The 144179-nt window shown below is 42.7% G+C and overlaps 3 protein-coding genes and 1 long non-coding RNA gene across 12 annotated transcripts; 1 reads left to right on the forward strand and 3 right to left on the reverse strand.

The window, feature by feature from the left end:
- Positions 1–25816: 25816 nt before the first annotated feature.
- Positions 25817–40344, reverse strand: plekhf1 (pleckstrin homology domain containing, family F (with FYVE domain) member 1). Of its 7 annotated transcripts, none has more exons than XM_068049355.1 (3): positions 40243–40343; positions 38582–38684; positions 25817–26819 (listed from the first exon to the last, which is right to left on the reverse strand). In XM_068049355.1, the coding sequence occupies exon 3, from the start codon at positions 26785–26787 to the stop codon at positions 25981–25983; it is 807 nt and encodes a 268-aa protein (XP_067905456.1). In that variant the 5' UTR covers positions 26788–26819; positions 38582–38684; positions 40243–40343; the 3' UTR covers positions 25817–25980. The 7 variants fall into 7 exon arrangements, with proteins under 7 accessions (XP_067905456.1, XP_067905457.1, XP_067905460.1 ...); XM_068049356.1 differs by lacking the exon at positions 40243–40343 and adding an exon at positions 31120–31201 and having other exon boundaries at positions 38582–39626; XM_068049359.1 differs by lacking the exons at positions 38582–38684; positions 40243–40343 and adding exons at positions 31120–31201; positions 38277–38520.
- On the forward strand, positions 38466–67698 carry LOC137378891 (uncharacterized). 3 transcript variants are annotated; one of them, XR_010976701.1, is made up of 3 exons: positions 38466–38556; positions 64184–64451; positions 67533–67698. It is a non-coding gene; the product is annotated as an uncharacterized lncRNA (long non-coding RNA). The 3 variants fall into 3 exon arrangements; XR_010976702.1 differs by lacking the exon at positions 38466–38556 and adding an exon at positions 39327–39707; XR_010976703.1 differs by lacking the exon at positions 38466–38556 and adding an exon at positions 49051–49168.
- LOC137378887 (NLR family CARD domain-containing protein 3-like) lies at positions 43125–83555 on the reverse strand. Its single transcript, XM_068049353.1, has 14 exons — positions 83441–83555; positions 81364–81702; positions 75994–76323; positions 73191–73301; positions 70315–70755; positions 66887–67324; positions 63442–65179; positions 61463–61549; positions 60238–60321; positions 60022–60105; positions 58026–58109; positions 53700–53783; positions 51744–51838; positions 43125–44634 (listed from the first exon to the last, which is right to left on the reverse strand). Exons 1-13 carry the CDS (start codon positions 83490–83492, stop codon positions 51754–51756), a joined length of 3957 nt encoding a protein of 1318 aa, XP_067905454.1. The 5' UTR covers positions 83493–83555; the 3' UTR covers positions 43125–44634; positions 51744–51753.
- Positions 83556–86966: 3411 nt separating this feature from the next.
- On the reverse strand, positions 86967–109392 carry pop4 (POP4 homolog, ribonuclease P/MRP subunit). The gene is made up of 7 exons (XM_068049361.1): positions 109157–109392; positions 103835–103887; positions 103122–103345; positions 102141–102218; positions 94595–94656; positions 89494–89595; positions 86967–87431 (listed from the first exon to the last, which is right to left on the reverse strand). The coding sequence occupies exons 1-7, from the start codon at positions 109287–109289 to the stop codon at positions 87295–87297; spliced, it is 789 nt and encodes a 262-aa protein (XP_067905462.1). The 5' UTR covers positions 109290–109392; the 3' UTR covers positions 86967–87294.
- Positions 109393–144179: the final 34787 nt, after the last annotated feature.

The following is a 144179-nucleotide window of genomic DNA, read 5'->3' on the forward strand; positions in this document are numbered from 1 at the left end:
GGCGGGTAGCGAGTGGCCCACAGGTAGGTCGGGAGTTGGGGGGGTGGTGTAATAGGGGAGCGAGCAGCCCAGGACAAAGCAAGGAGCGAGGGGTGAACAGACGTTGCTGTACGCAATGACGTTTTCGCATGCATGTGCGAATTAGTCTTGGCAAGTCGAGTGCTGACGTAGGCTGTGCATGCACAGCACCATACTGACAGCAAGGGTCCGTTCTGCACATGTGTGAAGCTGGAGTGCTCTGATGACCTCTGAGCTGGGCTGCGTTGTCAGGAGTCACTTTGAATAAACTTATCTGTTGTTTGTTGAAACTCAAGAAAACCTGTCTGATTGATTCTTTCACAATCACAGTAAAGGAAAACAGTAAAACACTCACAGAGGTGGTAAGCACAACCACTGTACAAAAGGAACAAACCCTGTTGCAGTCAAATAAGAGGAAAGGCGAGAGGGGAGCCTGAGACCCCCTCTTCATCTGGCGGTAAAAGGAAAAAAAACTACAATGCCACACTGAAACATAAGCAGCCTTAAGTATTAGGCCAAAGAGAGCCCATTTTGCTAAACATTAGAGGGCAGAACCTTAATAGAAATTGAGATATTTGGCACGGGCCTGATCTAAACAACTGTGTGACCGCAGGTTTGGTGTGCCAGTAGCACAGCCTCCATTCTCCCTCCAAAATCCTGCATCACAAAATTGGGCATGCCATAAAGTGAGGTTCAGTATTATGACCTGTACTCATCACCAGTGTAACTCTGCTCCACCATTGTAAAATCGGCCCTATATTGTTTCCTTTTGAACAAAAAGTATATATTTTGTTTATTTATAAATTGTATTTTGTGAATTTTTACATCATTTTAATATTTTACTCATTTTTATTGTCTCTGTATTTCCTAAATGCTTGAGTGATAATCATTTTAAAACAAAATATTGATGTGGTGTGTTACAAATAAGGAGGAAAAACCAAAGGGTGAGTCGCCCTACCTAGGCCACTCTTTTGCACCCCCTTGTGGTCAATGCTATTGAAATTGAATACTTATATCTATTATAGGCCGGAATTTTACGCCACCCTCCCAAAGAGTGGGTTGGTTGCGGGGGGAATGGGTGGGTGGGGGGGTGCATAAAATGGAGTGGGAGGCTCAGGGGGTCCTTCCCGACCCGCTCCCGCCTCCGCCGCCATTTTACACGGGGAGGCGGCAGCAAAAACCAGCCCGCCCGCCCCAGGCCAATCAAGGCCCTTAAGTGGTCAGTTAACAGTCACTTAAGTGCCTCTGCCCACCGCCACGGGGATTTTACCTTTGGCCAGTCGGGCAGTCCAGACCTGAGAAAGGTCGCCTGACAAAAGCATGGGGGCCATCGTGATCAGGCACCCTGTGTCCGACAGAGGGCTGCCCCGATGCCCTAACCACCCCCAACACCCAACAAGCCCCCCCCGTCCCCTCAGTCGACCACACTTGTCTTGCCGAGGTCTGACTGATGACCCCCAGTGAGGCCCCAAAAACTTACCTTTTCCCAGGGCGTTCTTCCTCTTCTTGTTGATGCTGGGTGCAGTCCCAGCAGTGGCCATTGCTCCCAATGGTGCTGTTGGGACTAAGAGCTGCTGGCCTGCTGATTGGCTCAATGAGGTGTAAGTCCTGCTTCAGACCAATTAAGGGCCCAGGGACTGTAAAATGAGGTCTGGATCCCCAGGCCAGGTGGAGACAGGATCACCACCGACTTTTCAGTCAGTGGACAGCTCCTGTCCGATGAAAGTAAAATTCCAGCTATACTTTTGGACATTCCTTTTAGTGGGACTTCTCCTGAGAGAGATTTTAAGAAGTGTATATAAACAGTAGTATTGAAAATCAACACCCATTCAACTAGGCAGAATTTTGGAAGGAGAATGGAGATTGTGCTACAGGCAACTTCAACCCAAATGCACAAAATTTCAGAAGCTGCAATGCTAATTGTTACATTGTCATATTTTCAGCTCAGTTTTCATAGTGAGATGATTATAACTATTGAGCTATTTAATAAAACCTCTAAACCTCATTCTCACCTGTCAATGGTTATCATATCTATATATTTTTTTCTCCTTTACAAACCAGATGACATGCACATTCTACTGTATCTTTGAAATTCCTACAATTGATTTTCTAATAAACAAAATTAATCGGAAGGATATGGGTTATTCTAACTGGAAGTGTTTTTGATGGACTATTAGATTAGATTAGAGATACAGCACTGAAACAGGCCCTTCGGCCCACCGAGTCTGTGCCGACCATCAACCACCCATTTATACTAATCCTACACTAATCCCATATTCCTACCAAACATCCCCACCTGTCCCTATATTTCCCTACCACCTACCTATACTAGTGACAATTTATAATGGCCAATTTACCTATCAACCTGCAAGTCTTTTGGCTTGTGGGAGGAAACTGGAGCACCCGGAGAAAACCCACGCAGACACAGGGAGAACTTGCAAACTCCACACAGGCAGTACCCAGAATCGAACCCGGGTCCCTGGAGCTGTGAGGCTGCAGTGCTAACCACTGCGCCACTGTGCCGCCCCCTATGAATATGGGTTTCAAAAAAGGGGCGCATGGGGCTTGTCTTCAGTCTCAATGCTTCTGCATGATGCTCCAAATATAGTCTGACAAAGATACACAAGCACATGGCTTGATGCTGCTGGTGCAAGGAGGACAATCAGCTGGAAGGGCTGGGTATTCAAAATGAGAAAGATTGATTGCATGCAGTAACAGAGCTCTCTATGGTGAAAAGATTGCAATGGCAAATGCAAAGGACTTGTGTTTCTGTTAGGAAGACAATTTGTACACTAACAATTGATGTTGAATGGGTCCGAAGTGTGAAAAAGCAACATGAAAGTGAAAGCTGAGATGATGGCAAAGACATGAATTGAGCTGTGACAGCAGTCAGAGAGCAAATGGAAGAGCACAATGATGAAATGTTGTGACATCTCAACCAGGACTGGTTTTGGTGAATGACTTTTCCTCTAAGATTTTATTCTCAGTAGGACCTGTGGTAATCAGATTTTCAATTTCTATTGCCATCTGCTAAATTTGTAACGATCATCTATGTACACTCTCAGAGGAAGAAAGATATGAGTATTTATTTTTCAATATTAGTCCACTATGTAGTCACTGTCAAGAAATGAATATAGCTGTAAAACCTAAAATCCATCAATAAAAGACATCTCATGATCATTTTTCAAACGTAGGTGTTAAATTCATTCTCCTCGGAATCTAGTTACTGGTATTTTTTTCTCAACATTGAGTTCAGATCCGAAAATGTTTGAGGATTTGTGCTGTATTGAATGTCTTGCAATGCAGTTCAATACAGCTGTATCTGTAAATGTCATTGAAAATTTGATGATCCATTTAAAATACAATCCTAATAACATAATAATAGTTTGTTTTCTGCACAAATATCATAGACTAAGAGTTAATGTTATGACGATGTGAGAAAGGTGTCTAGGGTTCCCTCTCAGCCTTCACCTGATCTTATTGTAACAAGGCTTTATTTTTAAACACACTGTGTTTTGAGCTCCCCCTTGGTGAATCCTTGTTCACCACTTTCCAATTATAAGTTAAGGAAATGAGCACCAACAGGCTTTCTTAGATTTGAAAAATAAGGGACATTTCATTCAAACGGTTGAGAGAAATATATATGATACAGAAAATCATGCATTTCTCTCATTCATTACCATTTATTCATGAATCCTAAAACTCATTTTGTTCTCGGTGGGGGTCCCTTACACTTCACCAGCCCTCCGCTGGAGGGTACTCCTAACTAAAGGCCAGCTCAGGTCTGCAAATGAAACCCGACCCGAGCCCGATAGAACCACATCCGACCCCAAGCCCAACCCGGCCCGAGTCCTTCCATTTTTTCTTGCGCCTGACCCGACCCGACCTGACCATCAATTAACCTACCTTCCATTTTTCACTTTGTTGCTGATCTGCACAAGCTTAAAATAACTGTTAAAAAACCACGTTTCTAGTCCAAAAATTATATTAACATTGGAGTCACTTACCTGAGGTTGTGATAGAGAGTGCCTGAGATGGCCCAACCCGAACCGAGCCTGAATGCCGAACCTGGAAGTGCGACCCGACCTGACCCAAATCCAACACATGTCGTCAGGTCCTGTTGGGTTTGGGTCGAGTAGCGGCCTCTATTTCTAACACCGGTACAGGACTTAGGGGTGCAGGTTTCACTGTAGGTTGGGGTTTCCCCTCTATCTGGCAAATGTGGCAACTCCTGCAGTACTGCACCACATCTCTGTGTAGTTTTGGCCAGTCAAACTGCTGTCTTATGTGGGCTTTGGTCTTTCGTATACCGACATGTACAGCTACTGTATTCTCGTGGGCCCTTCTCAATATTTCTCCCCGGTACCTCTGCGGCACCACTAATTGGTGAACTACTGTCCACTCCTTGCCCTCTGTTCTGTGAGGAGAACTCCATTTCCTTATCAGTACCTCATTCTTTAAATAGTAGCAATCAGGGACGCCCTCTGCTTCACTTTCAGACTGTGCTGCCTGTGCTAACTCTCACAATGCTGGGTCTCAGCTAGGGAAAATCCATCTAATTCATTCCCTGGGTCTCCTAACTTTCCAAAGAAAGTCTTGGACAGGCAGACCTCATGGTCATCTGCCTGCAGTACCAATGCAGTCTCCTCTGGGGGCGCTGGTTTGATCATGGCCTGACCCACTACACATTCAGGGAAACTGCAGGGGTCCGACTCCTGCCACTGCCCTGTCTCTCCAACCTCCTACGGTTTTTCTTTCACTACTGGGGGGGGGGGGCTATCCCCTTTACCCCCGCCAGATCATTACCTAGGAGCAGGACAACCCCGTCCACAGGCAAACTAAGGACAATCCCTACAGTCACCAGTCCCGAAACATGGTCGCACTCCAGGTGCACCCGGTGTAAAGGTACAGACATACACTGCCCTCCAACACCATTCACCACCATTCTGGTGTTCACTGCACTCTCTGGGGAGAGGTCAGGCCTTGTCCCAGTAAAAAGGATCTAGTGGCCCCTGTGTCCCTGAAAATCACTATGGGCTTGTTTGCCCCACTCGATGGATATGGGGTTACTTTCCCTTCAGACAAAAAACGCTGAGAGCCTTCAGGAATCCTATTAAATTTTCTTACACTGGCCATAGTAAGCTTCCTGGATTGCACTCTTACTGCAGTTAAAACCACAGCTTGTTCTGCTGTGCTTTCCATCTGGGTCCCTTCTTCACTGAGCAGGTGTGCCTTGATTAACCTTACTGATTTTCCCTTTAGTTTCCAGCAGTCAGCTTTTAAATGCCCTGCTTTATTATATTGGAAACACACAGGTCTCCGGGTCTCAGTCTTTCTCACAGTAACTTCCCTTTCAGTTGGAGGAGGGCCCCCTATGTCTCCTGCTTTCCTTTCTCTCCCAGGACTGCCTGGGCTTCTATCACCTTCCCACCCTTTGTCCTGTTTGCATTTGTGGGGGTGATTAGGAAAGGCTCCCCCCGTAAAATCGACTTATAAATTAAAGCAAACTCATCAGCCAGAACGGCCGCTTACTGGGCTTTCTAAACCCGCTGCTCCTCGGCATGGGTCTTTATTGAGAGTGGGAGACAGATTTTAAATTCCTCTAACAGAACTACTTCCCTGAGATTCTCATAGCTGAGCTGTACTTTAAAAGCCCTCAGCCACTTGTCAAAAGCCAGCTGCTTACTTCTTTCAAACTCCAAATAAGTTTGATTAGCTTGCTTTTTGAGGGTTCTAAACTTTTGGTGATACACTTCGGGTACTAATTCATATGCCCCGAGGTTAGCATTTTTGGTCAGTCCATAATTTGATGAACTCTCAACTGGCAACAGCAAATAAACCTCATGGGCTTTTCCAGTTAGCTTGCTTTGCAATAAAAGAGACCAGTTCTCAGTTGGCCATTTTAGCTGCTTTGCCAGTTTCTCAAAAGACACGAAAATGCCTCCACATCTTCTTTACTGAATTTTGGAATTAATTGAGCAATTATTAGCAATTTTGTACCCAGCCCTAAATTATGCTCCCCCATATTGGCCATGTTTTCACTGGGGTTACCCTGTCAGCCCCTAGTTAACTCAAGCTGCTTCAACTCTCTTTCTTCGCATTCTTTCTGGAAGCTTCTTTCTCTCTCTTTCCTGCCTTTCATTTTCACATTTCGTCTGGAAGGCTCTTTCTTTCTCCCTTTCCTGCCTCTTGCTCTCTTTATCCTGTCTCTCCCTTTCTCTTTCTTCTAATTCAAGTTTCCTTTGTTCCAATTGTATCTTTGCTAGCAGTACCCTGTCTGGGTCTACTTCTAACACTACTTCTGCATCTTCAGATTCAAGGGAAAAATGGTTGGCCACTAGCCTTAGGAGTTCAGACTTCCTGGCCTTGCCACATACAGTGATCCCACACTGCTCAGTCATTTTCCTCAACTCCTCCATAGGCAGTGCTTTTAACTTGTCCCAAGTTACTTCACCCTGACCTGGAAATCTACTAGCTTCAGTTGCAGACATATTAGTATTCAATCACATACAACCACAAGAAAACCTCTAATGAAAACTTGCTCTTTCTTTTTTGACTGGGAACAATTTGGCTTCCCACTTCCACTTTCTCTCTTTTGTCTGTGGGTAAAATTCTGGATGCTAGCACCCAAATATCTGTTACGACCATGTGAGAAAGGTATCTAGGGGTCCCTCTCAGCCTTCATCTGGTTTTACTGTAACAGGGTTTTATTTTTAAACACACTGTGGTTTGAGCTCTCCTTGGTGGATCCTTGTTCACTGCTTTCCAATTATAAGCTAAATAAATGAGCACAAACAGGCTTTCTTAGGTTTAAAGAAGAAAGGTGAAATGTATTAAACTTAAACTCTAATTCAGTTAACGCCTATGGATACACAACACACCAACACTAGCATGCATATGTGATACACACATGCAGATAGGGACAGAAAAGAGCAGAAGAAAAAAATAAGTGGAAAGGTTTGAGGCAATATCTGAAGAGTTGTTACGGTTCTTCAAACTCATTGTAGAGTCCTTGCTTGTAGGTAATTCTTGCTTTTCATTGGGGCCCTGTATTCTTCTTAAACCTTTTTCACTATCAAAGACTTTTCTCTCTTGGGGTTCATATGTCTTCAATGGATTCCGAGGCTGGTGAGAAAGAGATGGGAGGTGACAGGAGGAGAGGAGGTCTGCTTCAATCCAGGAGCCAAGAGCTTTCTGTCTTCAAACACAGTTTCTCCAATTTAAAACTCTCAATTCAAAACTCTGCAACAGTCAGTTAGTCATGTGACTAAACTGGTCTGACCACTTCTGTTCTGTGTATTGGGAGCAGGGACTGGTTCTTTGTTCCAAGCAGTGTCTGCGACTATGCAAAAAAAATGTTCTCCTGGCCAGGCCTGGCAATTCCTTGCATCAGGCCTTCTCTTCTTCCCAACAACAATTTGAAGTTTAATGTCCACGTGGCAAAATTAATGTGCCTCGTTCTTGGCAGGTGGGGCCCTGCATGACAGTTAGCAAACCAGGAAAATCCATATGCATGTCCAGCAGGGGGTGTAAGAGAACATTCACAATGTTGGCCATCTGCTAACTTAACTGAAGCACAAAGTTGGTAAGTAAGGATATTATTTGGAAGAAAGAACACCATTTCAATGTATTTCACACCTTATCGCATTTAATTTTTTAAATGATTTGAAGAATGGATCAGATACAATTACAGATGATGCTTTAAGCACTTAGCCTGATGAGAACGGGGTCAATTTGCTAAATGAATGACTACAGGAATTTGGTAGAACAAAGAACAAAGAAAATTACAGCACAGGAACAGGCCCTTTGGCCCTCCAAGCCTGCGCCGATCCAGATCCTCTATCTAAACATGATGCCTATTTTCTAAGGGTCTGTGAGAGCTTGGAGCAGAGAGGGAAGAAGGTGCTATGTAGTTCAAACCAAGTTGCAACAGTAAATATATAAATTATCAGGGTAATTAATTAGATCTAGAGGATAAAATTAAAATTAACTAAGTAAAGGATACCAACATTAAAGGGATCCAAATTGCAATAAATAAAAATCTGGCATAGATAAATAATAAATAGAAGTAGGGGGATACTACACTAATATTTATATATATATATATATAAATATAACATATGAAATTATATATATATATATATAAAAATAAATGTAAGTAGATAGACTTTTAAGCAAAATGATGGGGCAGCTGAGACCCATTGCCTACAATTCCTGTGCTATGCGGGAACTCCATGACCTTCATGTGTCCTGGATAACCATGTCTGGAGGAAGTACCCCATTTGCTCAAATTACAGCTCAGAGTTTCTGATGAATGGTTGGAGTCATTACAGGATATATGGGAGACTGGAACTTTCTTGGAGCATACATTCCAGGAGGTGGCCACCCCTCAGTTACATAGATTTTGGGAGGATTGTAAGTGGGTGGCCATTCGGAAGATTAGAAAGAGGCAGTTGTAGTATAAGGGTTAAAAGGATTAATATTTGGGACAGTGAGAGTAACTCCCCCCAGTGTGATGATGATGTAAGAGATCACATGTGTAATGGGCTTTGTGAGAAACAAGAAGCATCATTAGAGGTAGCAGCTAGTCAGGCTTATGGAAAGTGTCCACATAAATAGAATAAACGAGTTATTATTCAGATTTACGACGACTCTGAGACCTCTGTAAACCAAGCTCAACCTAGCATCTGAAATGCTAGCAACTATATACAACAGCAGGCAGTGCAGAAATCCTCTGGGAGGTGGCACTGACAAACCAGTTTTCAGTGAAAATGATGACACCTTCGGGGGACTGCAGTCTAGAGCACATCCATGGCACTCTGGAGCAAATGACAGCTCAGGGGTTGTGAGTGGAGGCAGTCACAGTGAAGAAATGCAGTGGTCATAGGGGATTCAATAGTCTGGGGAATAGACAGGCATTGCTACAACCGCCAGCATGAGTTTGACATGGTGTGTTACCTCCCTGGTGCCAGGGTAAAGGGCATCAATGGGCACTGAATGGGCAAAGAACATTTTACAGGGAGGAGGGAAACAGCCAGAAGTTGTGGGCTACAGAACCAATGACATAGGTATGAAAAGGTTTCATTTCCTACGGACAGAGTTTCAGGAGCTAGAGAGGAAGGTAAAGACCAAAGCCTCAAATGTAGTAATCTCTGGGTTACTCCCAGTGCCTTAGGCTGGTGAGTATACGAGCAGTAAGATGAGACAGGTTAACATGTCATTGGGGAAAGCGTGCAGGAGGGAGGACTTCAGATTCCTGGGGCATTGGAATGAATTCTAAGGTAGGAGGGGCTTGTACAAGATGGATGTGTTGCATCTCAACAGGGCTGGGGCCAATGTCCTTGGAGGAAGATTAATTAGTTCTGTGGGGAGGGGCACCAGGATGAAGCATTGCAGAGGAGATACAAGGTGTACAGAGAACTGGGAAAGACAAAAGTATTAGAATAAAGAGTAGTTCAGAACTAGGAGGGAGCTGGCAGGGGCAAACGTGAGGCAGATAAATATGGGATTACAGCGCATGTACATAAATACATGTGAAGTGGTAAATAAGGTTGCTGAGCAGCAAGTACAAGTAGCCATGTGGGACTGTGATATAGTGGCAATAACAGAGCCCTTGCTCAAATAAGTGGAGGAATAGGGATTTAATATTCCTGGCTACAATGTATTCAGGAAAACTAGTAAACAGTCAGGAGGATAAAGCGAGAGTGGCAAAATGGATAGACATTTGGCAGATGAAATTTAATGCAGAGAAGTGTGAAGTGATTCATTTGGTAGGAAGAATGAGGAAGGGCAATATAAATTAAATAGTACAATTTTAAAGGAGGAACAGACAGACCAGGGGTGTATGTTTACAAGTCTGTGAAGGTGGCAGAAAAAGTTGAGAACACTGTGAAAAAGCCTAAAGATCCTTGGTTTTATAAAAAGAGACATAGAGTAGGAAGGAAGTTATGCTAAACCTTTACAAAATACTGGTTAGGCCACAGCTGGAATATCTTATCTGATTCTGGGCACCACAATTTAGATAGGATAGTAAGGCTTTAGAGAGGGTACAGAGGAGATTTACTAGAATGGCACTGAGATGAAAGATTCCAGTTACATGGAGAGAGAAACTGTGGTTGTTTTCCTTAGGGCAGAGAAGATTAAGGGCAGATTTGCTAGAAATGTGCAAAATCATGAGCAGTTTTGATAAAGTACATAAGAAGAAACTGTTTCCAGGCAGAAGGGTCGGTAACCAGAGGACACAGCTTTAAGATGATTGGCAAAAGAACCAGCGGCCACATGAGGAAAAAAATTTATGCAGCAAGTTGTTATGATCTGGAATGCACTGCCAGAAAGGCTGGTGGAAGAGGATTCAATAATAACTTTCAAAATGGAATTGGATAAATACTCAAAGTGAAACAATTTGCGGGGCTATGGGGAAAGAGCTGGTACAGGTGTGATAGGTTAAATGGCCCCCTTCTGTGCGATATAATTCTATGATTCTATGCGTAAAAAGTCTTTCCATTCATAATGAAGATGCCCTGACTATCAAGATGAGTTTGGATTCAATTCAAACTACAGGTATAACACTTATAGGAATACAAAGTTCCCTCAAGCTGTGAACTATATTGTGGAGGTAAGGTGTTGGAAATGAAGTTTTACTATTTATTATTACTGGTAGATTCAATTATTTTACTTAAGTTCTAGACAATTTCACTAATTTTACCCAAGGGTATCATAAAAATAATAGTTTTGGACGAAAGAAAGAAAACTTTATTTGGTTGGTAAATGCAATGCCATAATCCTATAGTCCTATTTTGTTTGAGATTATTCAGCAAGTTGATTAAACAGTGAAGAAAGTTAAATTGTTGACATATTATCACTATCATTGTCATAATTCCCTATTTGGACACTGAGAAAAGCAGAAGTTTTCAGAAAAATAATCATACAATCATATTTGATCTCCACAATATAGAGGATTGTGAGCAGCAAATAAAATGTTAAATTAACCAGTGGATACTGTAAGGATATAGTTGAAGATTATCTGGAATTCCTGTCACATGTAAAGGTTGAAGAGATTGTTACCAAAATCTTCCAGTACAAAGTACAAGACAAAAATGTTTCACATGTTAATGTTGTGGCCCCAGGCAATTTGTGCAGGAGGATGTGAATGGACAAGTGTGATATCATAGGGAAAGCAGCAGATGGTAGAAAAACAAAGGTATCATGGATGGATTGTCTCTAGTTTCTTTCTATTTTACACGCATTTGACTTTTCAATGTGCTTTCATATCTTCATGATCACACCACTGCTCATCCCTTTCTATCTTTCCACTTCTTTCCCCTCCCACCATTTGTTTGGTTTAGTTGCATTAAATAGTTTGTTTTATCCTAATTTGGCTCAGTACTCACAATGTTAATCTGTCTTTTCCGGTTAGGATGCTGATGGACCTGTTCTATGCAGTCATCATTTTGGGGTTTTATTTCATGATATTGTGCTGTGATTCTTTTTAACTCTCAGGTGAGAGTTGGTTTAAAGAGGCGCAAGAACGGCAACTCAACATCCCTGGTTTTCAGGCGAGATAGAGAGGGAGATAAAAAAGGAGGGGGTGAAGCTTTTTTAGTTAAGGAATCAATAACAGATTTGAGGAGGGATGATATGCAAAATGAATCATCAAATGAGGCCATATGGGTGGAGCTCAGAAATAAAAAAGGGGCAGCCACACTATACTATATATATAGGAGTATACTACAGACTCCCAAATAGTGAGAGGGAGGTAGAAGAACAAATATGTGGGCAAATTTCTGTACGCAAAAACTATAGGGCAATAATAATTGGCACTTTCAACTACCCCAATATCAACTGGGATACAAACAGTGTGAAGGGTACAGAGGGCACAAAATTCTTGAACTGTGTTCAAGAGAACTTTTTTAGTCAGCACGTAACAAGCCCAATGAGAGGGGGCACAATTCTAGATTTAGTATTCGGTAATGAAACTGGGCAAGTGGAGGCAGTAACAGTGGGTGACCATTCTGGAGATAGTGACCATAATCCAGTAAGTTTTAGCATAATCATGGAAAAGGACAAAGCCAAAACAGGAGCAAAAGTTCTAAATTGGGGGAAGGCGAATTTTAGGAAACTGAGAGGTGACCTGGCGAAAGTGAACTGGCCACAGCCACTTGAAGGAAAATCAGTGGCAAACCAGTGGGAGGCATTCAAAAGCGAGATATTACTGGCACTGTGTAGGCATATCCCCACAAAGATAAAGGGTAGTACTGCCAAATCTAGAGCCCCTTGGTTATCTAGAAGCTTACAGGGTAAGTTAAAGCAGAAAAAGAAAGCTAGTGACAATCACAACAATCTTAATACTTTAGAAAGTCTAGAGGAGTATAGAAAGTGCAGGGGTGAAGTAATAAAGGAAATTAGAAAAGCAAAGAGAAGACATGAAAAATTATTGGCAGGTAAAATCAAGGAAAATCCATATCAGTACATTAAGAGCAAGAGGATAACCAAGGAAAGGGTAGAGCCTATCAGAGATGTACAAGGGAACTTATGTGTGGATGCAGAAGATGTGGGCAGGGTTCTTAATGAGTTTTTGCCTCTGTCTTCACAAAGGAGAGGGTTGATGTAGACATTGAAGTTAAAGAGGAGGAGTGTGAAATATTAGATACAATAAACATAAGGCTGCGTTTGCTGACAATGCTACCGCGGCCAGAGAGAGCAGCGAGGGGGCGGGGGAACGGAGCGGGCCGGAGATGGGGGGGTGGAGGGAGGCGGGCCGGGGAGGGGGCGAGCGAGCGGTCCGGGGACAGGGTAGGGGAGGGAAATGGAGCAGCTGGAAAGAGCAGAGCAGCCGGAGACAGCAGCGAGGGTGGGAGCGGAGTGGCCGAAAGAGCGGAGTGGCTGGAGAGAGCAGCGAGGGGGAGAACAGAGCGGCTGGAGAGAGCAGCAAGGGGTGAGGGAGCAGAGCTTGATGCATGGGTGAATACCCGTTGGCGTTGTACTGCTGTACGCATAAAGCACATGCGCAGAAGCCGACCAGGCCGGTTTCCCGAAGATGCACATGTCACGCGATGACGTCATCGGCGCATGTGCTAACCAGTCCTGGCAAGTTGGAACGCAGCGCACGCGCAGAGAGCAGGAGCCCGTCTGCGCATGTGCGCACCTTGGCGCAGCCTGATGACGTCAGTGGCCGGCTGCGTTGTCAGGAATCACTTTGAATGGAATTTAATCCTGAGAAGTGTGAGGTGATGCATTTTGGGAGGACTTACAAGGCAAGGGAATATACAATGGATGGTAGGACACTAGGAAGTACAGAAGGTCAGAAGGACCTCAGTGTACTTGTCCATAGATCACTGAAGGCAGCAGCACAGGTAGATTAGGTGGTTAGGAAGGCATATGGGATACTTGCCTTTATTAGCCGAGGCATAGAATAAAACAGCAGGGAGGTTATGATGGAGCTGTATAAAACACTAGTTCGGCTACAGCGGGAGTACTATGTATAGTTCTGTCACCACACTATAGGAAGGATGTGATTGCACTGGAGAGGGTGCACAGGAGATTCACCAGGATGCTGCCTGGGCTGGAATGTTTCAGCTATGAAGAGAGACTGAAAAGGCTAGGGTTGTTTTCCTTAGAGCAGAGAAGGCTGAGGGGGGACATGATTGAGGTATACAAAATTATGAGGGGCATAGATAGGTTAGATAGGAAGAAAATTTTTCCCTTAGCCGAAGGGTCAATAACCAGGGGGCAGAGATTTAAGGTAAGGAGCAGGAGGTTTAGAGGGGATTTGAGGAAAAAAATTTTCACCCAGAGGGTGGCTGGAATCTGGAATGCACTGCCTGAAGAGATGGTAGAGGCAGGAACCATCACAACATTTAAGAAGTATTTACATGAGCACTTGAAACGCCATAGCATACAAGGCTATGGGCCAAGTGCTGGAAAATGGGATTAGAATAGGTAGGTGCTTGATGGCCGGCACAGAAATGATGGGCCGAAGGGCCTGTTTCTGTGCTGGATGACTCTATGACGCTATGAGCTGAAAATGGTTGGGCCTAGGCCACTACCCTGAGGAATTTCTGCAGTGATGTCCTGGGACTGAGATGATTGACCTCCAACAACCACAGCTGTCTTCCTTTGTGCTAGGTATGACTCCAACTAGCGGAGAGTTTCCCTTCGATTCCCATTGACTCCAGTTTTGCTGGGGCTCCTTGATGCCATACTCTGTCAAATGCTGCCTTGATGTCAAGGGCAATCGCTCTCACCTCACCTCTGGAGTTCAGCTCTTCTGTCCATGTTTGGACAAAGGCTGTAATGAGATTAGGAGCTGCGTGGTCCTAGCGAAACCCAAACTGAGTATCAGTGAGCAGGTTATTGCAGAGCAAGTGCCACTTGATAGCACTGTCAACAATCCCTTCCATCACTGTGCTGATGATCGAGAGTAGGCTGATAGGGCGGTAATTGGCTGGGTTGAATTTGTCCTGTTTTTTGTGTACAGGACATACTTGGGGAATTTTCCACATTGTGGGTAGATGCCAGTGTTGAAGTTGTACTGGAACAGCTTGGTTAGGGGCGCAGCTAGTTCTGGAGCACAAGTCTTCAGTACTATTGCAGAATGTTGTCAGTATCCAGTGCCTTCAGCCGTTACTTGATATCATGTGGAGTGAATCGGATTGGATGAAGACTGGCATCTGTGATGCTGGGGACCTCAGGTGGAGGCCAAGGTGGATCATTCACTCGGTACTTCTGTCAGAAGGTGGATGCAAATGCTTCAGCCTTGTCTTTTGCACTGATGTGCTGGGCTGCCCCATCGTTGAGGATGGGGATATTTGTGCAGCCTCCACCTCTTGTTAGTTGTTTAATTGTCCACCACCATTCATGACTAGATGTGGCTGGATTGCAGAGCTTAGATCTGATCCGTTGGCTATGGGATTGCTCAGCCCTGTCTATCACATGCTGCTTCCGCTGTTTGGCATGCAAGTAGTCCTGTGCTGTAGTTTCACCAGGCAGGCACCTCATTTTGAGGTATGCCTGGTGCTGCTCCTTGCATGCCCTCCTGCACTCTTCATTGAACCATGGATACCAACACCCATCTGGATTCTTCCTCCCCCTCACTATCCTCTGACCTCATCTCTCCTTCCAATCTCACCCTTTGCTGTGTTTTCACTATCACTCCGACTTTCTCCTCTCTGACCCTAAATGATCTGCCCGCAGCAAAGGCGTCAGCTTTATCCCCTCAATTGGCCTCTGGATGGGAAGGCCGTCCTCACCCATCCCAATGGTGTTGGGAAGGCAACGAACACTCCACCACTCCCTCCCCCCCCGCATCCCCCCACCTTCCCTTGCCATTTTACGGCCTCCAAGCCTGTCCCTAGAAGGTTAGTAAAATTCAGCCCTTTAATTCTGTTTCTCTCTGCACAGATAGTACCTGGACTGCTAAGTCATTTTCCTTGCAGTAGCTTGTAGGTTGCTTAAATAGGCTCAGATTGTCCAGAGAGATATTGGCCAAGTTCTGTTACATCTGACAAAAAGACTCACAGGCAACTGTTAAAGTGAGTAAAGCATTGCCAGCTGTAGTCATGGTTATTGCTGCGCTGATTTTTTTCCCCCTCCAACTTCTTTCAGTGTGCCTCAGGAAATATCAGCAACATCAATCAATGTGGAGTCCATACTTGTATTAAACAATTGACTGATGCCTTGTTTGCTATTCACATTCATCATTTTTCACCAAGGTCATCTAGATGCAGCAACACAGGGCTCTGGGGTCTGCACAGATCACAGGAATCTTCCAAATTGAGGGCATTATTGATTGAATCCAGACCGTCCTGCAGGCTCCTCCACACTCCTTCATGTATTGCAAAAAGTTTCACTTTATTAATTTAAGACTAGTGTGTGATGCCTAGCAGTGCATCATGCAGTTTTGTATCCACCAGTCATCCATCCCCCTACTGTTTGCCCCAGCACAGCAAGCCTCATATCCCCTGCATATGATTTCTCTTAGGAATCCTAACTTGCCTGTGGAACTCGATTCCGACTAGATTCATAGGACAATGAGAGCCCTGATCGCGTATGCCAGTGGAATCCTCAAGCAATCATCCAGGTGCCCCTGGACAGGTCTGGTAGCTTCTTGCAATACTCACGAGTGTTCTGTGTGATTGTAGTTTGCTGTATACTGCATAACTTTGCTTTGTAACTGGGACAGCACATGGAGTCACTATTGGAGGAGGGCTTTTAGCATGATGATGGAGGGGACACTGGTAACATAGAGGATGATGAAGAAACAGGTGCAGTCCAATAGTTGTTTGCAACCAGAGTTGTTGGGCAGCAGATCAATGGAATGAGAATTTCAGCTGAACAATCAGTGTTAGCCTTAACTGTCATGTCCAAAATATGTCCCAGTCCTTCCACCTTAAAATCAATAGTATCTGCACAGACAAAGGCTGGTTGAATGGGCAGAAACATGGCAGATGAAATTTAACACAGAGAAGTTTGAAGTGATACATTTTGTTAGGAAGAACAAGGAGAGGCAATGTAGACTAAAGGATTCAATTCTAAATGGGGTGCAGGAACAGAGAGACCTGGGGGTATTTGTGCACCAATGATTAAAGGTTCAGAAAGTGGTTTAAAAAGGCACATGGGATCCTGGGATTTATAAATAGAGGTATAGAATACAAAATCACGAAAATTGTGATGAACATTTATAAAACACTGGTTTGACCTCAACTGGAGTACTGTGTCTATTTTTGGGCACCACACTTGAGAAAGGATCTGATGGCTTTAGAGAGGGTGCAGCAATGATTCACTTGAATGGTTCCAGGGATGAGGGACTTCAGTTATGTGGATAAATTGGAGAAGATGGGGTTGTTCTCCTTAGAGAAGATTGAGAGGAGATTTGATAGAGGTGTTCAAAATCATGAGGGGTCTTGGCAGAGTAGTTAAGGAGAAACTGTTCCCATTGGCGGAAGGGTCAAGAATCAGCGGACTTCAATTTAAAGTGATTGGCAAAAAAAACAAGGGCAATATGAGAAAATACTTTTTTACGCAGCAAGTGTTTAGGATCTGGAATGCACTGCCTGAAAGAGTGGTAAGGCAGATTTATTTGTGGCTTTCAAAAGGGAATTGGAGAAGCACCCAATGGGAAAATTTTGCAGGCTAGGGGCGAAGGGTGGGGGAGTGGGAATAGCTAAACTGCTTTTGCAGAGAGCTGGCACAGGCAGGAGGAGCTGAAAGGACTCCTTCTGTGCTGTAACCATTCTGTGATTCCAAATACTAAGACTGATACTAATATCTCCTAACTTTGCAAGATTGTCAGCTACTTATAAGGACACTCTCATTTCAAACAACATTATGGTTTTACTGGTTTACAGAAAGGCCCAGAAACTACACCCTGTTGTGAATCTCTCATGCCTATCTGAAGTGCTCTTTTACCAACTCTAGTATTTCTATTTTAGGAGGTTAAGAGAGGGCAATAGCTGAAGCGTTAAGCTCCAGAATAGCACCAATGGTGTCAAATCAATGTGGCATACTGATTGATCTCATAATCTGCCTTCTCTGCATACTTCTGTCAGCCGTTCACTGTGCATGTGCTACTGCTGTCACCGAGATTATAATTCTAACATTATAAAATAAGAGAAATAAACTTGCTAACAGCTACAAAGTTTTAAGGTGATCGATCCCGAACGGTCTTGTTCTGACATGTAAGCACATCCACTCCCATTCCGAAAGCAAGCTAATATTATATGTTTTATGTCTTACTTAGAGACATTAAATCACTCATATTATGGGAACAACATTTCAAAGCTTCCCCAAGTTAAGCAGCCTCCTTACAACTCCTGTACAGTTCCCCTGCTATGATTCCATAAAAATAAGGTAACTACAGCAGACGAGATGTCTACTGACGTAGCTGTACAAGGTCAGTTACACAATCTGCTGAGAAAAATAACTTTGAATCTAAAAGGCCTATTTCTATTAGTAAGTCTGCAAAAGAGTACTTTTCTCACAAGTAACCTGGAAATTAGGATCAGACCCCACCAACCTGTTCAGGCTTCTGCTGCTCCTACCCCATCCACCTCCCACCAGTTTCTCAATGGGAAACCAAAATCGACTTCTTGGGGGACATTTTATGCAGTCCGTCACAGTGAATTTGTGGCATACAGGGCGATATAAGTAGGCAAGAAGTTTTTTTTCCAGATTCCCGATGGAAGGATATTTTAGAGGAATTAAGTTGCCAGCGGATTTGCGGTGTTCCGGGTTCCCCCAGCACGGTGGCTGATTGCAGCTTTGCATTCATTTTCATGCCATGAATACTCATTACCCTAAGTAAAGTTAGGATTTAATCCTTCCTGCAGATTAACTGAATGGCGAGTGATATTCCCATGCCACCCGGTTCATGAATGTTTCAACATAACGTGCAACGGTCGGATTTGTACAGTTGAGTCTCAGGACTGTGCTCTTGTCTACTTCATTCAGCCGCTAAACTAATGCCAGCTTTGGAATGGATGCTTGCTTCCAGGCTCAGCATCAGCAAGGGTGAACCTTCTTAGGGGATGGTGGTGGCGGCATGGGCGGGCGCTACATGGAGGAGCAGAGCAGGGTAGTCGGGCAGGACAGAGTGGGGTCTTGGGTACATGGAGGAGCCGGGGAAGGAAGAGGGCAGAGTCCAGGGTGTGCAGTGGCTGATTTTAACGATGAGGCTGGCTGTGTGCAGTTGCAGAGGGTGGTGAGTTGATGTGTTCCTGTCAGAAAACTGATGGACATGAGAGGCCTAAAAGGGGGGAGGATCGCTGTCGTCGTCCGAGTCCTGTGTGTCTGCATAAGAGTACTGGCTGTCAATAGGTACAGTCACAGTCACAGGGGGCAATTGTATATGGTAGGGGGGAAGGTCAAGACTTAGGGGTGGGTATTTGAGGTCATCATAGGGAGGGGATTGGGAATCTGTAACTATATCAAGGTGGATTCTTGGAGGTTCAAGGATGAGAGTCGGCAGTTGGATGGTGATGGGAGTAGGGTCGGGGGAGGGATGGCATGTATAAATTGATGATGACCTGGTCCACGGTAATGGGGGGAGGTTCTATGGTAACGGGGTAAAGGTGAAGGTTAAGTTGGGTGGGTGCAGGCTGGAAGATGGCAGGAGAAGGGTGGAAGGTGGGCAAACTTGCCTAGTATCGCAGACACAACATTTTCTGGAAGAAGAATGCAAACCATGTGTCCAATCAAGGAATGCAAGTTGATTGGGAGGAGACAAACGATGGTGGGTGTGATCTCCTGTTGCATATAAGTGTAAGGCACATAACAGCGATCTGCTCATAACTTTCATGGTTCTGCTGAATGGCAGAAGGATGGTTTTACAACACGCTTCTCAGCTCAACAATTGAAAAGCTGCAAAGATATGAGTCTCTTACACACAATTTGTCCTCAAACACGTGAAGAATTGTAGAGGGAGAGACTGAGGTGATCAACGGATAATGCCTTAACAGGAGCAGCAGGCAGCACAAGAGGGTGAGGTTGTTCAGAATGAAGGCATCCAGGAAAGGCATTACTGAAGATGGGTGCTGGTGTGTGATCGCATCCTCAGGACAAGGGCACGTTACCTTTAAATGTCAGAGAGACAATGCCAAAGAAGCATGAGGACGTGACTTGCAATGGTGACAGAAATGTGTACGATTCTTCAGTATTACCTGCAGCTACTTGTTTTCGTTGGGAACCCAATGCCACTTGCCCTCAAGGTTACTATTGCACTCAATTTCTTTGCGACCAGGGATCAATGGGCGACATATGTGGCATTTCGCAGTCTGCAATCCACAGGTGCATCAAAGAGGTAACCAATGCCCTTTCCCGATGTGCCAATGATTCCATCTACTTACCTGGAAATGAGGACAGCCAGGCAGCAAGGTCTGTGGCCTTCGGTGCCATCAATGGCTTCCCTAGAGTGCAAGGTGTGATTAACTGTACTCATGTGGACATTAGAGCTCCCTGGGACCAGCCTGCTGTCTGGACTAATCACAAAGGATTCCACTCTTTAAATGTGCAACTAGTTTCCAACCACAGGAGATCATGCATGTTTGCGTACATTTCCCAGGGAGCTGTCATGACTCCTCCATTTTGAGGAACTCCCAGCTGCCCACAGTTTTTGAGGAACCAGCCGAAGTGGACAGTTGGATCCTGGGTGACAAAGGTTACCCCTTTGTACATGGTTGATGGCACCAGTACGTCATCCCCAAAGTGTTACTGAAGAGAGGTACAATGTTGCTCACGCATCTACCAGAGCCATCATTGAGTACACCAATGGCATGCTGAAAATGCAATTCCGTTACCTTGACCAGTCTGGAGGGGCTCTTCAGTATGCGCCACAGAGAGTGTCAGGAATAATCGTAGTCTGCTGTGCCTTGCACAACCTTGCAAATTAGATGCCACAACAGTCTGTGGGCGGAGGAACAGGAGGAACACCAGTCTTCCTCAGATAAGGATGACTATGAAGCGGGTGAGGAGGAGGACAACAATGACAATGATGCCGCCATTGATATGAAAGCCATGGAGAGATATGCAAGGGAGAACCTCATTTAAGCACATTTCGGCCAACAATAAGTCACATCATCAAGGAACATTGGGAGAAGAAAAATAACAATTCTACACAGAAATTCCCTTTTGCATGAGGTCTTAGTCATCTCTGCAATGTTAATGAAGCGTGGCTGCACTTTCATGTGATTGACATTTGAAATCATCCATGGGCTATGATGAATGTGACTACACACCACTACAGGCAGCATTAAATTATGAGCCTAGAAAACAGAAGTAAGGCTTAACAGTATTGAAAAAATTTATTAATCATCATTGAAGAGTAAGGGCTAAAATTCCAATGAGATATGGACGTTAGACATTTCCTGAGATGCTTTGCAAGCATCATTGAGTTCCTGCCATAGGCTTCCAAAAAATATCTTTGTATCAATCTGTAACTGAACAAAACATTACTGAGAGTGGATCAAATTTTGCAAGAAATAAAAATGTTTTAATACATCTTTGCATTTGTTAACATTTCTACATCACCCGTGCCACCTTAGTGCTCAAAACTGTTTCAATTTTCTTTTCCTGCCACAACATCTAGGTGCTACTCCGATATTAGCAGCTGAGGTGGAGGCAGTCTGCTCAGTGTGCTGCCCCATGGCTGTGGATGACCGTGACAGGCGTCCTCTGGGGGAATGGGGCCTTGATAGCTCCATCCTACTGGGGGTCTGCAGCAATGGTGCTTGAGTATCCCCTGTGTGCTTGCTTGCTGGATGTAAGGGGGCCAATGTCGAGGGGGAGGACGGGACACCGCTTTCCGTGGGGATGTCCTGAGAGGAAGGCCCTGGGACAGCTGGCACCCGCTCCTCCATCTGTGTGCATGATGGCACCTGCCTGACTCCCTGAGGGGACGGAGCACCCAGAGGGAGGTCCAGGTTCCTCATCCCATCTCGCTTAGACTCTGCTACATGGAGCCCACAGCAACAGCGATGGAGTGCAAGTCAGATCGCGTATGGCTCGAGTGCTCGCCATGACTCTCTACTGAGGAAGCTATATGCTCAAATGCCTGGGGCATGGTAGATGTCATGGCTTGCATGGACTCCTCCACGGCACGCGCAAAGCCACGCATGACCTCGGGCACCTCCGATATATTTTCCACATGGCTTTGCTGCCACAACCAGCACACTTTTCGTTGCAACAAACAGAGGATCATCATGACTGTGAAGCTGAGCAGGGGCCTGGTACCCAGCAGTCTTCCGATTGTCAGGGTTCCTGGCTGGCACATGCTCCCTCAGCTGCTGGGACGTGTCTGTGTTGTGCACACCAGCTTGTGACCCAGATTCTAATCTTAAACTCCCCGAGAACCATGTGGTTGTATTTGCACTGGCGGAGGTGGAAGAAGAGGCAGGTGACGGTGTACCCTCTGGGGCATTGGCTTCTTTTTGCTCCCCAGAGGAGGATTCTTGGACCACACGGCATTCTGCGACTTAAGTGTGGGCATCAGCAGTGGAGACACAAAAAGAGACACTTTATGTATGTGCTTCACATGAGTTCACACAATTTCCTTCAGTTTCCACATATGGCTGCAAGAGCAGAGATGACACTTCATCCTTACGCCTTTTTGGTTCAGCCTTACCATTTCTGCTCACCCTGCCTCCCTCCTCTCTCACAATCTCAGAGGCCTTCTCCTCAGCCGTGGCCAGCAGCTTGATGTCAGGGACCCCTCCTCCTGACTTAGTATGCCCGCGCTGGTTGTGGCTTCATTTATACTGCAGCAGACAGTGCAGATTTAATGTCATAACAAATGATACATCACAACCATTGCATACATGCATCAACATTACAAATTCTGCATTGGCTTTCACACGACACATCCAATCACATAAACAATGCCAATCTTCATCATTTAGTAGATGGCACCAAGGCAGCTCACGCATTCAACTGCATTCCTTGTGTACCCTCTGCCTTAAAGACACAGAGCCATGTCAGAAATCAATGGAGCAGCCTCGCCAGGACCACTTACCCTAGCTGATCTGAGCAAGTCATTGATGTGCTTGCGGCACTATACTCATGTTCTAAGAATTATCTCATGGTTCAAGACCTCACTTGAACATATTAGCATTGAAAGAGAGGAAGTATTAGCTGTTTTAGCGGGCTTAAAAGTGAATAAATCCCCAGGCCCAGATGAAATGTATCCCAGACTGTTATGTGAGGCAAGTGAAGAGATAGCAGGGGTTTGGACACAAATTTTCAAATCTTCCCTGGCCACAGGAGAGGTGCCAGAGGACTGGAGGACAGCGAATGTGGTGCCATTATTCAAGAAGGGTAGCAGGGATAAACCATGTAATTACAGGCTGGTGGGTCTAACATCAGTGTTTGGGAAAATATTGGAAAAATTCTGAGGGACAGGATAAATCTCCACTTGGAGAGGCAGGGATTAATCAGTGATAGTCAGCATGGCTTTGTCAGGGGGAGATCATGTCTAACTAACTTGACTGAATTTTTTGAGATGGTGACTAGATATGTAGATGAGGGTAAAGCAGTTGATGTAGTCTACATGGATCCTTCAGTAAGGTCCCACATGGATCCAGGGAAATTTGGCAAAGTGGATCCAAATTGGCTGGCAGGAGGCAGAGGGTGATGGTCGAGGGTTGTTTTTGCGAGTGGAAGCCTGTGACCAGTGGCTTACCGCAGGGATCGGTGCTGGGACCCTTGCTGTTTGTAGTGTACAATAATGATTTAGGCGTGAATATAGGAGGTATGATAAGTAAGTTTGCAGATGACATGAAAATTGGTGGTGTCGTAAATAGTGAGGAGGAAAGCCTTAGATTACAGGATGATATAGATGGGCTAGTAAGATGGGCAGAGCAATGGCAAATGGAACTTAATCCTGAGAAATGTGAGGTGATCCATTTTGGGAGGATTAACAAGGCAAGGGAATACACAATGGATGGTAGGACCCTAGGAAGTACAGAAGGTCAGAGGGATCTTGGTGTACTTCTCCATAGATCACTGGAGGCAGCAGCACAAGTAGATAAGGTGATTGGGAAGGCATATGGGATATTTGCCTTTATCAGCCGAGGCATAGAATACAAGAGCAGGGAGGTTATGATGGAGCTGTAAAACGCTAGTTAGGCCACAGCTGGAGTACTGTGTACAGTTCTGGGCACCACACTATAGGAAGGATGTGATTGCACTGGGGAGGGTGCTGAGGAGATTCACCAGGATGTTGCCTGGGCTGGAGCATTTCAACTATGAAGAGAGACTGAAAAGGGTAGGGTTGTTTTCCTTAGAACAGAGAAGGCTGAGGGGAGATGTGATTGAGGTATACAAAATTATGAGGGACAGAGAAAGGGTAGATAGGAAGACAGTTTTTCTCTTGGCAGAGGGGTCAATAACCAGGATTTAAGGCAGGAGGTTTAGGGGGGATTTGAGGAAAAAATTTTTCACCCAGAGGGTGGCTGGAATCTGGAACGAACTGCCTGAAGAGGTGTTAGAGGCAGGAACCCTCACAACATTTAAGAAGTATTTACATGAGCACCTGAAACGCCATAGCATACAAGGCTACGGGCCAAGTGCTGGAAAATGGGATTAGAATATTAGATTAGATTAGATTAGAGATACAGCACTGAAACAGGCCCTTCGGCCCACCGAGTCTGTGCCGAACATCAACCACCCATTTATACTAATCCTACACTAATCCCATATTCCTACCAAACATCCCCACCAGTCCCTATATTTCCCTACCACCTACCTATACTAGTGACAATTTATAATGGCCAATTTACCTATCAACCTGCAAGTCTTTTGGCTTGTGGGAGGAAACCGGAGCACCCGGAGAAAACCCACGCAGACACAGGGAGAACTTGCAAACTCCACACAGGCAGTTAGGTGCTTGATGGCCGGCATGGACACGATGGGCCAAAGGGCCTGTTTCTGTGCTGTATAACTCTATGACTCCTCTGCTACCCTCATCCAGGCCACCTTGGTGAGGTGGGAGGGTCTTTGCACTCCATCTGCCGGGAAGATAACCTGCAGGGTGGCTTCACTGAACCGTGGGGTGGGACGCTGCCTGCTGGCTGCCATTTGATTCACTTTGGCTGTGGGGAAAATAAATGGTGTGAAGTTGGTGGTGAGTTTCACAAAATAAGGGAGGCAAAAACATTTTGATTTAATTGAAAGCTTCAACCAAGTTATTCTGAAGATACTTATAGGAAAGGAAGGCTGCTTCTTCTTGAGGCTGCAAGCACAGAATGTTTTATATCTGTGGTGATCATGGTGCTCGGGGCAGTGATGGCGGGTCCCACCAATGAAAGGCTGCCCCCGCCGCATGATCCCATGTGTCCCCCGTGCCTGTCGCCGCACGGCAAATTTAAATACAAAATCGTGGGGAAAAGGGATTTGCGTCCACAGCAGAAGTTACGACAACCTCCGGTCCCGCCACGGCAATCATAAGATTCCATTTGTGTCTGGCCAGTTTTACATTGCAGTTTTAACATGTACATTGCCTCCAGTCTGATTAAATCAGAAATCGAGTTGCATGTTCCATTTATTTACAGTTTCATCTAAGCTAATATATTTTGTAAATAATTCTGGGTGATTTGTAACTGTTGTACATTTTTTATACTCTAACGATAGACATACAAATGCACTAATTCAGAAATTGCACAAACAGAATATAAATTTATTTTACCACCACATAAAATATATATGTTATATAACACAAAATTTATACCAAGTTGTCCAGAAACCAAATAAAGAAACGCTGAAAAGTTTTAAGTCTATGTTTTTTGCGGGGGTGGGGTGGTGTCAGGGGAAGTTGGGGTGGGTAGGGATGTGCATTCTCTTCTTTTTAAACTCATTTTTCCACCTTCTTTCCACTTTGGTGATGGATGACTAAACCTGGGGCACAGTTTGGCGGCCCAGGAGTGCCTCAGCTGAGTGACAGATATTCATGTGTGAACGTAGAGAGTGTGTATCTGACCATGGCTGCCATCAGACCCAAGCCCAGTTCCATCCTCACTTGATCAGGAGTGGAAACTTCTGTTCATTTTCACTTCCCTAACACAGAGGTGCTGAAACCAATCATTACACCACCACCACCCCCACAGCTGAGGTCTGCTAACTCATTACGCACCAGAAATTGAACCAGATATCTTCTTAAAGTGTAGCATTCAGGATTGTATGCAGCAGCACATTTACCGACAAAATTTGTGTTATTTAAAGTGCGAATTGCATAATTTCCCTCTGTGTATGGCAAATCAGTCAAATCTCTGGTTTGTACAGTATCCAATATTGAAGAAAAACATACACTGCTGTGTAAAGCACAAGAAGTATTTTATTCAGATTAGTATAAAGTGAAATTATAATTTTAAGTGATACATATTTTTCTGCAAAATTGCTTGGAAGAAACCTGCTAAATTATTATTGTTATTTATTTTTCCTTGATAGTTTTGTGGTTGAGTTAATTGTCTGTGTATATGACTAGGCGTGGAATGAGGACCAAGAGAGATCTGTTGAAAATAATTGATCCTGACCCAGCCATTGCTCTTGTTTCTCTTCGTCACTGGATTTGTCACTATCTTCAACCTTGCTAGAAATCATGGTATTCAGACAAGTGACCTCATCTGATGTTGATTCTTTGTTCTTCTCTTCCACCAATTGATTGTAACATAGAGTGCATACTCTTAAGGGTTTTGAGGACAGCTTAGGCATGAGAAATTTGTGCTTTGAACAAGAATGACACACCACAAAGCCACACTTTCGACAATGATGTCTGCGGATTATAGCATTGAACTTTCTTTGAGTGCACCGCATACAGATTTCAGTCATCTTGTCTGGTATCCAAGGGGCTGCGTGTTCAGTAGGTGGTGTCCTTCCTGTCTTTTCCAGCAGTTGTTTGACACAGTTATTAATATGCTTCATCCAGTTGTCTTTTTCAAGGGGGGTTGCAGCGCACACTATGAATGATTTTCGTGAGGTTTTTATCATCCATTGATTTTTCAGACTCTCATCATCTGCAAGGTCTTCAACAGTGACACCCTCCAGTGGTATTATCTGTTGATTGGTGTACTTCTTCTTGAGGATGATAACGCTTCCATACACCAGGATGTCATTAAACAAGAAAAACATTCGGGGTTTTGTCTTCTTGCGGCAGACTTTTGTCAGTAATCCTTCACCCACAAGTACTCGCCCATGCAGGGCCAGAGGTTGACCAGTTGGTCCAAAGCAATTATCGATTGCAACAATCCGTTGTGCATTGATCTCTGTGTTTATCAGGTGGTCCACCATCCTACTCAAAGGCCCCTCTGCAAAGCTTATTCCTATAGTTTAAGAAATTGAGAAATAAAAAGGTTTTGGTGATTAATTCTTAATTATTTTTGCATATTTTATAGGTATGATTCTACACTACATTATGAGGACAAAAAGGTTAAAAATTTATCCAGTAAACACTCTGATTACTGAAGAACTTTTGAAGAATTTATATCCTTTTTTCATGCAAGAAGTAAAAAAAGGTCTTTAAATCTTTAAAGATGTCATCCTCCCCTATGATCTCCTGGTGACATACCATTCATTGTCTGGCATCAGTGAGGAGATGTAGAGACTATTGAGTTCCAGTCTACTGTTCATCTTTGTTGAACCATGAGGAGCCAACAGGTCCTTTAACATTTCTTTCATTTGGGGAAGTACTTCATCTTCATTTGGCTCCTTTTTGGCAAGCCAGCTGAGATCAGCACCTTTATATGTGGTTTAAATCATTTCCTGACACTAGTGTGCTGCACTATTGGGTTCCTTCCTCAAACAATTTCTATAAATGCCAAACGATCATTGCTACATTTTGAAAAATATACTGTTTAACTCATAACGTACCTAGAATATAAAAGATATTTTTTGTTTTGAAGTTGATGCTGAACTACTCCTGCAATCCTCAAAGGGTTAGTAAAATAGATTTTAAAATAAATCATTCAGACCACAAAAAGGGCAAATTTAGATTGTATTTTTCATTTTAGCTTTGGGAAATCACCCCAAGTTACAGGAGTACCATATATAGAAAAGAATAATTACATTAAGACAAGGACACTAGGCATTCATATGTAATCATTTAATACAGTACAATTAATACAGATGAACATTTGCTAAGTCCAATGAGTGGTAGCTTTATTTCATTAGTATGTGAATGATACTTCAGTTAAAACAATATTTTCTTTAAACTTTTAAAGTGTATACAGTTTTATCCTTCCATCATTTTCACTCTTGCATGTTCTCTTCATCTTTGTGTGCATCATTACTGGTACTTATCCAATCCCTCTGGCCTTCCCTGTAGGTATCTCAGTTATTCCGTCCACCTCAGTGAAATCCTTCATCATTTACACTGTTCCTACTCTTTCAGTGCATCCTTTAGTATCAATAGTTTTTCTCTTATCATTACTGGCACAGTTCTTGAATTTCAACACATGTCCCAGTACTGGACTTCCTCTTTCTCTCTCTCTCTCTCTCTCTCTCTCTCTCTCTCTCTCTCTCTCTCTCACACACTCTATCACTCTCCATCACTGCACGTCCCAAACATCTACATTAATCTCAAGATTTCTTAATCAGTTTCCCATTAAAAATTGTTTTTGACTCTCTTATTCAATTTTGTATCACACTGCTCCCAGATTTTCTTATCAGTTTCACATCTACACTGCTCACACCCTCTATTAATCTACCGCTTATCACACAACTTCAGCCTCACTTTGTCATTCTCCCATTGGTATGGCTTCCTGTCTTTTAGTGATCCATCTGTAAAAATGTTGTTTCCTCTCACTGTAGGCTGGTGAGTCCTTACATTACAGCTTTCAGCCTATTGATGATAGTTTTAGTTAACCATGCCATTCTTTGATCAGTAGCCAGAGATATAATTCAACAGTGAGCCAAATAGCATCAATCCCCTCCTGGTTAAAGCAAGTTTAAATATGGTGCCATCTGGGATTTAAGAAAGAAAGAATTTGCATTTATATAGCACTATTCATGACCTCAAGACACAGCTAATGTCGTACTTTCTGAAGTGTAGTTACTGTGTAATGTAGGAAACCTGGCAACCAATTTGCAGGACAGCAAAGGCACACAAACAGTAATGAAACAATTACCAGATAATCTGTTTTAGTGATAAACATTGGCCAGGACACATGGAAAACACCCTTACTCTTCGGTGAAAGGTGTCTTGGAATCTTTTGTGTCCACCTGAGAGAGCAGATGAGGCCTCAGTTTAACTTTTCATCCAAACAATGGCACTTCCAGAAATGCAGCAACCCCTCACTACTGATGTCAGTCTAGATTATGTGCTCAAGCCCCTGAAGTGGGGCTTTAAACCCACACCTTTCTGACTCAGCAGGTGAGAGTGCTAGCATTGAGCACAGCTGGTAGACAGCTTTCCTGACCTCTGATGGGGAATTAATTACAACCAGAGCTCTCCTATGTAATCTGGCTTAACTGTCAACCTTTAATGTTTGTTGTGTGTTTTGTGGGAGAAAGTGCACATGACACAACACTGTCTCATTCATACTGTCTCTTAAAGATTGTCTGCATGAAAAGAAAGATATTTTGTTTTTTTATTTCCTTTTCAATAGCAACAGTGTAATAGTTGCACTTTTATGTCCTGACTTTTTTAAAAAAGCACTGCACAATTGCTGTCAAAAAAGTTAAGGAGATATCAAACCCTGCTATTTGTTGAATTAGCTGATTCCTGCCAGAGCAAGAAGGGAGTTCGGTTACCCCCAGTGCCACTTGGCAAGTGTGAGGAAAATTAGACCTGGGTTTGCTTCATTGCTAATTAGCAATTCTGGTTGCAAGTACATGATCTGGATTTTGTGTTAGAAATAAGGGGTATGCTATAGGCACTTACCATTAATAAAAATAAATTAGAGAGCAACTTCTAGCAATCGCACACACACCGCTAAATGTGGAAATCAGGAAGTTGTTGTCTAAGTTGGCTTGTTCCTCCAGAATCTGCAGTATACTGCTATCTCGCTGGGAGACTCATCATTGCAAGACATGAAATGCGTGATGTTGCAATACTTACTCACCAGATACCCATGAAACATGCCAGAAATTGTTGGGCCTTGTCCATTCAACTGTAGGTGAATATTTAAGGGTGTGATAGGTCTTAATTACTGCCAAAAACTTCTTGGACACTGAAAATTTATTTCCTTCAGACTTTAATTATGGCTGGAGATTTCAACTCATTACAAATTTTTACATTTTTTTTTGCTTTTTTTTATCTCTCTCCCTTAGTCCCAACTTTCTTTCCCTCTCTTTATTTTGTTTTCTAAACATGATTTGAGTTTGAATTAAATATTCTAATTTACTCTTCCTGACTTGGACTCTGCATGGCTCAGTGAGGATTCTTCAATGGGATTGCTGAAGGTGAAAACAAAAGAATCCTGTTATGTTGAAACATTATGGCATCCAAGTTGAATGCACAGTTGTCAGTGCAATTGAGAAAATTAATTCAAAGTAATTTTGACTTTGTGTGAATAGAGTAAAATGGGTAATAGCATTTCAGCAACCCATTCTACATCTCTCCCAAATTGCATTTTCATTGACTTCAATTGAACAACAACATATAGTATTTATACAGCACATATAACATAGTAAAATGTCCCAAGAGGCTTCACAGGAGTGTTATCAAACTCCTTTTATAATTCACAAATTGTTGGAACATTTGTTTGCTTCTTTAACGGATAAGAAAGTTTTGATTCTTACCTCTGGTGTTGTCTCAGCGATTACAATGTGCTGTCTGATTGTTCTAGTATGTATCTCACACACTGACCACTTTTGGAATATCGAAATAAAGTTCCTGTAATGTAGTCTGACCTTACTGTCTTTTGAAAAAATAATAATCAACAGATCTGACTTTATTTTTATTTGCTTACCTATGGGCCTGATGATATTGTTTCTTTGCGAAACTGGTTATTCCAGTTATGCATTCTTTCACAACACATCAGCCCAGCTATGCAAACTTGGTATGTCTTGATATAGAATCTGACTTTTAGTTTCAACATTGGGCTGAACTTTACCAGACCCTCGACGTGCAGGTTGCGGCGCGGGGGCCAGTACAATGCTACAGGGAGAGGCCCACCTCGACCTGTGATATTGAGAAAGGCCTGCTGCATATTACCAGTGGCGGGGGGACCTTGGTGTGGCCCCCCACCCCGCCCCCTCCACCTGGCGGTGGGCCCTGCATCTCCATATGCAGATTTATTTATTTTTTATATTTTATTTAGAGATACAGCACTGAAACAGGCCCTTTAACCTACCAAGTCAGTGCTGACCATCAACCACCCATTTATACTAATCCTACATTAATCCCATATTCCCTACCACATCCCTACAATTCTCCTACCACCTACCTACACTAGGGGCAATTTACAATGGCCAATTTACCTATCAACCTGCAAGTCTTTGGCTGTGGGAGGAAACTGGAGCACCCAGCAGAAACCCACACGGTCACAGGGAGAACTTGCAAACTCCACACAGGCAGTACCCAGAATCAAACCCGGGTCACTGGAGCTGTGAGGTTGTGGTGCGAGCCACTGCACCACTGTGCCACCCCAATGGCCATTAAATATATGCAAAGTAACTTACCTGCTGTCCCACGTCGATTTTACGGCCTCTGTTTGGCCTTCACGTGCCTTCGGAACTCCGCACAGAGTTCCGAGTCGAGAACCTGGTGGGGGGTAAAATAAATTTCAGGGCAGGAGGGGTGGCGAAATGAGGAAAACAGATTTAATTGGTTACGTGAATGGTGGGAAGGGGTTAGAGGCCAGATGTTAGAAGGTTGGGGGGGAAAGTTTGGGTATTTGAGAAATCAATTGATGGTCATTTCATTGCCTGAAATGACCATGGGGTGGGGGGGGGGGGGGTTGTTGGGGAAGGACTTCCATTACTTACCTTTCTATTTAGTAACAGTCACTTATGTTTTGCCTTTAAACATTAAAATGAATTGTAAGGGCTTAAAGTCCTTTACAAATGGCGCCGGCGCGGTGGCGCAGAACTCTGTTGCTGGGGACGTAGAGAATGCCCCTACACGTCATTGGGGGCGGGCGCTCTGCCCCACTATTGAAATGAGTCCCCATGCGAAATATCGCGGGGGCTCCTCGGCGGCCGCTAAATGCAGGCACCCCACTGAGTTTAAAGAGCGCTGCGGCGGAGTGTGGCGCCTGGATAAAATCCAGCTCATTAATTCTGATTTCCTGATGTAATGCTATATTTCTCCTTATATGAGTCACATTTGTGAAATTGTTAACGTATCAAAATAATTCTAATTGGAATAACTCAATATTGCAATTTTAATTTTTTTTAACTTAAGGAAGCTCACTAGGTTTAATAGTCTCATATATTTACTTCCTGCTTTTAGAAATGTCTTGGCAGTCTTGATATCTTGCTCTAAAAGCTGATAAAATGTTTGGGTGGCTACTCATCAAACAGTAACTTACTTAAGAATGTTTGCTCCTTATCCTGTGGTCACAGAGGCAGATTTAACTCTCTATACGGTTGTGTAAGATTGGCTAACTTAGTATGGATTGAGAATGAAACCTGGAATTTATGGTCTGTATGTCTCAGGACCACACTATGTAGTGCATTTACCCACTGGGTCATTCAAAATGCTTCAAATGCTAAGTTAACCTTTATTTGTGGAGCTTGAATTGGTAGAATGGCATTAAGGACTGGGAGTACCTGCCTATTAGTGATGGAGCATAATTTTACCAACCACCAGTGCTAGCCACATGAGTCATGCAAATAAGTAAGATGCATATGAAGGTTACAATTATCTGCCACTCTAACATGTTGTCAATCAATCCAACATTAAAAGAAAATCTCAAGAACTTTGCAATAACATTGGAGCATCACACATAATTCTACTGGAATGTGCACTTATGGCTGCGTCTGTGGGTAGGAGGAACACTCATGACAGGAGAAATTGATCAATCTCGTGCTCAGTAGGAAGCTGCATTCAAAAGAAGAACAGGTTGAAGGATGATCTTAAAGGAGGAGCAAGAAGCAGAGAGGCACAGATATTTAGGAAGGAAATTCCAGAACTTAGGGCCTAGATGGCTGAAGGCACGGCCACCAATGATGAGTAAAGGGAGTTGGATATAAAAGATTCAGAGCAATGCAGATGATTGTAGGACTGGAGGAGGTTTTGGAGATAGTAAGGGGCAATCCCATGGAGGGATTTGAACACAAAGTGGAGAATTTTGATTTTAAGATATTGGGGGGCTGGGAGTTAATGTTGGTCAGTGAACAGAGAGCTGATGGGTGAATGGGTCTTGGCGTGGGTTAAGATATAAGCAGCAAAGTTTGGATGAGCTGAAGTATTTAAGAGGATGGAAGAGGGGAAACTGGCTAGGAGATTATTGTCAAGTCTGTGAGCCTGGAGGTAACAAAAGCATGGTTGAGGGTTTAAAAGCTGAGGCAGGAGTGGAAATGGGTGATATTATGGAGGTGGGAGTAGGTGTTTTTTGTGATGGTGAGAATATGGGGTTGGAAGCTCAGCTGAGGGTCATATTGGACGCAGGGGTTACCTACAATTCAATTCAGCCTGAGACAGTGGCCAGAAAGAGGGATTTAATCAGTAGCAGGGAGCACAGTTTATGTTGGGGGCCAAACACAAAGGCAGCGATCATCTCGACATGTAAAGGGGCTCTCCTTCCAATGCCTTCAGCTGCCATTTTACAAGGTCTCCCACCTCCCATCCCGTCTCCAGAAGGCTGGTAAAATCTAGCCAATTAACTCTGTTTCTCTACCCACAGATGTCGCCAGACCTGCTGAATATTTCACACATTTTCTGTTTTTATTTTAGATTTCCAGCATTCACAGTATTTTGCTTTTGTATTCATGGCTGATTTTAACCAGCTCCTGTCCTGTTTCCAGCAGACAGGTAGGGTTATAATTTCCTCTAGAGGATCTGGGTTAGGCTGTGGCAAAGTTATATATGCAATTGAAAAAAGTTATAGAATAAATCGAAAATCTGTAAAACTATGTTTGTTAAAAATGATTCATTTTATCATCACAGCTTTCAACTGGAAGTATAATAAATCATAACTAAATTTGAAAACGAGGATAATGCATTGGTTGATTTGTTACAGTAGCTGTCATCACAACACACTGACATATTTTCACTTCTGTTTTAGGGCCACTTTTAGATAAATATCGTTCAAGAGGAGCCTATGACCAGAATTACATACAAAACAAGCAAGTGTTGAATATGTCCCTTCACACATTATGTAAGATCTATTCTATCATGAACTGGGGTTTGCTGCTTGTAGGTCCAGCAGCCTTTAATTTCTCCCATGAATTTTAATGTACAAGAAACTCACTGGCGAATGAGCACAGAGTGGAAAACTTGGCTCATGGACTCAATCCAACCCGCTTAATCTGCCAAGGTTCCATATAATTCCTTCCTGCTCCTCCCTCTCCCTTTAGTAGCAGAGTGAAACTGCAGATGATGATCTAAAAATTAGATCATGCGGGACTTGCTTTGCAAACAAATAAGTGAGTGCTAAAGGTTCCAATACGGCGTGCAGTATCCATGTGTCATTTTGTGACAATTATGTGTTGCACCGCATATTGGTTTTTAGCACATTGTAGTCATCCCGGGCTCCAGATTAGAACTGCTGGCTGTTGTTTGCCCCTTCTTGATCTCCTCGCTCCTCTCCTGGACTCACCTTAGGTCTGGTTCTGGAGCAACTGCGGGCTGACCTTCATCTTCTTTGTGACTGATGAACCACCTCTTGGGGTGCAACTGCTACCCCCAGCCTGCTAGTCAACCCTGATGACACAAGAGGGACAGTCTTGCATGGTCCTCTCACTCATCAGTCTTTGGGCAATGGTTTGGGTTTACTGCTGGGTTTGCATTGGAAGAACCAATCTCTGGACCCGACCGTTTAATCCTACATCCCAAATTCTTCCACTGTCACGGGGCACCCTCCTTGACGTGACATTTTCTTGGTCTCAGAACTTCATGTTTCATAGGGTATTAGAATCATAGGTTGGGATGCCTGCTCATCCTCCACCTCTAGATATCTTACAAACAGGGCCAAGTAGTGTAAAATATGCTCAGATATATGGGCTACTGTAAGCAGATGCAATTGAGAAATGCATTCTCCGATGTATTTCCCATCATTTAGACCATAGCAATTCTTGATGTCAGAGTGACCTGTTAGTCCCTTGCGTTCAGTATTGTTGTGATGGCAGGGGTGGAGAGTGTTTCAATTTCTTTTAAGCAGAAAGTCTGACAAATTTATAGCAGAGTAATTGATGGTACAGGAAAGGGGAGCGATTTAAGGATTCTTCAAGATGTTAAGCTTTCATCTGCAGCTTAGAGGCTTCTGGAATCACTCCACTGTGGCAATAGCTTCTGTTTCTCTTTCACACTATTATCTCTGAATCCCCCAAGGATCCATCTTTTTCCTTCTTCATCTACATGCTGCCCCTTGGCGACATGATCCAAAGACATGACATCAGATTGTACACATACACTGATAAAGCCTACCTCTCCTGACCGTTCCACTGCCATTCTGCTGTCAGACTGTTTGCCTGACATGCAACCTTGGATGAATGACAATTTCCTTCAATTAAATATTGGAACAAATAAGTCCATTGACATCAGGCGCTGCCACAACTTCAGACCATTCCCACCAATTCCAGCCCCCTCTCCAGTCACTACCTCAGATTGAAGGCACCTGTTCATAACTTTGGTATCCTACTTGACCATAAATTTATCTCAACCACAAACTTCTATCATTTCTACCTCCATAACATTGCCCATCTCTGCCTCTGCCTCAACCCATGTGCTGCCGGTTTGGTTGCATTTCAGTGAAACAACTTGGGATGTTTTCCTTTGTTGAAGATGCTATATGAATGCAAGTTGTTATTTTTAAAAATTCTTTCATGGGAAGTGGGCATCGCTGGCAAGGTCAGCATTTGTTGCCCATCCCTAATTGCCCTTGAGAAGGTGGTGGGGAGCTGCCTTCTTGAACTGCTGCAGTCCTTATGGTGTAGGTACTCCCACAGTGCTGTTAGAAGGGAGTTCCAGGATTTTGATCCCGTGACAGCGAAGGCGATATAGTTCCAAATCAGGATGTTGTTCCTCTCTTAGCAGCTCTACCATTATCTTGATGATCCTTTTACTACTAATGTGCTTATAGAAATGGACTTTTTTCTCTCATACATTTTAACCTAGTTTTTGTAGCTTTCTTACGTTCTTTGTATTTGCCCTGATATATTTTTATTAACCGCTGTGTAAATACTAATCGCTTCCTTTTTTACTTTCTTTTTTTTTTCTAATATCCTTTTCCATCCTTAGTTGACAGGCACTAATTTTTCTCCTTACTGGAATAGATTTGATTTCTACTATCTGTTTAAGTATTTCACAATGCTGGTCTACATTTCTATTTATGAATTTTCTTCTCCAATTTAATCCAGTCAAAGTCCCCTTTTATCTGACTGCAATTTTCTTCTTCCCAGTCAAGAAACCTTGTTCTAAATATTTCTTTCTTATTTTCAGTTGTTGCGCTAAACCTAATCATTTCCTGGTCACAATTTCTCAAATGCTCATCTTCATTTAGTCTATGGCAGGATTTTCCTGTGGGTTTCTGAACTTTGCTCAAATGAAGGTCAGAAGCCCACACTGTGTGGGAAACAGTCACTCACTTATGATTTTCCTCTATTTGGCCAATTAGTGGCCAGAGGACAGGCTCGTTGTCCAATTAAGGAGGCCCTCAGCTTGGAATCAACAGGTAAGTGAGGGAGAGGGCACCTGAAAATGAAGAGCCGTCTCTCCAATGTTTTAAAATTTAAAATAAAAAATGGCTTTTGCAGCCGGGCCATCACTGTGATGGGGGACAGGTGGGTGAGTGGGGGCCGGGGGGTGGGGGGGGGCAGCTTCTAAGCCTGCCTGAAGTGCTGACCCCTGGTCAGCTAAACTGTCCCCTGCCACCTGTGGGGACATGAAGGCCAACTTGAAATCTCAGTTGGCCTTGTTAACAGGCCATAATCGGCCTTTAAGTGATTCAATTGGCCACCTGCTGCTTGCAGGCAGGTAGCCCTGCAGCTCCCCCCCACTCCCGAATCCCGCCTCTGGGAAAATGGTCTGGGGTGGGTGGAGCCGGAGAACCAGCACGGAGGCTGGCGACACGAAATTCCGTGCCTGCTCTCTTCTGTTCCTATCCTGGGTAGTGGCTAAAGATCCTGCCTATCTTTTTGCTCCACATGATTAGCCACTTCTTTTCCTTGTTGGAGCAACAGCATATTGATTGAGAAAACAGAACTGAGCAAACCCAAAATACCTTCCCTTTCTCCTCAAAACTGTTTTCCAAATTGCAATCTATTTTGATAATTAAAATGCCAGTAATTCTAATCCTATAGTTGATACACAGCTGTCTGATCCAATTCTATAACTTCTATTCATCTTTGAAAACCCTTAATGAGTAAATTTCCTCAGGGCTTCTCCCATTCTAGCACTGTGACTTCGACAGAATCCCTGTTTGCGCATGTAAAGAAGGTTTCTACTGAAGTTACAGCAGTGGAGGGGGAGAAGCCTTGAGGAAGTTCCTCCTCTTATCCTTGGGTTAAATTTCCATGGAAAAATAACAGGGATTTCATGACACACACCATTATTAATGTACAAATTGACAAGCAAGTTCAGGGAATGAAGAAATACGTTTTGAGTTGTGAATCTTCAGAACTTGTTGGTTTACAATCCTCCACCATTTGTCCCACTCAAACAACAGCTCATCCTCAGCACATTATTCTTTACACAGAGAGTAGTAGGGGCGTGGAACGCCCTGCCTGGAACAGTAGTAGACTCGCCAACTTTAAGGGCATTTAAGTGGTCATTGGATAGACATATGGATGAAAATGGAATAGTGTAGGTCAGATGGTTTCACAGGTCGGCGCAACATCGAGGGCTGAAGGGCCTGTACTGCGCTGTAATGTTCTATGTTCTATTATTTTTATGAACTTGCTAGATTTGGACATTAATTGCCCATTAAACTCACCACAGAAAGTTAAGGCTCATACTTAATAGCATAAATACCCTTTTAATGCTGCAGTAATTGTAAATGCAATGCCAATCAACCTCTCCAGCCCAGAAAGGGAACAATTTAAACTCATTCCTACATCTAGTAAATTCTTCTTCAAGATTTTAAAAAAGTCAATTTTTAAATTATTTTATTCTCAGGCAGTGTATTCCAGATCCTAATCACTCGCTGCGTGAAAAAGTCTTTCTTCATGTCACCGTTGGCCAAACACCTTAAATCAGTGTCCTCTAGTTCTCGACTGCTCTGCCAATAGAAACTTGTTCTCTCTGTTTAGTCTGTCCAGACCCCTCATGATCTTGAACACCCCAAACAAATCTCCTCTCAAATTTCTCTAAAGAAAACAGTCCCAGCTTCTCCAATCTATCCAGGTAACTGAAGTCCCTCATCCCTGGAATCATTCTCATAAATCTATTCTGCACTTTCTCTAAAGCCGTCACTCCTTCCTAAAGTTTGTGCCCACATCTGAACAATACTCCAGTACACTGACCCCTAATATCTAACCAAATATTATTTCATTTTAAAAAATAATTCAGCATTAGTTGAGTTAGTGGAGAATCTGTTCCATATATTCACTACTCTGTCAGAAGAAAATCTCTAATCATAAGTTTTAAACAAGAAATTTCTCCAGTTTTACATTCAGAGTATTTTCCTGCGTCACATAAAAGCACATAGCCAAATCACTTCCTTGTAGATACTTACAAGATGCAGTCAATCTTCTTTTCTAGTGTTTTCTTATTTGACCTGCAAAAGACTCAGGTCGCCCAAGCTGATCTTTAGTGTTTGCTGAAAGGCCATGGCTAATTTTAATGTTCCAGGACTATTTTTGTTTCAGATAATTTTAACATGTCAGAGTCAAACATTCCTCACAACTAAAGCTGCCTCAGCCAAGTCTTTAAACTGTGTGAGGCTTAGCCAGTGACTGAACTGAAATACTGAACGAATGTCTGATTTTAGCACCACTTGGTTAACACGGCATGAGGTAAAATATATTTAAAAGCACATACCTGTTTTCTATTGAAAGAATTTTGTTGTTCCTGATATTGCGCTTGATACCACTGTAGACAGTGTAAAGGTTGGTTGAGTAATGTTTGTGTTCTTGGTGCATTTCTGTTAACATGAATGTGTTCAGGAAGGAAGGAAGGAAATTCAAAGCTAGATTTAATTATTTTTTAAATAGCCCGACTCTCTCTTCCCCTTGCTTATAGTTCGTAACAGCAGAGTTGTAGAGAACAGTAAGGTTGATTTTATAATCAAGATTTCAGTTCCAGAAGTTTGAATCATTTGCCGACTACATTGGGATTTTGCCAGGATGATGAAAGCACATCTATAACGAGGTTTGAGATAGGATTTAAAGTAGGTTGTTGGTTTAAAAAAGCACTAAGCTAGTTTAAAAGTTAAATGTTGACAAAACTATCACAACTGTAACTTCAAGGAAGCCATGATTCCCCCCTGTTCCCCCAAAAGTCTCCTTTTCATTGCCAAGGCTTTATAACAGCTGAACATGTAATGGCCCCTCCCCCAATCACTAGGAAAGCCTACGCCTGTAAGCAGGGCTTCTTGATGTGGATAAGGACAGGAATGAAATATTTTTAATGTTAAAAATGTGTGAAAACAGAGCTTTAACTCAGTAACATCGATAGGTATATCTCAGATATCTTAGTGAAAGAGCAAAATTTGAAGTGAACCCATCAAGATTGGATGGGGTTAAGACGCCAATTTATTTGCTATTTGGGATTTTCAATAAACAGAACATTTTCAGCATTTAAAATGCTACAATTCAGATAATAAGGCCTCAGACTGTTAATAAAGCCACATGGCTGACCTATTCTATATTTATAACGGTATTACATATTTAAGCATTCATGCTTGAGAAAATCTCAACAACAGATGGTTAAAAGCTCTAGTAAACTTTTTGGCATCACATTGAAGGCTGCAAAGTGCTTTTAGAAGTTAAAATTACAATCAAAGCCATATTTTTAAAATGAATTGGAGAAAAGCCACATTCTCTTGAACAATTTTGATTTTCAAATCCAAAAACATAGTTTCAACTCAAGTTTTGCAGACTACAAAACAGAAGAAAACAGACAAAGGAACATTAAGGAAGACAAAACCGACAGCCAAAAAGACCCAGTAAGGAAAGCAGACTGTAATGTAATGCTGTTGTGACTGTGACACTATGACTGGGTTTTATGGGCCCACCCCCGGGCCCACCCCCCCACTGAGGCAGGATCGGAGCTCGGGGGGGATGGAGTATTGTGACTTGTGGGGTGGGGGTGGGGCGGAAGGTCCGTTGGCCAGCGATCTTCTTCCTAGGGGCAGGATAGGCCAACGATGACCTTCCTGCCCAGAGGCCAATAGAGGCCCTGAAGGGGCCTATTAATGGCCAATTAAGAGCCTCTTTCTGCTGCTGCTGGTGTGAGGGGTGGGAGGGTGGGGGGCCTCCACCATGTGGAGAGGACACCTTGTAAAATGAGGCGTTCTCCCTGTGGGCTTGGGGGGGGCGGCGGCGTCCCTCCATTGTGGGAAATTTGTAGCCCATGGAGGACAGCCAACAGGAACAACTTTATCCCGCCGGAACCCCGCCTCCCCGTAGACTGAACAACCAACCCCCATCCCCCCTTGCCAGGGCCTTCTGGACTGGCTCCAGTGACCCTGTCTCATCTACCTCTGTTCCGGGGTTCACCGCTGGGCCTGGGTCTGAGGCGTCAGCAGTAACAGCAATGGCCACCGCTTCCTGTGGTGCTGCTGATATTGCTGAGCTGCCAGCCCTCTGATTGGCCGGCAGCTCTTGGAGGTAGGGTAACCGTCTCTTTAAAGTCTTTAAAGGGACAGGGATCCCGCCTCCTAAAACCTTTAATCAGAATGACCTGAGGAACGCTCCGGGGAGTGGGGAATGAAAAGGCAGAGGCGGGGCTCCCCCTGGCTTGTTGCCTGCCACCGGGAGCCCCACCTCCAGCACAAAATTCAGCCCTAAGTTATTGTAACTGTATGATGATGACTTTGATAATTATGTTGTATTTGTAATCATAAGGTTAAAAAAATCATGACTGAGATGCAATTGTGCTGCTATTTATTTCTCTCACTGTGATGTTTTGCTGCCTACATGGAGCATGCGTACCTCCAAGGGGGAAGTGCTATAGGTTATTCTTAGTCCCTGAGATCAAATAGAGGCCATTTTCATTGCTTATTAATTCAAATCAGAAGAATCACTGTCTTTCTTTTTTTAAGCTTTTAGCATTTATTTTTTACACACACACACACATATAGGACCTTAGCTCAGCTTTCTTAAGAAAGCAATGGATACATAACAGGTAAATATGAAATAACCATTCATGTTTTGCTGATGGAAATATCTTGAAACCTCATGTGTCACAATCATCGGTGGGTTATATCCTTGCAGCAATAAGTATACATTAGGGCCCTTTTTGCAAGTGAGGAGCCTAATACACAAGGGGCTCATTTTGGGAAATTATGGGTCCGACTGATGTATGGATTCTGGATGGTAAAGCTATGCAGCGGGAGCACAATTTTGTAAAATCAGCTCTTGTTTGAAGCGTTACACACTTTTGCACACGACATGCTCCTCAAGGTGTAAACATGCAACTACTGATTTTTGATTTCAGTGAACTAAAAATAGAGGGAATTAAATTTTTCATTGGTATTAGTGCAAAACAGCAAATTGGCAGCCAGTCTAACACACTGCCAATATTATTTTCCATTAACTTCAATGTGAAAGCAAATAGTCTAAAGCAAGCTGCTGCTTCACTATCACCCATTTCTTATTACTGCCCAAGTCGAATTTCACCCAGGTGCTTTATGATATCAGCAGGAAGCTACTGAGATATTTAGTTATAGAGTTTAATGTTAATGTTCTAATCATCATGCAGCACATCATTCATTAATTTCACTGATGAGTGTTATCACTTGTGCTGTTATTCAAGGAAATGTAAGACTTTGGATACATTGCGCAATCTAACAATATCTAGTTCCCAGCAATAATTAATTTTTATCTTTCACCCATCCAAGAAAAACAGGATTAAAAGTAAATGATTTCCAGTCAGACGACATTACTGCTCTGCTCAAAGGTCATCAATATTGTTTTGTTACTAAGTAATATTACACTGTTTCTTATGTACCACATCTGGGCTTCTTGTTCAACCTTGAACTGATTTTCAGACCCTGTCTATTAAAACACCAATTCCTTCCACCTTTGGAATGGTATCTGCCTCTATCCCTACCTCCAATCCTTCAGTACTGAACTCCTTATCCATGCCCTTGCCATGTTCAGACTAGCCTATATCAAAGCTTTCCTTCCATCCTTCACTCTCCTTAACCTAAGCCTGTCCAAAATCTTGTGCCTGTATCTTGCTCCATAATCACCCATCAACATCATCCTCAGTGATGCCCCAGCACCTTACATTTAAAATCTTCAACCTCTTCTTGAAATCCCTCCATCCCCACCTTATCTGTGAAACTTCATCCTACCCTATGTCCTCCCTCTATTCATCTGACTTTGGTCTTTTGTATATTTCCCCTACCCATCGCATCACCACTGGATGTGGAGTCTCACAGAACTTACTCTTAAATACCAATTCAAGTTTCTTCATGGGTTAATGCACTTTAAAGTGTGGTACTGAGCTGTGTGGAACAGAAAGGCCTCAGATTCAGACTTGAGTCTGCGGTGATTTAGCTGATCTCGGAAAGGATGGTGGTAGCATGCAGCAATTGACCTCTGTCCATGGGCTAGGTGCCCTAGTGAAGGTTGGTGCATAGGTGAGGGCAGGATAGGGCTTGGCTGCGATTCAACTTTCCCTGTTTTCAAGCAAGCTAGACTCAAGCATTAACTGTATTCTGGAGCTAAAAAATTGAAAAACAGAATTATGTTTCATAAAATTGGGGTTTGACCAGTAATTAAGCAGAAGAGGAAGTTTCTCTCTGTTGACAGCTACCCTGAATTTCAAGTGCACAGATGCCTTTAATATCAAATACCTGGCAGCAAGCATTATCTAATCAAGCTAATGATGTCTCCACAGCAATCAGGGGGTGGCTACTGTCAAAGAGTGAAAATAACAACTTTGATAATTATCTTTCATATTTAGCTGAACTCAACAAAATTAATTAGTATGAGAAACTAGATAGTTGAAGAATGAAAGCTTTCTGAGTTTGTGGGCAGAGTTGGGCTCAAATCTGTTGAAAAATAGTCACAGGCACCACCATAGCTATTTTCTTCCACTAGTGATAAAATGTTATTTCAAAGATATTAAAATATTGCTAGAAGTATGGAGGAGAAAGCAGTAGAGAAAGATTAAATTAGATGGTTCATCTGGGTGTAAACATTGACAGACTTGGCCATTTCAGTGTTATAATATTCTAAGTATCCCCTCAAACCAAATTTCTTGGCACATATTATTAACTTTTGGAACAGAATGTACCAAGAGACTCACTCTCCAATTTAACCCTCTTAAAGTGTATGCACTCTTCAAAGGGCATGGCTGACACTCGGAATTTTCTGTTCTCATCATGCGTGTAGATGAGCAGTTGGTCTGACCGTACAGAAAAATGCATTTTACCAAGATAGATTGTCAAGATAATTGCATTTATTTTTGAGCACAGATCACAAGTTTGATACAATTTCCTTGTTATACAATGCAATGCTAAAACATGAGATCATCAATGCACAACTCCCTGGGCAAAGATTGGCTTCTTATACCTTATTATAAAGCGGCCAGAACAGGACAGTAAGGTCCTAGTTTAGATTCTGCTGTGTGCTGAGTTGGTTGATCTCAGCTGGCCACAATAGCGTCATGTACCAAGATTAGGCAGAGGAAAAAGAGTTGGCTATGGTTATCACTATATGATGAACTGCAGGAAGTGCACGTGTGCAGATGCTGGTTGAGAGCATATGCTCCGCTATGACGGCACCTCAGCTTAAACAGCTTCTGAGGCTTGCTCTCTGCACTGTTACCTCCATTCAGAAATATGGAGTGGATGCCAGAGACACATCATCTGGATAGATTTGATTTAGATTTATTTGATTTAGAGATACAGCACTGAAACAGGCCCTTCGGCCCACCGAGTCTGTGCCGACCATTAACCACCCATTTATACTAATCTTACACTAATCCCATATTCCTACCACATCCTCACCTATCTCTATATTCCCCTACCACCTACCTATACTAGGGGCAATTTATAATGGCCAATTTACCTATCAACCTGCAAGTCTTTTGGCTGTGGGATATTAAATAAAAATGTACAAGGTTGAAATCATGATTGCTGCTGTTCTAATCACACCTAAATTACTTCTATTATACTGTTATAATACTGGTGGTTTCACGTCTATATTATAGTGCAGAGAGATTTCAGGATTTTTGTAGGTGAACAGCACTAGTCGAGGTTTCTACCCTTATATTGAGGATTCACAAAATACTTCAGTCAAACATTTCAAATCAAAACAAAATTACAGTTATTATGTATGCATTTCATATTCTTTTAATTCTGAGATGTGACGAATAGGAAAATTTAAGAAAATGGAGGCTTTTGTCTTTGCTGTTGTAAAATCCCAACTGGTCACTAATGTCCTTCAGCTAAGGAAACCTGCCAATCTACTAGGTCTCCAGTCCCATAATATGTGGTCTCAAGCATAGGCCTTGCCACATACTGAGAACAAATTTAACTAAAAGAAAATGCAAGTCTGCGAGGAATAAAACATAAACTTTCAGCTCTTAACATTTCAACTGAAGGGTGCTGCCTGTGCAGGGTGATTACCACAAATATCTTTACAAAATACTTTAAGGTGGCATATACAAACCATGGCAATGCATCAATGACACGAACATGGAGCATTTTATAAGCCCCTGGTTTTTCTGTATATTTTGCAAGGTGGTTGCATTTTCTGAGAGAAGAAAGCCCATCACTGAACTTGCTCCTTGTCAAGGAAAGTTCTTATGTTTGTCAATGTAGCTCCCTGTATATGCATCTGGGTTCCACTGGAGACATTTTCCACAGTTGTGAACTTGCTGGTCTTGGACCACTCAAATTGTGTTCATTTTTAGCCCTGTACAATTCAGAACAATGCTGAATTCAGTAAGAGATTACATTCTGTGTCCTAATTAAATTCATTTTTCATACCCTATATTGTAGTTCCTAAACATGAAGTAAGGCTTGAGATTAAAAGTTTCAGGAATGGAAGTAACAGATGTCACTACTCTGCAACAAAAAACACTGCCTGTCAATACTAGAGAGAATAACAATGTTCCTGTTGTTCATCCACCAGAAGTTTACTGAGCAGAGCCTACACAGAAAGCTTCCTTCATGCATTCCTAGCACAGTCAGCCTGCATCAGTGTTGGAATGTGTACACCTGTCTATTAGACTACACTATCCTAATCATTGGCTGTCACCAGATTTAGTCTTGGAGAACGATCTTTCTTTTAAGCTCTGGGTACATTTACAAAAAATATAGGAGTCAGATCTAGCAATCAGATCTTACTTTTAACCAAAATGTTTTACACACCTTTGATATGCCTTGAAATACATACAGAAATGCAGTATTTCTCAGTTCGTGTCTCTAGTCCTGAGACACTAGGCCAGCACACTGCCATTTCAGGCTAAGTTTAAACACAAACCACCCAGGATGTAAGTCTACTCTCTCTGTTGTCTGTAAGAGACCTAGGGGAGAAATTCAAATAGCGCTGGTTTCTGTCTGAAATGGATGGGGAAATTTCACACGGCCCAAGGACCAAGAAAAATAGACACTCAGGCATCAACTGTATGAAACCGGTTAGCTATGGACAGCAGTTGGGTATTTCATGCAGCTTGCAGATTGGAGGGTTTGGCATTTTGGTTGACTCTGCACCCAGCTGCCCAGCTGGCCCTGGAGGTGGGGGAGCTGATATTTCTGGGGAGACTGGGTGGGGTGGAGGGTCAAATCCGGGCTAGCAGTGAACTGCAGTGTTTCTGTGGAATCGAAACAACTTCTGCTCCTCTTGGCTCCATAGAAATTAAAGTCTAAAAAAGTTTTTTCACCTTTTTGTGGACAGCCTTCAGTCCACAAAGTGGCCCTTAATTCAGCCGCTGAAGACCTGGAACAACTGGGCGGGGCAGATTGGGTGCAGCTAATGACCAATTTTGCATCAGGGTGCTAAAACTAGGATCCCTATGTTGCATACTCTAGATGTCTAACGCCTGGTTCAGGTGATTGCCCATGACACTCCAAAGTCACCAGGGCACTTCCAGTGGACATTGGGCACAAGTGATTGCAGCCTGATAGCTGTCCCCCTAACACTCATTGTCACCCAGAAGATGGGCACAATGCTGCCCCATTTCCACCCCTAGTCTTAATCCATTTTCTACTGTAGATGGTCCCACAGCACAAAACTGCTCCCAATTTGGTACCTATGGGATAATTCTATGCTTCTTCCCCTCCAGCAGAAAAGCACATTGATAGAGACTGCCAGTTAGTACTGTAGCCCTATCTCTAAACTACATTCTTTTCAACTTTGGCTTCCCTGCTTGGAACACAAGAATGTGGAACTCCCCCTTAAGCAACCAGTCTTATTCAGGGAGGGTCGAAGGATGTATGGGAAATAGAAAACTGGCTGTCAAGATAGACTTCAAAATTCAGACTAAAGTACATTGTTGGGAAAAGTAAAAGGGAGTTTTCTGCTGAAGTTGGCTGTGTTTAACCTGACCTGGGAGTGTTTGATATGGGTGTTCCATTCTTAAGTACCAACCTGCTTTGCTCTAGTGACCACAAAAATTCACCAAATGAAGTTGGTGCATATTCATTACCTGACCCAATTCTAACTCTAGTCTCAAATTGTTTTATAAATTGACCTGTCATGTGACACAGTGTAAAACCAGAATAAGTTCTAAAAAAACATTATACACGTCATTCTTTAAAATAGTGACTGAAGGGCTTTTGGGTTGTGCTATGCTCTCCGCATTTGGTTTATGATGTTATGGCAATATTCTAATTTCAGATCAGGATTGGAATAGAAACAAAATACTGCAGATGCTGGAAATCTGAAATAAAAACAAAGTTCTGGAAATAACATCAGGTCTGGTAGCATCTGTGGAGAGAGAACCAGAGGTAACATGTCCCTCCAGTGGCAGGCACCTTGGGAGCCATTGGCAATGCTTTCCTACTTGTTCCATTAGAAAGGAGGTCTTGTTCCAGGAGGCTGCAGATGTCTGGTGCTCAGACACATTGAGAGAGCTGATCCTCTACCTGTAGGCCCTGTGTTGTGGTTTCTCGCCCTTCCTGCTGTATCGCAGTGGCCATACACTCTTCCCTGAGGAGGGGCATGTGGCTAAGGAGAAGGCAGCTGGTGTTTCTGCTGGTGCTACTCCAGTTGCAGCTGCAGCATGTTGCAGTGGCAAGCCCACTGCCCTAGCCCCTCAGTAGAGGGTGATGGTGTAACTGCATAGGTTGCTCCCATGCCACTCTTAAGGCTGGCAGCCAGGAAGGCCAGCTGAAGGTGGGTGAAGTACTGGATAGGTGAAGTGCTTTCCAAGCTGCTGACATTCACCTGTCAAGCAGTGATAGCACTCTCTGACAGAAGGAGTACTTTGAACAGCAGCCTCTCACCTGGCCATGGCTGGAGCTCTTCAGTGTAACTGATCAAAGGCTTCATGGCTTGTCAGTTACACCGAGGAGGTCCCTCCCGCTGTGCTCTCACCTTCTCCAACCTGACTGGTTGGAGACACAGCATGGGACTGCTCCACTGTTGGGAAAGAGGGAATCCATGTGCAAAATCCCTCTTAATTGCCTGTTTAACAACTTAAATTGCTTCTCATCTCTGCCGCTACAGTTCCTGACTTCACTCCCTACCAGCGCCTGGGAAAAACAGAATGAGGCAGGAAGATGTCAGGATACTGGCCTGATGGAATTAAAAAAAAAAATTCCCAGCTTCCCCACTTCCAAATCCATCTCCACCGGCCTGGGAAAACTAACCCCCTTGATGTCTATAAATCTGCTAGAATGTAGTATTGAGTCAACATAACATACTAGAATACACTGAATAAAGAACTCACTGCACTTTAGGTTTTGTTATTGAAATGCTAAGTCCTTAAACTATTGAATTTACTATTAACATAATATTAAATAGTCAGATTTTTCACTGTACTGAAACTTTTAATATTACTGTCAGAATATTTAGTCAGAGGAGACAGGTTAACATGGTATATGATGATGTGAGTCTGAATACTGTGGGGTTGAATTTTCCCACCTTAGGTTTTTTTCTGCACAGTGGGACTATTTTCAGGTCACAAACCCGATCTCCGCAGCAGTGGGACTGCCGGTACAATCAGTACAATCTTCTGGGAGGCGTCCAATTAAGAGGACATCTCTGCGATTGCTGTCCAATCGGTGACGGTGGGAAGGTTGAGTGGGCGAGAGGACAATTCAGCGTGAGCAATTGCAAAGGAAGCTGGCAGCCTTCACTGTCTCTGCAGTGAGAATATTGCTGAGGGGAATGGGACAAAGGAAGGCGGGAAGAAACGGAAACGCGAAACAGCTGAAGGAAACAACAGCTCTATCTGTGATATCTGGGAGATAATCAAGCAATTGCAAGCCTCTGCCTGCGGATAACCTCAGGCTGCCGCTACATACCTTTAAGGTTGAATTTAGTTAATCCGTCGCCAGAACCAGAAGTGGGCATTGTTGCCACTTGTCAGGTGTGTGGCGGGCGGCCAACTGTCATAATGGAGGCATGGGGCCCGTCCAATTATGCGACGGGGGTGGGCTCCGAGGGTTCCAGATGATTCAGGAGCAGGTGCTGGCACCATATTTAAAGCCTAGCCAGCCCTACTTTCATTGCTGCCTTTGAGTGATTTACTCTTTGCTGATCACTGCTGAACCCGGTATGGTAGTGACTACTGGACCATCACCCCAGCCCCGCTCCCAGCCCAGAAGGATGGCGCACTATGGCAGAAGCAAGACACCGGATGGCCCCATGGTTTAGCTATGCCTTCCTGGAGATTCTCCTACAGGCTGCAAGGGAAAGGCAGGAGGTCCTCTTTCCCAGTGATGGCAAGAAGAGGTCCTCCTGCCTGACCAAGCAAGTCTGGATGGAAATCGCAGAGGAGGTCAGCAGCCATGGGGTCACCTCCTGAACATGGGTGTAGTGCAGAAAGAAAGTCAACAACCTCCTTTGCTCTGCCAAGGTGACAGCTCCATACCTCTCTCCTCTTTGGGGCTTGCATGTGGCAATGCAGGAGGCAGCGTGACATGAGGAGGGAGTGACCACAAAGGCGCAGGCAAAGTGAGTGAGGCATCATCACATCCTGCCAGATGCATGGCTGCATCTCGGCCACAGGCCACCTTCTTTCACATCTCACCCCCATTACTTCTCCTGAGAGCAGACATGGGGAGAAGCCATGTAGGAAACCCCAGCAGGGGACGAGGGGCTACCGCTAGCAGAACTCTTCCTGCGAGTTCTAACCATCTCCTTCTTTCCACTTGCAGGACAAGTGGGCCCATAACAAGAGGGAGACCTCAAGGACTGGTGGAGAAATTCCAGATGTACAGCCTCTGTCGATAGCTGAGGAGGAGGCACTGGACCAAGGCCGGCTGCTCAAGACTGAAAGGTGAGACTGCAGTCTCCAAGTAATTTGTCATCCAACACACTTCTGGATTTCCACATCATGCATGGTTGGCATGACAAGATCTGCACATGTTTGTGTTCTCTCATGCAGGTCGGTGTTCGCAAGAGGCTTCAACTGAAGGGGAACAGACGTCAACATCTCAGGACGAGCAGTCAGAGGAAGCACCATCACATGACTCTCCTGCGCCTTCCACCAGCACAGATACTTTCACTTCAGTGGGTTTCCGCTCAGCTTTAGAATCAGGGTCACAAGCTGGTGAGAGCACCACACAAGCACCCGAGCAGCTGGCTGAGGCTGAGACAGCCGAGGCCTCTGACAATCAGAGGACTGTCGGGTTTACAGGCACATGTTGAGCTCCAGGCTGATGATGAGTCTCTGGTTTTGACAGCACAGGGAATGCTGAAGTTGCACAGAGAGGTAAGGCAACATCTGGCAGAGCTGCCAGAGGCAGTGTGCAGCCATGAGCGGACGATGGAGGAGGTCATCCATGACATGAGTGCTGCCATGTCTCAGGCATGTGAGTGCATGACTTCCTTCACTGAGAGGTTGGCGACCATCATGGAGAGCCAGATACCACAAATGTACGCAGATCTGCACACTATCGCCTTGGCTGTAGTCTTCTCCAGCTCCCCTTCCTTCCCTGGTCAGCAGGGAGGTTCAAGTGAGCCTTGAAAGGCACACACCTGCAGGAAACATTTTCAGTAGTGGCAGACCAGTTAAACAGTGATAGAATGAAAGTCCTTCCTGTTGATGAAGCTGGCCACATGTGTGCAATCTATCACACATTACACCTGGGGGAATCTAGCGACGGCCTCGAAGCCGACGGCCCTCTCCGCCTGGCTGTCAGGGTCGGTTGGTAGTGCAGATAGTTGCCAGCCATCTTGGACATAGCATTGGTTATTTCCTTGATGCAGTGGTGGGCTGCTGCCCGGGAGACTCTGCACATGCAACTGGTGGATCCCTGGAATGATCCAGAGACTGAAAAGGTAAGTCCCATGGTGATCTTTAGGGCCACTGGCATAGGGTGACCCATAGGTCATAATTCGTCTTGCAGCAGGGTGCATAAATCAGTGACCGCCTCTCTGGAGAGGTGTAGTCTTTGCTGACAATGCCACTCAGACATTTGGAGGTAGCTGAGTCAAGTCCGGTACACTCTCTGGTGCAGATGGGCCCTTCTTGCCATGGCCGGCTGCTGTCGCTCTCATCGTGGAGCTTCACGAGCAGGCAGAGCTGCCTCTTGGCCCTCTCTCCGTCGGAGGCGCTGCATCACGCCACGGGGGGTCCAAAAGTACAGGGTATACAAGACCCATCCCAGATGATCAGTGGACTCTAGAGCTCTGTTCTTGCAGAGACGAACATGCTTTGGCACCTTTGCCGTAGCTACTCCTCTCGGTTTATGTGTTAATGGCTCTCAGTGCCCACCCTTGCTGAGAGTCAACCCTCTCACCCGACAGTATGATCACCTGACCATCTCACACAGCAGTATTGCCACCTGTGCTGGTCACTTGAGACCATGCCCACCTGGTACTGCCACCCTGCAACACGCCCACCCTGTACTGCCATCCGAGATCACACCCACCTGTACTACCACCTGGCAGCACGCCCACCCTGTACTGCCACCTGAGACCATGTCCACCTGGTACTGCCACCTGGCAACACGCCCACCCATGTAGTTCACAGCACTGCAGGTCGACAATCACCTTTGTTCTGCCCCCTTTCCCTATCCAGTGCTGATCATGGTTGCCTTCCTGTCGCAGCACTGAGGCCTCATCTTGGTGCCACCACCTTTCAATGGCCGGCGATCCGAAGGGTGAGGGCCACTCATCATCCATTTTATTTCAAGCCTTCCATTGAATCGCTTTCAATTGCACGTATATGTATTATAACTGCCTGTTCAGCAACTTAAATTGGAGTCCTGTCGGAGTGGCGACGATACTTGTAGCTTTCCTGCCACTGACTAAATCTGGAACCGACATCCTGATGCTGGATTTCTGGGCGGACGTGTCTCACACTATTCTCCGGCCCCCCACGCCTCCATTCCTGTTCCAAACAGCTTTACAAAATTCAGTCCTTAATGTGCAAATTGCATATTATTTTCATGGCACTGTGACCTCCTGCTGTGCACTTGCCTCCTGTGAGTTAATGGGCTGCAGGCACTGCGGGGTTCCCGAGGACCCCCGGGAAATTTCCACCGCCCTCAGAAAATGCCTGCTAACCCGCTTCATTAACAACCTGAATTGGCTTCCTGCTGCTGCCAGGCATGTACCAGTCAGCGCACAGAAGCCGCCTCCAGGTAAAGCAGTAGGTGGGGGGTGGGGGGGGGGACACATAGCCATTCCTGTCCAACGTCATTTAAAAAAAATTTCCTCCCACCACCGCCCCAGCTTCCAAAGATCTGGTAAAATTCCCACTTTCATTTAATCGGGTCCTGACCAGAACACAAAAGGACAATTAAGTTTTTATGGGCTGGGCTTTACTTAGCAAGCACGCTGTTCTGGTACTCATAACAAATTAGAGCAGAAACTTTGATCTTCAACCATCTGTAGAAGATACATACCTATATGTAATTAATTCAGTCGAAGATTTGGGTTTTTATGACTGTCATTTTTCAATCTTTCCTTTCCATCATTTGATATGTTATTTACCAGAATCCTAAAAGAAAAACAAGTTAAAGAGTTATAGAAATGAGAACACAAAAACTATACATTAAAATCCTTGAGTTGGTAAAACATTTAAACCTCAGAATATTGAAATGAAGGGCCATTTTGTAACAGCTGTTTTTGGCTGCAGTTCTTTCTTCATCCACAGGGGGATGATGCAACTATTTTTAAAGGCGATTTTGTTCGTGTACTTGGGTCCAAAGGATGTTTGGATGCAGTGCAGAAAGGAAAATCAAGGCTGAAATCTCATATACATATTGCAGCACACTCAATTTTTCACCCAGCTAAAGTGCAATAAGAGAAAACTGCCCTAATACCACAAGAGCACTTTTTTTTTTACTATTTCCTTTAGAGCAAGGTACTGCAAAATCTTCAGTCTTACAAAAAACACAGCTAAAAGATATACAATTTCCTTTGACTGCAAGCAAGGTCATGGGAAATTGGGTAGTATTATAAAAAAATATTCGCTTAAATATGCTGGACGTTTGAGCTGATTCTGAAATTAACTATCTCACAGAATAAATGCATTTTACCATTTGATACCCAACAATTAGCAGATGTTTTCAATATAAGATGTGTTATTACAGTGTGATTTTGTGATGCAGTGATGGCTGAAATTAATCATTATTTCAAATAGCACCAATTGGAAATCTTTTGAATTATTTGTATTGTTAAGTAAGATAGACAACACACTTACTAATTTTCTTACATTTCTCTTTTAATTCAATAGCATTTTAAATAAGGAATTTCTTCTCACAATGTGTAGTATTTCATTCTTAATAATACAAAAGTCAAATTGGTACAACGTAAACATGTGTTAATTTTGCTTCCTTCAGAGGTGGGTTCACAGATCCTGTAAACACAGACATACAAGACTGACATTTCAGGGTTGAAGTCTCCAAATTTTTAAAACTAGGAACAGGAGTAGGCCATTTAGCTCTTCGAGCCTGTTCCACCATTCAATGAGATCAAGGCTGATCTGTGACCTTACTCCGTGTACCCGCCTTTTGTTCATATCCTTTGATACATTAGGCTAACAAAAATCTATTAATCTTAGTTTTAAAATTAATTATTGATCTAGCATCAATTGCCATTTGCAGAAGTGAGTTCCAAATTTCTACTACCCTTTGCGTAAAGAAGTGTTTCCAAATTTCACTCCTGAAAGATCTGTATCTAATTTTTTTGTACTTTGCCCCCGAGTCCAAGACTCCCCAACTAACGGAGATAGTTTCTCTTTATCTACCCTACCTGCTCCCCTTAATATCTGGCTCCCCTTAATATTTCTCCTCATAATTTCACCTTTGGAGTCCAGGTATCATTCTGGTAAGTCTACACAGCACTCCCTCCAAGGACAATATATCTCTCCCAAGGTGAGAACTACTCACAGTACTCCACGTGCGATCTAACAAGGGCTTTGTAGAGCTGAAGCATGACTTCGACCTCCTTGCATTCTAGTACTCTAGATATAATGGCCAGCATTCCATTAGTCTTTTTGATTATTTTCTGTACTTGTTCATAACATTTTAATGATCTGTTTACCTGGACCCCCACACCCCTTCCAAGTCTCTTGGGACCTCCACTGTTTCTAGCATTTCACCATTTGAAAAGTACCCTGTTCTATCCTTTTTAGGTTCATTTTTCCACAATTTTCTCCATTTATTTAATCTATCAATATTTTTTAATTTGATGCTTCCATCTAGATTGCTTACAATGCTTTGTGTCATTGCAAGTATGTGGCTTAAAAATACACCTTTCCAATAAAAAGTCAGCCTTCTATGCATGATTGTAATGTACCAATAAATTCTAAATAAGCAATTTTTTAAACACATATACAATTACAATAAAATTCTTACCACAACTCTTCAAGTGTGCCATTCACTTCCAAAGCACTTCTGAAGTAATCACTCCCCTTTTCAGTTATATTATTGTCTCCCAGTCTGCAAATAAGTATTGTCCATTTTATTATTTAGCTATCCACACAAAATAGGTAACATGTAAAATGAAATCTCTTAATTATCAAGGGCCTGAAGCACAGAACATATATTGAACACAAAACAATGTAACACTTTTGTTTTAAAGGAGCCCCTCTCATAATGATATACAATGGACAATTACTTCCATTGTTTAACTGAAAATGATATAAAGATAAAATGAAAGCATTAACAGTTTTGGCCAAGGTTAAAGAGCAAAACTTGAAATGTAGCATTTATTCATAAGTTAGTAATTAACTCTCGTAATTAATTGAACTTCTTCAATAAGGATACTTTATAAGATGAACAAGGTTAAAACTTGCTGAAAATAGATATTTGAGTTTAATTTTAAAGACAGTAATCAATACGCACCTGGCTTTATTAGTAACATAACAGGTTGCCAAAAAAAGCAGTGATTTCCCAAACAAGATAGTTGTGGGGAAGTTAAGTGAATGCAGGAGATGTCTGCTTTTAAAATCAGCCTTTCAAATTAGATTAAAATATAAATAAATAAATAAAGAAACAAACTTGAATCGCTCAGTCCATAATGCATGACACTTCCAAGTTCAAAAGAGTAAAGGAAGTGTTGAGATAATAATAAGTCCCAATAGAAAATCCAAAACTGGGCAATGTGGGCCATCAGTAGCAGCAGAATTACATCCAACCACAATCTGTAATCTCATGACTCTACAATTGCAGTCAAGCAAGAGAATCAACCCTGGTTTAATGAAGAGTGCAGGAAAGCATGCCAGGAGCAGCACCAGGCATAACTAAAAATGAGGTGACAACCTTGTGAAGCTACAACACAGGACTACATACATAGAAAACAGCAGAAGCAGCATGCATAGACAGAGCTAAACAATCCCACAATCAATGGATCAGATCAAAGCTCTGCAGTCCTGCCACATCCAGGCATGAATGGTAATGGATAATTAAGCAACTAAACAGAAGAGGAGGCTCCACAAATATCCCCATCCTCAATGATGGGGGAGCCCAGCACATCAGTGCAAAAGACAAGGCTGAAGCATTTGCAACCATATTCAACCAGAGGAGCTGATTGGATGATCCAGCTCAGCCTCCACCTGAGGTCTCCAGCATCACAGATTCCAGTCTTCAGCCAATTCGATTCACTCCACATGATATCAAGAAACGGCTGAAGGAACTGGATACAGCAAAGACTATGGGTCCCAACAACATTCCAACTGTAGTACTGATGACGTGCTCCATAAATAGCTGCGGCCCTAGCCAAGCTGTTCCAGTACAGCTACAACGCCGGCACCTACCCGACAATGTGGAAAATTGTCCAGGTTATGTACTGTCCATAAAAAGCAAGACAAATCCAATCTGGCCAATTACCACCCCATCAGTATACTCTCAATCATCAGCAAAGTGATGGAAGATGTTGTCAACAGTGCTTTCAAGCAGCACTCACTCAGCAACAACTTGCTCACAGATGCTCAGTTTGGGTTCCACCAGTGCCACTCGGCTCCTGACTTCATTACAGCCTTTGTCCAAAGATGAAAAAAAGAGCTGAATTTCAGAGGTGAGGTTAGAATGTCTGCCCTTGACATCAAGGCAGCATCTGACTCAGTGTGGCATCAAGGAGCCCTAGCAAAACTGGAGTCATTGGGAATCAGGGGATAAACTCTCCACTAGTTGGAGTCATACCTCGCACAAAGGAAATGGTTGTGGTTGTTGGAGGTCCCAGGACATCACTGCAGGAGTTCCTCAGGGTAGTGTTCTAGGCCCAACCATCTTCAACTGCTTCAGTTCCCCTCCAAGCCTCACACAATCCTGACTTGGAACTATATCGCCGTTTCTTCACTGTTGCTGGGTCAAAAACCTGTAACTCCCTCCCTAATAGTGCTGTGGGTGTACCTATACCATAGGGACTGCGGCAGTTCAAGGTGACAGCTCATCACCACCCTCTCAAGGGCAATTAGGAATGGGCAACCTTCCCTCAATCCTAAGTTTGGAAGTGGGGATGTTCGCTGATAATTGCACATTCAGTACCATTTGTGACTCCTCAGATAATGAAACAGGCCATGCACACATGCAGTAAGACCTGGACAACATTCAGGCTTGGGCTGATAAGTGGCAAATAACATTCATGCTAGAGAAGAACAACCATCTGCAACAAGAAGGAATCTAACCATATCCCTTTGACATTCAATGGCATTGCCATTGGTGAATCCACCACTATCAACGTCCTTGAGGATACCATTGACCAGAAACTTAACTGGACCAGCCTTATAAATACTGCGGCTACAAGAAAAGGTCAGAGGCTAGGAATTCTGCAGCAAGTTACTCACCTCCTGATTCCCCAAAGCCTAGCCACCATCTACAAGGCACAAGTCAGGAGTGTGATGGAATACTCACCACTTGCCTGGATGGTTGCAGCTCCAACAACACTCAGGAAGCTTGACACCATCTAAGACAAAGCAGTCTGCTTGATTATCACCCCATCCATCACCTTAAACGTCACTCCCTCCACCACCAATGCACAATGGCAGCAGGGTGTACCATATACAAGGTGCACTGCAGCAACTCGCCAAGCTCCTTCGACAGCACCTTCCAAACCCATGACCTCTACCACCTAGAAGGACAAGGGCAATAAGCACATGGGAATACCACCACCTGCAAGCTCCCCTCCAAGCCACACACCATCCTGACTTGGAACTATATCGCCCTTACTTAACTGTCACTGGGTCAAAAGCTTGGAATTTCCTCCCTAATAGCACTGTGGGCATACCTACACAAGGACTGCAGCAGTTCAAGAAGGTAGCTCACCACCACCTTCTCAAGGGGAATTAGGGATGGGCAACATATGCTGGCCTAGCCAGCAATGCCCACATCCCATGAACGAATAATAAAAAAATCAGGAAACATTTGATGCCAAACTTGAATTTTAAAAGGCTGAGACTAGAAAAAGGAAGGAAGACAGAATGGATGCTAAGGATCGCCACAGTCTTATGACCCAGTGAAAGAACGAGTTAGATTGGGAATGGGCCTTGATTCTAACACAGTGAAGCCCTGAGGAGGGGAAAGTGTAAAGAGCATCGTATTTGGAGGATAGGAGGAACAAAGAAAAAACGTTCAGAGAAACATGGATTATAATAGTATAGATAAAACACAAAATGGCAAAATAAGTTACAACAGAAGCTTGAAATGAGAAACAGATCGCCTATCAGATGGCTTGGAATTAGAGAAACGGATTCAAAGAGCCTCCCCAAATATGAGAATAGTATTCAGGTGAACTTGAGGTTCAAAGAGAGTTAAGGATTTTTGAGAGGAAAACAAGTACTAACATGAAATTGGAAAACAAATCTCATGGAGGCATCTTTATAAGTGACAAGTGGGAATTCCATCTGAGGTCAGAGGAGATAGGCAGAGAATGTTGATAAAAGTGGGCTCTTATTATTGAGGACATGAAATCTGAAGGAGGTTGATGAACAACGGAATGAAATCATCAGCCGAAGGTTGGATGTTGACTGTAAAGATCATTAATATGAAGAAGGAATTGAGTACCAGAGAGAACAGAGCTCTGGAGAATCCCTGAGTTAATGGGGAATAAAGTCAGACAATAAGCCACCAAATATTGCACAGATGGAATGATTTGAGAGGAAACTATCTTGTCAAAAAATAGCTTTGTTGAGAACCCATATGATGGTAACTTAGAAGGGCACATGGTCAAAAGTTTTTAAGATGTTCAAAAGTTTTTAAGTTGTCCGAAGACATGTTGGAAACCACATTATTAAAGATGAATCAAGATGATGGATAAATTGAGATTGAACAACAGCATACACAGCCTTAGAAAGCACATTGGTAAGGGCAAGAGTGTAGTATAGTATCTGGAAAGATAAAGAGTGAATGTTTATCTGAGGAATAGGATGAACATAAGCAAATTTCTCAGATGGAAAAGTGAACTGGGGTAAGAGAGATTGAGGAGGTGTCAAAGAACAAGGGTGAGCTTCGAGGCACAAGTCTTAAGGGAGACAGGAGGGACACAAGCATCAAAACTCACACTGGAATCCAGAGAGTGGAAGATACGACTGATCTAGCAGGGTTAACAGAATGAAGCAATGGAGGGAGGCTTTACAAACAACTGCTTGTAAAACGTAGCACAAAACTTCTTATGGAAGTGAGTGTGCATGGAGGGGATAGGATTGGAGAAAATTCTCTTTTGTGAATTTAGATTTAAACCCTTACCTTAATTCAACTAAGCTGCAATTTCTTTTTATTGCTTGTGCCATGTACATTGCACCTTCGTCCCCAATCTTGTTAAATTGTAAGCTGAAATAGGACAAAGACATATATTTTAATGCTCTTGTTTAATGAAAGCTGCACTCGTAGCTCCAAAATAACTGTTGATTAATATATGAGCAGTGTGGAACTGAGTCATACAGATCAGCAAGCTCCCAGGTTCAATCTTCAATCTGTGCTAAGTTAGCTGATTTAACTTTAGGTGGTGAAGGGGTGTTGCAGTTGGCTCAGTGCCCATAGGTGAAAGAGGGAAAATGAAAATGAGCCAGGCTTTCTCTCTAGATTTTGATCTAGTGACTCCTGCTCCGCGAGGACGAGGACAGCATCAGGCACACTAATAAGCTTTTGTTTGAAACTATCTAGACTTGTGCATGAAGACATGCACCCTTGGAACCACCCTGCCACGGGAAGCAATATAGAATCATAGAATTTTATAGCACAGAAGGAGGCCATTCGGCCCATCGTGCATGTGCCAGCACTTTGAAAGAAATATGCAATTATCTCACTTTCCCTGCCCTTTCAGTACCTTCAGGAAAGAAAATAGGGGAAAAAAGGAAAGTTGGATTTTCCAGGATGATGGTGCAGTGCTTTGGAGCACCAATGTGTAGAGATTTGTAGAGTGCAGGCTCTCACATGCATCCTCTCATGTGGTGAGTTTCCCCCCTTAGCCATGCCAACTGAAGGCCACACGAGGGTAGGAAAAAACCAGAGAAATAACTATCCAATGTTGCTGATGCCAACTTCCTAAAGACCAGTATTACTGGAAATCTGGAGCAGGTAGTTTGTTCACATCTTTATCTGGGGATGATGTGTGGTAAAAAGGACGAGGAGGAAAAAAATAACAAAATCCTTACCAAAAAACACACAGCTTCCAAAGACTGATAAAACAATCAAACTGAAACATAACTTCCTAATACATCTGAAATCATATTTTTGTCAATTCTAGCACTTTGGCTTTGTATGTGTTTGGACATAAAATGTAAATAAAGCAAATTTTGAATCAAAACAAAATGAGAATGCCAACTCTTGGAATATTTAACCCATACAAAGCACATTAGCCATTGGACCCATGAAACTGCCCAGACATGAAAACTATCCAAAGTTGAATAATGCAGGTTATAAGCTTAGATATTGCCTGACGCCCTTGGTGGGCAGAGGAGCTTCATGCCCCCAAATTTCTTGGATAGCACTGATCGCACTAGCTTGCAGAGTGAGCTACAAGGAATCTTATTTGCATGGGTCATATGAGTAGAAGAGACACCAGAGAAATCTTTGGCAAATGCCTGGCAGGAGCTTTGGCGCCTATTTGGCCTTCGGGAGGGGGTTGCCCTACGTTGCCCCCAGACACCCTGCCCTGATAATAGTCCTATAGGCAGAGCCAATCTAGTCCCCACCAGTGGGGTCCACATTCAAAACTGTGGATGCAAGTATGTCTCCGCTTTGCATACAGTCTACCACAAATAAACTGGATCACACTGGAGCAATACAGTAGGAACTCCTGGCTTAGGGAAAGTCCACTGATGGTTCTGTCCCTGGCTGTCATTTGCTTTGCAGGAAGTGATGTCTCTTACAAGTATTGAGGAAGTGGTGGTGACCCAGCACACCTGCCAAAGGATTTCAGAGCATTTTTAGAAACAAATTTATGCATAATGCTATCATTGATTATTTGATAATTTATTTCTGTCTCTAGTTATAGCTGTATGATACAAGCTTATTTTTAAAATCTTAGTTTTACTAAAAAAACAAATAATAAAATGTACAAGTTAAAATGTTAGCACTTTAGCAAGTAAAGCGCAGGCTGCAATGAAAGTTCCTGCAGGTCAGTATGAGGAACCACAATGGAGTTTTCAAATCAAGTTACAAATAGTGCTACCCTGAAATTCTGCAATATGGGAATGTACTGCATGAGGAAAATAACAATTTAGGGGGAAAGAGTACGTACCCAAAAACACGCAATGTTGCGTTGACCTCCAGAGCTTCAGCCATTGAACGGGCACCTTTGGCTCTGACAGTGTTTGCTCTTAATCTAGTGAGAACAAAGTGATTGTTAAAATTAAGAGAACAGCATTACCACAACGGCAGTGTAGCTAAATTATTTTATTCATAAATACTCCTGAAAGTTTGACATGTATTCTAATTTACCAGGTTTAATACCTACCCCAATGTTTTTAGACTGCTGTTTGTTTTCAAAGCTTCAGCTATTTGTGCTGCTCCTTTCTCCCCTATGGAGTTGTGCTTCAACCTGTGAAGATTCCAGATATTCAGTGACTGTATCATTTGTATCATATTCCTGGACTTTGAAGTTAGTGATATACAAATATTATATAACACAATAATCCATCATTTCAATTATAGCATCTGATTTAATGATAATTCAGTTGGAACTATTCCTGATTAGCCTACTTACCAGTATTGCATGGCATAAGACGAATTATCTACTGCATTAAATAAATAAATTGCAGGCTCTTACAACGTAGACCGAATAGAAAGCAGTAATTAGCATGTGTTAAAAAGGCTTCTTTCATAGTATGTTAATCTAGAATATAAGTATTACCCTGCTTGTCACTAGAACCAGGCATACAGTGGTGCAAATAACATTTTAAATCATTTTGAATGTTGATAAAACAAGATTATTTAAACCAGCCAAAATAGAATGATGCGATATATGTTTACAAAAAAGACAGCTCACATGCCCTGAAACTCTATCATTAAAATCAGTTACACAGAATCATGATTAACTTTGCCATCCTGTGAAGTTCATTAATCTGTACTTGCACATTCATAAATTTGTTTAAACTATCTTCTTTAAATAGTGAACGCAGATGATATTGTTAGCAAATTGGATTGGAAAAGTAACCATGTCAGACTATGAATTGGAGCATAAATAATATACACACAATTGATATAATCTAATAATCACTGAAACACCCAGAATTAATCATCACTTTTCTCCTAATTCAATCTTTTGCATCATTACCTTTAATGAGTCCTCCCAATTTCCATTATGTCACCAACATTCAGTACATAAACCAATATTCCAACAAAAAAAAATAGACAGAAAATGATAATCATCATAATTTTTAACAGTCTGATCTTTAAATCAGTCACAGTGAGGTACAATTTCCAAATTTCTATAAAGTAAAAAAGTTATGAAACTAAAATTACACAGTTATAACAATTGAGAAACGATCTCATAATGAACTATTGACTTTGTAATTCTTGGGCTGTGAATTTTAAATCTGAAAAAATATTTTTCAATCAGCCTTCATTTTATGTCTCTATATTTTTGTATTTAACCAAAACTTGTAGTTCAGCTTTAATTTTACTATCGTGCCATTTTAATGATGTGGTGTACAACAGTGGAACAGATATGGACATTTTACCTTAAGATTTCTATTCTACACATTTTACTTTTGAGTGCATTTGCAATGATCTCTGCTCCTTCATCCTCCAGCATGTTTCCCTCTAAACTGTGAATAAAAATAAAATAATTATCATCTTTTCTTTAGCTCTGCCTCTGTGAACATAGAATGTATTTTTGAAACAATGAAGTGGTCATTGACTGAGTTATAATTGTTTGATTTACGTTCTGCTGGTATATTCCCACAAACTAAACAGTCATTTCTGTCTTCCTGTCCTTTATCAACATTTAACCACAACTGGCACTTATATTGCAACTTTAATACAGAAAAACATTCAAAAGTTACTTAAAAGAAGCTTAAGGGAAAATTCGATGGTGAACCAAAGATGGAGATGTTTGGGGAATGACCAAAAGCTGGGTCATGGCAGTGGGTTTTTTAGGCGGAGGGCAGTGGGGTGGAGGTGGGGTGGGGGGTGGTGAAGCAGGTTGAAGAACGAATTTCAAAACATGGAGGCTAAAGGCACATCCATCAATTGTGGGATGAAGAGATGGAAAAATGCTCAAGAAGCTAGAGGCAGAGGAATGGAGTTTTCAGGCAGAGTTGTAGGCAGTTAGAGAAATCAGAAAAAGTAGGGCTATGGCCAGATTTAAATATAAGGATGAATATTTTAAATTTGAGGCACTGGGGGATCAGGAGCCAATGTAGGTCAGTGAGGACTTGGTGTAGGCTAGAATATAGGCAGCAGAATCTGTTGAGCTGAGGTTTAATGAATGATGAAGGATGGAAGGCGAGCTAGTAGAAAATTGGAATAGTCAAATCTAGAGGTGACATAGGCATGGAAGAGGGTTTTAGCAGCAGATGAGTTGAAATAAGGTTGGAAGTGGATGATTTTACAGTGGTGAAAATAGACAGGTAATGCCATTTCCCGAGGCACTTCACTGGTCTTCAGCTAGATATACATAGGGATACTGCTAGAACCCCCACAGAATTTCAGGGCTTAAATATCTTTCCTATGGAGAGTGTTTACTGAGCATTTATCTTTAAATTATACTGAAAGATTTGAATTTATAAGTGGCTTTCATGACTTCATAACATCCCAAAGTGTTTTACAGCCAATGAAGTACTTTTCAAGTGCAGTCACGGTTATAATGTAGGAAACACATCAGCCAGTTTGCACAGTGATGTTGGTTGAGGGACACTGGGAAGAACTCCCCTGCTCTTCTTCGAATAGTACCATGGGATTTTCTACATCCACCTGAGGGGGGCAGATAGGGCCTTAGTTTAACATCTCATCCAAAAGACAGCACCTCTGACAATGCATCACTCCGTCAGTACTGCAGTGGAGAGTCAGCTTGAATTATGTGCTCAAGCCTAACCCACAAACTTCTGACTCAGAGGCGAGATTGCTACCTTTTTGTAACAGCTGACTTCACATTGAGTGATCAGCACCACTGTACCCAAGAAAATATGAGGCAAGACTCAAACTTGCAGTAATTGGTCACAGTAAATAACTAGTCCTACAACAACTGCACAAGCATTTTAAACTAAAGTTGTTCATGTGGATTAAAAGAAAATGTGTTGGACCATTTTCTTTTAATGCTATGATTAATCACAAATTATTTTAATATATGCGATCAAATATTAATATTTTCATGTTCAGTGTTTTTGCTGTTTTAATAAATTTCAATAAAAATTTGAATCAAGTAAAAATTTGAAAATATTAGTCACAATATAAATATATCAATTGTAGAACTCAATTTGAAAGCCAAAAAGCAACCTTAATATTTACTATAGCCAAGTGTGAATATTATTTATAGTATCTTCTAAATGCAAAGTGTGAGACTCATCTGTCTGGTTATCTGTATGTACAATATTAAATATACTTTCATTAACAAAAATTTAGTAGGTTTACCTTTAAAAAAACACAATGACTGAGTCACCAAAACTCCAGAACATTTCTAATACTTCTAGTTCAAGTAACAAAAAGCACATTTGAATACCTCAACGTCTTGACTCTTGAGAAAACAGACTCCAATCTTTGGAAACCTGAAGCTCCAGCTTTGCAGCCATCCAATTCCAAAGTTTCAATAGTTCTATGGTAAGAAAGAAGGTTTGCAATTGCAGTGCAATCAGTCACATTCAAAGAGACGTAAGAAAAATTTACAACGTCACTGGTTTGGGAGGCAACTTGTTGGGTTAAATCTTCATTTGCTGCTTCATATAGACAATGAGAGGCTGTTAGCATTTGTCTTTTGTGTGCTGTATATTTTGGAATATTTTCTGGAGTTAACGCGTCTTGTTTTGGAACTTCAACTGCAGCAACATTTTTGATAGCAGCAAAGACTTCCCTTTCCTTAACTTGATGTTCAGGCACCAACTGTTTCACAAGTTTTCTGTTGCTGTGGGAGACTAGGCCAGCAGTGAACCTCAATACAATCTCAAATACATTGTCCTTTGAACTGAAGGCTTTATGCACATGATCCACACCAGGTTCATTTGCAGAAATGCAATAGAGTGCTGCAAAAAATTCCTGGTGAGTCAGATGGAAAAATTGCCAAATGTGGGATTGCATCATTTTCAGGCTTTCTTTGGTGAGAATTTTCTTCCAGAAGGACTTTGTGTCCTTGGGGTTTTGGGCGACGTTCCTTTCAATGTCTTTTGCTGAGAATATTATTGTTTTATTGATGACCCCATCCCATGCAAGTTGTGCCAATTTAATTATTTCTTTTTTTTCTTCATCAGCTTCTATGCAGAAGGACTCAGGGTCTTCTTCCTCGTCATTGTTACAGACCAGTAAACACTTGGTGAATCTGAGGAACAAATCTGTGATTGTCCTGGGAAAGGAAGAGAGCTGGGACCACTTGCCTTTACAGTGAAAAGATTTATGGAGGTAGAAACACAGGATGTCACAAAATGCAGGAACATAGCAAAGTCCAAACAAGGAATCGATACCCTTCACTGTTCGAAAGACGTAATCAGCAACTTTTTTATCCTTAAGGCACTTCAAAAAGTATGTAGCAATTTCTTTTTTGGAAAACCCTAAAATTTCAGCACATCGATTAAAATATGTTTTGTTATCTATATCAATTGTGGTTGGACGCGATGTAATGAGGACAGATGCCTCACGAACAAGGTCTCCCTTTATGATACTTACAATCAAATGGTTAACAGGTTGAGCAATGGACGGGTCAACAGTTGAATGATTGTTAAATTCAAGAGGCAGTTTGAATTCATCCAATCCATCAAATAAAAATAGGATCCCACTAGAAAATTCAAGCATCTTATTGCACACTGCTCTCAGATGAGGGTAACTACATACGATAAGGTCAGTCAGACTAATTTCTTCCTTGATTGTGTTTAACTCCCGAAAACTGAAATACAGCAGCATATAAAACCCTGCATAAATTGTTCCACAGGTCCAGCTATGAGTGAGCTTCTGCATCATAATGCTTTTACCTATACCTGCCACTCCTTGCACCAGAGTGACTCGTGGTGGCTTTTCTTCAGGTGCAGATGGTGAGAGAAGCTGTTTCAAATCTATACGCTCACACGCTGTATAGTCTCTGTGTTGCAGGAGCTCATGTTCAGTCTTGTTCCTTTCTCTAACATTGAGAATGACTAGACTAGTAAAATGTTCTTGCAGCAATCGTTTGGAGTTATCAAATTCAAAGTATGGTTTTATTCTCTCCATCTGTGCTTTTAATGTGCATTTATGTGTAGCTACTTCTTCAGAAATTTCTGTAATTACAAGAAAAAGTAATGACTCACAATGAAGCCTCCATTATTCACCATAATGTATGGGGCCTCCCTGGTGAATATTAGAATTTCATACATACCCAAGTGTCACCAACTTTTGGGGTATAACACATATGATGCAGTAATACGCAAAATGAAAACAGGTACAACATAAATCACAGAAAACAAATGTAATTTTTCCTGGTTTATGAGGTTGAGTTATGTTGAACCAAGGAGGTTGGTATTCGTGCCTGATGAAATGGGACAATGTCTCCTTCAAGACTTTGCCGTACAAGAACGAAGGCTTATCTCAAAGACAAATAATTGGAACTTGGGCAATGAAGGTTTCGTTGTATATAAAGAAATGCAAGCCATCTGATAAACTGTAGTTCATCTTAAGAATTAAAATATTTCTCGTAGAAAGATGTGAAGGTGTTCAATCTGTAATCGATTCCATTCCACTATGTGATAAATACAGTCTATTATTAAAATCAGTTAGCAGGAGTATTTGGACACCTGACTGTCACATAATGTATTGGTGCGATCATCTGTAAAGTGCCACAAACATTCCTCAACTCTGGACTCGTTCTGAATGTAGCAAATGTGAATTGTAATGGCTGGCTAAAAAAAATTATACCTAAAACAATGTGATTATTTTCATCTTGCACCACAGGTCACATATAATTCATGATATCAAATCAGCTCTCTCCTAGGTTTCATTGTTTCCAAGAAAAGCAAAAATGCCACTTCCTCCAAATTATTAGGAAGACTCTGAAGAAGGAATTCTGACCTAGGCAAGGTTCCCAAATAAAAATATAATCTTTGCCTGATATCTTGGATATAATTTTGGATTCATTTTTTAAATATACGTTCTGCAATATCTAGTGTATAGCTTGTTCTTTAAAGCAGTTTTTTACTCAATAAAAATGAGATAACAATGCTACACAAATTGAACATCATGTGACTTATACTGATGTAACTGGGCCGTTGCACTGAGTACAGGAACATAAGAAACCATGGAATGAGAAGGAGCCCATTGTCCAATGAGGCCATTCCCTCCAATGTTCCATGCACAACTATACTATCACAGCTTCCATCTAACCTAATCCAGAAATTCCTAAGGAAGGTGGCTTAAAACAGCTAAAACTTCCTAAAAAGCAAAAACAGTGAAGTCTACAGAGTGCTTCAGTGGACTCGATAAAACAAGGTGTCACATATGTCAAGGATGATCAGTGGGATGGAAGTTTGTTATTGGTGAGTGAATGACCTGGATCCGATGGTGATCTGGATGGGAAATGGAGGGGATTGTGAGGAAGGTAGAAGTTTAGGAGAAGTGATGGTCAGTGAATTGCTTGCAAGCATACTCTGGTTGGAGACTGATGTTGGCAGTCTCCTGTTGCTGCTGCCCCATCCAAAAACAGGGATGAAAATCGCCCCCTCTGTGTGTAAAGATTTCAAACAAAGCATGATCAATACAGACCCAACAACAGAGACTCACCTCAGCCAAATAAGGAAACAGAAACATTAGGATAAACCCTATCTATATCCATATTTTATCTGGAATGTGGTTTAAATTGTGCTTCTGTCCATCAGTATTAAATAAGTTACAAACCAATAGGTCCAAACTATTAACAATACTGGAACCTTAAACATGGAGATGCCTACTTATTATTAACAGTTGAGACATTACCTTTAACAAATCACACTTACCTTCAGGGAAATTGGTTATTCTGATGTTTGCATTAGTATCCTCAAATGTAGCCATTGGTAGGTCTTCGTGGAGAAGATCAATAATTGGCCTGTCATCTTTGTCAATGTAGGATTCCAGCAGTGATTTTATGTACTTCTTTAAGCCAAGATAAAGGTCTTCAGTGTCTTGCAGCACATTGAAAAAATCAGCACATGACTGCTGACCTCTGTGGCTCAGCATATCGAGAAGAGTTCGCCCTTTATCAATATCTGGTTTATCTTTTATCACATTGAGGTCATCTTCAGAGATTATTTTCTTATCCATTAAAATGTTTAAGAGTGGCAGTATGTTAGGACTGATGTAATTAACTACAATGCGACGACCTTCTTCAATAGCATGTATTGCCCAGTCTGCACGTTTCATTTGTGATGGAAAATATGCAGTACTGTCACGAGCACCTGTTGAGAATGGTACAAAACCTTTAAATCAAACAAATTAAGCCAACTAAAACATGCAAACTTTTGTGGCTAATAAGATGGTTATTACAGCAAAAATAACTGGCTTATAATTTTTCAACTGCTGTATAATTTTGCAACTGCTGCATTATTTTTGTCTGGCAACTTTATATCAATGTTTGAAGTACTAATTATTTTCCCTGTTTTGCAGGTTAAATTACACACATACCAGAACAGCATTTTCCCAGTAATCCTACAAGGACAGCAATACAGAGCACAATTGTTTATTTTACCCACTTGTGCTTGCCTTTGTTCTAGTGAATGGGCAATGGAGCCACCTTTCCTATCCGAAGCTAGTGCTGCTAAAAGGAGCCACCTTAGCACAGAGTGAAGTAGGAATGTCTGTTCTTTTTTGAGTGAAGTCCTCTGATGCCACCACTGCTGAGTAACATAAGGAGTATGCCAAATGTTGGGCATAGCTACATCTGTTGCTTTAGGGCTTTATACACACAAGCCCGGAATTTCTGCAGGGTTTTGTAGGAGGAAGTGGATGAAACCCCTGGAAAATGGTGTAAATTATTAAAAATAGCCACTTCTGCCATTTCTCCAGAGCAGAAAATTGGGAGTACCTTGTGGAATTTTAGGGCCATAACTATTTGTGAGAGAAGAAAATATCTTATACTCTTTTATTCTACCAAGTTTCTTTCCTCTTCCTTTCTCCTTGCTCAGTACGGTTTTGTGGACACCTGTTGCTCTCTGACACCTGACCCATTCTTCATGTGTGAGCAAAGAGCATTATAGACTGATCCTGTCCTGGCATTCACGCATGCTCACTTTCAAGAAGAGTTGTTGCATAGCACTTAGGCGCTGAGGTTAACTTTGATACCCCCACCACAACTCTACCACAGATAAGCAGAGGGCAGGACTCAAACCTGGGACCCTCTTAGTAATGAAGAAAACTTTTAAAGGGTATAATTTCTTGCCTGAAAAGTTAAAGAGCAAGTTCTCAAAATACCAAAAATACTTGGGCAATATTGTGTAGTTCTGGGGTAGAGGAACAGAATTTCAGATGTAAGCCAGAATTACACCTATTCTAAAATACATACAAAATGCCAGTAGAATTGGCTGCAGAAAGAAGATTCTCCCTTCCTCAAAATGCTGCATGTTTGCAACTAACACAATGATCAGGGAAAAAGCTGCTCTCAGAAATGTCATCGTTTACACTAGAATTTCACTTAACTTAGCTTAAATCAGTAGAAAACAGAACTGAGTTACCTGCATGACCATCTCTGTCTGAAACATTAACTTTCACTAAAGTAATTAGAAAACTCTATTCTCAGCTGAGCAACTTGAAAAGGATTCTACAATCTGATTTTCGCAGTTTCAGGCAGGAAATGTTTTTCTTCCCACCCTTCTGTCATGGAGCCTTTATCAAGGGGCTCACTATGTGCATTTCCACATGTGTCCTTATAATGAGGCAGAACAGGAGTAAGAGGAGATAACAGAGGCATTCAGGATGAAGCTGCACCATTGGAGAAGATGACCAACTAAGGAGTTATACTTTCACCAGCATTTACAAACCACCTTACTTCCAGGTAGTGCTGCATTCTGTCAAATTCTTCTTGGATATTGAGCCCAAATTCATTTTAATAAGCAGTTTAACAAAATAATCTTTCTGTAACTTTACACACAAAGAAAATATGCCCCTAAAATCACTACCATTTTTGTATAAGAGCAGAGACTTTTGAAACAAATTTGCTCGCAGGAAGCCTATTGAGTCAGCCACACACCTACTCATTAAATTTAATAGCTTTCCTCAAATTTTTCTAACCTGCAACGCATGTACTTTTACGACAGTTCTGCACAAATCTTTAAGTCCATCGCCTCTTTTCTACAATTAAACTTCTAACTGAACATAGGACATTGCAATGAGATTGTTACCTTGGGTAAAAGGAGCAGCAGATGGCCGACCAACACATCAAACTTAGCAATCTAGTTAATATATCCTGATGGTATATTCTGCTCATTTTACTCAGGGTATGTTAAGAGCAGCTAAAGCATTCAGAGATATTCTAAATATCATTATAATTTATTATTGTATGAACATGCAAGGCATTTATATGACATTCCTCTGCCCACTATTTTAACCAAGGCATTAAGCCAAGTATTTTAAATGGGTTAATGCCTTCACCCTGACTTCACCCATACCTCAGTTCATTTACTGCTGAATCCTTCATCCAAGCCTTTGTTACCTCTAAAGTTGGCTATTCCAAGGCTCTCCTGGTCTTCCTCCTATGTTCCAACATCCATAAACCTCACCTCATCCAAACCTCTGTTGATTGTATTCTAATTTTCACCAAGTCCCTTTCAACCATCAGTCCTGCGCTCGCGGACCTACATTGGCTCATGGTCCTGCAATGTCTCAATTTTAAAATTCTCATCCTTGTTTTCAAATCCTTTCATGGCCTTGCCCCTCACTATCACTGTAACCTCCTACAACACTTTGAGATCTCTGCGGTGCTCCCATTCTGGCCTCTTGCACATCCCCAGTTTTAAGCATTCCTAGGTCCTAAGCTCTGAAATTCTCTCCCTTAACCTCTCCACCTCTCTACCTCTGTCTCCTACTTTATGCTGCTTAAAACCTACCTTTTTGACCAAGCTTTTGGTCCTCTGTCCCAATATCCCCTTGTGGGGCTCAGTATCAAATTTTATTTGATAATGCCTCTGTGAAGCATCTTGGGACATTTTACTATGTGAAATGTGTTATATAAATATACGTTGTTCCTGTTGTTATTAAAATACTAGTGGAAATCAACTAAATGTGGTAAGGGCTTGTATGCTAATACAGCACACAATAATTTGTAGGTTATAATATTATACACAACTATGCAAGGTCAAAGCATTTCTATTTTGTTATTTAATCATGCTCATTTTGACACAGATAAAAACAATTCTAATTTTCTTTGCATTTATTATGCAGTGGAATAACTCACCTTTGATTTCTAAAACAACTACTTTTGAAATTGTGTGCTTTAGAGAGTCATGTTGGACTTCAAAAGAATACACCAGCCTTCTTTCTGTAGCTTTTGCATTTCTGAAGGTGAGCTGAGATATTAAACTGTATGCTCCACTTCCTTTGTGATTTTTCAAAGTCATGGCAATGTCATATTCTCCTTCTGTGAAGTATATCGTTTTGTCTTGTTCCTGTTCACTCTGAAAATAATCTCCTATCCTTCTGTATTCATGTTGTTTTACAGAAGATAAGGTGCTGTCCCATTTACTAATGAGAACTCTCTGGAATTTATCCCCCTCCTCCCTGTACCAAGAAATAGTGATAGCTTTTGGTTTGAACCAGAGAACTGCACACGCCAGAGAGAGGGGATCATCCATAAGGAAATGATTTGGTTTAATAACATCTGTCACTTTGGGAGCAACTGAAAAACAAAGAGGAACAGAATCACCCAGTTGTTCTTTTCTAACAAAAACTGCAATTCTTGTACTGTGCTTCATTGATCACTTTTTCCACCACTTCTATTTTAATGTTCCATTCTCTTTGAATAGAAGCTAAGTGATAGCCTTCAAGTGTTCTGATTGATTAACAACTGTTGATCTGTCTTCTCACATTTTGCTACATGGGTTGAGCACTAAGGGCCAGACTTTTAAATCCCGCTGGGGGCAGGAGCGGGTGTGAGCGCGATTTAAAAATTGCGTTCTTGGAAGTCGGCAGTGGGTCCCGCCGCCTCCGGAATGTGAAGCTGCCTTTAAAGGGACACAAGGAGGGAGGGAATGACAACTCCACACGTCTCCAATTAATCACCTCTTGAGTTCATTGAGGAGCTCATTAACAGGCTTGTCAGTGGCAGTTTAAATTTTCAAAGGAAGGGAACTAGGAAAAGCCATGTCTGGAATACAGCAGGGTGTACAAGTTGTGAACGCTGCGGGAAGGCCATGAGGGCTATGGGAAGGGCTGATTAACATGACGCCATTGCAGGAACTGAAAGACTTGCATTTGCCGGTGGTGAGTTGTAGGAATCTGGAGAAGGATGTGAGGGCGTTGGTATCACATGTGCAACTGGGGTTGGCATGGGAAGGCCTGGTGAATGCACAAAGCCCGCTGAGGGAGTTCAGATGGGAACAGGCTACCCTGACATTGGACAGAGCAGCCAGGATGAGCTTCAGCAGATGCAACCTCCTGAACAGCAGGAGGCCAGAGGAGCACAGTGGGGACTGCAAGGTGAAGCAGGGGCTTCCTGACATTGGGTCTACTGCCCAAGAATCAAATGTCTGCAAATGACAGAGCTCCAATACCGCAGGCGGCTATACCTATCCAGGCAGACGGTCTCAGCCCTTTGTGCTCTGCTTCACAATGACCTGAGGCCTCATGGCCCCCATGGCAATTGCTTACCCAGCAGTCAAAGTCACCATCTCCCTGAATTTCTGTGCAACTGGGACGTTCAGTGATCAGATAGGTGGCATCTCGCAGTTGGCAGCTCATCATGCCATCAGGAAGGTCACGGATGCCACTTTGACACAGATGGGTCTGTGCAGCGACAGATGGCATTGGGTTTCGCCTCCATTGCTGGATTCCCCCAGGTGCAGGGCATCAACTGCACCCATGCTGCCATCAAGGCACCCAGTGACGAGCCAGTGAGATCCATCAGCAGGAAGGGATTCCACTCCCTCAACGGCCAACTGGTCTGCGACCACAACAAGAGCTTCCTCCATGTGTCTGCTTGCATTCCTGGCAGCTGCTGTGGTTCCTTCATCCTCCGCCAGTCCAGGCTGCCTCAGGTCTTCACTCCATCCCCCAAAATGTGTGGATGGATCCAAGGGGACCAGGCATATCCCTTGAAGACATGGCTACTGACCCCTCCACTGGTTCCTCAAACGGAGAACCAATGCTGCCTGCTCAGCAGGCCAACCATTGAAGAGGCCATTGGATTTCTGAAGAAGCGATTCCAGTGCCTGTACTGGTCATGTGGAGCCCTCCAATACTGTCCTGCAAGGATCCCTGTCATTATCATGGTCTGCTGTGCTCTCCATAGCATGACCCTCCAAAGAGGTGTGGATCTTGAGGACAGTGAGGTCCAGAAGGAGCCAGCTCATCAGGGGAGGAGCAGGAGGTAAGAGAGGAGGAGGAAGAGGGGAATAACACTGAATAGAGAGATGCCCCTGCTGCGCGAAGAGGTGGCCTCCTCTAGGAAAAGGACCTCCCTCATGGCCTCCAGCATTAGATCCAGGCTGGCATCGATGATATGAGGGTCTGCCCTAACCTTCGTGCCAGGCCTCCAGCTCCCCTCTGGACAACCAGCAGCCTCAGAATTGGCTGTCTTGGGGAGTCTCCATGAGCCCCACAACTGATCTGATCCACTTCTATTCCTGACCCCACTGGCTCTAAGTGTTCAGGAAACCCATCCCCATATCAATTAAGGGCTCACCCATTTTAAAAAATGAATCTGAATCATTTTCCCACTGGAGATGGGCTTCTGACCCAAAACCAGACCCGGTTCCTGTTTCCCGCCTCTGTAACAAAAATTCAGCTCTAAGTGTCAGCTTAAAAAGCCACCTGGTATGTAAATGTGGTTAAAATGGCATGCACATTTGAATATTGTGACTGATAAAAAATAATTACAATATAGAGTAGCAAAGGAAATAATGCTACCCTTAAAACTGGATCATCATCACATGGTCAATATCCTGACTTTTGTACCTAACATCTTTGAGAGAGAATCACCACCAGACGAATTGCTGTGGTTCAAGGAGACAAGCCACCACCAGCTGTTCAGGGCAACTAGAGAGGGGCAATAAATGCAGTCTGCCCAAAGTCACCCACATCCGAAAACAAGCTTAAAAAAGACTGGTTATTTACTTGTTCTTCTATTGCTGTAGAAAATAAATGTTCCAAAGCAAACAGCTGCAGTGGTCACAGAAGTTAGAAGCAAAGTGAGCAATGTTCCTGATCTTATTCTTGGATTGGATCCTACAAAAAAAAAGGAAGACCAAAGATCTGTTATTGATTATTCATTGCTGTTTCTCTGTGCTGGCTATAGCAAGACTGTGCTTGCGGCAGAAAACAAAGTTTTAAATTTTGTTGCAGCACAGCATAAAGCAGCGTCACATTTGAATAACTGAAAGCGCCCTTTATTAATAAATGAGGCAGTAACTTCTAGTTCATTTATAATGTCTGGTGAAATGTTATCTGTTGGCAAGGCAAGTGGCCTTACTATATTCCATTTTGTATTGTAATTCTTGACATTTTTAAACATATTTGTATTTCAGAGGGCTCCCATTGCTTTGCAAGTGGAATTCTTTCAACAAAAATAGAAATGTGAAACTTGTGACAGTTTAGTGTCTGCATTACCATTTAGATTGTGAGGTCAATTTAAAAAATAATTACTTATTGTTCCAATATTCCACCCAGTCCCACTCTGCGCCAAAGACATGTTGCACCTGACGCTCCAGCCCCTCGTTTAGAAAATAATACTTTTCTTTTTCTACCCTAAGGATCAAGTGCTGGCTTGCATCAAGGTTGTTCTTTTGCTGATATTAAATGTGGGATATGGTGATAAAAATAAAAGCCAAAAGTTGATGAGTAGCATTATTACAAGGCAGTGTAATGCAAAATAACAGGTTTGGGAGCATTTAAAAAAAATTACATTTATACTTACACATGCAAAGGAAAGGCATCCTATGGTCTGTGTGCAAGATCCGTGGCACAGATTTGTAGTAAAAAGGACAAAAGGCTACAAAGAGGAATGCTAACATACTTCTTTGATAAAGCCCCTCAAATATGGACTTGGATTAACCAGTTGGGACTTGGGAAAATTAGAAGAAATGTATGGCATGACACAAGCTGCCCTATGTAGATTCTTCCATCAAGTTGAAAGCAGACGACTGTCTAATAACGAATAGAAGAAACTGAGTTTTGAGATGACTACTACTTGAAGGTGTCACGTGGGAGCTATGTTGTCATATTTTCAGGACCCAATACCTAACATGATTGGCTTTCAGAGAGGCAAACAGTTACTTCTCAAACCAGACAACCAGAAAAAATAATAAGAATAATAATAACCACACTTTAGGAAAGATGTGAAAGCATTGGAAAGAGAGCAGAAAATAGCCACAAGAATTGTTCCAGGGATGAGGAACTTCAGTTATGTAGATTGGAGAAGTTGGGAAATTTTCCTTAGACAAGAGAAGGCTGAGGAGATTTGATAGAGGTATTCAATGTCATGAGGGGTCTGGACAGAGTAGATGGGGAGAAACTGTTCCCACTCATGAAAGGATCGAGAACGAGAGGGCACAGATTTAAAGTAATGGGTAAGAGAAGCAAGAGCAACATGAGGAGAAACATTTTCCCGCAGCGAGTGGTTAAGGTCTGCAATGCACTGCCTGAGAGTGTGGTGGAGGCAGCTTCAATTGAGGCATTCAAAAGGGAATTAGACTGTTATCTGAAAAGGAAGAATGTGCAGAGTTATGGGGAGAAGTTGGGGGAATGGCACCAGGTGAACTGCTCAGTTCAGAGAGCTGGTGCAGACACAATGGGCCGAATGGCTTCCTTCTGTGCTGTAATAATTCTGTGATGCTGTGTGTATGATGTGTGCCCACACTGTGTTAAGGAAAATGATGGCAATATACACATATTTTATGGCCAGTTCTGATGCCAGTTCAGGGAATGAGAAGGTAATTGGATCTCTTTGGGGTCAAGGTGACTCCAAGATAATACAAGTGGTTATAGAAAGTCAGACCTAATTTAACTCTCTGTGGCAGGTGTGTAATCTAATATCTGCCCAAACTGATCCTAAATGCATGAGGGAAATGTTGATGACTGCCCTGCCAGGCTGGCTCATGAATGGATCCTGGATGGGAGAAACTTATCACAGGGGGCTGGGAATTTTCCCATTGGTTTGCAGAATTATCTGGAGTCGAGTGGGTTTTAACTGTAGCGCTACACCTGTGCACTCTTGGGGTCCCTAAGCCAACCTACACCTAAGCTCGTGACAGTGAGTTGGACTCCAATGGGGAGAGTGTGTGCACTCCATACTGAAATTCTACATGTAGTTTGGTTCAGAGACTCAAACATGTTGATGGGTTTTCATATGTCTCAGACAGCTGACTGATCAAAAAATAAATTATTCAGTTGAATCTTTACTAATGATAGGAAAACTGTTTGTTCCTAACAATAAAAAACTGTTCCCTTGTATATTTTGACCTAGTAACAGCCAAATAAACTTGTAAATTCCTCTGAATTCAGATATAACACTAATATCCAGAATGGAATATGGTAACAATACTATTGCTTTGTTGTCTTGTACATTTCTAGTAAATTCATATGAAAGTTTGTTAGTATTTCCATCGTACTACCTCTGTGAACATTTTCTGAAAAACATTCACAATTCTCCACATTTCATAGAACAGCTGAGCAAAGAACAACATGAATCATGAAGAGAAACTGGGCCAAAATTAAAATATGGCGAAGCTCCTTGTAAGAAATAGACGTTTACATGTTAAGAACAGATAATGTCTGTTACTTGTGTGTGTGGCTCAATTCCTCAAATTCAAATCAAGGTTCCCGAAGTGAAAATAAGACAGAATATATGCAATATTAGAATCAAAAAAATGAAATGTTCCTCATCATTTTCTTGATACCATTCTCCTTTATTATTACTCACCCTTGATGGTTAAAGTAACAACTTTTTGTAAAGGTGTCTTCAAAGCTTCATGACTAACTTCACATTTGTAAGAAGCTCCATCATCTGCTTGATTGCCTTTGATGATTAGGAATGAAAGCAGATTAAACGTCCCATCTTGATTTTGTTGAGGTGATCCTGTAATCGCTCTTGAAGTGATATCAACTTGGTTTTCACTGTCTCTTGAGCCACTTTTTAACCAAGAAACAGAATGGTTTTTTGGGTAAAAGTTTTTCATCTCACAGGTGATTGTTTTATCTTCCCCAGGTTCAATGACAATGTTTACAGTGTTTACTGAAACTGTAGGAGGTGCTACAAAGACACAAGGAATAAAGATAAATATTATATTCCTTATATTAGCTTTCATTATTGATGTCATCTTAAAATGCAACGTGTTCATATTAGGCATGGATAGGACCAGATGTCGGCAATTTAGCCCCTCGAGCCTGCTCTGCTACACAGTGAAATAATGGTTGATTTGCAGCTTAATTCCATCTTTGCCCCATATCCCTTAATACACTTGGTCAACAAAAATATAGAAATCTCAGATTTAAAATTTACAATTTGTCCAGCATCAACTGCTATTTGCGGAAGTGAGTTCCAAACTTCAACCACCTTTTTTGTGTAGAAGTGTTTCCTAATTTCATTCCTGAAAGGCTCTAATTTTTAGACTGTGCCCCGTAGCCCTGGACTCGCCAATCAGTTTCTCTCCTTCTACCCTATCAACATATCCTTCTATTCCTTTCTCCCTCATGTGTTTATTTGGCTTGCTCTTAAATCCATCTACGCTAGTATCCTCAACTACTTCTTGTGGTAGAAAATACACATTCTTACCACTCACTGGGTAAAGAAATGTCTCCTGAATCCTTACTGGATTTATCAATGACTTCCTTATATTTGCAGCCCCTAGTTTCCGAAAATGGAAACAACTTCTCTACATCTGCCCTATCAAACCCTATCATAATCTTAAAGATCTCCACAGATCACCCTTCAGTCTTCTCTTTTCTAGAAAAAAAAACAGCCCCAGTCTGTTTAATCTTTCCTGATAGGTAGAACCTCTCGGTTCTGGTATAATTCTAGTAAATCTTTTTTGCGTCTTTCCCAGTGCCTCTATATGCTTTTTTTTTTATTAATATGGAGGCCAGAACAATTCTCAGAACTCGAAGTGTGGTCTAACCAAGGTTCTATGCAAGTTTAGCATAACTTCTTTTCAGTTCTATCCCTCTAGAAATAAACGCCAGTTCTTTGTTTTCTTTTTTAATTACCAGATTAACCTGCATTGCTACTTTTAATGATTGGTGTATCTGTACCCCCAAATCCCTCCGCTACTCTACCCCATTTAGACACTTAGGGCTGCATTTTACTTTGGCCGTAAGGGTGCACTTGGCGGAATCGCCGTGTTATTCAGCGTGGCGGCTCATTTAAATGGCCGGGGTGGACTCCCCACCCCGATGGCATGGAGGGGGTGGGCTGTCCCTCCCCGGCAATGGTGCCAGAAGCCTATGTATAGGCGTTGATGCCATTTTTAAAGGGCTTCGAGCCCTACATTGCAATGTACATATTTACGGGAATACTGATGTATTCCCCCCCAATAAGCATAGAAGTAATTACCTGCCCCCCACCCCCAAAACACTTACCTTGTGCTGCCAACCTTTACTCCCCAAAGTTCATCAAGTTTAAACTTTACCCCTACCCACCACCCACTAGACCAATGAAATTAATCTGACCCCGTTCTCCCGCTCACGCACTGAAAAACTTACCTGCTTCCCCCTCCCCACCAGTGTCATGCCTCAGATCCCCAGATGGGTATCCAAAGGCGTGGGAGTGTCAGCCACCGGCAGCTGTCTCGCTCCAGAACGGACGGCAGGAGTGGGTAGGTTATCAATTCATTTATTAAAATAAATTTAAATATTTAAATTTTGCTCCAATTGCCCAGCTAACGAAGTTAAGGACTGTATAAGATTAAAAGAAAAGGCCTATAAAGTTGCCAGAAATAGTAGTCAACCTGAGGATTGGGAGGATTTTAGAATACAGCAAAGGAGGACCAAGAAACTGATAAAGGGAGAACAGAATATGAATGTAAACTAGAAATAAACATAAAAATGGACTGTAAAAGCTTCTATAGGTATGTAAAAAGAAAATGTTTGGCTAAGACAAATGTTGGTCCATTGAAAGGTGAGTCAGGAGAATTTATAATAGGGAATAGAGAAATAATAGAGAAGCTACATGATTAATTTGTGTCTGTCTTCACTGAGGAACATACAAGAAATCTCCCAGAATTAGAGATCCAAGGGACTAAGGAGAATGAGGAATTGAAGGAAGAAGGCTGTATTGGAAAAATTAATGGCGCTGAAGGTTGATAAGTGCCCAAGACCTGATATTCTACATCCCAGAGTGTTGAAAGAGGTAGATATGTAGATAGTGGATGCATTGGTGATCATCTTCACTATTTAAGAAGGGAGGTAGAGAGGAAACAGGGAAACCTGTTAGCTTTACATCCGTAGTAGACAAAATGCTAGAATCTATTCTAAAGGATGTGATAAATCCACACTTGGATAATAATGATCTGATTGGGCACAGTCAACATGGGTTTATGAATGGCAAATCATGTTTGATGAACCTGTTGGAGTTTTTTGAGGATGTTACTAACAGAACTGATAAAGGGGACTTGGTGGACATAATATACTTGGATTTTTAGAAGGCTTTTGATAAAGTCCCCTACAGGAGGTTGGTGCGCAAAATAAAAGCACATGGGATAGGAGGTAATATACTGGCATGGATTAAGGATTGGTTAACAGGAAGAAAACAGAGAGTAGGAATAAATGGGTCATTCTCATGTTGGCAGGCTGTGACTGGTGGGGTACTGCAGGGATCACTGCTTAGGCTCTAGCTGTTCACAATATATATCAATGAATTGGATGTGGGAACCAAATGTAATATTTCAAAGTTTGTGGGTGACACAAAACTAAGTGGGAATGTGTGTTGTGAGGACGATGCAATGTGGTTTCAAGGGGATTTGGACAGACTTAGTGAGTGGGCAAGAACATAGCAGATGGAATATAATGTGGAAAAATGTGAGGTTATCCACTTTGGTAGGAGGAATAGATGTGTGGAGTATTTTTTAACTGGTAAGAGATTAGAAAGTGTAGATGGACAAAAGGGACCTGGGTGTCCTAGTCAATAAGTCACTGAAAGCTAACATGCAAATGCAGCAAGCAATTAGGAAGGCTAATGGTATGTTAGCCTTTAGCGCAAGAGGATGACAGTACAGGAGTAGTGAAGTCTTGCTTCAATTGTATAGAACCTTGGTTAGACCGCATCTGGAATACTGTGTGCAGTTTTGGTCCCCTTACCTCAGGAAGGATATTATTGCCATAGAGGGAGTGCAATGAAGGTTCACCGGGGTGGCGCGACTGTCCTATGAAGAGAGATTGGGGAAACTGGGCCTGTATTCTCTAGAGTTTCAAAGAAAGAGAGGTGATCTCATTGAAACCTACAAAATACATAAAGGGATAGACAGGGTAGATGCAGCTAAGATGTTTCCCCTGGTTGGGATACAATTTCAAAATAAAGGGGAAGCCACTTAGGACAGAGATGAGGAGAAATTTCTTTACTCAGAGGGTTGTGAATCTTTGGAATTTTTTATTCCAGAGGGCTGTGGAAGCTCAGTCATTGAGTATGTTTAAAGCAGAGACTGACAGATTTCTAAATACCAATGACATAAAGGGATATGGGGATAGTGTGGGAAAAATGCATTGAAGTGGATGATCAGCCATGATCATATTGAATGGCAGAGCAAGCTCGATGGGCTGAATGGCCTACTCCTGCTCCTATGTTCCTATGAAACTCATGATTTCCTTGGGTTTTAATAAAATAATCAGGTTTCATACTAATGTTGGTTGAATTTTCTGTCTATTGTTTTGGCAAATTTAGATGTCAGACCTGCAAAATGGATCATTTTTCTATTTTAAAAATCAGTAGGGCAGTTATAGTGTGGTCAGATGCGAAGCAATGCTCTTTAAATCACATCTCAAGACTATGCCTGAACTGTAGCCTCAGATCGGAAAACCTTTCTGTGCCATGTTGAATGTTTACATTTGCTTTACTCGCCATCCTTATTTGAGTGAGAGTGCCCATTTTATTGCCAGATTGTGCTGTAGGCCCACTAGTATGTAGGCTGAGAGGCCAAACTCATTTCATATAAAACAATTACAACTAGCACATAGCAGACAATTATTCATTACTCTGGACATAGATATGGGCACTAAAGATAGAGTCCACCTATGAAAACCTCAGAGAAGTGATCCTTCTCGAGAAGTTCAAAAACTTGCTCATTAAAACCGACCTGGAGGAACAAGAGGTTCCAAGAGCCAGGCAGGCAGCAATCCTGGCTGCTGAATATATGCTTGTCCACAAGCCCTTGCTCCAAAGGAAACCCTGCCCTAGTCACCTCCAAAAACCTGAAAAGGATAGAAGGTGGGAGGATGATAGGAGGATGAACAGCCATGGGCAAGAAGGGGAAGCTGGAAACACAGGGGGCCCTCCTCAGGCCAAAGAGGAAGGTGCTGAGAGCACGAGTGATGTCCAAAAACCTGTGTGTTTCCACTGTAATAAGGCAGGTCACCTATGAGCTGGCTGCTGGAAGTTATGGGGAAAACCTGTAAGATTAATCAGGGTACACCAGACCAGTGCAAGAAAAGAGGCCCTGATGAAAAGCACAGCAGACCAGGCTGTGGCTTTAACTGCAGCAGTAAGACCCAGTAAATATAACTCTACGAGGGAAGGAGAACTTAACAAAATCCCTGAGAATTACCAGGGTTTAGTGTCCAGAGGAAAAGATGCAATGAGAATTTTTTTTTTTTATGATGCAGCATAAATGAGATGTGTGGAGTTCAGTTGATTGAAGATCTCAAAACAGGTTTATTAAACAGCTAACTATTACATGCAGCACAGAGCTAACCATTTACAGGACTTGCCTCTTGGTGTTACAGTAGCAGAATGAGACTGGCATGTTGTCACATGACTGCATCCTGGTACTCAGCTCATTAGCATACTAAGATCTTAAAGGGATATCACTCTTAAAGGCAATCACACAATAAAAATGACCCTATACCCCTTGAATGAGGCAAGTAAGCCCAAAGTCATACTTAGGGATACAGGAGCCACCCAATCCCTTCTGCTGGTAAAAGGCATGACCTTTCCCCAGAGGGTGGTTTATTATTTTACTTAGATCAGTTTTAGGTACAATCAAGCTCACCTTTTACTTTGTTAAAATCAAGAAAACCTGTCCGATTGGTTCTTTTATGAACAGTTCTGGAAGAATTACACTTCAGGAATTATTCCTAAACTCACCTGTCACTGACAGAGTAACTCTCCCCGTTGCTTTATCGGAAAATATTGTAACTGTGCAGGAGTATGACCCGATGTCATAGATTGTAACATTTTTTAGGAGTAAAGAAGCATTTGCTTTGCTTATTTCATTTAAAGAGAGACTTGATCCTGGTCTGTAGCTTTCATATTCTCCAAAGTCGAACAAACAAACTGTTTTTTCATCATTTCCCACTCTGTGGTTCCATTCAATCACAATGTATCGCAAATCAAGCGCAACTGTGGGGGAAAATGCACAGCTGAGCAGTACATCTTTACCGATTGTGGCATTGACAGCTGGGCTGACCACCAGCTCCAGGGAAGCTGCATTAAAAAAAAGATACACATATAAAAAGGCTCTAAACATGGTTAATAAATCATTAATTGAATTGTTTTTTATTTAGTAAAACTCCACCGGGAAAAATGGCCAACAGTTTTACGGCAAGGAGTTGCAAAATGGTGGGAGAGGTTGGGGACACCTTGGCCATTTATTCAGCACTGTTTCCCACCTGGTAGCTGGTCCAATGGAGCGGCCTGCAATCGGAGCTGGTGGGAATTTGGTGATCGGACGGGGGTGGGGCGGGACGTTGGTGACTGGGAGGAGGTTGATGATTGTGGGGGAGGTATTCGATCGGGACGGGGTGGGGTGGTGATCAGGGGTGTGGTGTTTGGGGGGTGGGGGAGGGTTAGTGATCGGCAGGGAGGGCTTGGTGATGGGGGGATTGGTGATTGAGGGAGGGGGCGGGAAGGCCAAATGTGGTCCAGCAAGCAAAGGCCCTTGGGAGTGTTGTGGAGCCAGAACGACCACTCCTGCTCTTCCTGGTTCCACATGAAACTTAAAAAAAAAATAAACTACTTATTTAGTGGAGGTCACTTGCTAGGCTGCAACCATGCCTCTTTTCTGGATCTTCTCTTTATCAAACAGAAAACTTTTCTAAAACAGCGGGGTAGAAATTGGACCTTGTTGCTTCTGTTTTATGGGCAAAGCGAGGGACAACTTAGTAGACCTAAAGAATGTCTGGAGGATGTTTGACCCAATATTGGATCGGACTGCATTTCAGGCACTCTAAGAGGCTGCCCAAGACAGACCACCAGGTCAACATAAGAAGGAAAGGTAATTTCCTCTGAAGAGATTGGAAGGGCATGTTACTTAAATGGTGGACATTAACCAAATATAAATTGGACATATCCACAATGACAGAATCAATGCAAAGCTGCTTCAGATATATTGAGGTAAATTTGAGATCAGAGACCCCACTTTCCTGTTTCAGTTTCTGGATTTACCATGGATCCCTTGTGGGCCTTCTTGTCTTTTGGAAAGTGGCAGAATAACATTACACACCAAACAAATTTATTAAACAAGGCTAATTTATTGATTTGCAAGGCTACAGGGAAAGGATGGGGGAGTGGGACTAGCTAAGTTGCTCTCACAGAGAATCACAGCGGACACATCGGGCAAGTGGCCTCCTCCTGTGCTGTAACTATTTTATGATTTTAGTTTATTTTGATAAAATAGTTGCAGTTTTGATGGGTTCAAATATATTTTTGAATAGGTGCTCTTTCGGAGTTGAATAGACAATTACTTAAATCGGCTTGGTGCTGTCACTTTTGGAAAGTATTTCTCAGCCTGTCTAGTTCATGCTGGAGTCTGAAGCTAATACACAAAAAAAAATCAGACCAGAAAGTTTTTGTGATGGTGAGGAAAGGCCAGAACTGGCAAATTAGAATATTATGCACATTACAGTTTAGAGCAGCAGTCACAACTATTTATTACTTTCCATTTCCTGAAGATAGTTTAGCTTAAGAACTACTGTAAAATCTTCAGCAACACAATTGTTTTGGGTGAACTGTAACATACCAAGTATTAGCTCTATTTTTTCACAAAAAGATCTTTTAACCAGAATAATTAATTGTGTATCTTTCCATCTTCTAGGGAATGATTCCCTGGTACAAAGGCCTACTTTACAATATACTCTTTCATGCCCATAGGTTAAGAGAGAAATTGACTTCCTTGTTAGTAGTAACAGATGCAAAACAAGTTTTAAAGGAAATCTCCACTTACCTGTTAAAGACATGATGTAAAATATCATCAATTCTACTAGAAAGCAGTTCATTGTCCCATTTGTTTTGTTTTCAAATCGATTTGTGAAAAGTAGAGTACATGATAAACTAGTCTCTTAACCGAATAGTGAAAGTGAAAGCAAAAACAGGAAGATACAGATAACAAAAAAATTTAAAGGGGCAGTGTCTTCATGAAAAGTGTATTTTACATTTTGAGGGGGACACGATGCATTTCAACAATAATTTGTGTCATTGCATTGTGCATTTGTAAACGCATAAAAAAAGTTTTCTAAACACTTCATGAAGATTGTGCTCTTTTAAACAAAAAACGAATGTTACTATGTGGGGAGCGGAAGGAGGAGGAAGAAAGAACTCCTTTAGTTCAGAATAGAATGAATAAGAATAAATGGTGAAAATCTGAAAGAAAAACTGAAAATGTCAGAAATATACTGCTTGTCTGAGTAAAATCAGACAGGTGAAAATCCTTCAGAACTGAGAAAGGTCAGTATGACTCTTTAAAAGACTAATTAAAACAAAGATGGCTGGGGAGAACAATAGGAAATATCAAGAGTGCAGATATGCTATTATAAAAATGCTGAGATTTTATAGTCTGTAAATGGGTTCAATTAAAACTGGAAAGAAGTAAAATACTGGATACTGTTTCAGGCAAAACACAGTTACTCCTGACAATGCAGAGCATGCACAGAGCGATCACAGACATCGTCAGCGAGTGTGAACATTTGCCAGCTTGCTAGTATGAATGTGCACATTTACGTGCTGTCAGCAATCAATGACATCCTCACCTCTTAATAGCAGTGATCGCCACCTCCATTCCCCTGAACAGTACCCCGCTCCCTCCCGCCATATCTGCTTTAGTTGTCACTTCTCCCCTCAGCCACTCACTCCCCGCCTCGCTGCTGCCTTCCCTTAGCCACTTGATTCCACCCTCGGCCACTCGTTCATACCCTCCCCACTTCCTGCTCGCTTCCCACCTCGCTGCTTCCTCCCCGCCTCACCTTAGTCACTCGCCTCCACCTTCGGTCGCTCGCTTCCCCCGAGCCACTTGTTCACACCCTCTCCACTTCCCGCTCGCTTCCCACCTCGCTGCTTCCTCCCCGCCTCACCTTAGTCACTCGCCTCCACCTTTGGTCGCTCGCTTCCCCCGAGCCACCCGCTCACGCCCTCTCCACTTCCCGCTCGCGTCCCACCTCGCTGCTTCCTCCCTGCCTCACCTTAGTCACTCGCCTCCACCTTCGGTCGCTCGCTTCCCCTGAGCCACCCGCTCACGCCCTCTCCACTTCCTGCTCGCGTCCCACCTCGCTGCTTCCTCCCCGCCTCCCCTTAGTCACTCGCCTCCACTTTTGGCCGCTCGCTTCCCCTGAGCCACCCGCTCACACTCTCTCCACTTCCTGCTCGCGTCCCACCTCACTGCTTCCTCCCCGAGGCCAATCACTTCCTGCTTCCCCCCACCACCCCCCTCGATTGCTTGCTCAAGGCTTCGCCGCATCCCCCCCTGAGCTGTGCGCTCCCTGCTGCGCTGCCCGAAGAAGCAGCAGGGGTAGTGAGCGACTGAGGGGTGACAGGGCAACATGGGAGTGAGTGGCCGAGAGGGGGATGTGGCAAGGCACGAAGCGAGTGGCCGAGGAGGAAGAGGCGAGGGGGGTAGCGAGTGGCTGAGAGGGGGAAGCGGTAAGGCCTGGAACTATCGGCGAGCAGACGGGCATGGGAGGGATTGGCGGAGAGAAGTGTGATGGCAGGAGGGTGCGGGGTAGAGGCATGATCGCAGCCATTGAGGGGATTTGGGTTTGTCTTTTTATGATAAATTGAGCAGCGCCATCTTTATTACTGGCAGCTGCGAGGCATCACAGTGACATTTCAGTGGATGAGGCACCACCTAATTTTTGTGTCGTCAGAAAATGCAGCCAAAAGAAAAACTACACAGTGGAATTTGAATGGGAGAACGTAGCAGGAAAATAGGGTTGGCTGCAGCAGTGTAGGAGACCAAAGACAGAAAAAGTACGGTTTGAGAGGAGGGTGTGAGTGAATTTGAAGCAGTCACAGAGAGGTCAGGATGATATCTGCAGACTGGAAGATGTTCAACAAAGTTCTCAGCAATCTTCATTCATGAGCATACTGCAGCCCTCCCATAACCAGCCATTCTAAGGGAACAATATCTTGACTCTCTCGTGCTGAATATCATTTGGGTCTGAAAATCCTTTTGCCAACCGTACTCCATGTTGCTAACGTCTAATCCTGACCCGACTGTCCAGGGTCAGTGTAGTTACCTTGCAAATAATTTCAGCAGGTGCTTACACCAGAATGAATAGATCTTGGGTGCCCACTTTGAAATGGGACAGGGACAGTGGGGCAGGCACTTCTTTAAGATTTTGTTGTCGTACGTCGCCTATTTTATTTCAGTGCACAGCTGAGGAGCAGCCTGGAAGTTATCGTGTACTGAAAAAACTAGCCACACACAACAAAACTTTACAGGGAACATTAGTGCTCACCTCCCCCACGATTGCATCCAGGAACCTGGGTTGAATGCTGGCAGCTTATTCAACCACAGGGATTGTCACAACCAAGTTTCATTTGTTTTTACCCAAACAGCACACACACACAGTACTCTCACCCAGTATCCTTTATTTCTTCTAAAGCAGCAATGACAAACCATATAGCAGTGGCAAATGTCAGGTTTCTGTTTCTGAAGCAGAATCTAACTCCATTCCCCCCCGTCTCTAGTCACTGTCTGGCTGAACTAGACAGCCACCTTGGTATCCTATTCAACCTTGAGCTGAATGTCAGACCCTATAGGCCCAATTATAACTGTTCAAGTGGATGGGTTTTGATTAAGTTAAAATCTCACCCCATATCTTCTCTATTGCAAAGACTACCTCCTTCCACCTCTGTAACATCACCTGCCTCCATCAATCTGCTGCTGAAACAATCGTCTATTTCACCTCCAAACGAATGTGCTCTAATGCTCCTTCTGGCCAGCCTCCGATCCTCCAGCCTCTGTAAAATGCAGATTAGAAGCTCTGGTGTCCTTTCCTAACCTACACCAAATCCCACTTATCCATCACACCTGTCATCACTGATCTGCATTGGCTCCCACTCCCAAAATATCTCAATTTTAAAGTTATATTTAAATTCTTCCCTCAATTCTGTAACTGGCTGTAGCATCACAACCCTCCCTGAACTCTCTAATTCCAGTCTTTATGCCTCTCCTCTTTTCACCCCACTATTAGTAGTCATCCCTTTGGCCCTGTAGGCTTCACGCTCTGGAAATCATTCAAAAGCATTGCGCCTCTCCGCTTCCCTCCTTTTCGCAACCTGCCTTAAAGCTCTCCTGTTTGACCAAGTTTTTGATCACCTACTACACCTCCTTCTCCACCCTCCTCAAAATGTCTCCTTTGTTGACCCATTTCTTCATATGCCTCTGTGAAGTGCACTGGGACATATTTCTGTGTTAAAGGTATGTAAATGGAAGTTGTTGCTGCTTTCAATATAATCAATGACTTCATTTTGGCTTTTATATTTTAAATGACCTTTAATGAAATCAAACACTTGGTAAACACATTTTCAGTATGTGTTAATTCACTGTCTGAAACGATAATGTACATTAGGACACATTTACTGAATGTTGTGACAAATCCTTTCATTGCCCAGCAATTGAGTACAAGAATCTGATAGGGAATCGAATTGCAAGTTTACAAAAAAACTCAAAAACAGACAAGACAACCAGTTCTTGTTTCCACTGATAGAGTTGAACAAACGGGGTCACATCTCTTCCAGTGAAACTGTGTCGAAGAGTCAATGATTGCAGTGGTTAATGCACACCGGCTGCACAGCCTGGATTTAAAGGTCTATGCTTCCTTTCCCTTTAAATTTTTTAGCAGAACGTTCACTTGATCTCAGCTGAAACTTGCTGCCATAGATATAGGAAACAAAGCCATCGATTTCCACACTGAAGATACTATTTTGCTTGGGAATAACTGTGGTTACAGGAGAACAAAATAATGCAGTAATTAGAACAGTATGTGAAATCAAGTTTCAAACTTCCTTCAATTCTTCAGTATTTGAACGCTTTACAACGCAAGATGCTTCAATAAAAATGTTCTACAGACATAGACGATGATGTCACGACTGCTACAGGATCAATGTTTTATGAAATAACGAAATTTACAGCTGGTATGTAAAACAAAGAATAACTGATATCTGGGAATGATTGCAAACCACTAATTTGAGGAATTTGTACAAACCCAGATTCGCACAATGATTTATGCTTCACAATTCATCACTTATCCACATATAGCTTCCAGCTAACTAGCTTTGAATTAAATTTTGAACTGCAAAACCTGAAGTTCAAATGGGATTTAGACCCACACACAGTGGAGCTTATGCTGCACTAAACACAAATTACTGTATGAGAGGCTAATCAGAACTTTATTTTAGCTGAGCTATTTTTCAGTTAGCTCTCCCAGAATAAAACTGAGCACATGGGGACAATAAGATGTACAACCTTGTCGTGTTCTAAGATCTATCTATTTTGCCACAGAAGGACCATAATCTGATTTTCAATAATATGTGACTTTAAAGCTAACTTATACTCAGTAGGGTTTAAATTTCCTTGCAGCTGGGGGGAGGGAGGAACTTAAGAAAAAGGAGCAGGAGTAGACCATACAGCCCTGAGAGACTTGGGTGAGCCTGCTCCACCATTCAATATGATCATGGCTCATCTCGGGCTTCAACTCCACTTTCCTGCCCGCTCCCCGTATTGCTTGATTCCCTGAGACACCAAAAATCTGTCTATTCCAACCTTAAATATATTCAATGATGGAGCATTCACCACCCTCTGGGGTAGAGAATTCCAAAGATTCATAACTCTTTGAGTGAAGAATTTTCTCATCTTAATCCTAAATGATCATCCCCTTATTCTGAGACTGTGCTCCTGTGTTTTAGATTTGCCAGCCAGCGGAAACAAGCTCTCAGTGTCTATCACCTATCGCTCTCTGGAGGATAGGATGTGTATTAAAACTAGTCAGTTTGTGGACTGCCTCTACTCAGATACCACTTCAAACTTCAACAATAAGGGTTGTTATCTCTTCCCTCAGATAGGCTTATTCATTTGGTAAACAGTAAGAGATAGTTGCTCGGATACTTCCACCCAGGAGTGCGCTAGCTGGTTTAATTGGCCAACCTCAAGACAGGAAGTGGATCAGAGGTCAAACTGCTGCTTTTTTTTTGTTCAGTTAAACGAGAACAAAGAAACACAAGAGCAATTAGTTTTGTAAAAGAGATTGATTTAGCAAGAATAAGCACTCTCATTTTAAGCTCATAACTGGTCAGAAACTGTATCAACTGTGGCTCGGTAGCACTCTTACTTATGAGTCACAAGGTTCCCAGTTCAAGTCCCACTCCAGGACTTGAACATTAAAAATCAAGGCTGACATTCCAGTGCAGAACTGACTGAGTGCTGCACTGTTGGAGGTTCTGTCTTTCAAATGAGATGCTAAACCAAGGCCCCACCTTCCCTCTCAGGTGGATGTAAAAGATCCTAATACACTATTTTGAAGAAGAGCGGGGGAGTTCTCCCCAGTGTCCTGGCCAATAGTTCTCCCTCAATCGACATAAAAAAACAGATTATCTGGTCATTATCACATTGCTGTTTGTGGGTGTTTGCTGTGTGCAACTTGGCTCCCGGGTTTCCTACATTACAACGGTGACTACACTTCAAAAGTACTTACTTGGCTGTAAAGTGCATTGAGACATTTTGTGGTTGTGAAAAGTGCTATATAAATGCAAGCCTAAGAATCGAGAGATAATTTATCAGAAAAGTCTGACTTTAGAAAATTGAAAAAATAAACATAGAAAGAAGCAAGGGTTTATCCTGTTCATCTCCTACAGAGTTTTACTGCTAAGACCCAAGGTCATGCTATCATATGACTTGATATTGGGCAGTAAAAATAAAGTTTTCATTGTAAAGGATGTGAAATCCACTATGGAACTGACCAGTAATAATACACCCTAGAACAAACCCAAAATTTGCAACAATACCTTTAAGCTTATTTTCCTCAGTGATAATCTTGAATATGTGTTTCATTTCCTGCAGAATAATTCCTGTGACCCCCACATAGGAGGGACATTTGGACTTCACCACTGTAATGCAAACAGATTTTTAATATAAAAATGTGATCTCAGCAAACATTTTAACCTGAGGTTTTCTTTATGCTTATAGACTGACGGGTTAGAAGGATTGCTTGCACATGTGCACTTTGCAAAAACAAATTAATTTTACATTTAAGAAACCTGCTGGATCTAATTATTTATCGGGGAAAGATCAGAACCCTTGGGGGCAGAGTTGTGTTTGTTGGTAGCAGACATGCCAACCCCACCGTCTCATAAATCAAGGGACAAACCTTTAAAAAAATCAAGAGATTTGGTATAAAAATCATGACTTGCTATTTTTTACAAACATAAACCAAATAGATTAACAATTGGTTAATTGGTGGCTTATTTAATCTAACAGGAAACAGAGAGTAGGCACAAATGGATTGTTTTCAGATTGGCAAGCTGTAACTAGTGGAGTGCTGGGACCTCAACTATTTACAATCTATATCAATGACTTGGATGAAGGGACAGAATGTATAGTTGCGAAATTTGCTGATGACACAAAGATAGGTAGGAGAGTAAGTTGTGAAGAGGACATAAGGAGACTGCGAAGGGATATAGATAGGTTAAATGAGTGGGCAAAGATTTGGCAGATGGAGTATAATGTGGGAAAGTGTGAACAGAAAAGTAGAAAAGCAACATATGATTTAAATGGAGAGAGTTTGCAGAAATCGGGAGGTGCAGAGGGATCTGGGTGTCCTAGTACACGAAACACAAGAAGTTAGTATGCAGGTACAGCAAGTGGTTAAGAAGGCAAATGCAACGTTGTTTATTGCAAGGGGAATGGAATTTAAAGTAGAGATGTTTTGCTGCAGTTGTATAGGGCACTGGTGAGACCACATCTAGAGTATTGTGTACAGTTTTAGTCTCCTTACTTAAGAAAGGATAAAATTGCGTTGGAAGCAGTTCAGAGAAGGTTCACTCGGCTGATTCCTAGGACGAGAGGGTTATTTTATGAGGAAAGATTGGACAGGTTGGGTCTGTATTCATTGGAGTTTAGAAGGATGAGAGGTGATCTTATTAAAACATATAAGATCCTGAGGGGACTTGACAGGGTGGATGTTGAAAGGATGTTTCCCCCCGTGGGAGAGACTAAACTGTGGCACAGTTTAAAAATAAGGGGCCTCCCATTTAAGACAGAGATGAGGAGAATTTTTTTCTTTCGGTGGTGAGTCTGTTGAATTCTCTTCCCTGGAGAGCAGTGAAGACAGGGTCATCGAATGTTTTTAAGGTAGAGGTAGACAGATTCTTGACAAACAAGGGAGTCAAAGGGTATCGGGGGTAGGAAGGAAAGTAGAGTTGAGTCCACAAACAGATCAACTATGATTTTGTAGAACAGTGCAGCAGACTCAAGGGGCCAAATAGCCTACTCCTGCTCCTAGCTCATATGTTAACAGGTCAGAGCTCGTTACAAAAACTATCTCACTTCATGTATTCATCCAAATCCCTTTTGAAGGTTACAACTGAATCTGCTTCCACCACCCTTGCAAGCAGCACATTCCAGATCATAATCATAACTCATGATGGAGAAATGAATAGAAGGATATCCTAATAGGTTGGATGAAATAAGGTGGAAGTAGAATTACAATTCAGACTTGTGGAATCCAAATTATGCTTTCTAATTATAGCTTCCTAAGATCACTTGAGGGATTATTTTCCATAACACATCCTTTCAATATTCAACTCATCTTTTGAACAGCAAATAGGAGGGCCAACTTTTTAAAAAAATCTAACAATGGGGCAGGCCAAATTACACGTTTCCATATCGTAATATGCCCTTCATCCCTTTGTTTTTTTTTAAAGAGATAACATTCTTTGTTCTTTACAACGTATTCTGTTTTCTTCTCAGCACCCTCTGGGACTTGCTAAGATACTTTACTTCGGCAGTAGCAGAAATCAGCACACAGGGCAGACAAAGAAATTAGTGCTTCTTTGGCAAAGTCAGAAATACTGCTTGCAGTTGAAATTCAAATTAAAATAAAATGTAAAAACTGGTTTTAATAAAGCACAATGGAAATTCAGATGAAAATGCCCTAAGGAAAAATATATATTTGCTAAGAAAATGCAGGTTACATGGTCAACATCCAACAACTGTACATATTGGAAACACATAAAATGACATTGTACAACAGAAGGGCAGAAAGGTCTGCAGCAACCACCTGACTTACTTGAACCCTTGATAATGATTTCACTTTCGGTTCTGAAGTTAAGTATGTAAATCCACTGTGTTCCCCTCCCTGCTCCACACACAACCTATCAGCATTCACAAGTAATATTTGTCACACTCACTGCACAGTCAGCGAGTTTCAACAGGTCGACAGCTCTGACAGGGACTGAAGGACTGTGGAGACTGTACTCTGCATTAAAAGGTTTTAACTGTTTAGGATACAGCTGGGTGACAGGTCAGTCGATGTTTGGCCCGATTTACTTTTTTAAAAGGATGTGAGTGTTGCTGACTAGGCTAGCATATATTGCCCATCCCTAGTTGCCCTTGAGCAGGTTGCGGTGAGTCACCTTCTTGAACTGCTGCAGTCCATTTGGTGTAGTACACTCATAATGCTGTTTAGGAGGGAGTTCCAGGTTTTTGACTGAGCGACAGTGAAGGACCAGTGATATAGTTCCAAGTCAGGATGGTGTGTGACTTAGTTTAGTTCAGAAATACAGCACTGAAACAGGCCCGTCGGCCCACTGAGTCTGTGCCGACCATCAACCACCCATTTATACTAATCCGACACTACTTCCATATTCTTACCACATCTCCACCTGTTCTTATATTTCCCTGCCACCTACCTATACTAGGGGCAATTTATAATGGCCAATTAACCTATCAACTTGCAAGTCTTTGGCATGTGGGAGGAAACCGGAGCACCCTGAGAAAACTCACGCAGACACAGGGAGAACTTACAAACTCCACACAGGCAGTACCCAGAATTGAACCCGGGTCGCTGGAGCTGTGAGGCTGCGGTGCTAACCACTGCACCGCAGTGTGCCGCAGGGGAACTTTCAAGTGGGGGTGTTCCCATATATGCTGCCCTTGTTCTTCCAGGGCACAGAGGCCATGGGTTTGCAAGGTGCTGTAGAAGGTGGCTTTGCGACCTCCTGCAGTGCATCTTGTAGATGGCACACATTATACGCTGGTGGGGGTGGGAGTGAATGTTTAATGTGGTGAATGGTGTGTTGATCAAGCAGGCTGCTTCGTCCTGGATGATGTTAAGCTTCCCGAGTGTTGTTGGAACTTCACTCATCCAGGCAAGTGGAAAGTATTCCATCACACCTGACTTGTGCTTTGTCACTGGTGGACAGGCTTTGGGAAGTCAGGTGGTGAGTATCTTGCCACAGAATTCCGAGCCTCTGACCCATTCTTGTAGCCACAGTACTTATAGGCCTGGTCCAGTTAAGTTTCTGGTCAATAGTAACCCCCAGAATGTTGTTGTTGGTGGACTCAGCAATGGTAATGCTGTTGAATGTCGCCCAGTCTATACTTGCAACCAGGCTACAACTGGAAAGTAAACTTGCTTGATTTGGTAAGACTAATGCTGGAAGTCATGATTTAAAAACTGAAGTGAATCTTAGCAAGATAGCTCTTGGTTTGCTAAACAATGCATCAGGTGCCGGTGCCACTATCAGGCAATAGGTTTCATGCCATATAATAGTATCTTTATACTTAGATTTGAGTTACTTTGTTCTCATTTCAAAAGAGCAGCCGCTATGCACTTGTAAGAATCCTCCCTCAGTATTGTCATGCATTCCGCTCGGTGTCGACTTGGAGATACAATGATATGTTTACCATAATCTGTCTGGGGGAGCAGCAGAACCTATGGAAGGTGTGTTTTTGAACACCTATCTAAAAGCCTGATTTTAGAGCCCTGTTGCATAATTGTGACTGGGGCTTACTTTACCTTGAAATTGCATCTGAGTTGGCGTGTCTGTGGTAGGAGGTTACAAACCCTCTTTAACACTTGACACCATTTCTATAACCGTACACAATACATGACCATTATAGGGACACCATTACAGCAGAAAAAAAGCCCAGTTAAACATAGTACCTTTAAACATAAGTGAAGTAGATGCAACTGAAGCATTCAAAAACTCAAGACTCCTAATTCGACAGAGTAGAAAGACACAAGCTCAACAGGAAGGATATAGTATGGATAGTGCCTAAATGACAAGTTAAATGAGCTGAAACAAAAGACAAAATGTTCTTAATTCAGACATTAATAGAAAGTGCATTTTAAGCATTTTCTGTTTTTGCATCAGAGTTCCAGCATTTGCAGTGTATTTTTTTCTATGGATCATAGAATAGTACAGCACAAGAGGAGGCTATTCAGCCCATTGAGTCTGCGCCAGCTCTTTCGAAGAGCAATTCAGGTAGTCACACTCGCCTGCTCAGCCCTGCAATTCCTTTCTCCTTCAAGTATTTATCCAATTCCCTTCTGAAGGTTACTATTGAATCTGTATCCACTACCTGATCAGGCAGTACATTCCAAATCCTCACCACTTGTTGTATAAGTAAGTTTTTCCTCGTGTCGCCTCTGGTTCTTTTGCTAATCCCCTCAAATTTGTGCCCTCTGCTTATCGACCCTTTAGCAATTAGAACAGTTTATCTTTATTTACTCGTTATGATTTTAAACACCGCCATCAAACCTCCTCAGCCATTTCTGCTCCAAGGAGAACAACCTCACCTTCTCCAGTCCAGTTTGTACAAGTTAGATAGGATGAACACTATAGCCACATTCTGATGAAGGGTCACTGACCTGAAACGTTAACTCTGCTTCCCTCTCCACAGATGCTGCCAGACCTGCTGAGTATTTCGAGTATTTCTTGTTTTTATTTCAGATTGCCAGCATCTGCAGTATTTTGCTTTTATTACTATAGCCACGATGTTACCTTAAAACTACCCTATGTTCTGCATCTTTAGGGTTTACCTTCCATAGTATAAGTTCTGCATACTTTACTTACTAGAAAACAAATCTATCTATATGTGTACCTGTCACAATGGCTCCATGAAAGTCTGCCTTCAGCAGTTTGGTCTGGATCATCTGTGTCTGCCTATAAATGTTAAAAGAAAGCACAGCAATCAAGCAGGCACACTGGTAATGGATTACACATAAATCAGTTGTCATTCAGTGGGACTTACCAGGAACCTGAAAAGCAATGAATAACTTTTTTTTACTTCTGCGTCCTAAACCAAATCAAATATCCCTGAGCGATTTTCTACATCCCTGAGACTTATTAATTTGAAAATCTCAGTTAAACCCCCCCCCACCGTTTTTTCCTCTCCCATTATAATAGTCCCAGTTCTGCAAATCTCTTTTCATGTTTGATACCTCCAGTTCCATAGTCTTTCTACTAGCTCTTCTCTGCACCATTTCCACAAAAGCACATAATATTCCAAGAAATGTGCAATGCATTATTCTGCTGCTAATATGGAACTCTGTGGGGAAAGTCTTTGCTCGAGTCGCTCTGAACAGGCTCCAGAAGCTGGCCGAGCGCATCTACCCTGAGGCACAGTGTGGCTTTCGTGCAGAGAGATCGACCGTTGACATGCTGTTCTCCCTTCGTCAGATACAGGAGAAATGCCGTGAACAACAGATGCCCCTCTGCATTGCTTTCATAGATCTCACCAAAGCCTTTGACCTCATCAGCAGACGTGGTCTCTTCAGACTACTAGAACAGATTGGATGCCCACCAAAGCTACTAAGTATCATCACCTCATTCCATGACAATATGAAAGGCACAATTCAACATGGTGGCTCCTCCTCAGAGCCCTTTCCTATCCTGAGTGGCGTGAAACAGGGCTGTGTTCTCGCACCCACTCTTTTTGGGATTTTCTTCTCCCTGCTGCTTTCACATGCGTTCAAGTCCTCTGAAGAAGGAATTTTCCTCCACACAAGATCAGGGGGCAGGTTGTTCAACCTTGCCCGTCTAAGAGCGAAGTCCAAAGTACGGAAAGACCTCATCAGGGAACTCCTCTTTGCTGACGATGCTGCTTTAACATCTCACACTGAAGAGTGTCTGCAGAGTCTCATCGACAGGTTTGCGGCTGCCTGCAATGAATTTGGCCTAACCATCAGCCTCAAGAAAACGAACATCATGGGGCAGGATGTCAGTAATGCTCCATCCATCAATATTGGTGACCACGCTCTGGAAGTGGTTCAAGAGTTCACCTACCTAGGCTCAACTATCACCAGTAACCTGTCTCTAGATGCAGAAATCAACAAGCGCATGAGAAAGGCTTCCACTGCTATGTCCAGACTGGCCAAGAGAGTGTGGGAAAATGGCGCACTGACACGGAACACAAAAGTCCGAGTGTATCAGGCCTGTGTCCTCAGTACCTTGCTCTATGGCAGCGAGGCCTGGACAACGTATGTCAGCCAAGAGCGACGTCTCAATTCATTCCATCTTTGCTGCCTCCGGAGAATACTTGGCATCAGGTGGCAGGACCATATCTCCAACACAGAAGTCCTCGAGGCGGCCAACATCCCCAGCTTGTACACACTACTGAATCAGTGACGCTTGAGATGGCTTGGCCATGTGAGCCGCATGCAAGATGGCAGGATCCCCAAAGACACATTGTACAGCGAGCTCACCACTGGTATAAGACCCACCGGCCGTGCACGTCTCCGCTTTAAAGACATCTGCAAACGCGACATGAAATCCTGTGACATTGATCACAAGTCCTGGGAGTCAGTTGCCAGCGTTCGCCAGAGCTGGCGGGCAGCCATAAAGACGGGGCTAAAATGTGGCGAGTTGAAGAGACTTAGTAGTTGGCAGGAAAAAAGACAGAGGCGCAAGGGGAGAGCCAACTGTGTAACAGCCCCGACAAACAAATTTCTCTGCAGCACCTGTGGAAGAGCCTGTCACTCTAGAATTGGCCTTTATAGCCACTCCAGGCGCTGCTTCACAAACCACTGACCACCTCCAGGCGCGTATCCATTGTCTCTCGAGATAAGGAGGCCAAAGAAGAAGATGGAACTTTGCCTCTTTAATGCTACAAAGACGAATTGTTAAGTAAAAAGAGCTTCAGGTCAGAGTTTAACTGTTGTTGGGTGAAAGATATTGATAGAGCTAAGCAATCCCACAACCAACAGATCAGATTAAAACTCTGCAGTCCTGCCACATCCAGTTGTGAATGGTGGTGGATAATTAAGCAACTATTTGGAGGAGGAGGCTTCATGAATATCCCCATCTTCAGTGATGGCAGAGCCCAGCACATGAGTGGCAGAAAGACAAAGCTTGAAGCATTTGCACCTATCTTTAGCCAGAAGTGCTGAGTGGATGATCCAACACAGCCTCTTCCTGAGGTCCCCACCACCACAAATGCTAGTCCTCAGCTAGGTCAATTCACTACACGTGATATTAAGAAACCATTCAGCACACTGGATACAGAAAAGCCTATGGGTCCCAACAACATCCAGGTGTACTGCTGAAGACATGTGCTCCAAAAGTAGCCCCGACTCTGGATAAAGTGTTTCAGTACAGCTACAATACTGGTATCTACCTGATAACGTAGAAAATTGCCCAGGTATGTCATGTCCACAAAAAGGACAAATCCAATCTGGTCAATTACCCCTCCCTCCCGTTAGCAGCCTACTCTCAATTATCAGCAAAATGATGGAAGTGACAGTGCTAACAAGCAGTACTTACTCACTAATAACCTGCTAATCAATGTTCAGTTTGGATTCTGGCAGGATCATTTAGCTCCAGACCTCATTACAACCTTGGTCCAAACATGGACAAAAGAGCTGAATTCCAGAAATGACATGAGTGTGACTGCCCATGACACCAAGGGAGCCTTTGACCCGGTGTGACCTCAAGGAGCCCTAGTAAAATTGAAGCAAAAGGGAATCAGGCAAATAACTTTATACCCAGCACAAAAAATGGTGGCTGTGGTTGTTGGAGGCCAACCATCTCAGCTCCAGGACACCACTGCAGGAGTTGCTCAGGACAGTATCCTAGGCACAATCATCTTCAGCTGCTTTAACAACATTCCCTCCATCATAAGGTCAGAAGTGTGGATATTTGCTGATGATTGCACTGTGTTCAGTTCCATTCACAACTCCTCAGATAATGAAGCAGTTTGTGCACACATGCAGCAAGATCTGGACAGCATTCTGGATTGGGCTGATAAGTGGCAAATAAGATACATGCCCACAAGTGCCAGGCAATGTCCATCTCCAACGAGAAAGAATTTAACCACCTCCCCTTGACATTCAACAGCATTACCACTGTTGAATCTCACACCATTAACAACCTAGGGGTCACCGTTGAATAGAAAATTAACTGGACCACCCACAAATACTGTGGCCAAAAGAGCAGGTCAAAGGCTAAGAGTTCTGTGGTGAGTGACTCACTGCCTGATGTCCCAAAGACTTTTCAGCGCCAGCAAGGCAAATGTCAGGAATGTGATAGGATACTCTTCACTTGCCTGGATGAATGTAGTTCCAACAACACTCAAGAAGTTTGACATCATCCTTGACAAAGCAGCCCACTTGGATCGGCACCCCAACCACCATCTTAAAAATTCACTCCCTCCACTACCAGCTCAACATGGTTGCAGTGTGCACCATCTACAATTTGCACCGCAGCAGCTTGCCAAGGTTTCTTCGACAGATCCTCCCCAACCACCAAAAGGACAAGGGCAGCAGGTGCATGGGAACAGCACCGTCTCCAAGTTCCCCTCCAAGCCACATACCATCCTGACATGGAAATATATCGTCATTCCTTCATCGTCACTGGGTCAAAATCCTGGAACTGCCTACCTAACAGCACTGTGGGTGTACTTTCACCACATGGACTGCAGCAGTTCAAGACGACAACTCACCACCACTTTTTCAAGGGTAACTAGGGCTGGGCAATAAATGCTGGCTTTGCCGTGAATCCCATGAATGGATAAAAAGACTGGAAAATACTTGAGAGATTCAGGCTTTACTCCAGAAGCACACAGAATTGAGTTGCTTTTAAAAAATGATTTTGCCTTTGTTGCAAGACGTGAAAGACAAAATTTACAACTGATGCTCTTATCTATCCAGTTATAGCCAGAGAATTTCCTGTAATGGTCTCCCTTCCCATCCTTGCACCATTACTTCTGGAATCCCCCAAAGATCTATCCTTGGATGCCTCCTATTTCTCATCGACGCGTGGTCCCTCAGTGACATTGGCCAAAGACATGAGCCTGGTTCCACGTGTCGGCTGACAATATCCAGTTCTACCTCACCTTCACCTCTCTTGACGTCTTCACTGCCTCTATGTTGTCAGCCTGCTTGTCAGACATCCAGTCCTGGGTAAACCACAATTTCCTCCATAAAATATTGGGAAGACTGAAGCCAATGTCTTTGGCCTCCGCCACAAACTCTGTTCCTTCACCACTGATTCTATCACTCCCTCCGGCCAACTCAAGCTGAACCAGACTGTTTGCAACCTCAGCACCCTATTCGACCTGAGCTGAGCTTCCAATCACAAAGACTGCCTGCTTCAACTTTTGTAACATCACCCGTCTCTGCTCCTGCCGCAGCCCACCTGCTGTTCACACTCTCATCTGCGCTTTTCTTACCCCAAACCTGACTATTCCAATTGTCTCCTGGCTGGTCTCCCATCTTCCACAGTACATAAACATAAACTCATCAAAAACTCTGCTGCCCGTACCATGTCCTACTTATCCATCATCCCTGTGCTCACTGACCTACATTGGCTCCGGGTCAACCAATACCTCAAATTCAAAGTTCTCATCCTCGTGTTCTAATCCTTCCATGGTATCGCCCCTCCCCTTCTGTAACCTCCTCCCCCTCCCCCCCAACGCTGCAACCTTCAGAGAACTCTGTGTTCCTCCAACTCTGGCCTCTTACCCATCCTCCACTACCTTCAACCCACCACTGGCGGCTGTGCCTTCTACTGTCTAGGCCTGAAGCAGTGGAATTCATTCCCTAAATCTCTCTGCTTCTCTCTCCTTCTTTAAGATCCTCCATAAAACCTACCTCTTTGTCCAAATCTTTAGTCATTCCTACTGATATCTCCTTCTTTGGCTCAGTGTCAATTTCGGGCTGATTATACTCCTGCGAAGGTGCTATATAAATGCAAGTTGTTTAATATATAATAATATATGTGTGCATATGTCAGTGGAGTGTCTTCTGTTCATAAAATTGTGTATCAGTTTATACAAATCTACTTACTAAAGGTTTTGAAAACTCCAGTTTGTGTAGTAGCTACAAGGTAGAAAACAAAAGACTGAAATCAAGACAACATTTGATAATCCTACTGCCTCAAAACATGACACTACTCTAAGTCTCAAGGGTACTGACTAATCTTAAATGGTCTCTAAAATATTACTAAATATATATTGTTACCATTGATGGACCATTATACTACAACTGTGAGCCTGTAGCACTGAATAGATATTTCTAGCTGGAAATTCTTCTATGATATTATTGTAAACTAAGACTATTTGGAAGAATTCTCAGTGAACATAAGCCGTGTTTGATAAGATAAAAGCAATTATGAAGCTTGACTAAATCTGCTGAATCATTTTTGCACATTGGAAGTGAGATTTTAAATACTCACTAGTAGCAACACAATATAATTTCCATCTCATTAAAGGGATATCATCGAGAATACATTTAAAAACTTAGGTCGCTAAGCGCTTCAATTAACTTTTTCCATTATAAATTCTAATGCCACATTTATAAAGGAAACTTTCGATGTAAATTTCTCACACTTCTGCCAGGAAGAATCGCTGTAACACTTCCATTTTGCAACTCCCAGCTCTTCGCCCTCCACTGCAGAGAAACCACCACAACAAACCTTACTTCTTTGCTTCCCAATTTGCCCTTTATTTTGCTATTTGACTAAAAATATTAAACGAATGTAGTATGAAAAATAAGGACAGAATATATGACGCTTTAGAAATGGCGACTGAATTACATCTGTGTTCCTCTGTCATTGAGTCATAGAGAGATACAGGACTGAAACAGGTCCTTCGGCCCACCGAGTCTGTGCCGACCATCAACCACCCATTTATACTAATCCTACATTAATCCCATATTCCCTACCACATCCCCATCTTCCCTCAATTCTCCTACCACCTACCTACACTAGGAGCAATTTACAATGGCCAATTGACCTATCAACCTGCAAGTCTTTGGCTGTGGGAGGAAATCGGAGCGCCCGGCGGAAACTCACGCGGTCACAGGGAGAACTTGCAAACTCCGCACAGGCAGTACCCAGAACTGAACCCGGGTCACTGGAGCTGTGAGGCTGCGGTGCTAACCACTGCGCCACTATGCTGCCCTTGAACCATGCTTCACCTCAAGACCACATTTGATCTTGAGTCCCCACGTGCAATGCCACAAGAGATTAACTAGTAAATTAAGAATCTTATGTACACTTCCTACTAACTTTATTAGAAACTTCTTTGCCTTCAATTACATGAAAATTGTCCATGTAAACCTGACATTCTGTCATTATATCCTCCACCCCGTCGAGATGCTACAATGCCATCACTGGTAGGATGGTGTAATAACAATGTGTCAAGATGATGCAGATAATTTCCATTATAAATGTGGACACAGAATATAAATTCAAAAATAAGGGCAGAAAGTGGGGACTGACTTATGTCAGTAGCTCCTGGACCAATCATCCCTCAGACTCTAACTACACGTAAAAGATAGGTGTAATCACGTCATTGAATATTCTTAATAAAAAAAATGTTTGCCAAAAAATGTTGTTGCGTATAAAGAGCTGATGCAACAGTGCAAATTATAAACTTTTATAGCACCTTAAACATAGAAAATCCCCCAAGAAGCTTCATGAGAAGAAATGGATACTGAGCAGAAGTGGAAGTCAAAATGAATTACTGTATTACTAAAGTATTATTTCACTGTGATAAATAATTATCCAGCCTTATGTGAAGTAACTCCCGAGAAAACTTTAACTTTGGTAAACATATCTGCAATGAAGACACTGCCTCTTAAAAAGAAACAATAAATGAACAACATTTCATCTTATCCGCAATATAATTAGGTGGAGGAGCCCTTGCTGATCTAGAAATCATCCAAATTAAAACAGACATCTTGCCCTCTAACAGTGCCAGCAACAAGGAGCAAAACAAAAACAACTTTTTGTTCCCCTCCTTCCCATCAGTAAAGTGAGCAATATCTCTGAGATCACTGGTACATTGTTACCCAATGACTTACACTTAATATTTCTGTCGAAGCTTCCACAGCTCATTGAGAAACAACAGCTAAAGACAGGGGCAAAATTAAAAGCACCTATTTATTAATCTGCGGTGTTCTGTGAAATAACTTTAAAAAAATATTTTGACCCTGAAATAGTTCAATCAATTTAAGAATCAATGCTCTAGACACTAATGAAACTGCTGATAGATTACTGTGTAATCACTGGGTTTTCAAGACAGTCCCAATATTTTCCACATTGTGTGTGATAAAGGAATCTTTCCAGTTTCACGCATGTACAATGTAATTATTCAGTAGCCAGTAACTGTAAATGTGCCCATTCTATAGTGCTAATACTGTACTTACATGTCAGGTTTCAAACCATTACACAAGTCTCGAATGTATTGCTTCCACAGCTCATGTAAAGGGAGAAACAAGTCATATCTGGAAAAAGGAAATGGTTCAGATTAGTACTTTAACATCTATGGATTAAAAGTGTCTGAATAATGTCAATCTGATAGGCAAGAATGAGCATTTCATTGAAACCTCCTTTGATACAGAGGAGAAAATATATAGGATGCAGAAAATTTGATCAGTTTACAGTGTAGAACAAGCTTCAAGACATTACAAAGTCTTCATTAAATCGTTGTGCTTAAAAATTGAGAATTGCCATTCAAAACAGGTATATCATTGTATTTCCCTCCACTCAAGTACAAAATTAATGGAAAGACTGGACTATATCTGCCCAGCACTTGCTTAAGAGCTGTGAACTAATACTGATGAAATTAAACAGAAATGTTATTTGTTAAAACACTCAATACAGCAAGTGATCAATAAGAATTTTCAAAGCTCTATTACAAGTTTGAATACAATTTACTTGTGTATAATTATCACCAACCTGCAATTAAGTAGTTCATTTTTTAATTTATAATTCTTCCTTGTGTTTTTTTTTAAGAATATCAATTTTTCTGCTTTCTCAGCTTCATAAGATCTTCAGCTTGGACAGAAGACCCGACTGTGGATTTCAACATATGCATCAATTCGGATCATTATCAGTGGATAGAAGACACATACTCAGAATGGGTTTTGCACCCAAGAATCTCTGGGATGGTACTCATCACTAACCAGAGGTGTTGTATCTTGCACTTGGATGAAGTTCTATGAAACTCAAAAGACTGAATGAGAGTTGAAACTGGGATACAAAACTGGACTCTAATAATCTGATGCAGAATGCGTGCCTTGTGCAACATATATCAATATTGCAGATTTTTTATTCTGTAACTGTACCAATACAGAAAACCAGCATCAAGGGGGAAAAAAGTGTCTCCACAAACATGAGCAACCTACTTTTGTTGTTCTGGTTTGAGCTCAAATATTCTCAATTCCCGCCTCTCTTTTGCAGACAGACACTTTGTTTTTCTCCTTTTCTGTTTCTTGCGCTTCTTTAAGAAATGCTGGAGAATAACAGCTTTTCTGTTCAGGTGTGTCTGAATCTGCTCAGCATCCAACCGTGGTAAACTGTGCTTGAGAAAGGCATTGACAAATGCTTCAGCCTGTTTAGATCCCTGAGGCTGTCAGAAGAAATGTAAGAATTATTTGAAAATTGCAGACAACTTTGCATAACATTGGTAACTGCACTCCCCAAACAAATTATGTTAAACTTCAAAGACTATTAATATTGCTCTGATCACAAAATCATTCCTGTTTAAATCCTTGATTGCAAATAAATTGGCACAAAATTATACAATTCTCATGCAATAGTGTGTACATATATGCAAAGTGACAAAATACAAAGCACAAGGCATAAAGAACAAAAAAAGAACTAAAGCATTACACCTAGCCAATCAATATACCTTCGAAATAAGATTATTTACAAATATAGTAACATTTCAGGTCTGTTGTATGATATATTCATCGTGAATGTGCTTTCATCAAAAACACTTCAATTCACATTGCTTGTGAAAGAGAGCTTGAAGCCAGTTACATGATCTAACCATGCTGCTCTCAGCACTGCCAACACAGAAACACCAGAGGGCAGCAGCAAACATAAAGTAGCGTACCTGAATGTCCAAGTGGTCTGTCTCTTTCACAGAAATTGTTCTGTAAACAATATCTTCAACAGGAAAACAAAGAACCTCAGTTAAACTGGGTAAAAAGATGGTAGCGAGAATAAGTAAGACAAGATAGTTCTATTATTTAATCATGCTAAAGCACACAGTTATTTCAAACAGAAATGCAAATCATAGAAAAGGCAAGCCACAAATTTATTCTACTAATCAAAGACATTCTGCCGAGATATATCACAAATGTAGTTTGCAGTGCAGAAACCTATAAATAAAGCTACAAAACAAGACCTTGCTTCCGATAAAGATCAAGTCATCAGGAAGATGTTATTGCACTTCTAAGAAAGATTCATGAAATTTTCTGGGGCTTGTGGCTAAGTAAAGTAAAATAAAGTAACATATTTTTGTGCTCCAGACCACACTTCACTGAAACCTGCTTTTGGTAGGGTGTGGGAGGGGGGAGGAGGGCATGAAGAGGAGGAGAAAAATAAACACAGGCTGGATTTAAACTCATGGCAACATCTCTGACAAGTTACATACTTCAGCAGTTGTATATGTCTTTTGCCAAAATGGATTTAAAGCACTAAAACCCCGCCACAAAATTTAGGTGATATTTGATTGACTTGGTAGGTCCTGCATTTGACTGTTCTTTGAACACATCTCTTTGAAGCTTTCACTTCAGTCACCTGCTGAGTAGAACATTAACTTGTTTTGCTTAAATTGTACAATTCGCAAAACACATCAAGTTCAGAGGCTCACCAAGCATGGCAAACAACTCCTTTAATGCTCTGCTGCAGTATCTGAGCAAATCAATTCAAAGTTAAGGAGTGATTTAAAGCCTAATTTTATTACCTAATGAGTCTGTCATCAAATAAAAGTGTAAAGCACTAATTACAGAAAATAATTCCAGATAAATTAATTGTTGTTTTGTCCAGATTCAATCTATGGCTACATCAATTGTTGACTGGACAGAGCCAGTTGGGTTTCGCCTACATCAGCACATTTTCTGGCTTTATTCTCCAAATGTAACAGTATGCATTTGAAGAACTTGAGATTTTTTGTACACTTTATTAGACTAGTCAGATCTAAACCAGTTCAATTAAGAGTATGAAACAATAAGTGGTACACTTATTGGAACTAAATACAACAGCAATAGTTACCACATGGCTGCAGATGTCACTTATACCAGCCACTTTTAGAGAATTCTAGGAAATTAAAATGTTTTAAAAAGTAATGCTTTTAATGCATGAGTTTAGGTACTGGTATTCACAAACCCCAGCCAAAGTCAGAGAAAAATTGTTTGTGGGAAGGGATAAAGAGAATGGAAGAAAAAAATTAAATCAGCAGTTAAGAAAATTAAATATAGACGAAGACGACAAGGGCATTATTCACGTTACATCATATGAATATGCATCATACAGATTATGCTTCAAACCCATTAAAGGAATATTTCTTCACAAATGAGCGCCTAAACAAAATCATCAATGATTTGAAAGAAAACCTCAGTCAAAATGAACCACACTATTACTCTTGCATTCAACACTGACATTTCTGACAGAATGAATAAATGTAGGGGGAAGTCACAGAACTGTTTGTTTGATATCTCCAGCATTGGAATGGAGAAGCATGTCTACTTGATTAATTTGCTAGACATTTTCCTTGCATTTTAATTAAAGAAAACCAGGTTTTCGTTGATCACTTACTTTAATTTCCTTCCGAGATTGAAATTCTCACAAAGCTGCAGATCCATAAAGTTAGGGGTATACAGCTCTAAATGCAAATTTCTAACTGTACCATGAGCCTACGAGCAAAGTCTCTCCTAAAGCACCATAAATGCCAAAATATCATTAATGTTTGCTCTTATTGGTAACTCAAAAACAAATGTCTAGATATGCCCCAAATTTTCAATATGGTAGTGAACTATAAACTGAGAACTGGTTTTCACCTGCATATTCCAAGGGAAATAAGACGAATCCCTCACCACTTCTTCCTGCACTGTCCCCTTAATTAGCTATCATTACTGGATTATTGAATCTTTGGGTTTTCTTTTGCTGAGAAAGCACTCATTGCTATGCCTTCATTTCAAAACAGACTGCATTGCCATAGCTCAGTCAACACCTGCCAACAACTAAATAAAACATTACAGCATGATGTTTTGCTCTATTAGAAGGCCAAGAGTAGATCAGTGATTTGTTCCAATACCAGCACAGAACAAGCTGGCATGTTTCTTATAGTTAGAACAATGATTCAGTCACAAAATCAAAGCTCCAAAGTGGTGAAGGCTTATTTATAGAGTGAGAATATTTTAAAGATATATATTTTTATTTATTTTATTTTGAGATACAGCACTAAAACAGGCCCTTCGGCCCACCGAGTCTGTGTCGACCATCAACCACCCATTTATATTAATCCTACAGTAATCCAATATTCCTACCCCATCCCCACCTTTCCTCAATTCCCTTACCACCTACCAATACTAGGGGCAATTTATAATGGCCGATTTACTTATCAACCTGCAAGTCTTTGACTGTGGGAGGAAACCGGAGCACCCGACGAAAACCCATGCGGTCACAGGGAGAACTTGCAAACTCCGCACAGGCAGTACCCAGAATTGAACCCGGGTCGCTGGAGCTGTGAGGCTGCGGTGCTAACCACTGTGCCACCCATGCGAGAGAAAGTAAGTGATTGGATGAATAATGGATACAGATGTTATTTGGAATCAATTGTAATCCATGTATTTTTTTCTCAGTTAACATGCACAGTGTTGTGTTTTAAAGGTTATTCCACTTACAAGCACATGGCAAAAAAATTAACCAACTATAAATGCCACAGATTTTGGATAAAATTAACCATTTAACTGTAGATTTCAGAGAAGGACACATTTTTTTTATTCTTTCATGGGATGTGGGTGTCGCTGGCCAGGCCAGAGGACAGGTAAGAGTCAACCACATTGCTGTGGGTCTGGAGTCACATGTAGGCCAGGCTGGGTAAGGACAGCAGATTTACTTCCATAAAGGGCATTAGTGAACCAAGTGGGGTTTTACAATAATCGATAATAGTAATGGTGCCATGAAACTGAGACTAGCTTTCAATTCCAGATTTATAGAAATGAATTAATTTAATTTAAACTCCACTAACTGCTGTGGTGGGATTAGAATCTGTGCCCCCAAGGCATTAGCCAAGGCCTCTGGATTACTAGTTCAGTAACATTACCACTACACCACCATCTCCCAAGTATAAGTTGACTATTTGTGATGCAAAACCAATTCCATACCTGTTTGGTCAAATCTAAACTGCCTGTTCTCCCTCTAAACATCTATGACCAATGCTGTGAAGCTATAGCTAAAGTGAATAGGGTTTAGACTCAAAGTCATTTTGGTTCATAAGGAGGCCACTTAACCCATTCAGCCCATGCCAGTTCTAGGGTGTATTGACAGGATAAACCAATATAAAAAAGGTATCATATAGTTAGGCCTCAATTAGAACATGCCCAGTTTTGGTCTCCTCACATTGCAGGGGATATTGAGGCTTTAGAAAGGGTACAGGAGAGCAACAAGATTAATTCCCAGTTTTAAAAGCCTTAGTTACGCAGATAGGTTTCAACAAGCTGGGCCACTTCAGAAAAACATAGACTTGGGATGACGATCAAGGTTTGTAAAATAAGGCAGGGACTAGATTGTTTAGTTTAGTTTAGAGATACAGCATTGTGTTGAAGCAGACTAATTACTTCAATTGAATTGGCTGGAGAGAATTTCAAAGTAGAAGAGGTAGACGGGTTTAAGGAAAGAATTACAGAGCTTAGGGCCTAAGCAACTGAATGCCATCATTGGTGAAGTGAAGAAAATTGTAGATGTGCAATGGGACCTAAAGGGCTACGGACCAACAGCTGGAAAGTGGGATTAGGCTGGATAGATATTTTTTGGCCGGCACAGACACGATGAGCCAAACAGCTTCCTTCTGTGCCGTAAATTTCTATGACTGATTCTATCTCAGAGGGTTGTAGGGATGGAAGCGGTCATAGGGATAGGGAGGGGCTAGGCCATGGAGAAATTTGAAAACAAGGATGAGAATTATAAAAATCAAGGCATTGCTGGACTGGGAGCCAATATGTAAATCTGTCCTCTGTTTACCAACCCTCCTACCAATGGAATCAGTTTCTCGCTTTCTACAATATCAACATTCCTCATAATTTTGAACACCTTGATTAAATCTCATTTTAATCTCTCTGCTCTAAGGAGAACAATCCCAGTTTCCCTATTCTCTCCACATAACTAAAGTGTCACCTTGGTAAATCTCCTCTCCAAGGCATTGACGTTCTTCCTAAAGTGTGGTGCCTCCAGTTTTTCTTTACCTCTATTCAACCAGCCCTTTTTACAACTCTGAAAAAATGTGAGCAAGCTAAGATTTACACCGATCACCTCAATTGTGATCAGGCTATGATCAAATTAATTTATCTTAACTTGAAGCCTATAAATAATTTAAGAAACAGTAAGGTGAAGGGCCAATTGCAGCTGGAGCACAAAAGAGCACAAAAAAGACAATTTTAAAGGATATATTTGAAACAAGGAAGGGAAGCAGTCAGGAAGTTACTGAGACATAGGAAATAATAACTAAGAGAATAGGGGAAAAGAGAATGAAGAGTAATCCACTGTTGGAGGAAGAAAGCATTAAGTGGAGATGCACAGCTGACAGATCACTGAAGTACAATGGAACAAAACCATAGAGGGACTTAAGGACGAGGTCTTAAAATCAAATTACTAATGTACAGGAAGCCAGTTAGGCTGAATGGAGAGATGGGAATGCAGGAGGGGACATGGGCCAGATCACTTAATAAACTGCAATTGTGGAGATTGGAAGCTTCAAGGTTGGGCCTCAAAGTAACAGGAATACAAATTAAGGGTTCAGCAGGACAGAAGGAGGTGTAAAGACTGAGGCAAGTAAATGTTATGGAGGTGATAGAAAAAAAATGGATCAGCCAGGGGAAGAAATCTTAAATCAGGGTTAACAGCTTCCACACTTTTGGACTAAGTAGCTTGAATGGAGTAACGGCCACAGTCATATAGGTATTAGCTGGAACCAACAGCATAGCTTTGATTACACTGATTATCCTAGAGGGAAATGTTTATCTTATCCAGCTCTTCATGTCAGACAGGTAGTTGGGGATTACAGAAATTGTCACAGAAATTTGGAAGCAAGCAAAGCTGAGTACCAGCAGGCTACATGTGAAGGATGAAGTTCTGGCTTCAGATACCAAAGGAAACCCAAGAATAAAGAGAAGAGGCTGAGATAATTGAGATTAGGTTTCTGTTCACTTTGAACCTTTTAATGTAGTTTTATTGAGCCTGTTCAAATTTCCATCTGAGAACGGGATAAGGTGTGTATTGAAAGCGACAGCTATTTTTGGGGTCAGTAACTCCCGCCCTCCCCAAAGCAGCGACAGAGACCCTGTCATTCCTCCTGCACTTGACAGGAGATGGCCGGCCCCGGGTGCGAAGGCAGTCGGAGCTCGGTGTTGTTGCTCGGTCCGAGAGGAAGCAGCACCAGCCTCTCACATCACATCACCAAACCTGACCCGACCACAACCCCCCCCCTCCCCCCCCCCCGGTAACGACCGATAAACCCCACTACTTATCACTCTGAAGCATGAAGGCCACTTACTGTCCATGGCGCGGCGTGCTGACGTTACATCCGGCGCATAGGAATGACATCAGAGCGCAGCTCAGGGCGCGGCAGCAGGCACGTGATGATGTGGTTGTTCCAGGGACAAAGGGAAACCATGGTTACCGTAACCGTGGCGACCTTTGTTCCGGGAATCAGTGTTCCAAGCATTGGAACCTGAGTACAACATCGCTGTGTCTGATCGCTGATCATCCATCCAGAATGAGCAGACACCCCAGCACCTTGTTTCCTAATGATTCCAGGTTGTTTACCTCTTCTACACCCCAGAAACTATTCCATCTATCCAACACACTTTTTAAGAGCTGCTTGCCATCAGTTTTAAATGTGCAAAAGCAAAATACTGCAGATGCTGCAAATCTGAAATAAGAACAAAAAATGGCTGGAAATCGCCCAGCAGGTCAGAGAAACAGTTTATGTTTCAGATCGAGGACCTTTCGTCAGAACTGGAAAAAGTTCGCGCAATGTAATAGGTTTTAAGCAAGTAGAGAGGCAGGGAAAGTGGGGATGGGGAAAGAACAGAAGGGAAGGTCTGTGATAGGATGGAAATAGGAGAGGTTGAACGACGAAAGGGGTGATGGTGCAAAGCAATGGGGAGTGGTAATGAGACAAATAAAGAAACAGGGTGGGTTTAGAGGAATGAAACCAGAAAATGCTGGAAACACTCAGCAGGTCTGGGAGCATATGGATAGAGAAGCAGAAGTTCTGCTGTAAAGTCACAGTCTTGAAAGGTTAACTCTGCTCTCTCCACAGATGCTGCCAGACCTGAGTATTTCCAACATTTTCTGATTTTCAGCATCCATGGTATTTTGCGTTTATTATGATGGATCTAGAGTAGGTGTAATTGGCAACACGGCACATTCCTTACCAGCACTTACTGTCTGAAAAAATGGGAGCAGTAGTTATGATCTGAAATTGTTGAACTCAAAGAACAAAGAACAGTACAGCACAGGAACAGGCCATTCAGCCCTCCAAGCCTGCGCCGATCTTGATGCCTACCGAAACTAACACCTTCTGCACTTCCGGGGCCCATATATCTCTATTCCCTTCCTATTCATGTATTTGTCAAGATGTCTCTTAAACGTCGCTATCGTATCTGCTTCCACCACCTCCCCTGGCAGCAAGTTCCAGGCACTCACCACCCTCTGTGTAAAAAACTTGCCTCGCACATCCCCGCTAAACTTTGCCCCTCGTACCTTAAACCTATGTCCCCTAGTAACTGACTCTTCCACCCTGGGAAAAAGCTTCTGACGATCCACTCTGTCCATGCCGCTCATAACTTTGTAAACCTCTATCATGTCGCCCCTCCACCTCCGTCGTTCCAGTGAAAACAATCCGAGTTTTTCCAACCTCTCCTCATAGTTAATGCCCTCCAGACCAGGCAACATCCTGGTAAACCTCCTCTGTACCCTCCCCAAAGCCTCCGCATCCTTCTGGTAGTGTGGCAACCAAAATTGCACACAATATTCTAAGTGTGGCCTAACTAAGGTTCTGTACAGCTGCAGCATGACTTGCCAATTTTTATACTCTATGTCCTGACCGATGAAGACAAGCATGCCGTATGCCTTCTTGACCACCGTATCTACCTGCGTTGCCACTTTCAGTGACCTGTGGACCTGTACGCCCAGATCCCTCTGCCTGTCAATACTCCTAAGGGTTCTGCCATTAATGTATACCTCCCACCTGCATTAGACCTTCCAAAATGCATTACTTCACATTTGTCCGGATTAAACTCCATCTGCCATTTCTCCGCCCAAGTCTCCAACCGATCTATACCCTGCTGTATCCTCCGACAATCCTCATCATTATCCGCAACTCCACCAACCTTTGTGTCGTCCGCAAACTTACTAATCAGACCAGCTACATTTTCCTCCAAATCATTTATATATACTACAAAGAGCAAAGATCCCAGCACTGATCCCTGCGGAACACCACTAGTCACATCCTTCCATTCAGAAAAACACCCAACCACTGATACCCTGTGTCTTCTATGACCGAGTCAGTTCTGTATCCGTCTTGCCAGCTCACCTCTAATCCCGTGTGACTTCACCTTTTGTACCAGTCTGCCATGCGGGACCTTGTCAAAGGCTTTACTAAAGTCCATATAGATAACATCCACTGCCCTTCCTTCATCAATCATCTTCGTCACTTCCTCAAAAAACTCAATCAAATTAGTAAGACACGACCTCCCCTTCACAAAACCATGCTGTCTCTCGCTAATAAGTTCGTTTGTTTCCAAATGAGAGTAAATCCTGTCCTGAAGAATCCTCTCTAATAGTTTCCCTACCACTGACATAAGGCTCACCGTCCTATAATTTCCTGGATTATCCTTGCCACCCTTCTTAAACAAAGGAACAACATTGGCTATTCTCCAGTCCTCTGGGACCTCACCTGTAGCCAATGAGGATCCAAAGATTTCTGTCAAGGCCCCAGCAATTTCCTCCCTTGCCTCCCTCAGTATTCTAGGGTAGATCCCATCAGGCCCTGGGGACTTATCTACCTTAATGCTTTTCAAGACACCCAACACCTCCTCCTTTTTGATAATGAGATGACTGAGACTATCTGCACTCCCTTCCCTAGGCTCATCATCCACCAAGTCCTTCTCTTTGGTGAATACTGATGCAAAGTACTCATTTAGCACCTCGCCCATTTCCTCTGGCTCCACACATAGATTCCCATCTCTGTCCTTGAGTGGGCCAGCCCTTTCCCTGGTCACCCTCTTGCTCTTTATATACGTATAAAAAGCCTTGGGATTTTCCTTAATCCTGTTTGCCAATGACTTTTCATGACCCCTTTTAGCCATCCTAACTCCTTGCTTAAGTTCCTTCCTACTGTCTTTATATTCCTCAAGTGCTTCATCTGTTCCTAGCCTTCCAGCCCTTACAAATGCTTCCTTTTTCTTTTTGACGAGGCTCACAATATCCCGCGTTATCCAAGCTTCCCGAAACTTGCCAAACTTGTCTTTCTTCCTCACAGGAACATGCTGGTCCTGGATTCTAATCATCTGACGTTTGAAAGACTCCCACATGTCAGATGTTGATTTACCCTCAAACAGCCGCCCCCAATCTAAATTCTTCAGTTCCTGCCTAATATTGTTATAATTAGCCTTGCCCCAATTTAGCACCTTCACCCGAGGACTACTCTTATCCTTATCCACAAGTACCTTAAAACTTATGGAATAATGGTCACTGCTCCCCCACTGAAACTTCGACCACCTGGCCGGGCTCATTCCCCAATACCAGGTCCAGAATGGCCCCATCACTACTTGGACTATCTACATATTGTTTCAAGAAGCCCTCCTGGATGCTCCTCACAAATTCTGCCCCATCCAAGCCCCTAGCACTAAGTGAGTCCCAGTCAATATAGGGGAAGTTAAAATCACCCACCACCACAACCCTGTTACCTTTACATCTTTCCAAAATCTGTCTACATATCTGCTCCATTACCTCCCGCTGGCTGTTGGGAGGCCTGTAGTAAACCTCCAACATCGTGACTGCACCCTTCCTATTCCTGAGCTCCACCCATATTGCCACACTGCATGACCCCTCTGAGGTGTCCTCCCGCAGTACAGTTGTGATATTCTCCTTAACCAGTAATGCAACTCCCCCACCCCTTTTACATCCCCCTCTATCCCGCCTGAAGCTTCTAAAGCCTGGAACATTTAGCTGCCAATCCTGCCCTTCCCTCAACCAAGTCTCTGTAATAGCAACAACATCATATTTCCAAGTACTAATCCAAGCTCTAAGTTCATCTGCCTTACCTGTTATACTTCTCGCATTGAAACAAATGCACTTCAGACCACCAGTCCCGCTGTGCTCAGCAACATCTCCCTGCCTGCTCTTCCTCTTAGTCCTACTGGCCTTATTTACTATGTCCTCCTCAATTATTTCACTAGCTGTCCTACTGCTCTGGTTCCCTCCCCCCTGCCACACTAGTTTAAACCCTCCCGAGTGACGCTAGCAAACCTTGCAGCCAGGATATTAGTCCCCCTCCAGTTTAGATGCAACCCGTCCTTCTTCTACAGGTCCCATCTGTCCCTGAAGAGAGCCCAATGGTCCAGATATCTGAAACCCTCCCCTCTACACCAGCTGCTCAGCCACGTGTTTAGCTGCACTATCTTCCTATTTCTAGCCTCACTGGCACGTGGCATAGGGAGTAATCCAGAGATTACAACTCTGGAGGTCCTGTTTTTTAACTTACTACTTAACTCCCTAAACTCCCCCTGCAGGACCTCATCACTCTTCCTGCCTATGTCATTGGTACCGATGTGTACCACAACCTCTGGCTGTTCACCCTCCCCCTTCAGAATGCCCCCTGTCCGTTCAGAGACATCCTTCACCCTGGCACCAGGGAGGCAACATACCATCCTGGAGTCTCTTTCACGTCCACAGAAGCGCCTCTCTGTGCCCCTGATTATAGAGTCCCCCATAACTATTGCTCTTCTACGCTTTGTCCCTCCCTGCTGAACAACAGTGCCAGCCATGGTGCCACTCCTCTGGCTGCTGCTGTTTTCCCCTGATAAGCCATCCCCTCCAACAGTATCCAAAATGGTATACTTGTTAGAGAGGGGGATAGCCACAGGGGATTCTTGCACTGACTGCCTGCCCCTTCTAGCGGTCACCCATCTATCTACCTGCACCTTGGGTGTAACCACTTCTCTAAAACTCCTGTCTATGACGCTTTCTGCCACCTGCATGCTCCTAAGTGCATCCAGTTGCCGCTCCAACCCATCCATGCGGTCTGTGAGGAGCTGCAACTGGGTACTCAATGTTGAGTCCAGAAGGTTGTAAAGTCTTAAGTCTTAAATTTACCTTTTGTCTGTTTGAATCTGTGCCTTTTTCCTCCCAATAGTTTAGTGTGGAAGTACATTTCTGAACTTACCTTTTCCATACATTTTTCATCTTTTTACCTTTGTAAGATTAGTTGTCTCATTTCAAGTTTGAAAATCATGGTCTCTCAGTATTACCTCATAACATACGAATATGAACTATGTTCCGATTTATTTATTCATGCACATGTATCAATCAAGTGTATTTTGGAATCTTGGTGCCATTTTTTATGCATCATATTTTTATACATTAGTATTTTATACACTCTAATTATATATTTATATACATTGTTATACATCCTAGATGTTATCTGAACTATCTTTTAGTTTTGTATCAGTTTTGAGATTATGTGATGTACCCTGATATCGCCAGGTGAAGAGGGGGTCACAGTCTCCCCTCTTGCCCTTCCTCTTATTCAACTGCAACAGGGTTTATTCATTTTATAAACAGTGGCTGTGCTTACCATCTCAATGAGTGTTTTACCTTTTACCTTTAATCTGATCAAGAAAGAGCCAGTCAGACAGGTTTTCTTAAGTTTAACTAGAAAGAGGTGAATTTATTACACTTGGCAATCTAAACCCAATCTAAAAAAAATGCAATACATTCATGCACACATTCACATGAGAATCACACACACATAAATAGAGTGAAAAGTAGATTTTGTGGTTGGATTAGAGTTCGGAATAAATGGAAATTAAATACATGATCTGTGAGGTTGGATGATTCGGTGGTCTTCCGGATGAATTTGTATTCTTCAAGACTTTGGATGGTCAAAGTGCACCTTGTGGCTGGCCTACTTGGCTCAGGATTTTCTTGGAGGCAGATGTGTAAGTGGCTCTCTTCCCCTGGTCGCTGTCTGTAGGCTTGGAGGGTACACTGTCGCAGACGGTTTTCAGACTTGTCGCGTTACCTGGAGAGAGAAAGAGAAAGGAAGGGACACAGCCTTCCTGTTGCTGCACAGTCTAAGTTACCGGCTTGATCCTTTGTTCAAGGAAACTCCCAGCTTTCACAGAGATGGACAGGCAGTCACATGACTGCCCCTGTATTCTCTGGCATCTTCTAATTAGATTCAAGGTTTGGAATTGGCTCTCCAGGCTCCAGAATGCCAATATTTACACTTGGAGGGGTTTTCTTTTTCAAAGTCAAGGTGTTAGGATTGCCTTGAATACTGTGCTAATGAAGCAATCTTAGGTAATTCAATCACTTAGACCAAGCCATTGTCTGGGTCTAATCTCCTCAGACCTCTATCTCTGGTTGGAGCCTTGAAATGTGAAAAGGTGTTTCAGATGCAAATTGTGATGGCCATCTCCACTGCTAGTTTGTTAAAAGTTAACTACAGGATATTTTTCATTAAAAGTTTAATGTAAGTTTCCAACCAATTAATTAATATTCCTTAATAAAAGCAAAATACTGCGGATGCTGGAACCACTCAGCAGGTCTGGCAGCATCTGTGGAAAGAGAAGCAGAGTTAACGTTTCGGGTCAGTGACCCTTCATCGAAATAAGGAATTAATATTCCTTATTTGGCATATCATTTTCTTGACAATCCTCTTACTTTTGTTATGGTTAAAAACATTATTCGCCCTTAATAATTTCATTTATAAGAAAATATGAAATGTGCAGACTCTTTCCTGGAAACCACGTGATCCCCTCAGAGTAGAATTCCTGGAAATCATGTCTCCTCAGTTTGCAGTGATAAAACAGAAATTCTGGAAATCACACGACCCTAATTCCTGTAAAACACGTGGTCCCTTATCTCTAAAGAGCAAAGGGATTGTGTAATGGATAGTGCTCCTAGGTGACTGTCTCTTTAAGAAACCATAAGAAAGTGATCACATGCACCTGAGACCAATCAAAAGAACTAGGGAGGGTTGTTTGGTTAGGGATGTAAACCTCCCAAGAAAGGGTTAAAAGACTATTCCCAGTAGCCTTTGGCACACAGCCTTACTGAAGAAAGAAAAGAAGAAAGAAGCAAGAAGAGGCCAGAACTAGCACCGATTGGTGTCCAAGCTGCGGAGAGTGAAGACCGTGTGTGACTTGTAAACTATTGTCTGGTTGTTAAGTATAATTCTGTTACTTAATAAATCAGCTTAATTTGTTGCACCGGAACTACTGTCTGCAACTGTTTTATTTTGTCCAAAAAACAAATAAGGTTCAGAACTGCGAAAAACCTTTATATCTGACACCAGCGATCAGCCTCATGGCTATTCGAACTGCTTTCAGAGATTAGGGGTCTGATTTTAACTCTGTGCAAGTGGATGGTGTATAAGGGTATGAAAGGGTTAATCTTGAGAAACTGTAAAAATTACCTCCCACCATGAAGAAGTAAGAGATCCTGTGGGAGAGACTAGAGAACAGTTACAGTGTGGCTTTTGAAGGACACACACAGGCTAATGTGGAGTGGACATAGTTGTTATTAAATAAATAAAGGTTAAATACTACAGTCTAAGAACCTCTCTGGTAGGTTCAATAAGGTGGCAGCATACAGAAGCCAAACATATAATAACAGTGGTGGTATCGTGAACAAGACAGCATGGAGTGGGCTTCGCCATCAGAAACTCCTTGCTCAGCATGATAGAGCCTCCCTCAAATGGCTCGGAACGCATACTGTCCATCCGACTGCTGACCACCTCTGGTCCAGTACACCTACTCAGCATCTATGCTCCAACACTCTGCTCCCCATCTGAAGCTAAAGACCAGTTCTACGAGGAACTCCATAATATTATTAGTAACATCCCCAACAACAAACACCTGTTCCTGCTGGGGGACTTCAATGCCAGGGTTGGGGCTGACTATGACTCATGGCCCTCCTGCCTTGGGCGCTATGGCGTTGGAAGGATGAATGAGAATGGACAGAGACTGCTTGAGTTGTGTACCTATCATAACCTCTGCATCACCAACCTGTTCTTTCACACTAAACCCTGTCACCAGGTTTCATGGAGGCACCCAAGATTGCGTCGTTGGCACCAGCTGGACCTCCTCGTCACAAGGCGAACCTCCTTAAACAGTGTTCAAATCACTCGCAGCTTCCACAGTGCGGACTGTGACACCGACCACTCCCTGGTGTGCAGCAAGGTTAGACTCAGACAAAAGAAGCTGCATCATTCCAAGCAGAAGGGCCACCTGCGCATCAACACGAGCAGAATTTCTCATCCACAGCTGTTACAAAAATTTCTAAATTCACTTGTAACAGCCCTTCAAAACACTCCCACAGGGGATGTTGAGACCAAGTGGGCCCACATCAGAGACGCCATCTATGAGTCAGCTTTGACCACCTACGGCAAACGTGCGAAGAGGAATGCAGACTGGTTTCAATGTCATATTGAAGAGCTGGAACCTGTCATAGCCGCTAAGCGCATTGCACTGTTGAACTACAAGAAAGCCCCCAGCAAGTTAACATCCATAGCGCTTAAAGCAGCCAGAAGCACTGCACAAAGAACAGCCAGGCGCTGCGCAAATGACTACTGGTAACACCTATGCAGTCATATTCAGCTGGCCTCCGACACCGGAAACATCAGAGGAATGTATGATGGCATTAAGAGAGCTTTTGGGCCAACCATCAAGAAGATCGCCCCCCTCAAATCTAAATCGGGGACATAATCACTGACCAACGCAAGCAAATGGACCGCTGGGTTGAGCACGACCGAGAACTGTACTCCAGGGAGAATGTTGTCACTGAGACTGCCCTCAATGCAGCCCAGCCTCTACCAGTCATGGATGAGCTGGATGTACAGCCAACAAAATCGGAACTCAGTGATGCCATTGATTCTCTAGCCAGCGGAAAAGCCCCTGGGAAGGACAGCATTACCCCTGAAATAATCAAGAGTGCCAAGCCTGCTATACTCTCAGCACTACATGAACTGCTTTGCCTGTGCTGGGGCGAGGGAGCAGTACCTCAGGACATGCGCGATGCCAATATCATCACCCTCTATAAAAACAAAGGTGACCGCGGTGACTGCAACAATTACCATAGAATCTCCCTGCTCAGCATAGTGGGGAAAGTCTTTGCTCGAGTCACTTTAAACAGGCTCCAGAAGCTGGCCGAGCGCGTCTACCCTGAGGCACAGTGTGGCTTTCTTGCAGAGAGATCGACCATTGACATGCTGTTCTCCCTTCGTCAGATACAGGAGAAATGCCGCGAACAACAGATGCCCCTCTACATTGATCTCACCAAAGCCTTTGACCTCGTCAGCAGACGCGGTCTCTTCTGACTACTAGATAAGATTGGATGTCCACCAAAGCTACTAAGTATCATCACCTCATTCCATGACAATATGAAAGGCACAATTCAACATAGCGGCACCTCATCAGACCCCTTTCCTATCCTGAGTGGCGTGAAACAGGGCTGTGTTCTCGCACCCACACTTTTTGGGATTTTCTTCTCCCTGCTGCTCTTACATGCGTTCAAGTCTTCAGAAGAAGGAATATTCCTCCACACAAGTTCAGGGGGCAGGTTGTTCAACCTTACCCGTCTAACAGCGAAGTCCAAAGTACGGAAAGTCCTCATCAGAGAACTCCTCTTTGCTGACGATGCTGCTTTAACATCTCACACTGAAGAGTGTCTGCAGAGTCTCATTGACAGGTTTGCGGCTGCCTGCAACAAATTTGGCCTAACCATCAGCCTCAAGAAAATGAACATCATGGGACAGGACGTCAGAAATGCTCCATCCATCAATATTGGCGACCACGATCTGGAAGTAGTTCAAGAGTTCACCTACCTAGGCTCAACTATCACCAGTAACCTGTCTCTAGATGCAGAAATCAACAAGCACATGGGAAAGGCTTTCACTGCTATGTCCAGACTGGCCAAGAGAGTGTGGGAAAATGGCGCACTGACACGGAACACAAAAGTCCGAGTGTATCAAGCCTGTGTCCTCTGTACCTTGCTCTATGGCAGCGAGGCCTGGACAATGTATCTCAGCCAAGAGCGACGTCTCAATTCATTCCATCTTTGCTGCCTCCGGAGAATACTTGGCATCAGGTGGCAGGACCGTATCTCCAACACAGAAGTCCTCCAGGCGGCCAATACCCCCAGCTTATACACACTACTGAGTCAGCGGCGCTTGAGATGGCTTGTCCATGTGAGCTGCATGGAAGATGGCAGGATCCCCAAAGACACATTGTACAGCGAGCTCGCCACTGGTATCAGACCCACCGACCGTCCATGTCTCCGCTTTAAAGACGTCTGCAAACGCGACATGAAGTCCTGTGACATTGATCACAAGTCGTGGGAGTCAGTTGCCAGCGTTCGCCAGAGCTGGCGGACAGCCATAAAGGTGGGGCGAAAGTGTGGCGGGTCAAAGAGACTTAGCAGTTGGCAGGAAAAAAGACAGAAGTGCAAGGGGAGAGCCAACTTTGTAACAGCCCCGATAAACAAATTTTTCTGCAGCACCTGTGGAAGAGCCTGTCACTCTAGAATTGGCCTTTATAGCCACTCCAGGCGCTGCTCCACACACCACTGACCACCTCCAGGCGCTTACCCATTGTCTCTCGAGATAAGGAGGCCAAAGAAGAGAAGATCGTGAACAACAAAAAAGCTTGAAGCAACTACCATCTTTCAGCAAGAAGAGAAAATTTAAAACAACTAGCTGAAAAGGAAAACAAAATAAAGACTTTAAGAGGCAGAGAGAAGCTCCATTGAATGGAAACCTGGCTGCCTGCAAATCAATTGAGCCATAGCAGCGACATTTCAGGAATTGTGTTTAAAAAAAAAGGCCTTCGAAGAGCTTAAAATTATTTTCTGAAGCCATCGTGAGAAAAAAAAGGGAAAACCCAATCCCTCACTCAGATTGAATGTGAGGGAAAAGAGCAGGAAATCCCCAAATACAGCAGGGAGACTCGATTAACGTAGCCAATCCTGAAAATACAAATAATCTGCAGCTCTCAAAAAAAGGGGAAACCCTTGGACTGTCTATCAAACAGCTGTGACAACTCCATTAGGCAAGCTGAGTAAATAAATAAAGTGAAGTGCTTAAGAGAAAAAACCCTAAAATAACCCAATAAAAACAGCAGGGGCCACTTGAAAACATCTGCTACACTCCATTAAAGCAAGCTAGCCTGAAAAAAAGAATTTCTTAAAGGGGAACATTCTAAAAAAAGTCTATAAAATAAAACAACATGGATCAGAAATTGGGAATGCTAGAGAGTTTCAAAATTCACAAGGGACCTAATCAGACTCAAAACTGGGTATTATGGAGAAAATAGGTTTCTCAGATATAGAATTGCATCTTATTGGACAGCAGATCTGAAGCAGAGCACATGAATACATTATTATGTTCAATTGGTGCTTTGTCTGATGATATAATAGCAAGACAAGGTATTAATGAAATATCAGCCAAATTTGACAAAGTTTCTAAATGCTTATGATTCCTACTTCAATCTGCGCAGCAGCAAGATACTTGAAAGAGCAAAATTCAATAAAATGATCCAGAAACCAAGCAAAACGGTCAATACTTTTATCAATGACCTTTACACACTTGCAGAGAGAGGGAGATCTTAAAGAGGAATTGATAAGAGATAAGCTAGGTGTTCCAGCTGATTCTATATCAGACCTTTTACTGTCTAAAGAAGACCTCACCCTATTCAGCTGGTGAGGGAAGCTGAGGACAGGAAGAACAACCGAGCGATCCTGCAAGGTGAAGAAAGACCTTGGTTCGGGAAACCCCCTGCAACTGTTCAGTTCCTTCACCAGAGGGCTGAAAATGAGGCACCAGGAGAAAAGGTACCCTGAGGGGGGTGGGGGGTGGGGGTGTGTGTTATGGTGAAGCAAAAGTTGCCTTTAAACCTGCCAGCGATGTGGGGCCAAAAGTTCCCATAGGTACAAACAATGTCCTGCCAATAGAGCAGAATGCTTTCATTGCAAAAAATGGGCTTTCAGTAGTATGTCCCAAAATAACATCTTGACTACCTCAAGCTCTAAAGGAAAGGTATTTAAAAATAGAGAGGTAAACAAAGTTAAACAGCCTCCTGCAAGAGACCATTTGAAATATTTTCTGAGCAAGGTCAATGACCCGAATCAAGCATTTTGGTTAGCAGACATATATGTCAACAGATCACTAATTTCAAACTTGACATCAGAGCAAGTGTAACAGTCTTATCTGACAGAGCCGTAGCTTTCCACACACTTTCTGCAACCAACAGATACTCAGTTACATGGCCCAGGAGGGTTTGAACTTGAAGTAAAAGGGAAGTTATAGGTAACACTTCAGTACAAGGGGAAGCAGATATTGGAAACACTGTATGACCTGAGAAATCAGGAGTTCTCACTCCTAAGCAGAAGAGCTTGTATTGACCTTCAACTTATAGAGAAGGGAGAAGAAGATAAACAACAACAATCGGGAGTAAAAACAAAAAGTGCTGGAATTACTCAGCAGGTCTTGCAGCATCTGTGGAGAGAGAAACAAAGTTTACATTTCAGGTCTGTGACCTTTCATGAAAGGTACTATACGGAGAAATAGAAGAAATCTTATTCTTTTACAGCAAAGACATCAATCGGTCATACACTTAGACGACATAGATGTTGAACCGGAAATTCAATAAGCACCAAATACTACAAACCTCAACGAAGGCTGTCCAAGTCTAGACACAGGAGATCTGAGAAAGACTACCAATCTTCCACATCTGATGACAACAAGATCAGGGAGAGTTGTGAAGCCTCCTGACGGGTTGAATCTATAAAGTCAGAGACTTGTGGGGGGGAGATGGAGTAGTAAGTAAATGAAAAAAGTGAATGTATGTAAATATATGTATTAGGATAAAGGGGGGGGGGGGTGGTGGAGATGTAATATAAGGGTATGAAAGGGTTAGTCTTGAGAGACTGTAAAGATTACCGCTGGCCATGATGATGTAAGAGATCATGTGGTAGAGACTTGAGAACAGTTACATCATAGCTTTTGAGGAGCTACACATGCTAGTGTGGAGTTCATATAGTTATTAAACCAGCATTAATGTTTAAATATGACAGTCTAAGAACCTTTCTGGTAGACTCAATAAGGTGGCAGCATACAGAACCAAACATATAACAGATGGGTTTTGAGTGGTTAAAATCTCACCCAGAACTCTCCTCTGTGTCTTGGGAACCAGAGTTGGACACGGACTGAATCAGAGCAATGTGCAGTTTGAGGATTCACCACAATACTTATGCAGCTGTCAACTTCTCAACCATTCCCTCACCTCCACTTTTGATACTCTTGCCTGCAGTAGGTCCCCGACTCTTTTTGACTATATTTGTTTTCACTCATTATGCTTTCTGCTTCCAAATGCAAGGCCATTTTCAATCCACCTAGCCAATTTGCCATTACTGCTATTATCCTTAACTTGCTTAAAAAATGATTTCTGAAAATCTAAGTAAGTTATACCACTGAAAAACTGCTATCCACCAGTTTAATTACCAGTTTAATTACCTCCTCAAAAGAATAGCAATATGAGACATTATCTACTGCTTCTATATGCATGCTTAAAGCTGCTCATCTGTATGTGTAAATAAATATTGATAGCATTCTATATAATGCTGCCAAATATGAGTCCCACTATGGATATCACGTCAGCTTCTTTCTAATTTCTGTGTTCCTCTCATTTCTGTTTTGAATATCAGGATAACAGTTGATTTTCTATCCTCCTGTCCTTAGTTACATCTCCGGTGTTAAGCACATTCCTGAAACATATTAACCAGAGCCTTGTCCACTATCATTTTGTTGATATTTCTTGGCTATACTGAAGTACGGATTCACTGTAAACATTTAAAGGTAAAGGCTACAAAATTGGGCTCCATAGCGCCCATAGTTTCAGCACTACCGGAGCCATTTTCATACCAAAATGATGGCCACACTGTGCACGCACAATGGCGGCATGGCTCATGCTGATTAAGGCAGGCATTGGAAGTATGCAGTCAGCAGATCGCGATGTCAGTCAGTGTGTAATGTTGATTTGATACCAGCCCAGTCATTTTTGACCTCACTGCTCAAACTAATGCCCTGTCTTAAACATACACAGCTGAACATGTGTTGAACAGCAGGAAGGCCCCCATCAGTGCTATTTAATGGGATCATCAACTACTTACAGGTTAATTGCTGATTGATTTTTACTGGCTGTACCTTGAATTTGTAGAAGTACAGTGAGTCTTCTACTGCTGTTTAAAGTTGGGGAAGTTGACAGGGAGTGTTGTTGCATCTGGTGAAGGCTCTGGTTCTGACCTCAAGGGTTCTGGTCAGCCCACTTTCTCCCACTCATGGATACTGTAGTTACCATTCCCTTAGCTTGCTGCATGACAGGGAGATTGAGCAGAGGCAACACAGAGGATGGGAAGAATGGCTCTCAGCTGGAAGCCATATCTACCCAAAAGCTTCAGAAAGTATTTCTCTTTCCTCAACCTAAGCCAGGAACAGTGTCTGCAATGTTTCTGTTTTATAAAGGAGGTCCTCACTGAATCTGTCACCTCTTGAAGGCAGACCTGCAACCTCAGAGAAGGCCAAGGATTGCCCTGTCAGTGGCTACGACAGTGACTGTGACCCTGAATTTCTTTGCTCCTTCAAGACTGTTAGAAATCTCTAACAGCTCCCAATTTGCCATCCACTGTTGTATAAGGAAGGTGACTGACACTCCTTATGCCAGGTCAAGGGAATACATCTCTCTGACTAGAGAGAAGCAGGCGAAGTGTGCACATGGTGTCATCCCTATGGTGCAGGGTGCCATCCACTTTCTGTCCGGGCTATCTGTGATTGTCTTATCTGACTGCACAACCCCAAATCCCCATTCTACAACAGTCTCACACCTGATCCATTCTCTGTTACTGATCATCACTGTGTCCTCTTGGCTACAATGCTGAAATGAAAGCCACACAAAGGAATCATTCCAAACCAACTTTATCAGACAAGCCATCCAATATTCCAGACAAAAGACACTAATCAACCTTGTGCAATCCCATAGTGCCTGTCTTCCATGTGTCTTATCTGGCTAGTGCTCCTAGGCAGTGCTGCTCCAGTGTCTGCAACATGGCTGGTGGAAGACTGTTGAATTTCACTGGGAGAGACTGAAGATGACCTTGCATGGTGATCTCAAGTAGCTCTGGCCCTAGAAGGCCTGGCTTCGGACTGCACCACCTAGGCATGGGTGGCAACAGACTGGGCTGGCTGGCAGTGTGGCAACGGTGGGAGGACGAATGCTGTTATCCTGAGAGGGGACAGCAGGTTCGTGCTCCATGGAGCCACAGCCACTCCCCTGGAACAGCACCTCAGAAATCCTAGTAGTCTGCTGGAGCTCAGACTGCTGGACTGCTGTGAGAACCTGCAAGCTCCTTTGAGCACTGGTGTCTGCAGTCATGATGGCAGCAGTCTGAGCCAACATGGCAGAAAACTGTACTTGCATGACGCTAAGATGAGATTTCATGACCTGCGTCTGAGCTTCCATGCAGCACTCAGACGTTGGGTGGTTTCTGCTTGTACTAAGACTTCAGCTATCAGATTCTGCATGGTGGTTGGGTCAGCAAGTATTCTCATGGATTGGCCACCACTTATACGCTGGAAAGGATCGGCTCCAAAGTCTCGCCAAGTTGGTGCTGGTCTCCTCCATGCACCTTGACAGTGACAGCAGGCTTCCTGGTGGGCCTGCCAATGCATTAAGCATTTAATTATTCATGCCCATCATCTGTTTTCGAGCCTCTTTGAAGTCCTCATCTGAGTCTTCTGGAGCAGAACTCATGTGTGATCTCGCCCTCTGGGGAGCTGCCACCTGTGCGATCCTTTACCCTGACCGGATGCAGGCCATTTGTCCCCAGTGACTCACCACATGAAGGTCCCGTATCTATTCTGTCCTCTAAATTACATGCAGTGTAATTACCTGAGCTAATGGCAGCGAGTGTGATATCAATTGATGGTGTTTCATCATCAACAGTCACTTGTTCCACTTCGATTTCAGCTTCCTGCACCTTTGGTCAGGTGGCAGTTCTTGAGTAGCTGAAAGGAGAAAGGCACAAAGATAGGGTTGCCCTGAGAGAAGGGTGGGGGAAAGCAAAATTACACCATCTGCAGCTTGTAAATCAGAAGACATTGTGGGATGAGAAGGAAGTGTGATGTGAGGAGGTGCACTAGGTAGCAACACATTACCATCTTCAATGATTTCAGCCCAGCTGCTGGCCACAGCCTTAGTTGTGGCTACTCCAATGATGACCGGCACTGTCTCCTCCAGTGGGTTGAGGATATGCATCTATGCCTCTCCCTCGCTGGTTAGCTGCTGCTGCCTGCAATTGTGCATCACCTTATCCTGCAAGAGAGAGGGAACTGTGTTAATGAGTGTGGTGCAATGTGCTTGGGTGATGTGGCTGTCATAGTTGAATGCGTGGGAGTGTGCGCAATCTGTGAGATGTGGGTGTGAGGGTTGCAGCAATGGTACATGTGTGAGGGTGAGGTGAAGCTACGAATGTGAAGTATGAGTTAAGGTTGACAGAGAATGTTGCTTTGTGAGTGACGAGGGAGGGGTGATTGGGTGGTGAATGGAACAGCATGTGAGGTTGGTGGTTCATTTGTAAGGAAATGGCATTTGAAGATCCATTCACTGAACTTGACCAATTGTGTGAGGCCATTAAGCTTACACAGGATAATGGCCCAACCAGTCCATGCGGCATTTATGCTCCACTTGAGCCTCCTTCCATTGTTCCTCATCTAAATCTATCATCGTAACCCTCTACTCCCTTCTTCCTCATATACTTGTCTAGCTTCCCCTTAAATGCATTCATACTATTCACTTCAACCACTTCCTGTGGTAGTGAGTTCCACATTCTCACCACACTTAGGGCAAAGACGATTCTTCTGAATTTGCTACTTGATTTCTTGATGACTCCAGTTATGCTCTTCCCCACAAGTGGAAACATTCTTTCTGTATCCACTCCATCAAAACCTTTCATAATTTTAAAGACTCTATTAGGTCACCCCTCAGCCTTCTTTTTTCAAGAGGAAAGAGACCCAGCCTGTCCAGCTTTTCCTGACATATATACCTACACTTTCCGGTATTATCCTTGTAAATCTTCTCTGTACCCTCTCCAGTGTCTCTATATCCTTTCTATAATATAGTGGCCAGAACCGCATGCAGTACTAGAAACATAGAAAATAGGAGCAGGAGTAGGCCATTTGGCCCTTCAAGCCAGCTCCGCTATTCATTATGATCATGGCTGATCATCCAACTCAGTAACCTGTTCCCGCTTTCGCGCCATACCCTTTGATCCCTTTAGACCCAAGAGCTATACCTAACTCCTTTTTGAAAACATACAATGTTTTGACCTCAACTGCTTTCTGTGGTAGCGAATTCCACAGGCTCATCACTCTCTGGGTGAAGAATTTTTTCTTCATCTCAGTCCTGAAAGGTTTACCCCGTATCCTTAGACTATGACCCCTGGTTCTGGACTTCCCCACCATCGGGAACATCCTTCCTGCATCTACCCTGTCAAGTCCTGTTAGAATTTTATAGGTTTCTATGAGATCCTCTCACTCTTCTGAACTCCAGTGAATATAGTCCTAACCGACTCAATGTCTCCTCATACGTCAGTCCTGCCATCCCAGGAATCAGTCTGGTAAACCTTCGCTGCACTCCCTCTATAGCAAGAACATCCTTCCTCAGAAAAGGAGACCAAAACTGCTCACAAAATTCCAGGTGTGGCCTCACCAAGACCCTGTATAATTGCAGCAAGCCATCCCTGCTCCTGTACTCAAATCCTCTCGCTATGAAGGCCAACATACCATTTGCTTTTTTTACCGCCTGTTGCACCTGCATGCTTACCTTCAGCATGTACGAGAACAGTACGAGAACACCCTGGTCTCGCTGCATATTCCCCTCTCTCAGTTTAAAGCCATTCAGATAATAATCTGCCTTCCTGTTTTTGTTACCAAAGTGGATAACCTCACATTTATCCACATTATACTGCATCTGCCATGCATTCGCCCACTCACTCAACTTGTCCAAATCACCCTGAAGCCTCTCTGCATCCTCCTCACAACTCAACCTCCCACCCAGTTTTGTGTCATCTGCAAATTTGGAGATATTACTCTAAAGGATAAATTTTCTCAGTTCATTGGCAACAGGCTGGGAGGTGGGAGGGCTGGTAAAATGGCTGGTGGAGGCTTCAGGAGTGGAGCCCGATGTCTTCCCGCCACAATGCCATTTTAACAGCAGTTGGGAAGTTGGCAGCTCAGGCGCCCGCCGGGTGGGCAATGAGCCATTTAAGTGGCCAATTAAAGGCCACTTCTCACCTCCACAGACATTTTGCCCACGTCAGGAGGGCCTGCCACCACCTCGGACAACCAGCCATTCAAACCTGGTGGCCTCCCAGATGGTTCCAGAGGGGTGTGGTCTCTGTCATTGGCACTCCATGGCCTGCAGAGGGCCCCCCTCGATGGCAGTGGCTGCCCTTGCAGCAACGGCGTTGCTCATGTGCCACAACACCACCCCTTCCCCCACCACCAGCAACCTACCTGAACTCTCTGCAAAGTGGGCCCCACCCTCTTCCCAGAGCAGCAACCTCAGCAACGTCCAATGCTAGGAGAGGTGCTGCTGGCCCTCTGATTGGGCCGGCTGCTCTCGGGGGTGGTCCGCCATCTTCAATTGGACTGCGGCCCCAGCAGTGGCCTGTTAATTGGCCACGGCTGGCAACATGCTGCCCTGGGTCTTGCTGCCCACCGAAATGGGGTCACCTCCTGCTTTCAGCCCCGGTGGCAGGAGTTGCTTGTACACAACAAAATTTCGTCCTATGTGTGCTCTAACCAAGGTCCGATACAGATTTGGCATAATTTCCTTACTTTTCAATTTTATCCCTCGAGAAATAAAGCCTAGTGCTTGGTTTGCTTTTTTTAAGGCCCTGCTAACCTCTGGCATGTCATTGTTCAAACTCTTTTTGGAAGCTCATTTCCTAGTCTTACTATTGATTTTACATGGTTTGAAATTAAAAATCTTGACAATATTTCCCAAGTCACTGAAAATAAAAACTGGCGCAGTGAAAAATCAGCGGCAGATTCATTACGACATTTTAAACCAATTTCATCCCCTCAGTGTTTTGTGAAGACAGCTTACAATTGAATGTCTTTATTGAAGAAAGGAAGATTATGAGGGGTAATTAATCTTAATGAGAGATGAAAGTAATATAGATGTAAGCCATGACTGTAGAATTTAAGGATTTAGTGCAAAGTGAACTGTCAGAAAAGCCCCCCACCGACCAAGACTGAGGCACACATTATTTCGCCACATGAACATTAAAACTTAAAATTGCAAGCCCCTGACTGGAAAGACATTTGCATAGTATCAGACTGTGTTGAAACAAAGGAACCAGTCTCCATCCCAATACACAGAAGAGACCTGGTCAAACCAGTTGGTCACGTGACCACCTGCTGGCCAGCTAGGGGAGTTTTGAATTGGAAAAAACAGAATTTGAACTCCGAGAACACCGGGTGCTCCTGGTTGGAACAGAACCCTCTCCTGTTTGTCTGCTCCCATCTCCTTCCCACGGAACTGAATCTTGTGAAAACACGTGAACCTCAAAGAGAGAAAAGTCTCCTACGTGAACAATGTTTAAGCAGAATACTGGGTCCCAACGAAACTCAAGAATTACCTACAAAAGGACTATACCGTGAGCGAAGTACAGTAACAAGATATTGCCTCAAACCGTTCCACTTTATCTTTTCTTCTCTTTTCTGTCCCTATCTGCAAGTGTATATTGCATGTGCATGCTAAGGGCATGTCGTATATCTTCAGGTGTCAACCGTATTAGAGTTTAAATCTAAGTTTTAATAAATTTCACTTTTCTCCTTTAAACCTGAGAAAACCTGGTTGGTTTCTTTGCCTTATAATTGAAAAGCTGTGAACAACAATTCAGAAAAAGGGGAGCTCAAAACACAATGTGTTTAGAAATAAAACCCTGTTACAATAAGACCAGGTAAAGACAGCAAAAGACCCCTAGACCCATTTCTCACCTGGTCGTAACAGAAATAAATTTCAAATAAGATTCAAGGTTAGAAGAATTTTCTCCCCTCCCATACAGACTCTCACCTCAAGCAGATAAAGCTTTGTTCAATGACTTCCCTAAACAGAGCAAGTGAATGTTTGTTCAAGACATTTCAAAGCATACAGACACAATTGGCCCGATATCTGCAGTGTATGATGGTTCAAGTTAGGAGTGACCTGTGAAATGCAACTGATCAGAGTTGTAAATGTGGGTGGTAAGACTTGATTAATATTCTGGAGTCTTTCTCAACTAACAATGGGATCAGAGAGACAGTTGACAACAGTCTCTTCTTGGAGATTTACTTGTGGTTGATTGCCTTTCTCAAGAGCTTTACTGAGTTAGTCGGGTCCATGATTGCAAATTGTATATGATCTGTTGAGAGAATCAGCTTAATGGGCCATATGACCTATTCTCAATTAACAGCTTCTAACACAGTAGAAATTTAAACACATATCCAGGTATAACAAACTACTTTAATTATATATTACTTTATCAAAGTAAAATGCATAATAGTGCATCAAACATGACCAAACACAACACTTCTCTGGACCCTCAAGTCATGCACCAGTCTGTGCTGATGGCATGAGTGAAAGCTGTACTGAGACTGATGGTACAATTAATACTTTTAACAGTTCTTTGAATTACTGTACTGTACTTCTAAACTTGCCATTTTAATGATCAAGCAAGTGACATTCAATTGGCAGCCTTACTCTGTGGTTTGCGTCAAGTGCATGAAAAGATTTGGAATTTAATCTAATACGTTCCGATAGAAGTACACATGGTTCATTTGCAGGTATAATTTAAATCTACTGATAACGTATGCAATAAATGTATAACTGTGCCAAACAATTTCTTTTGTAATCAAATAGTCTAGCAGCTGTAGTGTTTAGTGAATTGCATTGTACATATTGTTCACTTGAGGCTACTATGCACACATAAGTCAGCAGACAGAACTGAAAGAGAAAGTAAAAGTAAAACAGAATAAAGAAGACTCCATTATGTTCAACATCAGGCTGTCTCAGTCCTCGCGTCATATTTTTTACTAAACTCGGCTAAACTTTGCCTGAAAACATCACAATGGCAACGAGGTAAAAAATGAAAATGGATGGTGAAAAACAGGAAACATTTCTTTCAGGTATGAAAATTTTGGAAGGTTTTTGTTTATTTTTACAGACAGCATTTTAAGTTGGAGACTGTGTTAGAGTGACGCACAGGAATCTTGCACAGTGTATACACACACACTAATCTCTCCAAAATAACCATCCAATCCAAAAAATATATAATCTCGATCACTGCAGAGAAGTTTCCTCTGAAAAGGAACATGATCCCGGATCCCTAATCACTCACCATCACTGCACTGCTGATCAATATGGCGTTGTTTATGGCCAGCCTACCACCTTTTGATGTGCAATCAGAGCTATCATCTGTGTTCCCACGTTGGCTAAAGTGGCCTCGATGTTTCAAAGGCGCGATGGCAAGTTTCACAATCACAAATGACACAAGGAAAAAGGCCTTACCTCTACACTTTGGAGGTGAAGAATTAGAAGATATCTTTGAGACACTTAGACCCGAGGAAAATGACTACAACTCAGCAAAAAATGCACTGATGACCTACTTTACACCCAAGAAAAACACCATATATGAAACTATTGTCTTCTGACACACTAAGAAAGAAGCAAACAAGACAATTGATGAATATTGTACGTGATTGATGCAACTAGAAAACCTGAAAACAATGTTTTCTGTTTTTCACCATCCATTTTCATTTTTTACCTCATCGCCATGTGATATTCTCAGGACTGGAGCAAGGTTTAGCTGAGTTTAGTAAGAAATATGACGCGAAGACTGAGACAGCAGGATGTTGAACATAATGGAGTCTCTTTTATTTTTTTTAACTTTCTCTTTCAGTTCTGTCTGCTGGCTCATGTGCGCATAGTAGCATCAAGTGATGTTGAACATGTCAAACAGGAAATTAAAACACAAATAATTGAAGGCTGTCTCTCCAGTCAACTATGCCAAAAAGCACTTGAGAAAGCTGTCAGAGCTGTTAGAGTCAGCAAGATTGCTATTGCTCTCAGAGTCCAGAGCTACTGAAGTTGAAGCTGCTAACAGTAACTACCACACTCCAAACTCAACATCTGTGAACACTGTTCATTGCTCACGTACCAGAAAACCAGCTGCAAAGCAACAACAGCAATCAAACAGAGTTGCGACACGTCCAAAGAATGTTTCCACTGTGGCAGTACTTACCACATGGAACAGAGTGTCCTGCTACTGGTAAACAGTGTAAAGCTTGTGGAAAACCTAACCACTTTGCTTGTGTTTGTCGCTCATCAGTAATACCAACAGAAGGGTGCCACATATGCATGCCACGGCAAAAAGACAAGAGAATGTAGCCAAAGTAGAGGGGGATGACCCTGAACATACTTTTGAGCTCTCTCTCAGGCACAGCAAACAGCCACGTGTGACAGTCACCATTGGTTGCTTAGATGTAGATGTTCTCATAGATACAGGAGCATCTGTCAATGTCATGGGAGACAAAACATTCAACAAATTTCAGGATTCTTTGGAAACCAGGGAATACAAAAAAAATTCCCTTATAACAGTGACAAACCACTGAAAATCCTCAGAACTTTTGAAATGCCAATCTCATTCAGACACTAGAATGAATGCTCTATTTTACGTAATATCTGGAGAATGTGACATGCTTATCAGTTTCCACACAGCACCAGACCTGCAGATGATTGTAGTCACATATGCGATTCCTACACATAATGACAAAACCATTCTCAAACTGTATATTGATCATTTCACTGGTATCGGCAAACTGAAAGGTGTTACATTGCAAGCTGCATGCAGACCTTAATGTGCCTCCAGTTGCACATCAACGGCGAAGAATATCATTTCAGGTAAGGAAACAGACAGAAAACGAACTTCAACGCCTACTTGACATTATAAAGTTGGGGATGAGCCGACCCCTTGGGTCTCACCCATACAGCTCATCAAGAAATCCAAGAATGAGAATCAGATTAGAATCTGCATTGATATGTGATCACCAAACCAAGCCATACAACAGGAAAGACTCTAGACACCGACAACTGATGACATCATAGAGAAATTGAATGGTGCTAAACATTTTGCTAAACTTGACCTCAACGCAAGTTACCATCAAATCGAGATCGCAGAAGAATCAAGATATCTTACCATATTCTCTACTCACATCAGACTTTTCTGATACAAGAGGCTCAACTCTGGAGTCAATTCAGCAGCTGAGGTATTTCAGCACTTGATTCAGTCTGTCTTTCAAGGACTTGAAGGCATGCTGAACATCAATGATGACATTCTCATTTATGGTCACACCAAAAAGGAACTCAAGACATGTCTGCATCATGCCTACAGGGTCTCAGAGAATGTAAGCTCACCTTGAACAAAGACAAGTGCTTGTTCAATGAAAGCAGAACTGAATTCTTTGGTCATGTGTTCAATGCTGACAGAGTATCACCAGATCCATGGAAAGTTGAAGCCATTGCAAATGCTGCAGATCCTATAAATGTGCAGGAAATCCAGAGTCTGCTAGGACATGTCACATAGTGTAGTTGCTTCGTTCTTGACCTCGCTACACTATCTTTCCTCCTACATGATCTGATAAAAGAGACCACCAAATGGGAAAGGACTAAATCACACATATTGATGGTACATGAGATCAAATGATGTTTGTCAGCAAGTTGCACAAATGCCTATTTCGACCCTGAGAAAACTATCCTGCTAGTTGTGGATGCAAGCCCGGGTGGATTAGGTACAGTTCTCATACAGAAAGACAAGACAGGTAACCCAACAATCGTTGTGATGGCAAGCAGATCACTAATGTCCATAGAACAACGTTACTCACAAACAGAGAGGGAAGCGCTTTCAATCACATGGGGTATCTTACACTTTCATCTCTATTTATATGGAAGCCAGGTTACATAATAACCGATCATAGACCACTAGTGAATAGAGCATTGGATACTCAAACTACAAGAGTACGAGTTCCATGTTGAGAATCAGCCAGACAAGCTCAACCCAGTGGAGTAACTTTTGTGACATCCGTTGCCGACAGTTAGTCCTATTAGTTGTGAGGAAAAGATTGCCAAACAATATCTTAACCACATAAGCCTAAATGCAGTGTCAAAGTCACCAAAACTAGCTGACATCAAAGCAGCAACAAAACAAGATAAGGCTTTGCACCTCTGTATGAAGGCTATGGAATCATGAAACTGGAAAGACCTGGTTGAGAAAGCATCTACAAACGACATCGCTCACACACTACAAGATCTTCACAATGAGCTCAAAAACCACATCTGATCTCACATTACACAACAGCTGTACTGTCATTCCACTTGATAGAATGTGTTCTCGAGATAGCACATGAAGGTCACCAAGGAGTAGTCAAGACCAAACAACTCCTTAGGGAAAAGATATGATTCCCAGGAATTGACTACATGGCAAAGCACAAAATCATCAGTGTTTGCCATGTCAAGCAATCACAATGTCAAATCTTCATGATCCTCTCAAGATGTCCGAACTGCCTCCAGGACCATGGATTGAAGTTAGCGTTGACTTCACAGATTTACCCACAGGTGAACACCTGCCTGTTGTCACTGAGAACTACAGCAAATTCCCAATCATGGAAATAGTAATGCCAACTTCAACAAAAGCAGCCATCTCAAAACTTGACCAGATCTTCGCCTTGTTTGGAATCCCTCAAATGGTAAGAGCTGACAATTGACACCCATTCAACAGCGATGAGTTCAGTAAATTCACAAACTATCTAGGATTCACTCATTGGAAATTCACACCCCATTGGCCAAAAACTAATAGAGAAGTTGAGAGATTGATGTGAACCTTAAAAAACGTGATACGTACAGCTACAGCTGAGAGCAAGTCATGGAAGCAAGAGCTATATCACTTTCCTCGTAATTACAGAGCGACACCTCACTCAACTACTGGAAGACCTCCAGCTACACTCAGCTTTGCACATCCTACGTGCACACATCTTCCTGAGCTACCCTGCGGAGCTAATGGTCAACATATACGCGAACGCGATTAAGAACAGAAGGATTGAATGAAAGTAAATGCAGAGTGAAACATGCAATTTAGAGCGACATCACTTAAGCCAGTTGATAAAGTACTTGTGAAACATGATGGTCATGTTGGAAAACAAACAACCCATTCAACTATTTGTTGTGACCAACACAAAAGGATCAATGATCCCTGCTAAGCACGGTTCATAAATTATCACAAGAAATGTGTCATTCTTCAAAGCACTGAAAACACCACTCGTAAGCATTGAATCCGATTCAGACGTCGACATCTCAGATGAAGAACATGAGTCAAATGAGACTACATCTGATGTCAGACCATATCCTACTCGTGAGAGAAAGTGCCAACCATACTTAAGTGACTACGTTATGAAGCGAACTATTTATGTTTAAGTATATCGTTTACCTTTCTGGAAACAAACCATTGAAACATGCTATGTCTCTCACTTACTAAGAAGGGGAGGGATGTAGTTTTTTGAGAATTGCATTGCACATATTGTTCACTTGAGGCTACCATGCAAACATGAGCCAGCAGGGGGAACTGAAAGAGAAAGTAAAAGTAAAACAGAATAAAGAAGACTCCATTATCTTCAACATTATGCTGTCTCAGTCTTTGCCTCATATTTCTTACTAAACTCGGCTAAACATTGTTCCAGTCCTGAGGACATCAGAGCAGCTATTAACATTTGCTGAATATTTAGATACATTAAACCAAGGCAAAATTGAAAAAATACAAATAATTGGGAATTATAATGATCTGGAATAATGTCCTTTCACCTCTAGGTCTAAAATTCTAAATGGAGAGGCTTCAATATCTTTTAATAGTCCTACATTATACAAGTATAACAGCTCAGTTCCCACTAAATTTGAGTGTACAGATCAAGATTGGATCGCAAGATTTTGCATTATTTTAGTATCCAATTGCCAGCCAGTCAATGGCAGTTTAATGACCGTCACGGTTTGGCATTCTGTGGCCATCATTTTCATGAATATGATCGAGTCATGAAAAGTATTTTAAATTGTCTTGAAGAGTTTCTAAACAATGGGCATTTTGTTAGAAATGCTTGATGATTCAGGAGACATCTAACATCTTGATATTGCAACTTTAGTGCTATTTTCTATAAAACAGACTTTTCAAATGTCAACACAATGACTAGGAAACAAAGGAAAAGCAGCAGAACAGCTGTGAATGGAAGGAAGGAGCATAAAAACTGTAAGGGGGACATAATCTCTGCACTGTTGGCAGGATAGAATCATAGAATCTTAGCAGAATTTATAATTGCTACCAACATCTTCATGCCCTTATGCAGCCTCTTACCTTTAAAGTAATTTCAACCCTTTAAATTTACCCATTATCCAACGGCAAGCTCCCAGCAACAGGCCGAATTTGGGCTAGGCGCTCACCCACACAATAGGGCGAATTTAACAGACCCCCGACGTCGGGGGTCATGGCTGGGGGGGGGGGGGGGGGCGGGGCTGGAAAATGCCTCCGGGAGAGGCCCGCCACAGGCCTCGACACCAGGAAAGCCCAGCCCTGATAGTGCCGCTCAGTGACGGGAGCAGAATTTACATATTTTAAAAAATGCAATTTAACGAATTAATGACTTACCCGCTCCTGATGTGCATTCCACTCAGATATTGTTGCCGGTGGCCGGCATTCCCGTGCTTTCGGATCTCCGTCCAGAGATCCGAGGTGGAACACTCGTAGGGAGGGGAGAGCAGATAAGTTTTTCAGTGCAGCGGTGGGGTAGCGAGCTCAAACTAATATGATTGGTGCAGGGGATGATGGGAAGGGTTAAAGATAAAAGTTTATGAACTTGGGGAGGGAGGTCAGGTGCATACGATAAGCTAAAAGCAAAATACTGCAGATGCTGGAAATCTGAAATAAAAACAAGAAATGCTGGAAACACTCAGCAGGTCTAGCAGCATCTGTGGCGAGAGAAGCAGAGTTAACGTTTCAGGTCAGGAACGGTCACTGACCTGAAACGTTAACTCTGCTTCTCTCTCCTCAGATGCTGCCAGACCTGCTGAGTATTTCCAGCATTTCTTGTTTTTATTGCATAAGATAAGCATTTTGGGGGGAGAGGGCAAGGAATAAATTGTTTGGTTATTGGGGGAGGTGGGAGAAGGGCAAGAAACATTTATTTAATTTTCTTCAATAAATTCTAACTCATTATTTCTTTCAAAATTCAAATTAAACGAATGGCGTCGGCACCTGTGCAATGGCGCCTAATGCCGTTGTTGGGGACGTACCGCTCACCCCATTAATGTCATCAGGGTTGGAGGGGGGGGGAATGGTCTGCCCTGGCCATTTAAATGAACCACCGTGTTTAATATCGCGATGGCTCTGCAAAGCTTGGCCCGCTTTTACAGCCGCCACTGTGCAACGTAAATTTCAGCCCCATGTAAGTAAAGCCAACTGGAGCATAAGTTATGACTTAATCTGTATTTTTAAAATTTAAGTAGTTGTTACATTTTGATGTAGTTACTTCCTGATAAACTTGATGAAAGAGGAACTGTTATTGAATATCTGTTGCCTACACATAGAAGAGCTGTCACAGACCTTTCAACTTGCTGCCAATATGAATCTCTGTATAGAGATTGGACAAGGAAATCTGCATAATGTCTGTGTAAGTACAGGCCCAGTATGTTTGAGTAAACAATGACAGTGCCAGCAGTCCAAGAGTGTAGCACTCAGCCAGAGATTCACTGCTGCCAAGCACTAATTTTTCCTATTAAAATTTACTGTCTTTGTTGAAGGACACAGCTGCTACCAACTTCTGCTGTCAGGCTCCCTAAAATGTCTAATTCTGTTGGAGTTAAAGCTTGTCTCTTTTATAATACAGTATACAGGGGAGTGCCACCTGTCTGCAGTCAAAGGCAGTCTAACAGCAGAGGGCAAGAGAGAGACAGAGGGAAATATCCTGATTCCAGAAAAGAATGCAAAATCTGCTCCGGCTGCAGTCGATGGGGGTCGAGATCAGGGAGAATCTCCAAGAGGTGAAGAGCCAGCAGGTCTCGCTCTTTGCCACAGAGGCCTCCAAGATCATCTTCTGGTCCAGAGTCCTCTCTGTTGAGCAGGATGAGATGTGCTTGCGTTTCTTCTTGCAAAAGGTACACAGAGAGAGCTCTGTGATCAGCAACCTGAAGGAAGAGGATGGCTCGGTCATGTCTTCACAGTCTGACATACTAAAGTTTAGCAAATCCTTTTATGCTGGACTGTACGATGTGAAGCTCACGGACAGCACGGCCTCCCAGTCTTTCCTGTCATCTATCACGGAGGTCTTAGATGACAGCATGCAGGAGAGTTTGGACATACCGCTAACTCTGGATGAGCTGACAAAGGCCATCAGGTCCTTCAAGACGAGTGAAACTCCTGGAAGTGATGGCTTACCGGTTGAGTTGTATTCGGCCCTGTGGGACTGGATCGGCCCAGACCTGCTAGAAGTGTACGAGAGTATGCTTCTGGCCGGCAGCGTGTCAAAATCCATGACAAAAGGCATCATCACCCTCATCTACAAGAGGAAGGGGGAGGGCGGAAATCAGAAATTGGAGGCCCATCTCACTGCTTAATGTAGATTACAAGATTTTGTCCAAAGTCATCGCCAGTTAGGTTAAGTCTGTTCTGGAGTTGGTGATTCACCCTGACCAGACCTGTACTGTACCTGGCAGGAAGATCTCTGATAGTCTCGCGCTACTCAAGGATATGTTCGCCGATGTACGGGACAGGGGGGTGGACACCTACCTCATCAGCTTGGACCAGGAGAAGGTTTTTGACAGAATATTGCACATATACATGATGGGGACAGATAGAACATACATGATACTCCAAAATGGGGTTTGGGGAGGGAATCAGCAATTGGATCAAACTGCTCTACACAAACATCAATATTGCAGTCTCAATCAATGGTTGGGAATCAGAAAGTTTCCCGATCCAATCTGGAGTCAGACAGGGCTGTCCTCTCTCCACTGTCTTGTTTGTTTGCTGTATCGAAACTTTTGCTGAGTCCATTAGGAAGAATGTGGGCATAAGAGGAGTGACGACCCTAGACAGTGGAGGTACTCAGGTCAAAGCCCCCCTGTGCATGGACGACGTTGCCATCTTCTGCTCAGATCTGCTGTCCGTTAGCAGGCTGATGAGTATCTGCACCCAGTATGCACTGGCCTCGGGAGCCAAAGTAAATCGTGGCAAGAGTGCGGCCATGTTCCTTGGGAAGTGGGCTGACCAATCTTTTGTCCCCTTCATCGTTAGGTCAGACTGCCTGAAGGTGCTGGGGATATGGTTCGGAAGGGCCGGGGCGTGTGCCAAAACCTGGAAGGAGTGAGCAGCTATGGTACACCATAAATTGAGCATGCGGGAGCATTTGTGGGTAAGAACCTGGTCATCAGGTGCAAGGCGCTCACGTTGTTGTTGTATATGGTGCAGGTTTGGCTCATACCCCACTCCTGCGCCATGGTGGTCACCCGAGCCATTTTCCGCTTTATCTGGAGATCCAAAATGGACCAGGTCTGGAGGGACATGATGTTCAAACCTCTGGATAAAGGTTGAAAAAAACATATCAACGTCGCCCTCATCCTGATGACCACCTTCGTGTGCGGTTGCATCAAGCTATTTATAGACCCCAGTACGTGAACACCAAGTGTCACTACGTGCTGAGGTTCTATCTGTCCCCGATGTTGTGAAGCATGGGTCTGGTCACATTGCCGGGCAATGCTCCATCCAGTTGGATTGTGCCGTACCAACTATACTTCGTGAAAATGTTTCTGTGGAAAAACACCTTTAACCACCAATTCATCAGGCAGTGTTCTGCACGGAATGTCCTCAAGGCTCTACGGGAAAAGGAGATGGTGGATTCTGTCGGATGGTTCCCCAAGCAGACTGCCAAAGTCATTTGGCAGAATGCCTCATCACCAGAACTTTCAAACAAGCACCGTGTAGCTTGGCTGGTGGTGAGAAGGGCCCTTCCCGTCAGATGCTTCCTGCATGCCCGGAATCTCTCCACACCCTGCCCTCGAGGTGGCTGTGGTGGGGAAGAGATTGTTGCCCACCTCCTTCTGGAATGTGCCTTTGCAACGAAGGTATGGAAAGAGATGCAGTGGTTTTTGTTGAGGTTCATCCCGAGCAGCTCTGTAACACAGGAGTCTGTGCTCTACGGGCTGTTCCTAGGGATGCACACTGAGATAAACATCAACTGCTGCTGGAGGACCATCAATTCAGTGAAAGATGCACTTTGGTCTGCCTGAAACCTGCTGGTCTTCCAATGCAAAGAGTTCTCCACGACTGAGTGTTGCAGACTGGCACATTCCAAGGTCCAGGACTACATGCTGAGGGACGCACTAAAGCTTGGGGCAGCCACTGCAAAGGCTCAATGGGAAAAGACCACTGTGTGGGGTCCTCCTGCCATAGTGAACTGAGGGGCTGGACCCATGGGAAACCCCTCAGGCTGTATGTACCAAAATATTGTTTTGCTGTCAAATGGATAGAGGATTGGTTGACTAACAGGAAGCAGAGAGTGGGGATAAATGAGTGCTATTCTGGCTGGCAATCAGTCACTAGTGGTGTGCCTCAGGGATCGGTGTTGGGACCGCAATTATTTACAATTTATATAGATGATTTGGAGTTGGGGACCATGTGTAGGGTGTCAAAGTTTGCAGATGACACTAAGATGAGTGGCAGAGCAAAGTGTGCAGATGACTGTGAAACTTTGCAGAGGAACATAGATACATTGAGTGAGTGGGCAAAGGTCTGGCAGATGGAATACAATGCTAATAAATGTGAAGTCATTCATTTCGGTAGGAGTAACAGTAAAAAGGATTATTACTTGAATGGTAAAAAGTTGCAGCATGCTGCTATGCAGAGGGACCTGGGTGTCCTTGTGCATGAATCGCAGAAGGTTGGTCTGCAGGTACAGCAAGTAATTAGGAAGGCAAACGGAATTTTGTCCTTCATTGCTAAAGGGATTGAGTTTAAAAGCAGAGAGGTTATGTTGCAGCTGTATAAGGTACTGGTGAGGCCGCACCTGGAGTACTGTGTGCAGTTTTGGTCTCCTTACTTGAGAAAGGATGTACTGGCACTGGAGGGGGTGCAGAGTAGGTTCACTAGGTTGATTCCGGAGTTGAGGGGGTTGGCTTATGAGGAGAGACTGAGTAGATTGGGATTATATTCATTGGAATTCAGAAGAATGAGGGGGGATCTTATAGAAACAAATAAAATTATGAAGGGAATAGATAAGATACAAGTAGAGAGGATGTTTCCATTGGCGGGTGAAGCTAGGACAAGAGGGCATAGCCTCAAGATTAGAGGGAGCAGATTTAGGACTGAATTGAGAAGGAACTTCTTCACCCAGAGGGTTGTTAATCTATGGAATTCCTTGCCCAGTGAAGTAGTTGACGCTACTTCAGTAAACGTTTTTAAAGCTAAGGTAGATATCTTTTTGAACAATAAAGGAATTAAGGGATACGGTGAGAGAGCGGGTAAGTGGATCTGAGTCCACGAAAAGATCAGCCATGATCTTATTGAATGGCGGAGCAGGCTCGAGGGGCCGGATGGCCTACTCCTGCTCCTAGTTCTTATGTTCTTATATACATTGCATGTAAAATGGAATGGAAGGGTTGTGAGGCACTTCTGTATGAAGAAAACTGATTTCCTTTCTGGAATGTTAGCTTGGAGCTGTTTTGAACAGTTTTGTAATGTATATATTTTTTTTACAGATTTTTATGAATAAAGTATATTTTTGGAAAAGTCTAACAGCCTTTACACCTACCAACTTGTTGCCTATTTTCACCTCTTGGTTTGTCTTTTCCATGCAACCACATTCTGTAATGGTTCTTTCAGTTCATCAAATAGATCAGCAGGTTCTCAATCTCTTTTGGTTGAAGGACTGCTTTTCAAATACATTAGTAATCATGCCCGCCCCCATCCCCCTCCCCTCATCTAAATTATACTACTACTGAGGACTTATACAAGCTTCAGAAAACAGATATAGGATTTGTGTTTCACAAACCTGCAAACTATATTTTCACTTGTATATCATGGTTTAGTCACTCCTAAATTGTAATTGCAGCATGGTGGCTAAGAACAGCAGAACATAAGAAATAGGAGCAGGTGTAGGCCATTTGGCCCTTCAAGCCTGCTCCACCATTCAATAAGATTATGGCTGATCTGATTATGGCCTTAATTCCACTTTCCCTGCCAGTCCCCTATAACCCTTGACTCTTTGTAGATCAAAAATCTATCTAACTCAGCCTTGAATATATTCAATGACCCAGCCTCCACTGCTCTCTGAGGAAGAGAATTCCAAAGATTAATGACCCTCTGAGAGAAGAAATTCCGCCTCATCTCTGTCTTAAATGGGAGACCCCTTTATTTTGAAACTGTGCCTCCTAGTTCTAGATACCCCCATGAGGGGAAACATCCTCTCAGCATCTACCCTGTCAAGCCCCCTCAGAATCTTATACATTTCAGTAAGATCACCTCTCATTCTTCTAAACGTCAATGAGTATAGGCCTAACCTGCTCAACCTTTCCTCATAAGACAACTCCTTCATCCCCGGAATCAGCCTCATGAACCTTCTCTGAACTGCTTTCAATGTAAGTATATCCCTCCTTAAGTGAGGAGACCAAAACTGTACATGGTACTCTATGTGCAGCCTCACCAAAGCACTGTACAGTTGCAGCAATACTTCCCTACTTTTATATTCCACCCCCCTTGCAATAAATGCCAACATTCCATTTGTCTTCCGAAATACTTGCTAACTTTTTGTCTTTCATGACACCCAGATCCCTCTGTACCACAGCATTCTGGAGCCTCTCTCCATGTAAGTAATATTCTGCTTTTCTATTCTTCCTTCCAAAGTGGACAACCTCACATTTTCCCACATTTTACTCCATCTGCCAAATTTTTGCCCACTCACTTAACCTATCTACATTTCTTTGCAGACACTTTGTGTCTTCCTCACAACTTGCTTTCCTACCTATCTTTGTATTGTCTACAAATAATAATAATACGCTCTGTTGCTTCGTCCAAGTCATTAACATAGATTGTAAATAGTTGAGGCCGCAACACTGATTCCTGTGGCACTCCACTATTTACAGTTTGCCAACCTAAAAATGCCCAATTTAACTCAACTCTCTGTTTCCTGTTAGCCAATCCTCTATCCATGCTAATATATTATCCCCAACACCAAGAGCTCTTATCTTGATAGCAACCTTTTATGTGGCACCTTATCGAATGCTTTTGGAAATCCAAATACATTACATCTACTGGCTCCCCTTTGTCCACTCTACTTATTACATCCTCAAAGAACTCTAATAAATCAAACATGATTTCTCTTTCATAAAGCAATGTTGACTCTACTTGATTGCATTATGATTTTCTAAACATCCTGCTACTACTTCCTTAATAATGGATTCTGGAATTTTCCCAATGACAGATATTAGGCTAATTGGCCTATAGTTTCCTGCTTTCTGCCATCCCCCTTTCTTGAATACAGGTGTTACATTTGCAGTTTTCCAGTCCACTGAGATCTTACCAGAATCTAGGGAATTTTGGCATATTACAACCAATGCATCCACTATCTCTGCAGCCACTTCATTTAAGACCTGAGCATGCAGGCCATCAAGTCCAAGGGATTTGTCAGTCTTTAGTCCAATTAGTTTTCCTAGTACTTTTTCTCTAGTGATAGTGATTGTTTTAAGTTCCTCCCTCCCTTTGCATCTTGATTTTCTGCTATTCTTGGCATGTGTTTTGTGTGCATTCTGTGTTCAGTTAGATTTATTAAGCTCTCAGACAGGACTAGAAAGCACATATCAATGCTCAACAAACAATGCACTTATTAGTGTTAAAATATACGTTTACTAACAAGTCTTTCTGAGTTGATACACACATTCTTATAAATGTGCAATAGTATTTGTCTACTAAAACTGTTATAAGTGTTGATTGTACACATGTAATTATACACAAAAATGTGCACATACTTCAATTACACATAATGTGAGGAAAACATTCCATATTATATTGTATTCATACATCAAGTGAAACCTTCATTATCTGTTCTGAACTGCAAATTGGCTATATGTTGAATTCCCCACATTGCAGTCTTATGCATTCGGTACATCAATCCTCTATGCAGGAAAATAAAGCCAAGTATGATACAGATTAAATAAAACACCATTTTGATGCCAGGTGTAGGGTTTCATCTCATGAAAATTTTAGCAGTCAATCATGAAGGGAGATAATTGAAATTCAGATAATAGAGGTTCCACTCTATACCTATATTATGTAAGAGATACAATCAAATTAGGTTCAAAATAGTTTACTTTAAAATGTGCGATCAAACAGGAAGCCTGGCAGTTATCACTATTCCCTTTCAGCCTCTTATACTACATTTCCTCCCAAGTCTTTGTCCCTATCTATTTTTGATATATATACATCCGTTCATTTTGACTTCACATACTACCCCATCTCCCCCAAGTCTTTGTCCATCACAAATTCAGCCGATCAGGAGGCATCATGACTCTTCCTGTTCATGTTCTTATTGGGCTCTGAAGATTGGTAGTCTTGCTTGAAAGTTTTTTTGGACGATTTGGATGGCCTTGACCAATGTTTGTAGTGTCCTGTTATCTCTGGGTTTCTTGATCATCAGCTGGTTCATCCAGGTAAATGATTGTTTGTTGCTTCTGTGGAATAGGGACAATGTTTCTCCTATTTTGTCACATAGTACTCTCTGTCGTGCTTACTAGATACGATCTCTGATAATTTTCATCTTTTTGGATGAG

Source organism: Heterodontus francisci, chromosome 17 (assembly GCF_036365525.1).
Source record: "Heterodontus francisci isolate sHetFra1 chromosome 17, sHetFra1.hap1, whole genome shotgun sequence".
Classification (NCBI taxonomy): Eukaryota; Metazoa; Chordata; class Chondrichthyes; order Heterodontiformes; family Heterodontidae; genus Heterodontus; species Heterodontus francisci.

What these genes read in the sequence shown, in the direction of transcription:
- plekhf1 (XM_068049360.1), bottom strand. Translation starts at nt 26,787, where the DNA reads ATGGTGGACCACCTGATAAACACAGAGATCAATGCACAACGGATTGTT.
- pop4 (XM_068049361.1), bottom strand. Translation starts at nt 109,289, where the DNA reads ATGACAGGGTCTCTGTCGCTGCTTTGGGGAGGGCGGGAGTTACTGACC. An exon ending in AATGGTTTGAAACCTGACAT is followed by an intron (nt 94,657 to 102,140) that starts GTAAGTACAGTA and finishes TAACATTTATAG; the next exon opens with GCAGACACAGATGATCCAGA. An exon ending in TGAGGAAAATAAGCTTAAAG is followed by an intron (nt 87,432 to 89,493) that starts GTATTGTTGCAA and finishes CTGTAACCACAG; the next exon opens with TTATTCCCAAGCAAAATAGT.
- LOC137378887 (XM_068049353.1), bottom strand. Translation starts at nt 83,492, where the DNA reads ATGAACTGCTTTCTAGTAGAATTGATGATATTTTACATCATGTCTTTA. An exon ending in TTACATCATGTCTTTAACAG is followed by an intron (nt 81,703 to 83,440) that starts GTAAGTGGAGAT and finishes TTTTTAATGCAG; the next exon opens with CTTCCCTGGAGCTGGTGGTC. An exon ending in TGCAGCTTAGTTGAATTAAG is followed by an intron (nt 53,784 to 58,025) that starts GTAAGGGTTTAA and finishes ACTTATTTGCAG; the next exon opens with ACTGGGAGACAATAATATAA.